Here is a 132,958-nt window from a genome sequence, read left to right on the forward strand (position 1 = left end):
TCAAAAGTACTGCACTTTATTGGGAATAGGGTGCCAAAGCTTGTTTTGGGAGGGCTTTGCATGTGTTTCTGTCATAGGGGTTTGGTAAAAAGTAATGCACTATTTAGGAAATATGGTGCCATTTGGGACACAAACCATACAAAGCCCCCCAAAACCAGCCTTTGTCTAAACAGTATTTGGTTATGACCACTGTGGTTTATCATATTTGCTGCCTACATGGGCGGTCATTTGCCTGGTGTCAGGAAATTCATATCTTTTTTAAAGGGGACATGTGCTTGTGTGTGCGCACTCGCACGTATGCTGCAGTTGTGTGTGTGTGTGTGTGTGTGTGTGTGTGTATATATACTATGCCTAAAGAAAAGTCTACACCCCCCTTGGATTTCTTCACATTTTATTGTGTTAAAAAGTGGGATTAAAATAGATTTCATTGTAATTTTTTGTCAACGATCTACACAAAATACTATGTAAAAGTGGAAGAAAAAATAGAACATTAAAAAAGATATATTATTGAAAAAGAAAACACTTGATTAGATAAGTATTCAACCCCCTGAGTCAATACATGTTAGAATCACCTTTGGCAGTGATTACAGCTGTTAGTCTTCTTAGGTAAGTCTATAAGATCTTTGCACAGCTGGATTGTGCAATATTTGCCCATTATTCTTTTCAAAATTCTACAAGCTCTGTCAAGGTGTTGGGGATCATGGCTAGACAGCAATTTTCAAGTCTTGCCATATATTTTCAAGCAGGTTTAAGTCAAAACTGTAACTAGACCACTCAGGAACATTCACTGTCTTCTTGGTAAGCAACTGCAGTGTATATTTGGCTTTGTGTTGTAAGCTATTGTCCTGCTGAAAGGTGAATTCCTGGTGTAAAGCAGACTGAAGCAGGTTTTCCTCTAGGATTTTTCCTGTGCTTAGATCCCATTTCTTTTCATCCTGAAAAACTCCCCAGTATTTGCCGATGTCAAGCATACTCATACCATGATGCAGCCACCACCATGCTTGAAAATAAGGAAGCACTTACTGAGTGATGTGTTGTGTTGACTTTGCCCCAAACATAAGGCTTTGCATTTAGGCCAAACAGTGTATTCCTTTGCTGGGTTTTTTTTTACAGTATTACTTTAGTGCCTTGTTGCATACAGGATGCATGTTTTGGAATATTTTTATTATATTTGTATTCTTCTTTTCACTCTGTCATTTAGGTCTTTATTGTGGAGTCACTACCATGTTGTTGATCCATCCTCAGTTTTCTCCCATCTCAGCCATTTAACTTTGTAGCCATTTTAAAATCACCAATTGCCTCATGGTGACATCCCTAAGCAGTTTTCGTCCTGTCCTGCAGCTCAGTTCCGAAGGACGACTGTATCTTTGATGTGTCTGGGTGGTTTAATACATCATCCACAGCATAATTATTATCTTGACCATGCTTTAAGATTTGTTATTCTTACCCATCTACCAATCACTGCCCTTCTTTCGATAAGCTCCCTGGTCTTTGTAGTTGAATCTGTGCTTGAAATTCAATACTTGACTGAGGGACCTTACAGGTGTCGTATGTATGGGGGACAGAGGAAGGGTTAGTCATTCAAAAATCATGTCAACCCCTATTATTTCACACAGAGTGAGTCCATATAACTTATTATGTAATTTGTTCAGCCAAATTTTACTTCTGAACTAAAGGGGGTGAATACTTATGCAACGACTATATTTTAGTTACACATTTTTTATTAATTTATAAAAATGTGTAGAATAGTATTTTGTGTAGATCAATTATTATTTTTATTTTTTTAAATCTATTTCAATCCCACTTTGTAACGCAACAAAAGTTGAAAACAGATTAAGGGGGTGTAGACTTTCTATAGGCAATGTGTGTGTGTGTGTGTTTGTGTGTGTGTTTGTGTGTTTGTGTGTGTGTGTTTGTGTGTGTGTTTGTGTTTGTGTTTGTGTGTGTGTGTGTGTTTGTGTGTGTGTTTGTGTGTGTTTGTGTGTTTGTGTGTGTGTGTGTGTGTTTGTGTGTGTGTTTGTGTGTGTGTGTGTGTGTGTGTGTGTGTGTGTGTGTGTGTGTGTGTTTGTGTATGCGTGTGCGTGTATACATGCATGTGTGTGTGTGTGCTTGTGTGTCTGTAAGTGTGTGTGTGAGAGAGGGATGGGCTGTGTCAGTGTGAATGTGTTTGATGCACTGTGATAACTATGTTCCATGGGAACTCCTTGCCCTGGGGACACTGGGGAATAAGCTCTTGTTTAAAGGAGAACTTCCCCTGTGTCGCCTATTTCCTGCTGAGGCCTTACCTATCAACCCATGTCTGGCTGATCCATAGACTCACTTATATAATGTCTGTCCCCATTCCCCACTGTCTGGTCCCAGATCTGTTTGTGCTGTCTTGTACAACGAATGTTCAATGACCATAGGAGTTGGCAAGACAGCACAAACAGATCTGGGACCAGGCTAATGTCTGTCCTACATGTATATAATATGTTTGTCTCCACTCTGGTTCCTTTCCCTTGTTTGTGGTCACATCAATTGATAAGGTCAAAGGAAAGGACAAGACAATGTGAAAAGTTCAGGTTAGCACGGTAATGTGAAAGAGGTATAAGTCAATTGAGAGGTTTGGAAGAATATTACTGTCTTGCACCCATTAGGCTGTTAGCTACCTGACTACACAGCCCCTAGACCTACAGTATTCCTATGGCATGTATCTACAGACAGAATAGCGTTTGTGCTCTTTATAGTTATAGTGTCTACCTTTCATCTTTGTCTCAATCATCATGCTGTAAACAGACTATAGCCTATATGTAGGCTACAGATGGAGGAGCTTGCAATAGCATGTATTACTGTACTGTATGGGTCCAAATGGGGATTGTACAGTGCCTTCAGAATGCATTCACACCCCTTGACTTTTTCCACATTTTGTTGTGTTAGAGTCTGACTTTAAAATTGATTAAATTGAGATTTTGTGTCACTGGCCTACACACAATACCCCATAATGTCAAAGTGGAATTATGTTTTTCGAAATGTGTACAAATTAATAAAAAATGACATGCTGAAATGTATTTAAAAAGTATTCAACCCCTTTGTTATGGCAAGCCTAAATATGTTCAGGAGTAAAAATGTGCTTAAGTGCACATAATATGTTTTTTTTTATTTTTTTATTTAACAGAGATACCAACATATACACAAAGCAATACAAACAGTACATTACAGAGAGACAATAGCTACATTGATCTACAAGCTCACATCCACCAACCCCAATGGAAGTGTTTCCATATACCGGTAGTCCAGGAAGGGTTGCCATATTTTCACTAAGTAGTTTAATTTATTTATTATTTCTTAAAGCATAGGTAATCAATTTTTTTGTTTTTGTTTTGTTTTTAGGGGGTAGATCAGCTTTAATATTTCAGATAGATTGTAACTTCCATCAATGTAATTGTCTGCATCCCTTCAAATATATATATATATATATATATATATACAGTTGAAGTCGGAAGTTTACATACACTTAGGTTGGAGTCATTAAAACTCGTTTTTCAACCACTCCACAAATTTCTTGTTAACAAACTATAGTTTTGGCAAGTCTGTTAGGACATCTACTTTGTGCATGACACAAGTAATTTTTCCAACAATTGTTTACAGACAGATTATTGAATTTATAATTCACTGTATCACAATTCCAGTGGGTCAGAAGTTTACATACACTAAGTAGACTTTGCCATTAAACAGCTTGTACATTTCCAGAAAATGATGTCATGGCTTTAGAAGCTTCTGATAGGCTAATTGACATCATTTGAGTCAATTGGAGGTGTACCTGTGGATGTATTTCAAGGCCTACCTTCAAACTCAGTGCCTCTTTGCTTGACATCATGGGAAAATCAAAAGAAATCAGCCAAGACCTCAGAAAAAAAATGGTGGACCTCCACAAGTCTGGTTCATCCTTGGGAGCAATTTCCAAATGCCTGAAGGTACCACGTTCATCTGTACAAACAATAGTACGCAAGTATAAACACCATGGGACCACGCAGCCGTCATACCACTCAGGAAGGAGACGCGTTCTGTCTCCTAGAGATTAATGTACTTTGGTGCGAAAAGTGCAAATCAATCCCAGAACAACAGCAAAGGATATTGTGAAGATGCTGTAGGAAACAGGTACAAAAGTATCTATATCCACAGTAAAACAAGTCCTATATCGACATAACCTGAAAGGCCACTCAGCACGGAAGAACCCACTGCTCCAAAACCGCCATAAAAAAGCCAGACAACGGTTTGCAACTGCACATGGGGACAAAGATCTTACTTTTTGGAGAAATATCCTCTGGTCTGATGAAACAAAAATAGAACTGTTTGGCCATAATAACCATTGTTATGTTTGGAGGGAAAAGGGTGCAGCTTGCAAGCCGAAGAACACCATCCCAACCGTGAAGCACGGGGGTGGCAGCATCATGCTGTGGGGGTGCTTTGCTGCAGGAGGGACTGGTGCACTTCACAAAATAGATGGCATCATGGAAAATTATGTGGATATATTGAAGCAACATCCCAAGACATCAGTCAGGAAGTTAAAGCTTGGTCGCAAATGGGTCTTCCAAATGGACAATGACCCCAAGCATACTTCCAAAGTTGTGGCAAAATGGCTTGTGGAAGGCTACCCGAAACGTTTGACCCAAGTTAAACAATTTAATGGCAATGCTACCAAATACTAATTGAGTGTATGTAAACTTCTGACCCACTGGGAATGTGATGAAAGAAATAAAAGCTGAAATAAATCATTCTCTACTATTATTCTGACATTTTCACATTCTTAAAATAAAGTGGTTATCCTAACTGACCTAAGACAGGGAATTTTTACTAGGATTAAATGTCAGGAATTGTGAAAAACTGAGTTTAAATGTATTTGGCTAAGGTGTATGTAAACTTCCGACTTCAACTTCAAGTGAGGGAAAAAAGTATTTGATCCCCAGCTGATTTTGTACGTTTGCCCACTGACAAAGACATGATCAGTCTATAATTTTAATGGTAGGTTTATTTGAACATTTAGAGACAGAATAACAACAAAAAAATCCAGAAAAATGCATGTCAAAAATGTTATAAATTGATTTGCATTTTAATGAGGGAAACCCCTCTGCAAAACATGACTTAGTACTTGTTGGCAAAACCCTTGTTGGCAATCACAGAGGTCAGACGTTTCTTGTAGTTGGCCACCAGGTTTGCGCACATCGCAGGAGGGATTTTGTTCCACTCCTCTTGCAGTCATTAAGGTTTCGAGGCTGACGTTTGGCAACTCGAACCTTCAGCTCCCTCCACAGATTTTCTATGGGATTAAGGTCTGGAGACTGGCTAGGCCACTCAAATCAAATCAAATCAAATCAAATCAAATTTTATTGGTCACATGTGCCGAATACAACAAGTGCAGACATTACAGTGAAATGCTTACTTACAGCCCTTAACCAACAGTGCGTTTATTTTAAACAAAAAAAGTAAGAATAAAACAACAACAAAAAAAGTGTTGAGAAAAACAAAGAGCAGAAGTAAAATAAAGTGACAGTAGGGAGGCTATATATACAGGGGGTAACGGTGCAGAGTCAATGTGCGGGGCACCGGCTAGTTGAGGTAGTTGAGGTAATATGTACATGTGGGTAGAGTTAAAGTGACTATGCATAAATACTTAACAGAGTAGCAGCAGCGTAAAAGGATGGGGTGGGGGGGCAGTGCAAATAGTCCGGGTAGCCATGATTAGCTGTTCAGGAGTCTTATGGCTTGTGGGTAGAAGCTGTTGAGAAGTCTTTTGGACCTAGACTTGGCACTCCGGTACCGCTTGCCGTGCGGTAGCAGAGAGAACAGTCTATGACTAGGGTGGCTGGAGTCTTTGACAATTTTGAGGGCCTTCCTCTGACACCGCCTGGTATAGAGGTCTTGGATGGCAGGGAGCTTTGCCCCAGTGATGTACTGGGCCGTACGCACTACCCTCTGTAGTGCCTTGCGGTCAGAGGCCAAGCAGTTGCCATACCAGGCGGTGATGCAACCAGTCAGGATGCTCTCGATGGTGCAGCTGTAGAATTTTTTGAGGATCTGAGGACCCATGCCAAATCTTTTTAGTCTCGTGAGGGGGAATAGGCTTTGTCGTGCCCTCTTCACGACTGTCTTGGTGTGCTTGGACCATGATAGTTCGTTGGTGATGTGGACACCAAGGAACTTGAAGCTCTCAACCTGTTCCACTACAGCCCCGTCGATGAGAATGGGGGCGTGCTCAGTCCTCTTTTTTTTCCTGTAGTCCACAATCATCTCCTTTGTCTTGGTCACGTTGAGGGAGAGGTTGTTGTCCTGGCACCACACGGCCAGATCTCTGACCTCCTCCCTATAGGCTGTCTCATCGTTGTCGGTGATCAGGCCTACCACTGTTGTGTCGTCGGCAAACTTAATGATGGTGTTGGAGTCGTGCCTGGCCATGCAGTCATGGGTGAACAGAGAGTACAGGAGGGGACTGAGCACGCACCCCTGAGGGGCCCCGTGTTGAGGATCAGTGTGGCAGATGTGTTGTTACCTACCCTTACCACCTGGGGGCGGCCCGTCAGGAAGTCCAGGATCCAGTTGCAGAGGGAGGTGTTTAGTCCCAGGATCCTTAGCTTAGTGATGAGCTTAGAGGGCACTATGGTGTTGAATGCTGAGCTGTAGTCAATGAATAGCATTCTCACGTAGGTGTTCCTCTTGTCCAGGTGGGAAAGGGCAGTGTGGAGTGCGATAGAGATTGCATCATCTGTGGATCTGTTGGGGCGGTATGCAAATTGGAGTGGGTCTAGGGTTTCTGGGATTATACTGTTGATGTGAGCCATGACCAGTCTTTCAAAGCACTTCATGGCTACAGACGTCAGTGCCACGGGTCGGTAGTCATTTAGGCAGGTTATCTTAGAGTTCTTGGGCACGGGGACTATGGTGGTCTGCTTGAAACATGTTGGTATTACAGACTCGGTCAGGGACATGTTGAAAATGTCAGTGAAGACACTTGCCAGTTGGTCAGCACATGCTCGGAGTACACGCCCTGGTAATCCGTCTGGCCCAGCGGCCTTGTGAATGTTGACTTGCTTAAAAGTCTTACTCACATCGGCTACGGAGAGCGTGATCACATAGTCGTCCGGAACAGCTGGTGCTCTCATGCATGCTTCAGTGTTGCTTGCCTCGAAGCGAGCATAGAAGTGGTTTAGCTCGTCTGGTAGGCTTGTGTCACTGGGCAGCTCGCGGCTGTGCTTCCCTTTGTAGTCTGTAATAGTTTTCAAGCCCTGCCACATCCGACGAGCGTCAGAGCCAGTGTAGTATGATTCAATCTTAGACCTGTATTGACTCTTTGCCTGTTTGATGGTTCGTCGGAGGTCATAGCGGGATTTCTTATAAGCTTCCGGGTTAGAGTCCCGTTCCTTGAAAGCGGCAGCTCTACCCTTTAGCTCAGTGCGGATGTTGCCTGTAATCCATGGCTTCTGGTTGGGGTATGTACGTACGGTCACTGTGGGGACGACATCATCGATGCACTTATTGATGAAGCCAGTGACTGATGTGGTGTACTCCTCAATGCTGTCTGAAGAATCCCGGAACATGTTCCAGTCTGTGCTAGCAAAACAGTCCTGTAGCTTGGCATCTGCGTCATCTGACCACTTTTTATTAACCGAATCACTGGTGCTTCCTGCTTCAGTTTTTGCTTATAAGCAGGAATCAGGAGGATAGAGTTATGGTCAGATTTGCCAAATGGAGGGCGAGGGAGAGCTTTGTATGCGTCTCTGTGTGTGGAGTAAAGGTGGTCTAGAGTTTTTTTCCCTCTGGTTGCACATTTGACATGCTGGTAGAAATTAGGTAGAACGGATTTAAGTTTCCCTGCATTAAAGTCCCCGGCCACTAGGAGCGCTGCATCTGGATGAGCGTTTTCCTGTTGATTAATGGCCTTGTACAACTCATTCAGTGCAATCTTAATGCCAGCATTGGTTTGTGGTGGTAAATAGACAGCTATGAAAAATATAGCTGAAAACTCTCTTGGTAAATAGTGTGGTCTACAGCTTATCATAAGATACTCTACCTCAGGCGAGCAAAACCTCGAGACTTCCTTAGTATTTGATTTTGTACACCAGCTGTTGTTTACAAATATACAGAGACCGCCACCCTTTGTCTTACCGGAGCCAGCCGTTCTGTCCTGCCGATGTAGCGTGTAGCCTGCTAGCTGAATGGTATCATTGTTGTCGTTCAGCCACGACTCCGTGAAACATAAGATATTACAGTTTTTAATGTCCCGTTGGTAGGATAACCGTAATCTTAAATCGTCAATTTTATTCTCAAAAGATTGAACGTTGGCTAATAGTATTGATGGGAGAGGCAGTTTACTCGCTCGCCGTCGGATCCTTACAAGGCACCCCGACCTACGTCCACGATATCTCCGTCTCTTCCTCAGGCGAATGACGGGGATCTGGGCCTTGCCGGGTGTCTGTAGAATATCCTTCGCGTCCGACTCGTTGAAGAAAAAGTCTTCGTCCAATGCGAGGTGAGTAATCGCTGTCCTGATATCCAGAAGCTCTTTTTGGTTATAAGAGACGATGGCATAAACATTATGTACAAAATAAATTACAAATAACGCGGAAAAACACACATAATAGTACAATTGGTTAGAGGGCTGTAAAACGGCAGCCATCTTCTCCGGCGCCGTGAGTTCAGGACCTTAATGTGCTTCTTCTTGAGCCACTCCTTTGTTGCCTTGGCCGTGTGTTTTGGGTCATTGTCATGCTGGAATACCCATCCACGACCCATTTTCAATGCCCTGGCTGAGGAAGGAGGTTCTCACCCAAGATTTGACGGTACATGGCCCCGTCCATCGTCCCTTTGATGCGGTGAAGTTGTCCTGTCCCCTTAGCAGAAAAACACCCCCAAAGCATCATGTTTCCACCTCCATGTTTGACGGTGGGGATGGTGCCAAAGAGCGTGATTTTGGTCTCATCTGACCACAACACTTTCACCCAGTTTTCCTCTGAATCATTCAGATGTTCATTGGCAAACTTCAGACGGGCCTATATATGTGCTTTCTTGAGCAGGGGGACCTTGCGGGCGCTGCAGGATTTCAGTCCTTCACAGCGTAGTGTGTTACCAATTGTTTTCTTGGTGACTATGGTCCCAGCTGCCTTGAGATCATTGACAAGATCCTCCCGTGTAGTTCTGGGCTGATTCCTCACCGTTCTCATGATCATTGCAACTCCACGAGGTGAGATCTTGCATGGAGCCCCAGGCCGAGGGAGATTGACAGTTATTTTGTGTTTCTTCCATTTGCGAATAATCGCACCAACTGTTGTCACCTTCTCACCAAGCTGCTTGGCAATGGTCTTGTAGCTCATTCCAGCCTTGTGTAGGTCTACAATCTTGTCCCTGACATCCTTGGAGAGTTTGGAAACTGATTGATTGATTGCTTCTGTGGACAGGTGTCTTTTATACAGGTAACAAGCTGAGATTAGGAGCACTCCCTTTAAGAGTGTGCTCCTTATCTCATCTCGTTACCTGTATAAAAGACACCTGGGAGCCAGAAATCTTTCTGATTGAGAGGGGGTCAAATACTTATTTCCCTCATTAATACGTTTTAATAAGTTGCATGAACTCACACTGTGTGCAATAATAGTGTTTAACATGATTTATAAATGACTACCTCGTCTCTGTACCCCACAAATACAATTATCTGTAAGGTCCCTCAGTCTAGTAGGGAATTTCAAACAGATTCAACCACAAAGACCAGGGACGTTTTCCAATGCCTTGCAGAGAATGGCACCTATTGGTAGATGGGTAAAGAAAAAAAAGAAGACATTGAATATCCCTTTGAGCATAGTGAGGCTATGAATTACCCTTTTGGATGGTGTGTCAATACACCCTGTCACTACAAAGATACAGGCACCCTTCCTAACTCAGTTGCCGCAGAGGAAGGAAACCGCTCAAGGATTACACCATGAGGCCAATGGTGACTCTAAAACAGCTGTGATAGAATAACTGAGGATGGATCAACAACATTGTAGTTACTCCACAATACTAAACTAAATGACAGAGTAAAAGAAGGAAGCCTGTACAGAATAAAAATATTCCAAAACATGCATCTTGTTTGCAATAAGGCACTAAAGTAAAACTGCAAAAAATGTGGCAAAGAAATTTACTTTATTTCCTGAATACAAAGCATTATGTTTGGGGCAAATCCAATACAACAAATCACTGAGTAACACTCTTCATATTTCCAAGCATGGTGGTGGCTGCATCAAGTTATGGGTATGCTTGTCATCGGAAAGGACTAGGGAGTTTTTTAGGATAAAAAGAAACGGAATAGAGCTAAGCACAGGCAAAATCCTAGAAGAAAACCTGGTTCAGTCTGCTTTCCAACAGACCCTGTGTCACGTACGTTAAGAGACGGGTCGGACCAAGGTGCAGCGTGAAAAGCGTACATGTTTATTAAATAATAAACACACGACACAGTAACCAAAATAACGAACTTAACCGTGACTGTCCAAAGGGCTAACACACAAGCCTAAACAGGAACACAACAAGATCCCACAACACAGGCAGGAAAACTGGCTGCCTAAGTATGATCCCCAATCAGAGACAACGAGCGACAGCTGCCTCTGATTGGGAACCACACCCGGCCAAACATAGAAATACAAAACTCACATGATATTCACACCCTGACCAAACTAACTAGAGTTCTATCGGTCAGGGCGTGACACCCTGCAGGACAATAACCTAAAACACAAGGCCAAATCTACACTGGAGTTGCTTACCAAGATGACATTGAATGTTCCTGAGTGGCCTAGTTACAGTTTTGACTTAAATCAGCTTGAAAATCTATGGCAAGACTTGAAAATGGCTGTCTAGCAATGATCAACAATCAACTTGACAGAGCTTGAAGAATTTTTAAAATAATAATGTGCAAATATTGTACAATCCAGCACAGGAGGTTAGTGGCACCTTAATTGGGGGAGGACGGGCTTGTGGTAATGGCTGGAGCGGAATTAGTGTAAATTAGATATTTCTGTATTTCATTAAAAAATATATATTTAATCAATTTTGAATTCAGGCTGTAACACAACAAAATGTGCAATAAGTCAAGGGGTGTGACTACTTTCTGAAGGTCCAAGTACATGTCTTTATATCTGCCTCTGGAATGTAACTGAACTGGAATTATTTATCCTCCTCCCTCCATGGTGTCCCTAGCAGTTAGTCTAATATCTCCTCCCTCCATGGTGTCCCTAGCAGTTAGTCTAATATCTCCTCCCTCCATGGTGTCCCTAGCAGTTAGTCTAATATCTCCTCCCTCCATGGTGTCCCTAGCAGTTAGTCTAATATCTCCTCCCTCCATGGTGTCCCTAGCAGTTAGTCTAATATCTCCTCCCTCCATGGTGTCCCTAGCAGTTAGTCTAATATCTCCTCCCACCTTCACACTATTGTTAGTTCAGTTAAAAGAGGACACGCGTGAATGGAGGTAGAATAATTGTGATATGATATGAAGGAGAGTTATAGTTGTAATGAGCTACCGTTCTTATCCCCTTTTGTTTAGGATGGAGTTTGATCATTTGATCTGGACAGTAAAACTTCACATTGTAAATGTCAGGCTATAACAACGCTTCAATTACATATTTTTTATTTACCTTTTAACCTCATCCCCTGGCAAATTGCTACTATATATCTCTTTCAACACAGAGAGAGCTAGCTGGTGGATGAAACTACTTAGCTACCTATTGAAATACTTTCTTTCTGTACAAGATGGTCCGTAAATTAACAAGTCGTCACAACTGACTGTTTTCAATCAGCTGTTCTGTAACACTATACAGGGGTGGTGTCTGACAACAGTCTTCAACAGCATAGCTATGTGTCCCGTTGTAAATTATATGTGCACATAAATATCAGTATAACTGATGTGCCCTATAGTAGACCACGGCCGATATATTGGTTCACCGATATTATCGGACGATATTGGCCTTTTTACTAATATATCGTATCGGCCGATACTTCCACCGGAATTGACAAGTGTATGTGTATATACACATATACATACACACATATACATACATACATACATACATACATACATACATACATACATACATACATACATACATACATACATACATACATACATACAGTTGAAGTCGGAAGTTTACATACACCTTAGCCAAATACATTTAAACTCAGTTTTTCACAATTCCTGACATTTAATCCTAGTAAGAATTCCCTGTCTTAGGTCAGTTAGGATCTCCACTTTATTTTAAGAATGTGAAATGTCAGAATAATAGTAGAGAGAATGATTTATTTCAGCTTTTATTTATTTCATCAGATTCCCAGTGGGTCAGAAGTTTACATACACTCAATTAGTATTTGGTAGCATTGTCTTTAAATTGTTTAACTTGGGTCAAATGTTTCGGGTAGCCTTCCACAAGCTTCCCACAATAAGTTGGGTGAATTTTGGCCCATTCCTCCTGACAGAGCTAGTGTAGGTTTGTCAGGTTTGTAGGCCTCCTTGCTCGAAAATGCTTTTTCAGTTCTGCCCTCAAATTATCTATAGGATTGAGGTCAGGGCTTTGTGATGGCCACTCCAATACCTTGACTTTGTTGTCCTTAAGCCATTTTGCCACAACTTTGGAAGTATGCTTGGGGTCATTGTCCATTTGGAAGACCCATTTGTGACCAAGCTTTAACTTCCTGACTGATGTCTTGAGATGTTGCTTCAATATATCCACATAATTTTCCTTCCTCATGATGTCATCTATTTTGTGAAGTGCACCAGTCCCTCCTGCAGAAAAGCACCCCCACAGCATGATGCTGCCACCCCCGTGCTTCACGGTTGGGATGGTGTTCTTCGGCTTGCAAGTCCCCCTTTTTCCTCCAAACATAACGATGGTCATTATGGCCAAACAGTTCTATATTTGTTTCATCAGACCAGAGGACATTTCTCCAAAAAGTATGATCTTTGTCCCCATGTGCAGTTGCAAACCGTAGTCTGGCTTTTTTATGGTGGTGGCTTCTTCCTTGCTGAGTGGCCTTTCAGGTTATGTCAATATAGGACTTGTTTTACTGTGGATATAGATAGTTTTGTACCTGTTTCCTCCAGCATCTTCACAAGGTCCTTTGCTGTTGTTCTGGGATTGATTTGCACTTTTCGCACCAAAGTACGTTCATCTCTAGGAGACAGAACGCGTCAGAATGCTGTGGTAGCTATGCTGGTTAAATCACAGACAGTGTCACCAGCAAAGCACTCCCGCACCATAACACCTCCTCCTCCATGCTTTACGGCTACAAATTCGGAGATAATCCGTTCACCCACACCGCGTCTCACGGTGGTTGGAACAAAAAAACTCAAATTTGGACTACAGACCAAAGGACAAATTTCCACTGGTCTAATGTCCATTGCTCGTGTTTCTTGGCCCAAACAGGTCTCTTCTTATTATTGGTGTCCTTCAGTAGTGGTTTCTTTGCAGCAATTCGACCATGAAGGCCTGATTCACACAGTCCCCTCTGAACAGTTGATGTTGAAATGTGTCTGTGACTTGAACTCTGTGAAGCATTTATTTGGGCTGCAATTTCTGAGGCTGGTAACTCTAATGAACTTATCCTCTGCAGCAGAGGTAACTCTGGGTCTTCCATTCCTGTGGTGGTCCTCATGAGAGCCAGTTTCATCATAGCGCTTGATGGTTTTTGCGACTGCACTTGAAGAAACTTTCAAAGCTCTTGAAATGTTCTGTATTGACTGACCTTCATGTCTTAAAGCAATGATGGACTGTTGTTTCTCTTTGCTTATTTGAGCTGTTCTTGCCATAATATGGACTTGGTCTTTTACCAAATACGGCTATCTTCTGTATACCTTGTGACAACACAACTGATTGGCTCAAACGCATTAAGAAGGAAAGAAATTCCACAAATTAACATTTAAGAAGGCACACCTGTTAATTGAAATGCATTCCAGGTGACTACCTCATGAAGCTGGTTGAGAGAATGCCAAGAGTGTGCAAAGCTGTCAAGGCAAAGGGTGGCTATTTGAAGAATCTCAAATATAAAATATATTTTGATTTCTTAACACTTTTTGGGTTACTACATGATACCATATGTGTTATTTCATAGTGTTGATGTCTTCACTATTATTATACAATGTAGAAAATAGTAAAAATAAAGAAACACCCTTGAATGAGTAGGTGTGTCCAAACTTTTGACTGGTAGTGTATATGGTTTCACTATGGTTCTCCACTCTCTTTAGTATCAACATGGATTCTCTTTAGTATAGATATGGATTCACTATAGTTGTCTTTAGTATAGACATGGATTCACTGTAGTTCTCGTTAGTATCAAATCAAATCAAATCAAATTGTATTGGTCACATGCGCCGAATACAACAGGTGCAGACATTACAGTGAAATGCTTACTTACAGCCCTTAACCAACAGTGCATTTATTTTTAACAAAAAAAGTACAAATAAAACAACAACAAAAAAAGTGTTGAGAAAAAAAAGAGCAGAAGTAAAATAAAGTGACAGTAGGGAGGCTATATATACAGTGGGGTACCGTTGCAGAGTCAATGTGCGGGGGCACCGGCTAGTTGAGGTAGTTGAGGTAATATGTACATGTGGGTAGAGTTAAAGTGACTATGCATAAATAATTAACAGAGTAGCAGCAGCGTAAAAGGATGGGGTGGGGGGGCAGTGCAAATAGTCCGGGTAGCCATGATTAGCTGTTCAGGAGTCTTATGGCTTGGGGGTAGAAGCTGTTGAGAAGTCTTTTGGACCTAGACTTGGCACTCCGGTACCGCTTGCCGTGCGGTAGCAGAGAGAACAGTCTATGACTAGGGTGGCTGGAGTCTTTGACAATTTTGAGGGCCTTCCTCTGACACCGCCTGGTATAGAGGTCCTGGATGGCAGGAAGCTTGGCCCCAGTGATGTACTGGGCCGTACGCACTACCCTCTGTAGTGCCTTGCGGTCGGAGGCCAAGCAGTTGCCATACCAGGCGGTGATGCAACCAGTCAGGATGCTCTCGATGGTGCAGCTGTATAATTTTTTGAGGATCTGAGGACCCATGCCAAATCTTTTCAGTCTCCTGAGGGGGAATAGGCTTTGTCGTGCCCTCTTCACGACTGTCTTGGTGTGTTTGGACCATGATAGTTCGTTGGTGATGTGGACACCAAGGAACTTGAAGCTCTCAACCTGTTCCACTACAGCCCCGTCGATGAGAATGGGGGCGTGCTCAGTCCTCATTTTTTTCCTGTAGTCCACAATCATCTCCTTTGTCCTGGTCACGTTGAGGGAGAGGTTGTTGTCCTGGCACCACACGGCCAGGTCTCTGACCTCCACCTTATAGGCTGTCTCATCGTTCTCGGTGATCAGGCCTACCACTGTTGTGTCGTCGGCAAACTTAATGATGGTGTTGGAGTTGTGCCTGGCCATGCAGTCATGGGTGGACAGAGAGTACAGGAGGGGACTGAGCATGCACCCCTGGGGGGCCCCCGTGTTGAGGATCAGTGTGGCAGATGTGTTGTTACCTACCCTTACCACCTGGGGGCGGCCCGTCAGGAAGTCCAGGATCCAGTTGCAGAGGGAGGTGTTTAGTCCCAGGATCCTTAGCTTAGTGATGAGCTTAGAGGGCACTATGGTGTTGAATGCTGAGCTGTAGTCAATGAATAGCATTCTCATGTAGGTGTTCCTCTTGTCCAGGTGGGAAAGGGCAGTGTGGAGTACAATAGAGATTGCATCATCTGTGGATCTGTTGGGGCGGTATGCAAATTGGAGTGGGTCTAGGGTTTCTGGGATAATGCTGTTGATGTGAGCCATGACCAGCCTTTCAAAGCACTTCATGGCTACAGACGTCAGTGCTACGGGTCGGTAGTCATTTAGGCAGGTTATCTTAGAGTCCTTGGGCACGGGGACTATGGTGGTCTGCTTGAATATACATATGGATTCACTATGTCCAAACTTTTGACTGGTAGTGTACAGTGGGGGAAAAAAGTATTTAGTCAGCCACCAATTGTGCAAGTTCTCCCACTTAAAAAGATGAGAGAGGCCTGTAATTTTCATCATAGGTACACGTCAACTATGACAGACAAAATGAGGAAAAAAAATCCAGAAAATCACATTGTAGGATTTTTAATGAATTTATTTGCAAATTATGGTGGAAAATAAGTATTTGGTCAATAACAAAAGTTTCTCAATACTTTGTTATATACCCTTTGTTGGCAATGACACAGGTCAAACGTTTTCTGTAAGTCTTCACAAGGTTTTCACACACTGTTGCTGGTATTTTGGCCCATTCCTCCATGCAGATCTCCTCTAGAGCAGTGATGTTTTGACAGCTCTTTGGTCTTGGCCATAGTGGAGTTTGGAGTGTGACTGTTTGAGGTTGTGGACAGGTGTCTTTTATACTGATAACAAGTTCAGACAGGTGCCATTAATACAGGTAACGAGTGGAGGACAGAGGAGCCTCTTAAATAAGAAGTTACAGGTCTGTGAGAGCCAGAAATCTTGCTTGTTTGTAGGTGACCAAATACTTATTTTCCACCATAATTTGCAAATAAATTCATTAAAAATCCTACAATGTGATTTTCTGGAAAAAAAATTCTCATTTTGTCTGTCATAGTTGACGTGTACCTATGATGAAAATTACAGGCCTCGCTCATCTTTTTAAGTGGGAGAACTTACACAATTGGTGGCTGACTAAATAGTTTTTTCCCCCACTGTATATATATACAGTGGGGAGAAAAAGTATTTGATACACTGCTGATTTTGCAGGTTTTCCTACTTACAAAGCATGTAGAGGTCTGTGAGAGACGGAATCTAAAACAAAAATCCAGAAAATCACATTGTATGATTTTAAAGTAATTTATTTGCATTTTATTGCATGACATAAGTATTTGATACATCAGAAAAGCAGAACTTAATATCTGGTACAGAAACCTTTGTTTGCAATTACAGAGATCATACGTTTCCTGTAGGTCTTGACCAGGTTTGCACACACTGCAGCAGGGATTTTGGCCCACTCCTCCATACAGACCTTCTCCAGATCCTTCAGGTTTCGGGGCTGTCGCTGGGCAATACAGACTTTCAGCTCCCTCCAAAGATTTTCTATTGGGTTCAGGTCTGGAGACTGGCTAGGCCACTCCAGGACCTTGAGATGCATCTTACGGAGCCACTCCTTAGTTGCCCTGGCTGTGTGTTTCGGGTCGTTGTCATGCTGGAAGACCCAGCCATGACCCATCTTCAATGCTCTTACTGAGGGAAGGAGGTTGTTGGCCAAGATCTCGCGATACATGGCCCCATCCATCCTCCCCTCAATACGGTGCAGTCGTACTGTCCCCTTTGCAGAAAAGCATCCCCAAAGAATGATGTTTCCACCTCCATGCTTCACGGTTGGGATGGTGTTCTTGGGGTTGTACTCATCCTTCTTCTTCCTCCAAACACGGCGAGTGGAGTTTAGACCAAAAAGCTCTATTTTTGTCTCATCAGACCACATGACCTTCTCCCATTCCTCCTCTGGATCATCCAGTTGGTCATTGGCAAACTTCAGACGGGCCTGGACATGCGCTGGCTTGAGCAGGGGGACCTTGCGTGCGCTGCAGGATTTTAATCCATGACGGCGTAGTGTGTTACTAATGGTTTGCTTTGAGACTGTGGTCCCAGCTCTCTTCAGGTCATTGACCAGGTCCTGCCGTGTAGTTCTGGGCTGATCCCTCACCTTCCTCATGATCATTGATGCCCCACATGGTGAGATCTTGCATGGAGCCCCAGACCAAGGGTGATTGACCGTCATCTTGAACTTCTTCCATTTTCTAATAATTGCGCCAACAGTTGTTGTCTTCTCACCAAGCTGCTTGCCTATTGTCCTGTAGCCCATCCCAGCCTTGTGCAGGTCTACAATTTTATCCCTGATGTCCTTACACAGCTCTCTGGTCTTGGCCATTGTGGAGAGGTTGGAGTCTGTTTGATTGAGTGTGTGGACAGGTGTCTTTTATACAGGTAACGAGTTCAAACATGTGCAGTTAATACAGGTAATGAGTGGAGAACAGGAGGGCTTCTTAAAGAAAAACTAACAGGTCTGTGAGAGCCGGAATTCTTACTGGTTGGTAGGTGATCAAATACTTATGTCATGCAATAAAATGCAAATTAATTACTTAAAAATCATACAATGTGATTTTCTGGATTTTTGTTTTAGATTCCGTCTCTCACAGTTGAAGTGTACCTATGATAAAAATTACAGACCTCTACATGCTTTGTAAGTAGGAAAACCTGCAAAATCGGCAGTGTATCAAATACTTGTTCTCCCCACTGTATATATACTGAACAAAAATATTAACACAACATGGAACAATTTCTAAGATTTTACTGAGTTACAGTTCATATAAGGAAATATATATATATATATATATATATATTTGTATGTTTTGTTTTTGTATGTTTTTTAATGAACAGTACTATATATTTGTGTTCTATATTTGTAAAATGTGTAAGGCTGTTACTGTGTAATAGAGTAGCTACAAGTACGAGTTGAAAGATATCGCTAAGAGTTCACAGATATTTCTAAGAGTTCACAGATATCGCTAAGAATTGCTGTTTGGAATAATAGATCCTGTAAGTAGTGCACTTCTTTTGACCTGGGCCCATAGGGCTCTGGTCAAAAGTAGTGCACTATATAGGGAATAGGGTGCCATTTGGGGTGCAACCCTCTGCTCATGAATGAATATTGAAGGAATAAATGGTCCATAGTACTGCATCATCAATTTGTAATAATCAGAACAGGATTTAGCACCGCTGTGTTGACTAATGGTCTCCACCGAACACAACTAAAGTTGCAACACACTCACTAAATTCTGATTGATGACAAGCTGTAAAACTCAAAGCAAAACTATGCAAGATATTATTCTATGACGGATTTCTTAGTTTAACTAATCTATAAAGTCAAATGCACAACACTTTTTAGGGGTGCTGGGCTGTGGAAAACTTTGCTTAGTTGAACCAGCCCATAACAAAGACTAAGCTGTCATCAGGGTTTGTGATTAACAGATTTTAATGGTTCCTTTCCTCAGAGTAGGCCTACATTATCTCAAAACACCATACATGGGCAGCTTGTGGCATGGCCTGTTCTGACATGGCCTGTTCTTACGCCACCCAATCCAAATGAATTAATCACCTGACAGTCTTCATAATTTACCCCAAAACACTGGAAACATGAAACATGCCATCTGCGTTAGCCAGCATCCTATTACTGGAGAATTTCTTCAGCAGACTTATGAGGGTTGAAATTGAAAGGACCAGTCGGTTTGCTACTAGCTACGAAACAAATTGCAGAAATAGAAAACCCATTGCAGAAGATTCCCTGTTTTAGTCCCTTTTGTAGAAGGCAATCAACACTTGAGTTGGAATAGACACTGGGGAAATGGCTGGGAGTAACACCATAAATTGGTACTAGCTAGGCAGTGTTTCAAGTGTCCTATTAGGAATCAGTTACATTCAAAATGAGGAAACCATCCCCTAGAGGAGTGTATGAACATTTCCCCATTAATAAGAACTATTTGATTTGATATGATTTTACACACTGTGAGCGGGCATCCTTTGACAGAGAGGACTGACTGTGGAAAGGAATATAGTCCCAGGATTTAGCTAAGAACTTTGATTATACTCAGATCCTCCCTCTGTGCAGTCCCCACTGACCTCACCATCAAACCCAGAACATCAAACTAAAACAATCTCAAACATCAAACTGAAACTGGTGTTCTTCTTGGAAAGGAATTATTTGAATATGACTTGTACAGTGGAAAGTTATTAGTATCTCGCTATACTAGCCTGCTGAATACTAATGTATTTGTTTGTTTGTTTTCTTCACAGGATTTACCTGAGGAGATTCACCTTAAGACTTTGAAGGTGATGATTATCTAGAAGAGGAGGAAGAGGCCCCAGCTTCCCTCAGCTTCCCTCTCTTTCCCAGAGACTTGAAATACTCTCCTCTGCCTCAGTGTGTGTTTATAGTAAGGTTGGCTGAGGTGAGGCTTTACTGAGGTGTGTATTGAGTTTAGTCCCCTCGGTAAGGTGCACAGGAAAGGCTCTTCAGGAGATGAAGAGAAGGAAGGTAAGGACAGAACGCTAGGTCGGAGCGGAGAAAATAAGCACTGTGCTGCTTGTCCTCTTTATGTCTCTGTAAAGACTCTAAAGAAAGGTTAGAGAAGGAGGGAGGGAGTCTCTAGTGGTAGGGCCCAGCCCCGTAGTCACCAGCAACACTGGAAGAACAGCAGCCAGAGAACCTAGAAGGTGGGTAAGAAGAGGACCACAGAAAGAGAGGAGAGACGGGGACTGAAGGAGAACCAGAGGGTCGGAGGAGGAGAGGACGGGGAGCAGGAGGAGGCGCATCCCCATGGCGACGGACCCTGGAGAACCCACGGGGACAGAGGACTCCTCAGAGAAACCTGATGGAGCACGGGAGGAGGAGACGGAGCAGGAGCAGGAGAGCGGCAGGAGGGAAAGGACGCACAGCACCCCCTCTGACTTCCCCTCCTCCCAGACCCAAGAGAGGAGAGCCGCCGAGGGAAGGGAGACAGGAGAAGGACCAAGAGGAGGCGGAAGCAGAGGAGGGCGAGGAGAGATGGAGGACACAGACGTTAAGGAAGAGGAGATTCCTCCGTTTAGACCTATGTCTCTCTCCACACCCTCATCCACGGCTGCGACCGTGGTGGCTTCAGGGTCAGGAGGTCACGGACCAAGGCTGAGGAGAGAGAAGCGTTTCTTCAGGAAGAGTGTGGAGATCTGCGAGGAGGAGGACGAGGTGGCGGCAGACCCCGCAGCGGTCTCCCACTCCGCCCCCCACCTGGACTCAGTCTTCACCCTCAGCGGGGCCCAGGCCCCTACCGCCACCGCCGCCTCAGTTTCCGCAGCCCTGGGACATGACACGGCTCACAACGACCCATCCAGCCCCAGCACCACCCAGGACGCCGGGGCCAAGGACACCCCCTCCTCCACCCCTGCCCAGACGGGGAAGGAGAGGGACAGGGAGCAGGAGGAGGAGGCAGAGATGAAGGCCGTGGCCACCTCGCCGGGGGGGAGGTTTCTGAAGTTTGACATTGAGCTGGGGAGGGGAGCCTTTAAGACCGTTTACAAAGGCCTGGACACTGAGACCTGGGTGGAGGTGGCCTGGTGCGAACTACAGGTAAGAACAATACTCGTACTCTCTAGTTCTCTAGAGTCTAGACACTTTTCAGACTATTGTGCCGACCCCAAACAAACTGTACTGCCTTGGATATGTTCTTTTCAGCACGGCTCCAGCAAGTATGGTGGATGCGTAACCAGGCCAGCTCCGTACAGCTTGGTTTGGCTCGGCTCAGTTTTATGCAGGCCACGGTTTGATTTCTGGTTTATGACAACAGTGTCTGTTTAAGTATGTGTGAGTGGTCTCTAGAGGTAATGACATGGAAGGTGTAGGGAGGTAATACCGATCAATGGCAACAATATATTGTGTTGATTTTACTGGTCTGTTGGGAAAATCTATAGCTATTAGTTTTGTATTGAATTACACACACCATAATGTATGACTTAAAGTCAGTTGAAATCTTCCCAGGACCTCCACACAAACACAAACACACATTCTCAGGAGCTTCTCTCCTCCCTGAGATCGTCTCAGCCTGTTGTCTGCTTGCTAATCAGACTGAGACTCAGACTCACTGCAGCACATTGGAGACGGAGAGGGGGGGTGGAAGAAGATGTACTTTTGCTGCACTCAGGAACACATGAATAATGCATGATGATAGGGTAGTAGGTACATTCCCTGTGAAAAAGAAAATGCACTAGATTTGAAACGTTACAGGTTGAATGTGCAGACTGCAGCGAGACAGTCACCCTCACATGCCTGAACTTTCTATGAAATCCATAGATGACGCGTGATTCATTCATTGTCCATCAATAACAATGTTGCCTGATATTCATTACACTTAGAAAAAAAGGTGCTATCTAAAACCTAAACGTGTTTTTCAGCTGTACCCATAGGAGAACCCTTTTAAGAACCCTTGAAGAACCCTTTTTGGTTCCAGATAGAACTGTTTTGGTTCCAGGTAGAACCCTTTTCGGTTCCATGTAGAACCCTTTCCACAGATGGTTCCAAAAGGGTTCTACCTGGAACCAAAAAGTGTTCTCCTATGGGGACAGCCGAAGAACCCTTTTGGAACATTTTCTTCTAAGATTGTAGTATTTATTCCTACTGCATTACAATTATATATTGTACTGTATTATATTCTATGCTATTCTATATTACTACTATTCATTATCACAGCATATGTCATATATATATATATATATATATATATATATAGTGGGGGAAAAAAGTATTTAGTCAGCCACCAATTGTGCAAGTTCTCCCACTTAAAAGATGAGAGAGGCCTGTAATTTTCATCATAGGTACACGTCAACTATGACAGACAAATTGAGAAAAAAAAATCCAGAAAATCACATTGTAGGATTTTTTATGAATTTATTGGCAAATTATGGTGGAAAATAAGTATTTGGTCACGTACAAACAAGCAAGATTTCTGGCTCTCACAGACCTGTAACTTCTTCTTTAAGAGGCTCCTCTGTCCTCCACTCGTTACCTGTATTAATGGCACCTGTTTGAACTTGTTATCAGTATAAAAGACACCTGTCCACAACCTCAAACAGTCACACTCCAAACTCCACTATGGCCAAGACCAAAGAGCTGTCAAAGGACACCAGAAACAAAATTGTAGACCTGCACCAGGCTGGGAAGACTGAATCTGCAATAGGTAAGCAGCTTGGTTTGAATAAATCAACTGTGGGAGCAATTATTTGGAAATGGAAGACATGCAAGACCACTGATAATCTCCCTCGATCTGGGGCTCCACGCAAGATCTCACCCCGTGAGGTCAAAATGATCACAAGAATGGTGAGAAAAAATCCCAGAACCACACGGGGGGACCTAGTGAATGACCTGCAGAGAGCTGGGACCAAAGTAACAAAGCCTACCATCAGTAACACACTACGCCACCATGGACTCAAATCCTGCAGTGGCAGACATGTCCCCCTGCTTAAGCCAGTACATGTCCAGGCCCGTCTGAAGTTTGCTAGAGTGCTTTGGATGATCCAGAAGAGGATTGGGAGAATGTCATATGGTCAGATGAAACCAAAATAGAACTTTTTGGTAAAAACTCAACTCGTCGTGTTTGGAGGACAAAGAATGCTGAGTTGCATCCAAAGAACACCATACCTACTGTGAAGCATGGGGGTGGAAACATCATGCTTTGGGGCTGTTTTTCTGCAAAGGGACCAGGACGACTGATCCGTGTAAAGGAAAGAATGAAGGGGGCCATGTATCGTGAGATTTTGAGTGAAAACCTCCTTCCATCAGCAAGGGCATTGAAGATGAAACGTGGCTGGGTCTTTCAGCATGACAATGATCCCAAACACACCGCCCGGGCAACGAAGGAGTGGCTTCGTAAGAAGCATTTCAAGGTCCTGGAGTGGCCTAGCCAGTCTCCAGATGTCAACCCCATAGAAAATCTTTGGAGGGAGTTGAAAGTCCGTGTTGCCCAGCGACAGCCCCAAAACATCACTGCTCTAGAGAAGATCTGCATGGAGGAATGGGCCAAAATACCAGAAACAGTGTGTGAAAACCTTGTCAAGACTTACAGAAAACGTTTGACCTGTGTCATTGCCAACAAAGGGTATATAACAAAGTATTGAGAAACTTTTGTTATTGACCAAATACTTATTTTCCACCATAATGTGCAAATAAATTCATTAAAAATCCTACAATGTGATTTTCTGGATTTTTTTTCTCATTTTGTCTGTCATAGTTGACGTGTACCTATGATGAAAATTACAGGCCTCTCTCATCTTTTTAAGTGGGAGAACTTGCACAATTGGTGGCTGACTAAATACTTTTTTTCCCCACTGTATATATATATATATATATGACATATGCTGTGACATGTTCCCCTAAGGCACTGATGTTTAGCCTAGCTATTGGAAAAGTATTGTGTTGCAGAGGCCAATGCTTTTGTGTATGTTGCTGAGCTGTGACAACCAACACAAAAGGATCAATGAAGCTTAACCCTATAGATGAAGGATAAGATTAACATAGAACAATAAACAATTGGACAAGAAGGGTAGAGTGAAGAAAAGGGGGTGTGTCCAGGTAGTGAAAGAGGAACTATAGCCATAATTAGAACAAACCTCACCAAGAGGTTGAGATTAAGATGAATGAACAGAACAAGAGAATGAAAGGGATGTGTGTAGTAAAAGAGTCAGGCGCAGGAGGGTAAATTTACATTTTAGTCATTTAGCAGACGCTCTTATCCAGAGCGACTTACAGTTAGTGAGTGCATACATTTTTCATACTGGCCCCCCGTGGGAATCGAACCCACAACCCTGGCGTTGCAAGCGCCATGCTCTACCAACTGAGCTACACGGGAATACAGAGTTTATTCTGTCGTACACAGTTGCGCTGGATAGCGACAACAAAATACAGGCACAGGGGAACAATCTACCCCGGCAATACAAGGTACGAGGAGCTCACCCGAGCTACACTCAACTCACATAAAACAATCACCCACAAGGACAAGGGGGCAGAGGGAACACTTATACACAGATTAATGAGGGGATATGAACCAGGTGTGTGTAATTGACAAGACAAGACAAATGGAATGATGATATATGGAGCGGCAGTGGCTAGTAAGCTGGTGACGACGAACGCCGAAGCCTGTCCGAACAAGGAGGGGAGGCAGCCTTGGCGGAAGTCGTGACAGTACCCCCCCCTTGACGCGCAGCTCCAGCAGCGTGCCGACCCTGGCCTCGGGGACGGCCAGGAGGACGTGGAGCAGGGCAAGCCGGATGGCGACGGTGGAAGTCGTGACAAAGAGGAACCAGTAGTCGCTTTAGAGAATGTCCCTCCCCATTGGTGGACTCTCTTAACTGTCATTTATTGACCCTGAAGACGTGAAAGCGTGACAAGCTAAATGTGGGATTGTACCCTTACGGAGCAACTCGTGATTTACTGACACTGTAGAGCAACAGGGAACAACAGCCAATGACGTCATACGGTGTGGGCTCAACTGGCAGGAGACACTTGAAAAAATAAGGAAAATAAACGTACTGTTTGCGGTCACAAAAGAGAAGCTGTGTGATTCGCCAGCTGATTTGTCTGATGTCTTTGTGTGGAAATGCTAGTAGGCTAGTCTACACTGGTCAGTCATGTGTTGGCTTCGGAGCTAATGCTACACAGCTGATGTGTCCAATCTCTCTCTCTCTCAAATGGCACCCTATTGCCTGTGTAGTGCACTACTTTTGACCAGGGCCCATAGGGATCTGGTCAAAAGTAGTGAACTATGTAGGGAACAGGGTGTCATTTGGGACACAGGGTGTAGGTGGGGTCAATTCCATTTCAATTTTCTTAATTGAAAAGTAATGAGGCACATTTGTTGGGAATTGGAATTTCAGTTTACTTCCTGAATTGGAAGAATTGAAATGGAATTGTGTTACAGCACTGCTTATAAGGCTAACCACCTCCATTGTTCCCCTCCAGCCTTTAGCAAGATTCCCCTGTATAATAACAGCACTGCTTTTTCAAATCTTTTTTATGTTATATTCAGACAGTATTGAAGTAGAGGAGGAGATAAATGAGGAGGGGAGACTCTGTAGGAAGGACTGATGTCCCATCTCCTGGGGCGACATACAGATGTATTATGTGTGCTAGGAGCTGGGTGTGTTACCATTAGACCACTAGACCACATGGCTCTGCACCACTGTTTGTAGGACTAACCACCTCCGTATCCCTCCGCCTTTCAGCTCTGTCCCTACTGCTCTTACCGTAAATCACATCAGGTGTTACCACTAGACTGCTTGTAGGACTAAAATTACCAGCCCTGCTCTTACCGTAAATCACATCAGGTGTTACCACTAGACTGCTTGTAGGACTATAACCACCAGCCCTGCTCTTACCGTAAATCACATCAGGTGTTACCACTAGACTGCTTGTAGGACTATAACTACCAGCCCTGCTCTTACCGTAAATCACATCAGGTGTTACCACTAGACTGCTTGTAGGACTATAACCACCAGCCCTGCTCTTACCGTAAATCACATCAGGTGTTACCACTAGACTGCTTGTAGGACTATAACCACCAGCCCTGCTCTTACCGTAAATCACATCAGGTGTTACCACTAGACTGCTTGTAGGACTATAACCACCAGCCCTGCTCTTACCGTAAATCACATCAGGTGTTACCACTAGACTGCTTGTAGGACTATAACCACCAGCCCTGCTCTTACCGTAAATCACATCAGGTGTTACCACTAGACTGCTTGTAGGACTATAACCACCAGCCCTGCTCTTACCGTAAATCACATCAGGTGTTACCACTAGACTGCTTGTAGGACTATAACCACCAGCCCTGCTCTTACCGTAAATCACATCAGGTGTTACCACTAGACTGCTTGTAGGACTATAACCACCAGCCCTGCTCTTACCGTAAATCAGTCCCACCAGCCGACCGATCGCTCTGGTTTAGATCACTTAACACTCCAACTGGTCACACCATCAAAGGCAGCCAGCAGCAGCCAGCCCATACCTAAGCACTTAGGAAAGCCAGACATCCTCGACCAGAGACTTACTAAGGCAGTAAAAGTAGTCTGTTTCCATAAAGGCAGTATTACTATGATTGTATGTATTCTGCTTTGCCCCTTATCTCAAGTAATGAAAGCAGTGTTCTTGATCTTGGATTTGAAAACATACTCTAGGCCCATTCCACCTTATGAAAACTGTTTACAATAAGAGAGAGGGAGGGAGAGAGGGGGAGGGATGGAGGGAGGGAGAGGGATGGAGGGAGGGAGAGAGAGTTAGAGACTGATGAGCCAAATAGAGGATTAACATGGCATGACTCCCAGAGAGTGGCAGTGTGGCTAATGCACACACACACACACACACACACACACACACACACACACACACACACAGATGGTTGGATTTGTGTGTGTGCGTGCCATATTCTCTCCCCCTCACACCTCTCTCTCTAGCCCACCCTCCCCCCTCCCTAACTCCCTCCCCCTCTCTCTCTCTCCCTCCCTCCCCTCCCGATCTCCCCCCCCCCCCTCCCTCCCTCCCTCCCTCCCTCCATCCCGCTCCCTCTCTTTGTCTGTGAGAGTGAGCATACAGAGTGATCCAGGGAGTTAATTACAGTGGGTGCCTGTCAGGCGGGAACAAAAACCCTGCACAGACAGCACAACTAACTGGTCTGGGGCGGTCTGGGCTGGGGCAGGAACCCCACAAACCCACCCCACTGGCTGGCTCACCCCAACCCTCTCTTCTCCTGTCAGCCCACTGAGCCCACACCGGCCTGACCCAATCCAGCCCAAATTCACCCAATCCACCCCAATCCACCCAATCTAGCCAATCCACCCAATCCACCCCAAATCCACCCAATCCACCCAAATCCACCCCAAATCCACCCAATCCACCCAAATCCACCCCAAATCCACCCAGTCCACCCCAAATCCACCCAAATCCACCCAATCCACCCAAATCCACCCCAAATCCACCCAGTCCACCCCAAATCCACCCAAATCCACCCAATCTACCCAAATCCACTCAATCCACCCTGTGTGGGAATGTATCAGTGTCCGAGAGTGTGTGTCTGTGTGTGTCAGTGTGTGTTTGGAATGAGCCATGCAGCCAGGGGAGGGACAGCTGGATGGAGCTAGTCTAGCCTAGAGAGTAACCTGTCCAGGAACGACTGGTTCCGACCAGTGTTCTTCTTCCCTGGTTTTATGACGGTCTGCAAACAAACGTTTCTAGGTGCATGCCTCCACCTACTGTACGGGTAGTGAACGAGAAAAAAAAAAATATTTGCGGGAAAGAGGGGGAAAAAACAACATCATATACAATACATAAATCAAATACATCCAAAACCGCATCCCACTCCTTCAGTCATTGTTCAAATGACATCCCTACACAGGCTCAGGGGCCTGTGAGGATGGAACATTCGTTGACAGGATTCCTTGTAGTGCCTCTGCTGTAAAATCCCTGAGTCCCCAAAATAATTCTGCCGCACTCACAACGATGCCTATTTTCTCAGATTTCCTCTTTATTTGTGTTGTGCAGTTTATAACCAATGCAATAAACGATACAAAGTCCACCTTTTTAACATGCAACATGTCAGGATCCTGTTGGCCAGGAACATTTACTGGTGTCTCTAATCAAACTACTATGGTTTGTTCAACGTTACTTTCACTCTTCTCACTTTCTCCGCCTAGGAGGCACACTGGACAGCCCTTATCCTTGCCACCTCTGTCTCCTTCACCATAAAAGGGCACTTCAGGAATTTGGTTGCATATTCGCCACCACAATTGCAGCATTTCGCCTCAGCTGGCATATGATATTCCTCCCGTCTACATACACTTGACACATGACCAAATAGTTTACATTCATCATACTGCATGTGTTTTAGGCACGAAGGCTATCTCACATAACCTAAATATACGTGTGCAGGGAGAGACTCTTCTTCAATGAACAAAAGCATGGATGCAATGGGCTTCCTCACTCCTTCCACCATACGGGTCAGTCGGCATGCACCAACCACTGGTTCTATTTCTTCAGTTACATCCTTTGCACTCGCTTCTAGCGCCACTCCAGAGACAACCCCCTTGATAGGCACCCTGCTTCGCAGCTCCCCACACGACACATTCCAATCCGATATCTTTGCAAACCTCTTTCTGCTCCTCTGACACACAAACAAGCCCACTTCTTATTATACACACTGACGCAACCTCATCCAACGCATCTAAGATTTTCATCGAGACGTCAAACAGATCTCCCAGGTAACTCCATCGGTCCAAAACCTTCACTCCAACTAAGAAAATAATCAGAACGATGGTTGGATTGACTAGATTCCACAACAACTTTACTTCTCTTGTTCCCTTTTGTATTCTCCACTGGAATCCATTTCTCCTCACTATCATATCCACTCGACACGCCATCAGTTTCAAACAAAACATCTGCTTCCGCCATCTTCCATTCCGACCAGACAGCGGATGGAACGGCTTTTAGGTTCGCTTTACTGAAGAAAAGGGTTGCTTAGGGCCACTTTACCGCAGTAAAAGGTTGCTATGAGACAATCGTTAGGGATGTGGGAGGGATGTAAAGTGTCTTCTTAGAAACCGCAGCCAGCCAGGGAAGCCTGGCCCCCCGACGATTCACCTTAGGATTTATGTCATGTCCACACACAGACAGAGGTGCTAATGCTCTCTCTCTCTCTCTCTCTCGAACACAGACACATCCAGTACACACACACAGACGCTCATACACACACCCACACATAGAGCGCACGCATGCATACACACACATGCATACACACACACCATCCAAGGCTTAGGCTCCAGTTGGGGGAAACATGGTATCTCTGTGACAGACTCTCTAATCGAGATTGGGTTCTGGGTGCTGTAGATTAGGGACAACAAGGTTAGTTAAAGGTGGAATTATCATGTGTTCACTAAGCTCGGACCCTGCGGGAGAGGAGACACTCTATTGGATTAAAAACAAAGATCAAAGGTCAAACAACCACAAGATCTCATAGCACAGAAAAGTGTCATTCTGGCGTGGAAGAAAGGCAGATTTACTTCACATAATTTGTTCGTTTAAAAGGGCCCTTGTAGTCCAGTCGGGGGAAACAAGGTCCGAAAACCCTGTTATTTCCAGTACAGGTGGTATTATCATGTTTGTTCAGTCAGGCAGACCCTCTAAAGGGGAGAGGAGACACTATTGGATTATACTGGAGCAGTATACAGTATTCCGCTGTAGGAGTCAAAGGTCATCGTCATGATAATCCCATAGGACTACCATTTAGGTGTTGACTGGTTCAGAGACAACCGGTAGTTCACACTAAAGAGACATACAGTCAATACCTCATTTTGGGGGAATTTTGTTGGTTCATTTTGTTAGCCTTTAACCTTTATTGCTGAATAGTTTATTATGCATTATTTACATGTGTTTTAGGGAAGGGGGGATTGGGTGGGAAGTGTTAAAATTTTGCAGTATTTAGCAATAATACATACGAGTCTGGTAGCAGCAGTTGTGATGTGTGTGTGTGTGTGTGTGCATGAGTGAGTCCATGTGTGTTAAAGGGATACTTTGGGATTTTGGCAATGAAGCCCTTTATCTACTTCCTTAGAGTCAGATGAACTCGTGGGAAGTAGATAAAGCTCCTCATTGCCAAAATCCCAAAGTATCCATTTAAGGTGCGGAAAGTCAATGCAGGTGGTCAGTCCAGTTCAAGTGTTCAGCGGTCTGATGGCTTGTAGATAGAAAGTGTCTCTGAGCCTGTTGGTATCAGACCTCATGCTCCGATACTGTCTGCCAGACGGTAAGGGAGTGAACAGCTCGTGGCTGGGGTGTGTGTGGTCCTTGATGATGCTGCGGGACTATCTCAGGCACCGTTTCGAGTAGATGTCCTGGATGGGGGCGAGCACGGTCCCAGTGATGTACTGGGCCGTCTTCACCACCTGCTCCAGGCCATGATGCAACCGGTCTGGACGCTCTCGATGGTGCAGCGGTTGTATTTGGAGAGGACATGGGGTGGCATGTCGAATTTCTTCAACCGGCTTAGGAAGTAGAGGTGCTGTTGCGCCCTCTTGACAACAGTGGTGGTGTTGTTGGTCCATGTCAAGTCCTCAGTGATGTGGACGCAGGGAAACTTAAAACTGCTGACTCTCTCTACTTCCAGTCCTGTTGATGTGGATCGGGGCATATACCGTCCTCTGCTTCCTGAAGTCAACAATCAACTCCTTTGTTTTGCTGATGTTGAGGGAGAGGTTGCTGTCCTGGCACCACAATGCCAGTTCACTTGCCTCCTCCCTATAGGCTGACTCGTCATTGATGGTTGTCAGGCCTATAACCGTAGTCAGCGTGTCGTCAGTGAACTTGATTACATTTACATTTACGTCATTTAGCAGACGCTCTTATCCAGAGCGACTTACAAATTGGTGCATTCACCTTATGATAGGCAGTGGGACAACCACAGTTCCCGCTCAGCCCAGTAAAAACTGTTCACTGCTTTGGCACCCCAATGGTGGAACAAGCTCCCTCACGACGCCAGGACAGCGGAGTCACTGACCACCTTCCGAGACACTTGAAACCCCTACCTCTTTAAGGAATACCTGAATAGTATAAAGTAATCCTTCTACCCCCACACCCACAAAATTATAAATAATTTTAAATAATTTAAAAAAACAATATATATATATAAAACAATTACATTTTGAATGTTTAGGGTATATTTAAAATTTTCATTTGTTTTATATACATTTTTTAATTATTATTATTTTTTATTATTTTGTATTTATTTTAATTTTTGTGGGTGTGGGGTGGGGGGGGGGGGGGTAGAAGGATTACTTTTATACTATCCCAGGTATTCCTTAAAGAGGTAGGGTTTCAAGTGTCTCCGGAAGGTGGTCAGTGACTCCGCTGTCCTGGCGTCGTGAGGGAGCTTGTTCCACCATTGGGGTGCCAGAGCAGTGAACAGTTTTGACTGGGCTGAGCGGGAACTGTGCTTCCGCAGAGGTAGGGGGACCAGCAGGCCAGAGGTGGAAGAACGCAATGCCCTCGTTTGGGTGTAGGGACTGATCAGAGCCTGAAGGTAAGGAGGTGCCGTTCCCCTCACAGCTCCGTAGGCAAGCACCATGTTCTTGTAGCAGATGCGAGCTTCAACTGGAAGCCAGTGGAGTGTGCGTAGGAGCGGGGTGACGTGAGAGAACTTGGGAAGGTTGAACACCAGACAGGCTGCATCATTCTGGATGAGTTGTAGGGGTTTAATGGCACAGGCAGGGAGCCCAGCCAACAGCGAGTTGCAGTAATCCAGACGGGAGATGACAAGTGCCTGGATTTGGACTTGTGCTGCTTCCTGTGTAAGGTAGGGTCGTACTCTGCGAATGTTGTAGAGCATGAACCTACAGGATTAGGTCACCGCCTTGATGTTAGCAGAGAACGACAGGGTGTTGTCCAGGGTCACACCAAGGTTCTTTGCACTCTGGGAGGAGGACACAACAGAGTTGTCAACCGTGATGGCGAGATCATGGAGCGGGCAGTCCTTCCCTGGGAGGAAGAGCAGCTCCGTCTTGCCGAGGTTCAGCTTGAGGTGGTGATCCGACATCCAGACTGATATGTCTGCCAGACATGCAGAGATGCGATTCGCCACCTGGTTATCAGAAGGGGGAAAGGAGAAGATTAATTGTGTGTTGTCTGCGTAGCAATGATAGGAGAGACCATGTGAGGATATGACAGAGCCAAGTGACTTGGTGTATAGAGAGAATAGGAGAGGGCCTAGAACTGAGCCCTGGGGGACACCAGTGGTGAGAGCACGTGGTACGGAGACAGATTCTCGCCACGCCACCTGGTAGGAGCGACCTGTCAGGTAGGACGCAATCCAAGAGTGAGCCGCGCCGGAGATGCCCAACTCGGAGAGGGTGGAGAGGAGGATCTGATGGTTCACTGTATCAAAGGCAGCAGATAGGTCTAGAAGGATGAAAGCAGAGGAGAGAGAGTTAGCTTTAGCAGTGTGGAGAGCCTCCATGACACAGAGAAGAGCAGTCTCAGTTAAATGACCAGTCTTGAAACCTGACTGGTTTGGATCAAGAAGGTCATTCTGAGAGAGATAGCAGGAGAGTTGGCTATAGACGGCACGCTCAAGTTTTGGAGAGAAAAGAAAGAAGGGATACTGGTCTGTAGTTGTTGACATCGGTGGGATCGAGTTGATGGAGTTAGTGTCGTGCAAAGCCACGCAGTCGTGAGTGAACAGGGAGTACAGCAGAGGGCTGAGGACACACCCCTGGGGGGCCGCTGTGTTAAGAGTCAGTGTGGAGGAGGTGTTGCCAACCCTCACAGCCTGTGGTCTGCCCGTCAGGAAGTCCAGGATCCAGTTGCAGATGACCCTGAGCTTGGTGTTGACAATAGTGTTGAATGCTGAACTGTAGCGAATGAACAGCATTCTCACATACATTGTATATACAAAAGTATGTGGACTCCCCTTTAAATTAGCGGATTCGGCTATTTCAGCCACACCCTTGCTGACAGGTGTATAAAATCGAGCACCGGTCTCGAGTCCTGTCTCGAGACCCCATATTGAGTGTCTCGGTCTTGTCTCGGTGTGGGACAGGGGGACTCCTAATTTCTTCCCGAGACCAGCCGAGACCAGCGGAGTAAAAAACGTCTAATTATGAGCTTCCATTCAGTCAGCACATAAAAGCGCTTCGCCAGGCCAAATGTATACAATCCTTTCTTGAAACATGAATATCTTACCGCCTATTGAAACCTGGGATTCCTACTTTACTCGTAACATTACTGTCCTTTACTTTCATTGAAAAATATCCTCAAACTTTGCCCAAATTGTTTTGACTCGCTGGTAGGGAAGAGTGGGGGAAATTGTTGGAAAGTTGCACACTCACTATTAGCAGTGGCGACCCATCATTCAGGGCAGGTGTCTCAGACGATGAGAAACAAGATTCTCTGGTCTGATGAAACCAAGATTTTACTCTTTGGCCTGAATGCCAAGCATCAGTCAGGATCGAGGGAAAGATGAATGGAGCAAAGTACAGAGAGATCCTTGATGAAAACCTGCTCCAGAGGGCTCAGGACCTCAGACTGGGGCGAAGGTTCACCTTGCAACAGGACAACGACCCTAAGCACACAGCCAAGACAACGCAGGAGTGGCTTTGGGACAAGTCTCTGAATGTCCTTGAGTGGCCCAACCAGAGCCCGGACTTGAATCCGAACGAACGTCTCTGAAGAGACCTGAAAATAGCTGTGCAGCGTCGCTCCACATCCAAACTGACAGAGATTGAGAGAATCTTCAGAGAAGAATGGGAGAAACTCCCCAAATACAGGTGTGCCAAGCTTGTAGCGTCCTACCCAAGAAGACTCGAGGCTGTAATCGCTGCCAAAGGTGCTTCAACAAAGTACTGTGTAAAGGGTCTGAATAGTTATGTAAATGTAATATATCCAGTTTTTTTTTGCATTTGCAAAATAAAAACTGTTTTTGCTTTGTCATTATGGGGTATTCTGTGTAGATTGATGAGGAATAAAAACAATTTAATCAATTTTAGAATAAGGCTGTAACGTAACAAAATGTGGAAAAAGTGAAGGGGTCTGAATACTTTCCGAATGCACTGTATATATATTTTATTTATTTAAATTGTTATTATTATTATTATTTTTGCCTGTTTTTCTGTTATTTTGGAATTAATACGTGTCACGTATCAGATTGCAAACAATGTAAAAAAAAATTTTTTTGAGTTAATAAAGCCTTATACAAACATGGTCTATTTTTTGCTTTCTTGAGTATGGCAGCTCCAAAATGCAGGTGTTTCAGCCTAGCTCAGTGCTTTCTGTGGTGGTGGGGCAGCCAGCGGAAAATACGGAGTGGAGGGGTTGGTAATGTTCTCTAGTTGTGCCGTGATTGGCTCAGTGTTCTGTCACTCATGGGGACAGTACGTCACTGCAAATTCTACGGGGATAGCTCGAAAATTCATGCCCCTTGGGTGCTGCCATAGATTTACATTAGAAGTGCCCATCCAAGATGGCTCAAGGTCATTGGCCACAGATACAATTACATCATGTCACGTTATATCTACCATAACTTTGACTGGACTGATCATGTCAACATCATACTTTCAAAATCTTAGCTACCAAGCTAGACAAGCAGTCATCATCATGAATCAAGTCGAGAATCTACTGGCAAATCCTTTTCAATCCTTGTCATATGAAGATAAATTATAGATCAAACGTATCGGTGCTCATCGGCCATTGGACATTAACATCACACAAAAAGTTGGAAATCGCAAATTCTAAAATGAGTGGTTTGGAAAGAATCAGTGTCTAACTGCCATCTTTGCAAAGCAATCACTAGCCTGCTATTCAGTGGAGAGGGTGTGTGGTCAGAGTCTGGGTTTAAGGGTCTCTTTTCCAAGCTTAAAAGGATAAACATTCACTCGCAACACACCATGGGCCAGAAAAGGTTGAATACATTGGCCATGCTGTCAATCCAGCATGACTTCTGCGGAGTTCAAAACAACTGAAAACTCGGAGCTGGGAAATCTCAGACTTCAGTGAGTTCAAGACAACTGGGAACTCTGAAAAAAACGAGCTCCGACTGGGAAAATATATTTTGACCGGTCATCCAACTCGGAATTCCAAGTCGGGAAATGGGTCCTCTTTCTAGAGCTCCGACCTGAAGATCACTGACGTCATGTTTCAACCTTGTTTTTTTCCGAGTTCCCAATAGTGTCTTGAAAGCACCATAAATCCAGAAAATGCCAGACTTTGATGACAAAGTTTAATGACAACATTTGCCCACAAGAAGGACCGCCGCGCCACCTTCCTGTTCAAGTGAGCACAGCACAACAAGGTGAGTCCAAAAATGTATTGTATGCTGCTGCATAAATGATGTAATATGCCAGGGAGATATGTATACTGTAGCTAAGAAGGTGATACTAAGTGTATGTTGTGTAGTAAGCTGTTAGTAGCCTATGCGCCTCACCCTAATAATTTGGTCCCTTTCCCCCTCATAACTTAGCCTACTGTTCTGACTTGGTGGTGCACATGTAGCCTATAGCCTGTTTTAGATAAATGTTATCTAACATTTTAAGAGCTTTCATTGTCTGCTTATATGCCCCCTTTATTTATCCTACGGTTCTGACTTGATGTACACGGAGACTACTGTAAGAACGGCTCATGTTCTGAATTCTGTCGCTGTATATTTCAAAAGTGCTGAATAAATAGTTATATTGACTACGTCCGTCCTAGCTCGCTCATTAATGTCTTAATCAAAATAACGGATTGCCTCTTATCCGCTCGTTGTTCCTTTATGCCATAGTTTGTACATCTCAATTGTCAGTAGAAACCACAATTGTTTAAGCAAGTCAGCCATATCAGCTATGTTTTTTTTAAAGGCAGTAAATGAGGCTGAATGAACTGTTTCGCTGCCAGACAAGGCTCTGCTGATAGCCAGGTGTAGCAGTGGTAAGGATTCACTCCATGGTGCTGAAAAGAAAGCTCTGCTGTTGGGACAGCTTTATGTAGGCCCTAACAGTTTGTGGGCACCGTTTGTCACCGTTATAGTGCAATTAATGTATTGTTTAGTGTTGTGTTGTGTAGTGGCTTTGCTGGCATGCATCTAAAAGTGTAGTGGAGGCTATATGCAGGTATATGCCCTATACCCACTTTTTTTCAGTGGGCATTGCCTATACTAACTTCTTAATCAGTTTTGTTGCGTTTCAAAGTAGTGTAGTGGAGGTATACGACTTATTAATTATGTAGTACAATAGAGAAATCATTCACAAAGTAGCCTAGACAATCGCAAAGCACGTGAAATATATTCACATGCACGCAGCACACATAGCCTTGTTTCAGCGGAATATCATCTGCAGGCAGCAGGAGCAAACAGCGCTCAACTGGTTGTCGCATGGAGCAGCTCACAGAATAATGATATCGGTAGCCGGTAAGTAGGAAAGACGTTTCAACTTATGATATCTACCAGTAAATGCTAACTAAGGCAACAATGGGTATGCAAACCAGGTATTGAAAAAGGTTGGTCCTTAGTCTTGTTAAGGAGGCTATTTGCGATGTGCAATCCAGTCATCATGCGCTGTTTGCATGAATATTTCTAAAGGCTTTCCCAAAAAACCTTTCCAAGTAGATTTTGACTGCAATGTAGGCCGACCTGACAGAATTATATAATGCTGATTTGTATCAATGGGGAGGGCATTTGTTTTACTCAATTGAATTAAAGGGCAACTACACCCTCCAGATATATATTTTTTTCGATTTTTCCCATACCTAAAAAATGGTCGCCTGATGTGGTTTAAGCATTGTTGTGGACTTTGAACATCACATTTGTTGTGTTTTTTATTTATTTTAAAAAGTTTGATTTTGAGAGAGAAAATCTGAAATAGGATTTTTCACACAGGGCGCCTTTCCTTCACACAGGACCCACTTCTCCCGGCACCACTACACCACTGCATAGGGCCGATGGAAAGACAGCAGTCCATTCACTCTACATAATAAGCCAGTAGGTCCCAATCATAAGAATACAAAAACACAACCATTAGGCTAAGCATTTCCCAACTATTACCATTACTTCCCATTGCAAAAAACATTTCACATTTAGCACACAAAGTAACCGATGATCTAAAGTTTAAATGCAACAATGTTTCACACACTTAAGTTATTTTCAAAGTGATGGCTAACAATGGCATGCGAGCTGCAATAAAAAAACACAGTTCCACTCACCAGATGATTCTTGAAAAGGGAGAAGCTAACAAATTAGCAACAACATCCTCTTCGATAACACCTGCTGCAGCTGCTGCAAAATAGCCTACAGCAAAAGCTAGCTAGCTAGACTGTGGGAAAACTACTGCTCGCTATTGCACCGTGACCTGTTGAACTCGACCTGTCGGCCATTACAAGTCAATGTGATTGGTTGATTCCACTGTCACTCCAAAAGTTTGCCCTAATACAGTTGAATGGCAGATGCCTTCTATCAAGCTTCTGATGGCCTAGCCAATGACTGATTTAGCTAGTTAGATTTATCTTCCCAGAGACCACCAAAGAAAAATCCTGATTGGATTTTATTTTTTTCTCTTTTCTCTTTTCCTTTCTAACAAAAACTGAAGAGATCAAATCAGAACATAATTGAAAAGAATAGTATACCGTATTTTCCGCACTATAAGGCGCACCGGATTATAAGGCGCACCTTCAATGAATGGCCTATTTTAGAACTGTTTTCATATATAGGGCGCACCGGATTATAAGGCGCATAGAATAGAAGATACTGCAGTCAAACGTTTGACTGGGGTTGCGTTATGCATCCACTAGATGGAGCTGTGCTAAAGGGAATGTCAACAAAACAGTCAGATAAAGTCAAACTTTATTAAGCGTTCTGAAAACAATTTTGGGGTCTTTATACACACACAAGTGGTGTGGGACTGTGAGTAAGCACAGTACTGGTGTTTACCGACTACGGTAGCCGTAATGCTGCAAGCGGTGCGGCTTTGTAGTTTACCAGTCGTACTGAAACATTTCATTATTATTAAATTGTTTTTATTGTTTTTTCATACTGAAACATTTTGACAGAGCGCCTTGAGCGCCGTGTACAACCAGTATGGATCAACCAATTAACCAATTGATCCATATATAAGGCGCTCCGGATTATAAGGCGCACTGTCGTTTTTTGAGAAAATTAAAGGCTTTTAAGTGCGCCTTATAGTGCGGAAAATACGGTAAATTATTATTTGTATTATTTTATAAATCCTTTCTCTAAAAGTGTAGAAGGCCCTCATTGTTCCCCACTGTGTTTGGGTTAGTAAACATTTGCAGAGTGGCTCTATTTGCCCTCAGCATGCTTTTTTTCACCATTCTGAATGTCTAAAGAATCCATATGTTCTTCTGAAATATGAACACAGAAATACTGGACATTTTGAACTCTTATGGTGATGATTTGAATTGGAATCACATTTTTCTGGTCTCGGTCTTGACTCGTTCTCGGACCTCTCGTGCCCCTCCCGGTCTTGACTCGGTCACGTCCCCCCTCCGATCTTGGTCTTGACTCGGACTCGATTCGCTCCGGTCTTAAATTGGTCTCGCTTTAGGTGGTCTCGAACACAACACTTGTGCCTGGAATGCTGGCATTGATGTGGGCCATGACCAGCCTCTCAAAGCACTTCATGATGTCTGGGTGAGTGCGATGGGACTATAGTCATTTGGGCATATCACCTTGGTTTACTTGGGCACTGGGACGATGGTGGTCTCATTGAAGCAAGTGGGGACTACAGCCTTGGACACGGAGAGGTTGAAGATGTCTGAGAAGACGCCCGCCAGCTGGTCAGCACACACGGTGAGGATGTAGCCAGGGATCCCATCTGGGCCACCCGGTCGCCTCACATTCTCAACCACTAAAACGCTTATAGCCTAGGCTGTTCTCTCAATACGACAGCCACACTTCAGTTAGCTAACAGTATGTACTCACACCCCTAGCTACTCCTCTGTACACACACACACACACACAGAGAGAATGACCAGTTACCTGGAGCTGGTTTCCTAGAGGCCATACCTCCCCCTTTCACGTTAGGTGAATAATCTCCTCTATCTCCCGCATAGACGCACCTGAGATGTTAGTTTATAGAAGATAAACCTATCAATAGGAGGTGTATCTAAAACTGTCGTCTATTTAGTGATGGTAATGTGGATTAGAAATGGAGAGGCCCCTCACAGTCTAAACGAAGTAGGGTTGTTTCTCCACTGACTAGGCACAGCTGTCTGTCATGTTGGCTGACTGTCTTGCCGGCTGTCTGTTATGTTGGCTGAATGTCTTACCGGCTGTTTGTCGGGCTGACTGACTGTTTTACAGGCCTTGCTGACCCGGAACCTGGCTGGCTGACCTTCTGCTTAACAGGTGTCTGGTCCAAAACAGTCTCATGGTGTGGTTGGGGTCAACCTGGTTCATATCTGAGTCTATTTACAAGCCTGTGGCTTGTGACTGTGGCCTGTGAGTTACGGGCCAGGAACTGGAACTGAAGCCGCCACATAGAATGTCTTAGTCTGTTTAAAGACAGAATTACAGGCCTGTCACTGTGACTGGGCTGGAGACGCAGTGTTGCGCATGTAACCAAATCCATTACCCATACATATTACATTACCAAAACACATTATCAAGCATAATGTTAGTCTACAGTACTTACAACCTGATTTACAAGCCTGCCACCAGACAACACATTGCCAAACAGCACATTACCCATTCACATTACATTACCAAAACACATGATCAAACACCTTACTAAACACACTACCAAATGCTTTTTTATTAGGTGCAACTGTGAACAATAGCCATGTCAGACATTAAATACAACTAATTGGCCAATCTTATTGTTCACTGCAGCTCAGGGATAAAATACACATTACCAAACAGATTACCACACTAAGCATACAGGCCATTATTAGTAGACTTTAAGGCCTACGTGTTCAGTAATGTGTTTTTCTCTGAGAGCTACATTGTTATTATCAGCATTAGGGGGCTGTTTGGTTTAGGAGCCCAAAATAGCCCTTGTTACAACAACCAACTAAGTGGTGCAACTATATTCAGTTCACGTCCTAAATGGCAACCTATTCTTTTATAGGTCCTGGTCAAAAGTAGTGCACTTTAAAGGGAATAGGGTGCCATTTGGGATGCATTCACAATCGTCAAATGGATTGGAGTCATTGAGCAACATCAACACATAAGGACTTTGTATGGCCATGCCCACAGACAGTAGATAATGGTTTATTTATGTTATGTGGGAGGTGTAGGAGTTGTGTAGATTATTGCATGATTGCGTTTTCAAATGGCACCCTATTCCCTATATAGTGGACTACTTTTGATCAGAACCCTATGGGCCCAGATCAAAAGTAGTGCACTATATAAGGAATAGGGTACATTTGCGACGCACAACATATGTATCACACCACTTAACTTAGTAACTAGGATATTCACTCAGAGGGAATGCAGAGAGACACCCGCTAGGTTGTACACAATAGGCCTTTTTCATAGCTGTACGGGCCCCCCTCTCTTGCGCTCCCTCTCTTCCTCTGTTTCTCTCTCTTTGTTACTCTGTTGCTCCCTCGCCCCCATTTGTCTTGTGGTCAGCTTGATCTTACAACTGTCTTCTTTGTTTTCTCAACCATGTGTTTGTCCTTCATGTACGTTATCACGTCGTGTACTGCCAGTTTGTTTGCTTTGCTGGAGAAAAGTGTCAATATTTTCATAGCTTAGTAGTTTTTGTAAACCACATATAGTATCCATTTCGTGTGCATCGAATAGCTGGCCAGCGTACTGTGAGATTTGATTCTGGGTTCTGAGAATACATATTTATCAATGAGATTCCCTCTCCATTGTCAGCAGTAATAGTATTAAATGCTGGTATGTTAAGCAGTCTTTAGAATGAATGGAGGATTATGTCTTATTCATGCAGCCCCAGAGCATCTATTCTACCGCCTTTCATATTGTAGAGAGCAGATGTTTGTGTGTGTGCGCGCGCGTGTTGGGGCTGCCGTGATAATTATGATAATTGACCCCAGTGACCTTTGCTGACCCCAGATTGTCTGACCTGACTCTGGTAAACACAATAGATGCACTAGGGGAGAGCCCAGAATGAATATCTCTACGGGGAGTGCTGCTGGTTCAGTGGAGAGAGAATGTGAAGGTAGACAGACGGCCAGACAGACACAGATGACAAGCAGTGACACAGGGTGGTGCTCTGATTATACACAGTGACACTATGACAGATGCAGTCAGACGGTTACCAACGGAAACGACACACACACACAATCACAAACACATTGTAAGGGAGTTAGATGCAGAGATAATGTAGAGAGACCTAGACAGACCTAAGGACACATCCACTAACACCCAGAGTCCCAGACATAGAAAGACACTCACACATAGAGCCTGTCAGACAGCGATGCAGTACAGAGTCTAGGAGAGGAGCGGAGAGGCAGTCCCAAGTTGAGGATATTATTTTTAGCCTTGACAATGAAGCAGCAGTCTTATTGCTGATGCTGAGAGAGAGAGGGAGAGTTAACGAGGTAAACTTCATTACAATTAGATTACAGTGCATTCGGAAAGTATTCAGACCTTGACTTTTTCCACATTTTGTTACATTACAGCCTTAATCTAAAATGGATTAAATTGTTTTGTTTTTTCTCATCAATCTACACAAAATACCCCATAATGACAAACCAAAAACAGGTTTTTAGAAATGTTTGCAAATGTATTAAAAATAAAAAACTGAAATATCATATTTACATAAGTATTCAGACCCTTTACTCTGTACTTTGTTGAAGCACCTTTGGCAGTGATTATAGCCTCAAATCTTATTGGGTATGACGCTACAAGTTTGGCACACCTGTATTTGGGGAGTTTCTCCCATTCTTCTCTGCAAATCCTCTCAAGCTCTGTCATGTAGGATGGGGAGCGACACTGCACAGCTATTTTCAGGTCTCTCCAGAGATGTTCGATTGGGTTCAAGTCCGGGCTCTGGCTGGGCCACTCAAGGATATTCAGAGACTTGTACCGAAGCCACTCCTGCGTTGTCTTGGCTGTGTGCTTAGGGTCGTTGTCCTGTTGGAAGATTAACCTTCGCCCCAGTCTGAGGTCCTGAGCCCTCTGGAGCATGTTTTCATCAAGGATCTCTCTGTACTTTGCTCCGTTCATCTTTCCCTCAATCCTGACTTGTCTCCCAGTCCCTGCTGCTGAAAAACATCCCCACAGCATGATGCTGCCACCACCATTCTTCACCGTAGGGATGGTGCCAGGTTTCCTCCAGATGTGACACTTGGCATTCAGGCCAAAGAGTTTAATCTTGTTTCATCAGACCAGAGAATCTTGTTTCTCATGGTCTGAGAGTCCTTTAGGTGTCTTTTGGCAAACTCCAAGCGGGCTGTCATGTGCCTTTTACTGAGGAGTGGCTTCAGTCTGGCCACTCTACCATAAAGGCCTGATTGGTGGAGTGCTGCAGAGATGGTTGTCCTTCTGGAAGGTTCTCCCATCTCCACAGAGGAACTCTGAAGCTCTGTCAGAGTGACCATCGGGTTCTTGGTCACCTCCCTGACCAAGGCCCTTCTCCCCCGATTGCTCAGTTTGGCCAGCGGGTGAGCTCTAGGAAGAGTCTTGGTGGTTCCAAACTTCTTCCGTTTAAGAATGCTGGAGGCCACTGTGTTCTTGGGGACCTTCAATGCTGCAGAATTTTTTTGGTACCCTTCCCCAGATCTGTGCATGGACACAATCTTGTCTCGGAGCTCTACAGACAATTCCTTCGACTTCATGGCTTGGTTTTTGCTCTGACATGCTCTGTCATCTGTGGGACCTTATATAGACAGATGTGTGCCTTTCCAAATCATGTCCAATCAATTGAATTTACCATAGGTGGACTCCAATCAAGTTTTAGAAACATCTGAAGGATGATCAATGGAAACAGGATGCACCTGCGCTCAATTTCGAGTCTCATAGCAAAGGGTCTGAATTCTTATGTAAATAAGGTATTTCTGTTTTTTTATTTTTTTAACCAAAATGTCTAAAAACCTGTTTTCACTTTGTCATTATTGGGTATTGTGTATATATTGATGAGGGGAGAAAATGCACTGTATTAACAATGAAATGGTGGTCCTCTGTAGCTCAGTTGGTAGAGCATGGTGCTTACAACGGCAGGATAACAGGTTCGATTCCTTGGACCACCCATATGTACAAATGTATGCACGCATGACTGTAAGTCGGTTTGGCTAAAAACATCAGAATGTCTTTGTTTGTTTTCATGAACCTGACAGGTGCTAGCTAGAGGATGGTAGTTGTTATCATGAACCTGAGAGGTGCTAGCTAGGGGATGGTAGTTGTTATCATGAACTTGACAGTTGCTAGCTAGGGAATGGTAGTTGTTATCATGAACCTGACAGGTGCTAGCTATGGGATGGTAGTTGTTATCATGAACCTGAGAGGTGCTAGCTAGGGGATGGTAGTTGTTATCATGAACCTGACAGGTGCTAGCTAGGGGATGGTAGTTGTTATCATGAACCTGACAGGTGCTAGCTAGGGGATGGTAGTTGTTATCATGAACCTGACAGGTGCTAGCTAGAGGATAGTAGTTGTTATCATGAACTTGACAGGTGCTAGCTAGGGGATGGTAGTTGTTATCATGAACTTGACAGGTGCTAGCTAGGGGATGGTAGTTGTTATCGTAAACTTGACAGGTGCTAGCTAAGGGATAGTAGTTGTTATCATGAACTTGACAGGTGCTAGCTAAGGGATAGTAGTTGTTATCATGAACTTGACTAGCTAAGGGATTTTTTTTGTAGTTTCTTTCTTTGTTTTGCAATATGGCCATCATGCCTTGTCACCGCTTGTTGCAATTGTCACGTCTGCGGTTTCACCGCCTCAGGTCATGACCTTTGGTTGTTGTCCTATTCAAACTAAAGGGTGACATTGAATGATGCCTAAGAGACCACAAGTGACAAGGTCAACTGAGGTCAATGACCACAAAAAAAACACAATGCTTTATTTGTTCTTTTAACGATGACAATTGTTAGGACAGCTGCCATTTGTGAAATGGCTAATGGGCCCATATGCTTCAACATTAAGTTATTGATATCATACATAAAAGTGTCCTGTCATCCTATCATACATGAATGTAAAATCATTCAGCAGTTCCTAATAGTATAAAAACATGTGGAATGGTTTTGACTTAGAGAAGTGTTTGAGTCTTTGATTTCTCTTGGGTTGCTCTCAAATTCATGAAATGAATATGTATTGCATAGCATATTTAATGTGCTGTATGTTTTCTAACTGCATACCTGCATCACCATTTCTCATCAAGTAGCTGAATATATCCAAAGTGCTTATTTACCAATAGCCAACAGAGGACCCAGTCAGTAGTCTGCTGTGTGTGTGCTGTGTATGTGTGTGTGTGTGTGTGTGTGTGTGTGCTGTGTATGTGTGTGTGTGTGTGTGTGTGTGTGTGCTGTGTATGTGTGTGTGTGTGTGTGTGTGTGTGTGTGTGTGTGTGTGTGTGTGTGCTGTGTATGTATGTGTGTGTGTGTGTGTGTGTGTGTGTGTGTGTGCTGTGTATGTGTATGTGTGTGTGTGTGTGTGTGTGTGTGTGTGTGTGTGTGTGTTTCCACCGTGAGTGTGGCTGTCTGCGTGCGTGTGTGCACGCATGCATGTGTGTGTATGTATACTTCTGTATGTATGTGTGCATCTGTGTGTGTGTGTGTGTGTGTCCCAATGATTTACTGCCAGTGAATGAATTTCTGCAGCATCCGCCATACTCGGCCCAATAGCAGCGTGGCAGATGCAGCTGAATGAGTTGTATGGGCTGAGGTGGGGTGTTGGCTCTCCACTGATGCAGATGAAACTACATTCCGCTACCGCCATCTAGTGGACGTAGGTGTGTAATTAAAATAAACATGGTTGCTTGGTAGTGTAAAGAGGGCTGACTGATTGGTATAGTGCTCCAGTACTGACTCTGTTGTTGACAGTACTGTTTCCTGATTGGTATAGTGCTCCAGTACTGACTCTGTTGTTGACAGTATTGTTTCCTGATTGGTATAGTGCTCCAGTACTGACTCTGTTGTTGACAGTATTGTTTCCTGATTGGTATAGTGCTCCAGTACTGACTCTGTTGTTGACAGTATTGTTTCCTGATTGGTATAGTGCTCCAGTACTGACTCTGTTGTTGACAGTATTGTTTCCTGATTGGTATAGTGCTCCAGTACTGACTCTGTTGTTGACAGTACTGTTTCCTGATTGGTATAGTGCTCCAGTACTGACTCTGTTGTTGACAGTATTGTTTCCTGATTGGTATAGTGCTCCAGTACTGACTCTGTTGTTGACAGTATTGTTTCCTGATTGGTATAGTGCTCCAGTACTGACTCTGTTGTTGACAGTATTGTTTCCTGATTGGTATAGTGCTCCAGTACTGACTCTGTTGTTGACAGTACTGTTTCCTGATTGGTATAGTGCTCCAGTACTGACTCTGTTGTTGACAGTATTGTTTCCTGATTGGTATAGTGCTCCAGTACTGACTCTGTTGTTGACAGTATTGTTTCCTGATTGGTATAGTGCTCCAGTACTGACTCTGTTGTTGACAGTATTGTTTCCTGATTGGTATAGTGCTCCAGTACTGACTCTGTTGTTGACAGTACTGTTTCCTAAAAGCATGCTCCCCATAATCTCAGGTTTAGAATATGCATCGTCTCCTGAAAGCATGCTTCTTGTCATAGGTTTAAGGTTCAGTGCATGGTGATGGAGGAATGTCTAAAAGTGTGAACCTATGCCACTTGAAAACAGACCTAAGCACTTTAAATCCATCGTTTTTTTGTACAACATTAGAAGTGTAGCACTGAATGTTGTCTAGGCTGTGGGTATGTTCTTACTGATGAAGACCTTTGGGGTCGAAACATAGGCCTGCTGGAGCATTCAACAGTGTGCAGGTATCAATCTTTCTAACTTGATCTCACAACCGAGCGCTCTCACTGATGTCTAACCTGTGTGTGTGTATTCCTGTATGTCTACAGGACCGTAAGCTGACCAAGGCGGAGCAGCAGCGTTTTAAGGAGGAGGCAGAGATGCTGAAGGGGCTCCAGCATCCTAACATCGTCCGTTTCTATGACTCCTGGGAGTCAGTGCTGCGAGGGAAGAAGTGCATCGTCCTGGTCACCGAACTCATGACCTCGGGGACACTCAAAACGTGGGTCGAAGACAAACACACACAGACAGACCGACACACACACACACACCCCTGCTCAGCGCCAAATAGGGTTACACCAAAGAGATGACAGCTCACTCTAGCTTCTTGTAAATTGTTACCAGTGAGTTGGCTAATCAGGGTGCATTCATGCGGATGTTGATATTCACCCTGTAGAAATAGGGTCTCACTTTAAACAAAGTATATCTCATAAAGTTTAATGAAGCCTCCATAAGCCCTATATAGAAGCATCACAAATCACTTATAACCAAGTGTGACCGACCGCCTCGATTCGGTCTTATGTAGCAAAATTTGAAATTGTGTTTTTTTCACATTGGATAAAAGTAGAGACTCAGAGCTCCAAAATGGTATATCATACACTGCAGTTGAGGAACAATGGGAAAGTAATTCTGCTTTGAAAGTTGATAAACTTGTAACCCCACTTTTGAGAAAATGGCCCTTGAATGTTTTGGTACACCTACTGGAGAGCTCTTCTTTGTCTACACCTATTCAGCATCGCTCACACCCTCTTAAACCTTAGCCCCACCCATCTCTTTAAGGATTCACATGTGAGGCCATGTGCTAAACAGAGTGAGTAAGGTAGTGTAGTAAAGAACCAAAGATATCAAGACTAAAAGTGGTGAAAGTAGTAGCCTACAATAAGGAAAAACTCCAGGTAAAAATACAATTTATCTAGTCTTTGGCCTATATCCTAATCTGACTTTGGTGCAGGTCATGTTGTTCTTCACATTACCGTCTCTGGTAAACACACACTATATCAAATAAAATCAAAGTTGATTTGTAACATGGACAGAATACAGAAGGTGTAAACGGTACAATGAAATGGTTACTTGCATATTTGCATAGTAGCGATATCAAAAATATAAATATAATGTCTGGGTAATGACACTTACCCAGACACACTTGTCTAAATTGATGGGTCATGTGAAAGAAAGCTCTATCCACCCCCCATAGAAATGGTGCCCCTATAGAAATGCCCTCCAGATGCTTCCTCAAGCTGAGTCAACATCCTCTAAGACACCATTTGCAAACGTCAGCAAAGTCATAAATTGTTTAGACACTACACCACCATTCATGAAATGCTGTAGTATGAATCTGCAGGTAGCTAAAGCTAACCAACTAGGTTCAGTGTTAGCTAGCTAGCTAACATTAGGCTATAACTAGCAGTGCAAGTGGCTTTCTGAGATACTAATAATATTACTACACAGATCATACACGTAACGTTAGCTAGCTCGCTAGCTAACAGTACGCTTTAACGTGCAATGAAAACGACTTTCTGACAAAATTAGAAACGTATAATATCTGAAAATGTAGCTAGACTCTTACCCGTATACATGGATGAATGCTTCACGGCAGCATGTCTTTTCTGTTTTGTTTGTAGCTAGCTACAGCTTGTTTGGCCCGTTGTGTCAAGTCACTCCGGTTCACACTGACCGTGTGCCGAAAGTAGTCACAACTTTTTCCCACTGATCTTTGTTGATAGTGCCTGCAAAATTCAGGGCAGCAATGTTCTTGAGAGCAGTAGCAACACTTGCAGTTCTCCATGGCTAACATTATATATATTTTTTTTAACGTGGTAGCAAGGATTATCTACACATACTGAGCAGCTCATGTTATAGACAGAAGCTAGCTACATGGCAGACCAATCCAAACTCATCTCTCAGCATGTCCAGCCCATCCATTATCTTAACCAACTAGGTTTGCAATTTAACAATTGTATTTGTATTTACAGATGGCGTACAAGCTTGTTATTAAGGCACATGAAAGTTCACATGTTCCAGAGGGCATTTCTGCCAAATAAAAACGTATTTTGCTAAAAAAAATTATAATAATCTTTCAAATGCCTCTCCTGTGAAGTAGTGACGTGCGACATACGCCTAGCTTCTTGAAATGTCTCACAAATGTGGTCATACACTTGTTCCTCTGTCTATATAAACCATAATCATTATACTGTTGACCTTAGTTATAACCGTCCTGTCCTTTCCTGTCTTCCCGTCTCCTGTCCTCTCCTGTCCTGTCCTCTCCTGTCCTGTCCTCTCCTGTCCTGTCTGCAGGTATCTGAAGCGCTTCAAGGTGATGAAGCCTAAGGTCCTGAGGAGCTGGTGTCGTCAGATCCTGAAGGGCCTCCAGTTCCTCCACACCCGGACCCCTCCCATCATTCACAGGGACCTGAAGTGTGACAACATCTTCATCACCGGCCCCACCGGCTCCGTCAAGATTGGAGACCTGGGACTGGCCACTCTCATGAGGACCTCCTTTGCTAAGAGTGTCATAGGTAACCAACGAACATCAGTTTCAGGAGGCATTTATCAATTGTTGTCTTATGTTATGTTGGGGCGGCAGGTAGCTTAGTGGTTAAGAGCGTTGTGCCAGTAACCGAAAGGTCGCTGGTTCTAATCCCTGAGCCGACTAGGTGAAAAATCTGTCGATGTGCCCTTGAGCAAGGCACTTAACTTAATTGCTCCTGTAAGTCGCTCTGGATAAGAGCGTCTGCTAAAATGTTGTGGGAAGGGTATTGAGATTTAGAATTGGTCATAGGTATGTCAGAGCTCTTGTAAGTAAGATTTCTGATGTATTTATTACAAATGGCAATTAATCTTGAACTAGCGCTAATGGACCTCTCTGTTGTGCAAATGGATTTTAGAATCTGTGGTCACTCTGCAACATTATGAATATTTTATAAGCTGCTCCAACTCTCCAAAAAGGCAGTATCAGCTGTGTACAGTCTCTGCTGTGATTATTCTTGCTCTTAGGCCAAGCTCTAGTGCACTAACTGCCCCTCAAAGGGAATGTTAAAGGGATTTTGGCAATGAGGTGGTTACCATTTTTATGTCTCTGTGTCCAGTATGAAGGAAGTTAGAGTTAGTTTCACGAGCCAATGCTAACTAGCATTAGCGTAATGACTGTTAGTCTATGGGTATCTGCTAGCATGCAAAAAAATCATTTACAATTCACACATGTATATTACACATGTACATGTGTGAAATTTGACAAATATAAGTACCCAACAAATATAAGTAGCCAACAAATTATTATTCATCAGGTTATTAACCTTTTCAGTTGGCTCTGCTGTCCTGTCTTCCAGGTACTCCTGAGTTCATGGCTCCAGAGATGTACGAGGAGCATTATGACGAGTCAGTGGACGTCTATGCCTTTGGGATGTGCATGTTGGAGATGGCCACCTCAGAATACCCCTACTCAGAGTGCCAGAATGCTGCGCAGATCTACCGTAAAGTCACCAGCGTAAGTCTGGGTTCCTGGGACTGCAGTCTTCCTGGTTGGCCTAGTCTTTCCCTACTTCAGCTTGATTTTCTCTCCAATCTCCCTCATATTCAGTAAATGATTATACACTATACATACAAATTAGTGGATTCGGCTATTTCAGCCACACCCATTGCTGACAGGTGTATAAAATTGAGCACACAGCCATGCAATGTCCATAGACAAACATTGGCAATAGAATCCTTACTGAAGAGCTCAGTGACTTTCAACGTGGCACCATCATAAGATGCCACCTTTCCAACAAGTCAGTTCGTAAGATTTCTGCCCTGCTAGAGCTGCCCCGGTCAACTGTAAGTGCTGTTATTGTGAAGTGGAAACGTCTAGGAGCAACAACGGCTAAGCCGCGAAGATGTAGGCCACACAAGCTCACAGAATGGGACCACCGAGTGCTGAAGTGTGTAGCGCGTAAAAATAATCTGTCCTCGGTTGCAACATTCACTGCCGAATTCCAAACTGCCTCTGGAAGCAACGTCAACACAATAACGGTTCGTTGGGAGCTTCATGAAATGGGATTCCATGGCCAAGCGTCGGTTGGAGTGGTGTAAAGCTCGCCGCCATTCGACTTTGGAGCAGTGGAAACGCGTTCTCTGGAGTGATGAATCACGCTTCACCATCTGGTAGTCCGACGGACAAATCTGGGTTTGGTGGATGCCAGGAGAACGCTACCTGCCCCAATGCATAGTGCCAACTGTTAAGTTTGGTGGAGGAGGAATAATGTTCTGGGGCTGTTTTCATGTTTTGGGCTAGGCCCTTTAGTTCCAGTGAAGGGAAATCTTAACGCTACAGCATACAATGACATTCTAGACAATTCTGTGCTTCCAACTTTGTGGCAACAGTTTGGGGAAGGCCCTATCCAGCTTCAGCATGACAATGCCCCCTTGCACAAAGCGAGGTCCATACAGAAATGGTTTGTTGAGATTGGTGTGGAAGAACTTGACTGGCCTGCACAGAGCCCTGACCTCAACCCCATCGAACACCTTTGGGATGAACTGGAACACCGACTGCAAGCCAGGCCTAATCGCCCAACATCAGTGCCCGACCTCACTAATGCTCTTGTGGCTGAGTGGAAGCAAGTCCCTGCAGAAATGTTTCAACATCTAGTGGAAAGCCTTCCCAGAAGAGTGGAGGCTGTTATAGCAGCAAAGGGGGGACCAACTCCATATTAATGCCCATGATTTTGGAATGAGACGTTCAACGAGCAGGTGTCCCCGTACTTTTGGTCATGTAGTGTATATCTTTGACAGTACATTAACTGTAGTCAGGGTTTCTTCATTATGCTTCATGATTAAAATTCTGAAGCACAGTAGTCTCATCATCTAAGGTATATTACTGTCCGTGTAGGACAGAGTAGTCCCATCATCTAAGGTATATTACTGTCCGTGTAGGACAGAGTAGTCCCATCATCTAAGGTATATTACTGTCCGTGTAGGACAGAGTAGTCCCATCATCTAAAGTATATTACTGTCCATGTAGGACAGAGTAGTCCCATCATCTAAGGTATATTACTGTCCATGTAGGACAGAGTAGTCCCATCATCTAAGGTATATTACTGTCCATGTAGGACAGAGTAGTCCCATCATCTAAGGTATATTACTGTCCGTGTAGGACAGAGTAGTCCCATCATCTAAAGTATTGTCTGTTCTATCACCTCACCTGCCCCCCCCCACCTCCCTCCCCTCCCCCCTCTCTCTACTCTCTCTGTATACAGGGTATAAAACCAGCCAGCTTCGATAAAGTTAACGACCCAGAGATTAAAGAGATCATCGAGTGCTGCATCCGCCAGGACAAGAGTCAGAGGCAAGCAGTTTTCCCCCCCCCCCTCCCCTCTCTCTCTCTCTCTCTCTCTGTCTCTCTCTGTTTCTCTATCTCTCTCTGTCTCTCTTTCTCCCTCTCATAATAAGGATGAGTGCTTCTAAAAAAAAACTTCATTCGGTGGACTGTGTAGTGGTTAGTGCCGCTGATCCCGGCACACATACCAGAGTGGGCACGGGTTCAACTCCAGCCCACTGCCCTTCTGACTCGCCCTTCTCCTACCGTTCCTGTCATCTCTTCTTCACTGTCTTATCCAATAAAAGGAAAGAAGTGGGAATTTGTTCCTTGCTTTATGTGTTCTCTCTCTCTGCAGGCTGTCCATCCGGGACCTGTTGACCCACGCCTTCTTCGGGGAAGAGACGGGGGTGCGCGTGGAGCTGGCGGAGGAGGACACAGGGTATCAGGAGTGTCTGGCCCTCAGGATCTGGGTGGAAGATCCCAAGAAGCTGAAGGGCAAACACAAAGACAACGAGGCCATTGAGTTCAGTTATGACCTGGAGAATGACAGCGCAGAAGAGGTGGCTCTGGAGATGGTGAGACATTGATACCCTTTTCACACTATGGTACCGACCCGAAATGTACTCTGCGGGTTATGTTCTTTTTAGATTGTCCTTTCTAGCATGGCCCCAGGCCAGCGCAGTACAGTAAAGGTCGGCTCAGCTCATTAGTGTGAAAATTATATGAGAGAGAGCAGCACAGGTGGGATCAGGAATAACTAGGCTCTCTCAGAGATCTACAGGGAAGGTGGGGTCTGGAGTTGCTTTGATGTATTGCAAAGTCCACAGCTCAAGCTGTGGACAAGCTTTCCTTGCTTGTCGCTACCTCTAACCTACATTCCCTTGCCATGCTCTCTCTCTCTCTCTCTCTCTCTCTCTCTCTCTCTCTCTCTCTCTCTCTCTCTCTCTCTCTCTCTCTCTCTCTCTCTCTCTCTCTCTCTCTCTCTCTCTCTCTCGCTCTCTCTCTCTCTCCCCTCCTCGCCAGGTGAAGTCGGGCTTCTTCCATGAGAGCGATGCTAAAGTGGTGGGAAAATCCATCCGCGACCGTGTCACGCTCATCAAGAAGTCCCGTGAGAGACGCCAGCAGCAGCTGCTCCAACAGCAGCAAGGCTTTAATGAGAGGCGGGACTCCACCCTCACCTCCTCCTACACCTGCTCTTACTCCTCCTGCACCTCCTCTCTGGGGCCTGGGGTGGCTGGGCTGACAGGGGGAGGCAGGGGGCAGGGGGAGGCTGAGGAGATACCAGAGGTAGATCAGCATGTGAGACAACAGCAGCAGATCCACAGTGGGAATCCTCTGAGCCTGCCCACAGGTACTGTATGACTCTATCAGAGGCTTGTCAGATAGGTTCTTACTGTACAATACATATACACTGAGTGTACGAAACATTAAGAACACGTTCCTAATATTGCCAGCAAAAAAAAAACGAGCTCCGACTGGGAAAATCGATTTGAACGGTCATCCAACTCGGAATTCCAACTTGGGAACACGGGCCTCTTTCTAGAGCTCTGACTTTCCGACCTGAAAATCACTGACGTCATGATTTGACCTCATATCTTTCAGAGTTCCCAGTTGTTTTGAACGCGGCATTAGTGTATATACAGTACCTACCTCAGTAACAACATCATGCAAAGTACAGTACCAGCCAAAAGTTTGGACACACCTACTCATTCAAGGGTTTTTCTTTATTTTTACTATTTTCTACATTGTAGAATAATAGTGAAGACGTCAAAACTATGAAATAACACATTTGGAATCATGTAGAAACCAAAAAAGTGTTAAACAAATCAAAATATATTTTATATTTGAGATTCTTCAAATAGCTACCCTTTGCCTTGATGACAGCTTGGCACACTCTTGACATTCTGTCAACCAGCTTCACCTGGAATGCTTTTCCAACAGTCTTGAAGGAGTTCCCACATATGCTGAGCACTTGTTGGCTGCTTTTCCTTCACTCTGCAGTCCTACTCATTTCAAACCATCTCTGAGGTTGGGGGATTGTGGAGGCCAGGTCATCTGATGCAGCACTCCATCACTCTCCTTCTTGGTCAAATAGCCCTTACACAGCCTGGAGGTGTGTCACCGTCCCCCCCTACTCACAAGGCAGGCAATACGCTTGACTTCATCTTTACTAGATGTTGCTCTTCTACTAATCTCACTGCAACTCCCCTCCATGTCTCCGACCACTACTTTGTATCCTTTTCTCTCTCGCTCTCCTCCAACACTACTCACTCTGCCCCTACACAGATGGTAACGCGCCGCCGCAAACTTCGCTCTCTCTCTCCCACTACTCTCTCCTCTTCCATCCTATCATCTCTTCCCTCTGCTCAATCCTTCTCCCTCCAATCTCCTGATTCTGCCTCCTCAACCCTCCTCTCCTCCCTTTCTGCATCCTTTGACTCCCTGTGTCCCCTATCCTCCCGGCCGGCTCGGTCCTCCCCTCCAGCTCCGTGGCTTGATGACTCATTGCGAGCTCACAGAACAGAGCTCCGGGCAGCTGAGCGGAAATGGAAGAAAACTAAACTCATTGCCGACCTGGCATCTTTTCACTCCCTCCTCTCTACATTTTCTTCATCTGTTTCTGCTGCTAAGGCCACTTTCTACCACTCTAAATTCCAAGCATCTGCCTCTAACCCTAGGAAGCTCTTTGCCACATTCTCCTCACTGCTGAATCCCCCCCCCCTCTCTGTGGATGACTTCGTCAACCACTTTGAAAAGAAGGTTGACGACATCCGATCCTCGTTTGTTATGTCTAATGACACTGCTGGTCCTGCTCACACTGCCCTACCCTATGCTTTGACTTCTTTCTCCCCTCTCTCTCCAGATAAAATCTTGCGACTAGTGACTGCAGGCCGCCCAACAACCTGCCCGCTTGACCCCATCCCCTCCTCTCTTCTCCAGACCATCTCCGGTGACCTTCTCCCCTACCTCACCTCGCTGATCAACTCATCCTTGACCGCTGGCTATGTCCCTTCTGTCTTCAAGAGAGCGAGAGTTGCTCCCCCTTCTCAAAAAACCAACACTCGATCCCACTGATGTCAACAACTACAGACCAGTATCCCTTCTTTCTTTTCTTTCCAAAACTATTGAGCGTGCCGTCTTTAGCCAACTCTCTTGCTATCTCTCTCAGAATGACCTTCTTGATCCAAACCAGTCAGGTTTCAGGACTGGTCATTCAACTGAGACTGCTCTTCTCTGTGTCACGGAGGCTCTCCGCACTGCTAAAGCTAACTCTCTCTCCTCTGCTCTTGTCCTTCTAGACCTGTCTGCTGCCTTTGATACTGTGAACCATCAGATCCTCCTCTCCACCCTCTCCGAGCTGGGCATCTCCGGCGCGGCTCACTCCTGGATTGCGTCCCTACCTGACCGGTCGCTCCTACCAAGTGGCGTGGCGAGAAGCTGTCTCCGCACCACGTGCTCTCACCACTGGTGTCCCCCAGGGCTCAGTTCTAGGCCCTCTCCTTTTCTCCCTATACACCAAGTCACTTGGCTCTGTCATATCCTCACATGGCCTCTCCTATCATTGCTACGCTGACGATACACAACTAATCTTCTCCTTTCCCCCTTCTGATAACCAGGTGGCGAATCGCATCTCTGCATGTCTGGCAGACATATCAGTATGGATGACGGATCACCACCTCAAGCTGAACCCTGGCAAGACGGAGCTGCTCTTCCTCCCGGGGAAGGACTGCCCGTTCCATGATTTCGCCATCACGGTTGACAACTCCGTTGTGTCCTCCTCCCAGAGTGCGAAGAGCCTTGGCGTGACCCTGGACAACACCCTGTCATTCTCCGCTAACATCAAGGCGGTGACCCGATCCTGCAGGTTCATGCTCTACAACATTCGGAGAGTACGACCCTGCCTTACACAGGAAGCGGCACAGGTCCTAATCCAGGCACTTGTCATCTCCCGTCTGGATTACTGCAACTCGCTGTTGGCTGGCCTCCCTGCCTGTGCCATTAAACCCCTACAACTCATCCAGAATGCCGCAGCCCGTCTGGTGTTCAACCTTCCCAAGTTCTCTCACGTCACCCCCCTCCTCCGCACACTCCACTGGCTTCCAGTTGAAGCTCGCATCCGTTACAAGACCATGGTGCTTGCCTATGGAGCAGTGAGGGGAACGGCACCTCCGTACCTTCAGGCTCTGATCAGTCCCTACACCCAAACGAGGGCATTGCGTTCATCCACCTCTGGCCTGCTGGCTCCCCTTCCTCTGCGGAAGCATAGTTCCCGCTCAGCCCAGTCAAAACTGTTCGCTGCTCTGGCACCCCAATGGTGGAACAAGCTCCCTCACGACGCCAGGACAGCGGAGTCACTCACCACCTTCCGGAGACATTTGAAACCCCACCTCTTTAAGGAATACCTGGGATAGGATAAAGTAATCCTTCTACCCCCAAAAAAAAAAAAAAAAAAAAAATGTGTAAAGTGGTTATCCCACTGGCTATAGGGTGAATGCACCAATTTGTAAGTCGCTCTGGATAAGAGCGTCTGCTAAATGACGTAAATGTAAATGTAAATGTAATAGTCCTGTTGAAAACAAATGATAGTCCCACTAAGCCCAAACCAGATGAGATGGCGTATCGCTGCAGAATGCTGTGGTAGCCATGCTGGTTAAATCACAGACAGTGTCACCAGCAAAGCACCCCCACTCCATAACACCTCCTCCATAATTTACGGTGGGAACTACAAATGCAGAGATCATCCGTTCACCCACACCGCGTCTCACAAAGACAAGGCGGTTTGAACCAAAAATCTCAAATTTGGACTACAGACCAAAGGACACATTTCCACCGGTCTAATGTCCATTGCTCGTGTTTCTTGGACCAAGCAGGTCTCTTCTTCTTATTGTTGTCCTTTAGTAGTGGTTTCTTTGCAGCAATTCGACCATGAAGGCCAGATTCACACAGAACCGTTGATGTTGAGATGTGTCTGTGACTTGAACTCTGTGAAGCATTTATTTGGGCTGTAATTTCTGAGGCTGGTAACTCTAATGAACTTATCCTCTGCTGCAGAGGTAACTCTGGGTCTTCCATTCCTGTGGCGGTCCTCATGAGAGCCAGTTTCATCATAGCGCTTGATGGTTTTTGCGACTGCACTTGAAGAAACTTTCAAAGTTCTTTAACTTTTCCGGATTCACTGACCTTCATGTCTTAAAGTAATGATGGACTGTCGTTTCTCTTTGATTATTTAAGCTGTTCTTGCCATAATATGGACTTGGTATTTTACCAAATAGGGCTATCTTCTGTATACCCCCCACCTCGTCACAACACAACTAATTGGCTCAAACGCATTAAGAAGGAATGAAATTCCACAAATTAACTTTTAAGAAGGCACACCTGTTAATTGAAATGCATTCCAGGTGACTACCTCATGAAGCTGGTTGAGAGAATGCCAAGAGTGTGCAAAGCTGTCATCAAGGCAAAGGGTGGCTATTTGAAGAATCTCAAATATAAAATACTTTTTTGGTAACTACATGATTCCATATGTGCTATTTCATAGTTTTGATGTCTTCACTATTGTTCTACAATGTAGAAAATAGTAAAAAGAAAGAAAAACCCTTGAACGAGTAGGTGTGTCCAAACTTTTGACTGGTACTGTATATTGAACATGTAACAGATACACATATTTTTGGATTGTGGACAGAATGATACCAGTATAAAAAATGTGAATGAAATAATTTCAATATCCCCAAAATGTATTGTTTTATACCTCCCGTTGTGTTTACTTCAGGAGGGGAGAGCATTGGCTCAGCCAGCTGTCAGTCCTATGCCAGTGGCCAGATCCAGGCGTACCCTCAGCAAGGGGAGTCCTACGTGCTCTCTCAACCCAACCTCCCTGCTGCTGCCTCGGCAAGTCTATGGCTGCATCTGAAATGACACCCTATTCCCTATGTAGTGAACTAGTTTTGACCAGGGCCAAAAGTAGTGCACCATGTAGGGAATAGGGTGATATTTGGAACATACACAATGTTATGGTTGTTCCTGGTTTGGAAAATCCAGTTTACAAAGAGATTGATATCTTATATTCACTCAACAACCCTGTAATCATGTTAAATTATATTGTCTATTATTTATTTTTAGGCCATTTTGGCCCACCCCAACATTTTCCCGATTGGTCAGGGTGGAGGAGTTCCGAATGTGCCTATTGGTCAGAGTGGTGGGATTTCCGGCATGTCCATTGTCCAAAGTGGTAGTGGGGCTCCTGATGGTCAGCAGACTTATGTTCAGCCTGTTGCCATGCCAACGCAGGTCTCACCAGGTGTACCACAGCAGTATTCTCAGGTGAGTGGATCTGCATCTCTATCGACTCTGGTCTCTCAAAAACACTACAGTTACCTTCAAAACTGTTTTAACCTTGATATGTTCTGAATAGATTTCCCCAAATAACTCTTAATCATCACCTTACTATTTGATCAGATGTTCTTTAACAATAATGACAATTCTAACGATCATAATTATGCTTTCATGTTTTCTAAAACTGTTTATAATTCTTTGATTTAATCATATGATTAATACTTACTCTTACCTTCTCTCTCCACCTCAATCCCCCCTCTCCCCTCTTACCATAACTCCCTCTGCCCACCTGACCATCCCTCTGTTACCCTGCGACTACCATCCTCCAACCATCTTAGTCATACCACTCAGATGGGTCACAGATTGCACAAATGGCCCCTTCCCAGTCCTACGCACCCCCAGTCTCCCCCCAAGCCCAGCTCAAAATACTCACAGCTCCCATGTTAGCGGGGGACCCAACAGGACGAGTGGGGGCCATGGTCCCTCTCCCACAACAGACCCAGGCCAACGTCACTCCCAACGTCATCCAGATGACACCCCAGCCTTTAACCCAGCAAGCACTGCCTGACATGATCCCCCAGCAGCAGACCATTGTTCAGCAACAACAACAACAACAGAAACTGATGGAGCCACAACAGCAGCAGCAAATGGAGGCTCAACAAGCTGCCTCGCTTCAGCAGCAGCATCAACAACAACAACAACAACAGGCCAATGTAATTCCCCAGAACCAGGCAGTACTGATACAGCAACAGATGGAACAACAACAACAACAACAACAACAGCAGCAGCAACAGCAGCAAACTACTGAGCCGCAGCAGCAAGTGCAGCAAGTGTATGTGCAGCAAGCTTTGGTTCAGCAGCAGGCCTCACTACAACAACAACAATCAATGGACCAACAACAGCAGCAGCAGGCATTACTACAACAACAACAACAACAACAACAACAACAACAACAATCAATGGAACAACAGCAGCAGCAGCAACAACAACAACAGGTGTTGTCATTGCAGCAACAGCAAGTGGATCAAAGCCAAGCCTATGCGCAACCACCGCAAATTGACGTACAACAGCAGCAACAACTGCAGCAGCAGCAACAGCAGCAAACATTGTTACTACACCAACAACACCAGATAGAACATCAGCAACAACAACAAGCAATGTTACTAGAACAACAACAGCAAGTGTACATACAACAGCAGCTTGAGCAACAGCAGCAACAGGCTTTGCTACAACAGCAACAACAGGCGCAACTACAACAACACCAACTGGAGCAGCAGCAAGCGCTGTTACAACAGCAGATATTTGAGCAACAGCAGCAGCAAGCGATGTTACAGCAGCAGCAACAAGAGCAGCAGCAACAGCAAGCCTTAAAGCAACAGCAACAACAGGCGCAACTACAACAGCACCAGCTAGAGCAACAGCAAGCGCTCCTACAGCAACAACAGCAACAACAACAACAACTGGAGGCTCACCAAGTGAGCCAGATACAACAACCGCAAATGGATTTACAGCAGCTGCAACAACAACAGCAAGCTGTGCTGAAACAACCGACCCAACTACAACAACAGGCGGTCGTCAGTCATCCAGTCAACCCACAGCACCAGCAAGCTGTGCTTCAGCAACAGTTGGAACAACAGCAAGCCATGCTGCAACAGCAACAGCTTCAACAGCAACAAGTGATTTTACAGAAGCAGCAATTGGAGCAACAACAGCAGCAAGCTCTGTTACAACAACAGATTGAACAACAACGGCAACAGCAGGCATTGCTACTGCAACAACAAGCGGAGAGAATGCACCAACAGGCTTTGCTACAACAGCAGCAACAGATTCAACAACAGCAAGAGACTGGGCAACCGCGGCAGCACCAGCAAACTGCCATAATTCAATTACAACAAAGCGAGAAACAAGAGACCGCTTTGATTCAGCAACAATGTGACCAGCTGCAAGCGTTGATTCAACAGCAACAGATTGATGTATGTACGTTGCAACAACAACAACAACAAAACGCTGCTTCGTTTCCACCTAGTCACACTAGCCTAACCCAGCAGCAACTGACAGAACAACAGCAAGTGGTGCTGATACAACAACAAAAACAACAACAACAACAGCAGCATCAACAAAAACAAGCTATCTTACTGGAGCAACAACAACAAGCGTACGTTGCCCAGCAACAACAGCAGCACCATCAGAGCTCTGTCATTGAACGTCAGCCTCAGATCCCCCTTATAGCCCCAGCCGTACCAGCAGCAGAGGTTATACAGGCCATTCAGGTCCAAGCTCAGATGGCCACCCAGGGTCAGGGTCAGGAGGTGATACCTGTAGCCATTCAGCCACAGATTCCCCGCCAGGCCCAGATTCAAGCTCGGAATGAAGCTCACCCTCAGAGCCAGGGCAGTGTCTCAGTCCCAGTACTCCAAGCCCAGCCCCAGCCTCCACACCAAGCCCAGCCCCAGATGATCGAGGTCCAGATTCCATCTCACATGGTGGCCCCGATCCAGGCACCAAGTCCTCCAATCCCTATCCAGCCCCAGGTTCCTCTAGTACAGGCTCCCCATCAGATGCCATCTCTAATACAGGCCCAGGCACCAGAGCAGTCAGTCATCCAGCAGACTCCCCAGCCTCTGCATCCAACCCAGGCCCTGACTCAGACTCAGATTCCAGACGTTCTTGAGACTCAGATGATGCCTCGTATGCAGCAGAGCACAGCTCTGGTCCAACCCCAACCTCCAGTCTCAATACCCCCCATGCAAGGCCAGGTCCAGCCTCAACCCCAGCACCAGTCTCTAGTGCAGCCCAGTGTTCAACTTCCAGGGGTGGTGCAGCCTCAACCCCAGCACCAGTCTCTAGTGCAGCCCAGTGTTCAACTTCCAGGGGTGGTCCAGCCTCAACCCCAGCACCAGTCTCTAGTGCAGCCCAGTGTTCAACTTCCAGGGGTGGTGCAGCCTCAACCCCAGCACCAGTCTCTAGTGCAGCCCAGTGTTCAACTTCCAGGGGTGGTCCAGCCTCAACCCCAGCACCAGTCTCTAGTGCAGCCCAGTGTTCAACTTCCAGGGGTGGTGCAGCCTCAACCCCAGCACCAGGCTCCGGCCGGCCTACTGGCACCGCAGTATGTCACTGCACTTCAGCCCACCCAACAGCAAGCCATGCAGCCAGTCCAGCAGCAACAACAGGACATCACTCAACAAGTAACACAACAACAACAGCAACAACAACAACAGCAACAGCAGATACTGATGGAGCAACAACAGTCCATGCTGCAGTACCAGCAGATAATGCTGTCCCCTGGATCTGTTGGTGTTGGAACTGTCATGGCAGCCCCTGCAGCCAAGGCCATAGACCCTACCACATTGGTCTCTGCTTCGCCCCAACACATACAACAACAGACTGGACAAGCTCCAGCCCAAGCCCCAGCCCCAGCTCCATCCCCAGCTCCGGCCCCCATCCAGCTGGCTCTGCAGTCCCTTCCCCCTCAGCAGCAGCAAGTCTTAATTCCCCCTCTCAACCCAAGTCAACTGGCTTCTCAGCCTCCTCAGATCCCCCCACATCTGTTGCCCCAGCAGCCCACTGTTAACCCAGCACAGATTGCAGCCTCCAGTAACTTGCCCCAGCCCCAGCTCGGGACTCAGACTAGAGCCCTACCCCTCTACAGTCAGGTAGTAGCAGGAGCAGGAGGTCCTCCACCATCCCCCCAGCACCAGGCTCAGCTGACGCAGCCGCTACCCGCCCACACACACACCCAGACGGCCATGCAAGCTCTCGCAAACACTCCAACCCAGACACTGGCCCAGACGCAGGTCCACACCGAGACCCAGCTCGCTGAGGCCGCATCGGTGGCTGCCACCACGGAGCAACAGCACCCTCTGAATCCCCCCCAGGCTACTTCCCTTCCTCTTCCACACATGCCCCCCAGCCCCTCTCATACAGCACCACGCCCTGCCTCCCTGCCACCCCTCCATCCTGCTACCCCTGGCCCAGAGACCCAGCCCACCCCACCAGAGAGTCAGCTAACCCTGCCTGGCCTGGCTGACGAACCCACTTCTCCCCCGCCTGTTGCCGCCACTGCTGCCCAGCCCCTTGACTCTAACGCCCCCTTGCTGCTGCCCCCAACCTCGCTCCAAGACTGTGACCCTGCTCTGCTGAGCCTTGCTCAGGTACAGAAGTGCACTCCACTCTACCACTACTGCATACTGTTCCATTACTACCACTATTTGCAACCAATAACCAGCCGGTTGTAGAAATGTGTATACAGTAGAGAGCAATCCAAGGGCCACACCCTTTTTAAGATATAGAATAAAACCCATTCCTTTTACTCAGTTACGCTAAGTACGATTGTATGGTATTTGTTCTGATTTAAACTAACCAGTACTACAACAACATGATCAAGTGTTTTCCTTTAACTTACATTAATATACGTTCATTTATTTTTTGTATTCACCATTTCAGTTTTATTTGTATTAGTCAACTAATGGTTTGGTATGTATCTTTTCTTTGTGGGTTTTTGCTGTTTTCTGTATGTCTGTATTTGTGTGTGCGTTGGTCTGTCTGTGTGTCTGTCTGTCTGTATCTATGTGGCTCTACAGGAGAGTCCAAACCAGTCTGGCACAGAGAGACACTCCACTTCAGGGTATGTGTCACATCATTACTCTCAACGTCGTTCCCAATTCGCTCCATAGCTCTAGCCCCCGGTCAATGTTAGCAGATCTATAAGGTGGAAGTGATATGGTGGATGCTTCACCACTACACTGCTTATACCTATCCAGACCCTTCAGATCTGCAATCATCCAAGGGTTAAGACCAAGGGGAAGGGCTAGGGACCGGTTGTCAATGTTCTACTTTTCGTTTGTTTTTCATGTTAGAAGAGGTTATGCCCAATACTTTACTTGAAGTACTAACAATAGGAGTACTATTAATTTGACCACAGCTCTGTTCCAGCCAATGGGGATGGGGATTTACAGATGTTGGCCAATGGGAAACTAGAGAGGGTGAAGTCTCAGAGGAGATTGTCCTATCGGGGGCCGGATAAAGGATCACATGCATTTCAACTGAGCATGATTCAGGTATAGTATCCCTAATAGTATTAATCCCTCTCAGGATGTAAAAGATTTCTAAGAAATGGTCATGTCCAAGAAATTATAACGTCCAAGAAATGTTTGTGTCCAAGATATTGAAAGGCCAACATGGTTTCTCTTGCTGTGCTCCGTAGGTGTCCGGCTCTGGGGACAACATGGTGGAGTGTCAGCTGGAAACCCACAGCAACAAGATGGTCACCTTCAAGTTCGACACTGACGGAGACGCACCTGAAGACATCGCAGATTACATGGTGACTAGACCAACACACAGTTATACATGGACATTTGTTTGGGATTATAGCACCACAAACATCTACCTGTTTGGATATATTACATATGATTATATTCATGTATGATTATATTATATTAGATGGGATGAGGATTTTTGCAGCAAGCACTCTCATTTGGACTAATGCCAACTACCCCATGCAGCCTGTGTTTGGTCCATTAAGTTTGGTTTTAAAAAGTGTGTTCTATTGTGTATCAATTTGTGTATCTGTAATGGCTTGTGTAGGTGGAGGAGGATTTTGTCCGTGAGTCAGAGAAAGAGACATTTGTGGAAGATCTGAGGTCCATTGTCAAGAGAGCTCAGGAAATTCTCCTCACACATCAACAGGTCTGGTTTGAAAACATTGGTTGCGTCCCAAATGACACTGTGTTCCCTACATAGTGCGCTACTTTTGTCCAGAATCCTATGGCCACTGGTCAAAAGTAGTGCACTACATAGGGAGATAGGAAGGGTGCCATTTGGGATGTAACCAGTATGTAATGTCTGTTCGGCTCTTTTCTACTCTAAATCTTTACAGACATACAGTTTTAAATGCTTAACACCATACACATAGTACAGCCAGGGTACAATATGTCCTGCTTTGGATATAATGTTGCCTTGAAACAGGTCCATATACTGTCTGGTCATTTTCTCCTACCATTATGGAACCACTATGTCAGTAGCCATGTTTTATATTATGGTGAAAATAAAGGAAATAGAGCCTGCACACTCATGAGCTCCACCACGTATCTTTATTAATAAACAAACAACGTTTTGATCCTGCAAGGTGAACACTGAACATACAGAGAGCTAAAGTCATATGTAATGGTGTATGGAGAACATACAGGGGCCTTTACAGTAGCTAATGCATTGGAGCAACCATAACTCATCTGATTTATTACCATGTAATTCTGCCTGTATGTATGTTAACATGGTCTGTTCTGTGTCTTCCTGTTGTCTGTCAAGACTGGGTCTATGGAACAGCTGTATGTGAGCACTCCAACAGGCACAGCAAGTGAGTTACAATCTAAAATGGCCCGTTATTCCCGATATAGTGCACTACTTTTGACCAGATCTCTATGGCCCCTGGTCAAAAGTAGTACACTAAATAGGGAATAGGATGCTATTTGAGAGGCAGCCCTTCCTCCGTCCTCTGTCCTCCCCACCACTCCTCCTACAGCATCTATAGGCTATAATCTACTGAGCTTGGAATGGAAAATACAGATGAGAAGATAGAGAGATAAAAGCGAAAGATGACAACTTAATTGCCCATTACATTTTCATAAAATAGATTATATTGTAATGAACCTTTTACACAGTTCGATTGACATGATGTAATATCATTCTATCTTCTAGTTGAAATACTGTATTTTATTTTTTATTTTTGCACTCATACAGCAGTCATTACAAACTGAAATTCATGCGTATACAACATTTTAATGGATAAGAGCAACAACATTTAAAAATAAGAGAAACCATTTCAATCAAAAATGTCCCGTGGTCTTAAAGCCACTCATTATTCAAAGAGCAGAAATATGAGATTGGTGAGCTCAGTCCGTTTGTTTTGGCTGCGAGTGTTCCTGCCTGTCACTGTGATTCGGTCAGGAGGTAGCCAGTCCCTGAATTGAGATTTTAGGAGTCTGACCATGAAGTCAGTGCAGAGTTGTGTCCATCTTTCGTGAAGCCGGAGCAGGGACAGCGTCAGCATGCTCTCTTCTAGTGGACTATAAATGGTCATGATATCTGGTGCTTTGCCAAATGTGGCTTAATCCTTTTGCCCCACCTTTATAAAGCGTTATGAATGATTATGAATTATTTCTGTTTAAGGCAGCTTCATTTAGCCTTGGAAGTAAAGTTTTAGTTCATTAAAATAGGACCTTTTTATATAGGATTTCTCTTTTTCTTCCAGCACCCCAGTCAAGCATCTCTGTAGGCCAGGGATGGGCTACTGGTGGCCCGCGGCCCCCTTTTTGTAGGCCCCGGGATCAATTTCCAAAAACAAACAAACAAAACAAAAAAAGTATATACATTACCAATCAAAGGTTTAGACACATACTCATTCAAGGGTTTTTCTTAATTTTTTACTATTTTCTACATTGTAGAATAATAGTGAAGACATCAAAACTATGAAATAACACATATGGAATCATGTAATAACCCAAAAAATTATTTTTGATTTTAGATTCTTCAAAGTAGCCACCCTTTGCCTTGATGACAGCTTTGCACACTCTTGGCATTCTCAACCAGCTTCATGAGGAATGCTTTTCCAACAGTCTTGAAGGAGTTCCCACATATGCTGAGCACTTGTTGGCTGCTTTTCCTTCACTCTGCGGTCCAACTCATCCCAAACCATCTCAATTGTGTTGAGGTCGGGTGATTGTGGAGGCCAGGTCATCTGATGCAGCACTCCATCACTCTTCTTGGTCAAATAGCCCTTAAAAAGCCTGGAGGTGTGTTTTGGGTCATTGTCCGATTGAAAAAAAAATGATAGTCCCACTAAGCGCAAACCAGATGGGATGGCGTATCGCTGCAGAATGCTGTGGTAGCCATGCTGGTTAAGTGTGCCTTCTAAATAAATCACTGAAAGTGTCACCAGCAAAGCACCCCCACACCATCACACCTCCTCCTCCATTCTTCACGGTGGGAACTACACATGCAGAGATCATCCGTTCACCTACTCTGCGTCTCACAAAGACACAGCGGTTGGAACCAAAAATCATGGTCGAATTACCGACCACAGGGCCACCATTGATTTTGTTAGTCACTCTCACTCAGAGATCATATTAAAAACTGCAAACATTTCTCTCCACCTTATGGCAAAATGTGTAGAATTGCATGAAATTAGTTGTTGTAACATTGCAAAATGTTCAGGGCGGTGACAACAACATTTGCGGCCCCTCATGATTAATTCCGATCTTTTGTGGCCACACCATCAAAGTTGCCCATCCCTGCTATAGGCCTTATAAAGTGTTGATGAAGCCTTGAAAGTTGTAGTTATTTTAAAGTGGGACCTTTTCTATGTTATTTCTCTTTATCTGCCAATGGAATCAGCACCCCCCTTGATAAAGCATTATGAATTATTCTGAATGATTTCTAAAACATATATGTAGGCTTTATAAAGTGTTTAAGGAAACCTTGAAAGTTGTAGTTAGTTTAAAGTTTAAAGTGGGACTTTTTATATATTATTTTATGTTCCAGTGGACGGGACGCCTCAGTCGTCTCCGGTGGGCAGATGGAGGTTCTTCATCAACCAGACGATCAGACACAGAGACTCCACATCCAACCAGGGAGGAGCATCCACCCCTCCACCTCTCTCGACCGGAGAGGTCAGGGTGCCCCAGTCTACAGACACTGACCGAGGTACAGTAACAGGACCCGGGTCTGGGCTAACAGTCATTTAACACTGGGCATTCATACCCTTTTCACACCACCAAGCCCACCCGAAAACCAGTAGGGGTTGAAATATTTTCTGAACTGTCCTGTGCAGTTAGTGTCCTGCTCCATTAATGGGCTATGCACTGTACACAAAATGCAACTTTTCTAACACAGTTGCAGCAACTATGGTGGAAGCTTAACCAGGCCAGTGTAGTACGGCTGGGCTCTGCTCAGTAGTGTGAAGGGGGTACATTCTGCTGTGTTTGGTTCTGTCTGTTGAGTAACACCAACTAACCCTCTGTACCTCCTCTCTCTGGTCTGCTCTGATTGGTCGACATACTCTAGAGGGGGACGGAGGATCCCAGAGATTGGACTCCTCCTTTGCTGAAATGGTCTCCTCTCCTCCTCTCTGCCCCACTTCCACCCTGTGTGCCCTGACCCCTGCTTCCACCTGCATCTCCACCGTTTCTACCCCTGCCTCCATGTCTGCCCCCCCAGCCACTGCTGCCCCCGCTCCTGACACGACTGCCTCTGCTGCCTCTGACAGTAGTGTTTCTGACCCGGCTTCTACTAGTGCAGTTGTTGCCTCAGTCCTACACCCAGTCCCCGCTGCCTCAGCTGGCCTAGGCCCAGACCTGCAGGCTTCCATCGACCAAACTTCCAGTTCCACCACAGCAACATCCTCCATTCCAACCCATGTCCCAAATACCGCTACCAACCTCCCAGTCCCAACCATGGTAGCCGCTTCTACCACCATTGATCCCTCTACCACAGCCTGTCTAACTGAAGCTCTGACCTCCCCAGCTAGTAGTGGCAGCTCCATGGTGAGCCAGGGCCAAGGCCCAAGCCTAGGGGATGTAGTAGCAGTGGCAGCCCCAGGGCAGTGTGTGTCTGCAGGGGACCACTCATCCACCGGCTCCATCCAGCCTCCAGTGGCTGTGTCTGCAGCCGTGGCCTCTCCTCCTGTTAGCCATGCAGGTCTGAAGCAGCAGCAACACACTCAACCTCTGATTCAGTGCATGCCAGCCCAGCCTCAGGCTCCACCTCAAGCTCAGGTCCAGTTACAACAGCAGCTCCAGACAATGCAACAGGTACAGCAGCAGCAACAGCTCCTAGAACAGCAACAACAACAACACCTGCAGGCTGTGCAACTCCAACAGGTACAGCAACAACAGCAAGTGTACCAAGAGCAGATACAACTGCAACAGCAGCAGCAGCAACAAGCGTTGCAAAAATCTATTGAACAGTTGCAGATGCTGCAACAGCAACAACTACAGCCACAACAACAGCAGCAGCAGTCTGAGCTACATTTGCAGCCCCAGCTCAGTCAGACAAAGCCGTTACAACAACAGTGTATGTCCCTGCAACCACAGACAGATATGTTGCCACTGGCACTACAACAACAGATACAGCAACTGCCTGTCCAAATGCAGAACACAGAGTTACACATGCAACAGCCACAGCTACACCAGTTACCCCCACCACAACAACAACAACAACAGCCACAGCTACACCAGTTACCACCACCACAACAACAACAGCCACAGCTACACCAGTTACCACCACAACAACAACAACAGCCACAGCTACACCAGTTACCACAACAACAGCCACAGCCACAGCTACACCAGTTACCACAACAACAACAACAGCCACAGCTACACCAGTTACCTCCACCACAACAACAACAACAACAGCCACAGCTACACCAGTTACCACAACAACAACAGCCACAGCTACACCAGTTACCACCACAACAACAACAACAGCCACACCAGTTACCACAACAACAACAACAGCCACAGCTACACCAGTTACCACCACAACAACAACAACAACAGCCACAGCTAAACCAGTTACCACCACAACAACAACAACAACAACAACAGCTACACCAGTTACCACCACAACAACAACAGCCACAGCTACACCAGTTACCACCACAACAACAACAACAACAACAACAGCTACACGAGTTACCACCACCACCACCACCACAACAACAACAACATCTACACCAGTTACCACCACCACAACAACAACAACAACAACAGCTACACCAGTTACCACCACCACCACAACAACAACAACAGCCACAGCTAAACCAGTTACCACAACAACAACAACAACAGCCACAGCTACAGCAGTTACTACAACAACAACAACAACAACAGCCACAGCTACAGCAGTTACCACCACAACAACAACAACAACAGCCACAGCTACACCAGTTACCACAACAACAACAACAGCCACAGCTACACCAGTTACCCCCACCACAACAACAACAACAACAGCCACAGCTACACCAGTTACCACAACAACAACAACAGCCACAGCTACACCAGTTACCACAACAACAACAGCCACAGCTACACCAGTTACCACCACAACAACAACAACAGCATCAGCAACAGTTAGGTCTGGAACAGGCACTACATATTCAGCAGCAACAGCAAATGCTCCAACAACAACAACAACAACAACAACAACAGCAGTCTTTTATGGCTGTAACAGCCATACAGGGAGATGTGTTACAGCAGCAACATGCGCTGCTAGCCCAGTCAGTGAACCAACAGTATGTCCAACAACAACCAGTACAGCTACTAAACATGGCACTGGTACAACCACAGCAAGCTTCTCAACAACAACAACAACAACAACTCACGCACAGACTCCCTCTAGAACAGACACAACACCAACTAGTACAGTCACAACAGCTGCTAGAGCAACAACAACAACAACAAGAGGTTAACCCTCAGCAGAAGCAGCAGGAGCCCCAGCAGGCTCCTCTCCAGGACCAGCCGTTGTTCCAACAGTCAGAGTGGGAGCTGTCTACATGGGAGGCCATTGTGACCGAGGATAAAGTCAGTCACTCTGCCCCTCTACACCCCTCCTCAGACTCCTCTCTGCCCCTCAACATTAACACAACCTCTGATGCCCCCCTACCGCCTCTCTCCCTCACCCTGACACCCTCCCCGGTCCAGCCATCCTCTGTGGCTGAGTCGGACAGCGAGGGCCCTCCCAAAATTGAGTTTGTAGACAACCGCATTAAGACTCTGGATGAAAAGCTGAGGAACTTGTTGTATCAGGAGTATAGTAGTGGGGCAGGTGTGACGGGGGGAGCTGCTGTGGTTTCTACTATAGGTCCCACCTCAGTGTCAGCAGCCTCCACATCGGCAGGAGGGGACGAATCCTCGGAGCCGCACTCGCTCCATCCCTCCTCCTTCCCTCCTCCTGCGTCCTCCTCATCAGACACCTCTCCTCATTCCTCCTCCTCCACCACCTCCTCCACCACCTCCCGCTCCTCCTCCCCCTCTCCTGACCTGGAGAGGGGGAGAGGAGTGGGGGAGGAGGCTCCTCCAACAGGCCCGGTGGAGCAGCAGCCCACCCCGTCGCTCTCCTCCGCCTCCCCCCCTTCCTCCCTCCTGGCCCCCCTACACGGAGACTCTGCCGGGCCCCCGCCTATCCCTGGAGAACCCACCGTTCTTGTAAGTGAGGTGCACATATCTGAATAGTGTTTGATTGGCTTCCTGAAACATTTAGTAAAGACCACTGCTTTGATTGCCTTGTTGTTATGAATTAATAGATACATTTTTCAATGCTGTGGTTCTTGTAATGTACTTATGATATTTCAGTATCTCTCCTTTTCTCTCTGAGTGTCTCTACTATGACCCCCCATGGCTGCAGCCACTCTTACCTTGTCGCTGTGTTACCTATCCCCTCCCCTATCCCCTCCCCCTACACCTCCAGGCTGCCCCCTCTCACTCTGACACCAGTACCCCAGGAGAAGTCACTACGTGGCCCCCCAATCTGCACCCCATCCCCCTGGGCCCTGGACCACTGCCGCAGCATAATGCAGGAGGTGGATATTTTGGCCTAAACCTGACATGTCCTAGTATCAGAAATCCCGTTAGCAAGAAATCCTGGACTCGCAAATTCAAAAGCTGGGCGTGCAAACTGCGCCACTCCGCCAGCTTGTTCAAGAAGCCCAGAGTCAAGCAAGGTAGCGTGTTCTTAGAGAGAGAGCGAGAGAGAGGTTGAATGGGGCGTTGGTTGGTTGGGGTGTTTATCTAAAATACAAAGGTTGTCTAGTTATGTTTAATATAATTCTGTTAAGTGTAACATAATTGTGTAATTTCTGCGACTCTTATCTTGACAGGAATTATTATTCCTTTGTTATTTTTTAACTAATCTTTTGGTAATAAGTAACTGTAATTTTATATTTTTCTGGTATTTCTATTTTTATGTGATTGTCTTTGTTGTATGGTGTCAGTGTTGACGATATCTCTACATGATACATTACTCTTATCTTCTGGAATGTTCTGTTTTGCAGAATGGCTTTACTACATTTATTTGCCCATCTTTTTTGTTTGCATGGGGGGGGGGTTACTCACCCTGCCTGGGCCTGCATGATGCCAGAACAGTGTAGAGAAGAAGAGAGAGATGGGGGGATGAGGAGGAGGAGTAGAGAAGAGGAGAGTGTAGGAAGAGAGAGATGGGGGGATGAGGAGGAGGAGTAGAGAAGAGGAGAGTGTAGGAAGAAAGAGATGGGGGGATGAGGAGGAGGAGTAGAGAAGAGGAGAGTGTAGGAAGAAAGAGATGGGGGGATGAGGAGGAGGAGTAGAGAAGAGGAGAGTGTAGGAAGAAAGAGATGGGGGGATGAGGAGGAGGAGTAGAGAAGAGGAGAGTGTAGGAAGAAAGAGATGGGGGGATGAGGAGGAGGAGTAGAGAAGAGGAGAGTGTAGGAAGAAAGAGATGGGCAGTATAAGGAGGCTGATGATGTGTTTACAACTGTAACTCTGGAGATCGGAGTAGCGCCTGCCTGCTTGCTGCAACCAGGATATGAGAGCATTAGACCCCTTTATGACCCCCACCAGCCCCGCCACACCCCCACTCTCTGCTCTCAGAGGATAATGGCCACTGCACACTGCTCAGTCAGTGCCCACCACATAGCAACCACACACTCCACCTGCTGACACAGAGTAGCTCAGACTAAGCACCTCACACACACACACACACACATATACATACACATACACATTCACACTTTGAGTGCTCACTCACACTTGGCAAATGTCATGACAATCCATGGCAATCACTCCATTAGGTATGCAATACATTATGCAATGCTTTATAAATGAGCCATTTGCTTGCCAGTAGGTTCTGTATGTAATATCCTAGATTATGATGACATCATAATTGACTATACATTGTGCACATTGTTCAGTGCAGGGTTTAGAAGTAACTACCCATTCGGTTTATTTCTTACCTGCATAGGCTTTTATAAGGCTGAGCCAATAAGCTCACATTGTTTTTTGCAGACTGCTATTCTTGCATGTATTAGTGTGTTTCACTGTAGTTTAGTTATTTGTGTATTTTCATTGTAAATATAGCATATGGCATGAACATACAGCACGCTACATACAGTTGAAGTCGGAAGTTTACATACACTTAGGTTGGAGTCATTAAAACTTGTTTTTCATCCACTCCACAAATTTATTGTTAACAAACTATAGTTTTGGCAAGTCGGTTAGGACATCTACTTTGTGCATGACACAAGTAATTTTTCCAACAATTGTTTACAGACAGGTTATTTCACTTATAATTCACTGTATCACAATTCCAGTGGGTCAGAAGTTTACTTACCCTAAGTTGACTGTGCTTTTAAACAGCTTAGAAAATTCCAGAAAATGATGTCATGGCTTTAGAAGCTTCTGATAGGCTAATTGACATTATATAAGTCAATTGGAGGTGTACCTGTGGATGTATTTCAAGGCCTACCTTCAAACTCAGTGCCTCTTTGCTTGACATCATGGGAAAATCAAAAGAAATCAGCCAAGACCTCAGAAAAACAATTGTAGACCTCCACAAGTCTGGTTCATCCTTGGGAGCAATTTCCAAACGCCTGAAGGTACCACGTTCATCTGTACAAACATTAGTACGCAAGTATAAACATCATGGGATCACGAATCCACCATACTGCTCAGGAAGGAGACGCGTTCTGTCTCCTAGAGATTAACGTACTTTGGTGCGAAAAGTGCAAATCAATCCCAGAACAACAGCAAAGGACCTAGTGAAGATGCTGGAGGAAACGGGTACAAAAGTATCTATATCCACAGTAAAACAAGTCCTACAGTGAGGGGAAAAAGTATTTGATCCCCTGCTGATTTTGTACGTTTGCCCACTGACAAAGACATGATCAGTCTATAATTTTAATGGTAGGTTTATTTGAACAGTGAGAGACAGAATAACAACAACAAAAAACAGAAAAACGCATGTCGAAAATGTTATATATTGATTTGCATTTTAATGAGGGAAATAAGTATTTGACCCCTCTGCAAAACATGACTTAGTACTTGGTGGCAAAACCCTTGTTGGCAATCACAGAGGTCAGACATTTCTTGTAGTTGGCCACCAGGTTTGCACACATCTCAGGAGGGATTTTGTCCCACTCCTCTTTGCAGATCTTCTCCAAGTCATTAAGGTTTCGAGGCTGACGTTTGGCAACTCGAACCTTCAGCTCCCTCCACAGATTTTCTATGGGATTAAGGTCTGGAGACTGGCTAGGCCACTCCAGGACCTTAATGTGCTTCTTCTTGAGCCACTCCTTTGTTGCCTTGGCCGTGTGTTTTGGGTCATTGTCATGCTGGAATATCCATCCACGACCCATTTTCAATGCCCTGGCTGAGGGAAGGAGGTTCTCACCCAAGATTTGATGGTACATGGCCCCGTCCATCGTCCCTTTGATGCGGTGAAGTTGTCCTGTCGCCTTAGCAGAAAAACACCCCCAAAGCATAATGTTTCCACCTCCATGTTTGATGGTGGGGATTGTGTTCTTGGGGTCATAGGCAGCATTCCTCCTCCTCCAAACACGGCGAGTTGAGTTGATGCCAAAGAGCTCGATTTTGGTCTCATCTGACCACAACACTTTCACCCAGTTCTCCTCTGAATCATTCAGATGTTCATTGGCAAACTTCAGACGGCCCTGTATATATACTTTCTTGAGCACGGGGACCTCGCGGGCGCTGCAGGATTTCAGTCCTTCACGGCGTAGTGTGTTACCAATTATTTTCTTGGTGACTATGGTCCCAGCTGCCTTGAGATCATTGACAAGATCCTCCCGTGTAGTTCTGGGCTGATTCCTCACCGTTCTCATGATCATTGCAACTCCACGAGGTGAGATATTGCATGGAGCCCCAGGCCGAGGGAGATTGACAGTTATTTTGTGTTTCTTCCATTTGCGAATAATCGCACCAACTGTTGTCACCTTCTCACCAAGCTGCTTGGCGATGGTCTTGTAGCCCATTCCAGCCTTGTGTAGATCTACAATCTTGTCCCTGACATCCTTGGAGAGCTCTTTGGTCTTGGCCATGGTGGAGAGTTTGGAATCTGATTGATTGATTTCTTCTGTGGACAGGTGTCTTTTATACAGGTAACAAACTGAGATTAGGAGCACTCCCTTTAAGAGTGTGCTCCTAATCTCAGCTCGTTACCTGTATAAAAGACACCTGTGAGCCAGAAATCTTTCTGATTGAGAGGGGGTCAAATACTTATTTCCCTCATTAAAATGCAAATTAATTTATAACATTTTTGACCTGCGTTTTTCTGGATTTTTTTGTTGTTATTCTGTCTCTCACTGTTCAAATAAACCTACCATTAAAATTATAGACTGATCATTTCTTTGTCAGTGGGCAAACGTACAAAATCAGCAGGAGATCAAATACTTTTTTCCCTCACTGTATATCGACATAACCTGAAAGGCCGCTCAGTAAGGAAGAAGCCACTGCTCCAATTAGCCTATCAGAAGCTTCTAAAGCTATGACAATTTTCCAAGCTGTTTAAAGGCACAGTCAATTTAGTGTATGTAAACTTCTGACCCACTGGAATTGTGATACAGTGAATTATAAGTGAAATAATCTGTCTGTAAACAATTGTTGGAAAAATTACTTGTGTCATGCACAAAGTAGATCTTCTAGCCTACTTGCCAAAACTATAATTTGTTAACAAGAAACGTGTGGAGTGGTTGAAAAACGAGTTTTAATGACTCCAACCTAAGTGTATGTAAACTTCCGACTTCAACTGTACAGACTTTCTGTTTAAAAGCTGCCAAATATCATACACCACGGACAGCATCCCTGTTTATCCAAATTAATCCATAATGTCAATCGGTTAATTGATTGGTTGATTCATTGATGTTGATTGGTTGATTGACGTGATGTTAGTGTGGGACGTAATATGTTGCTGGGACACTGTCTATGAGTGTGTGAGAGAGAATGGATGTGTGTGGTTGTGGGTGGGTGGGGGTATACTGATGCATACGCTCAACTAACTGACCCCTCCCCTAAAATGGATTTCTATGTTATGTTATGATTAATCACTTATCTACCACCCTTCCCATCTACATCTATCTACCACCCTTCCCATCTATATCTATCTACCACCCTTCCCATCTATATCTATCTACCACCCTTCCCATCTATATCTATCTACCACCCTTCCCATCTACATCTATCTACCACCCTTCCCATCTACATCTATCTACCACCCTTCCCATCTACATCTATCTACCACCCTTCCCATCTACATCTATCTACCACCCTTCCTATCTATATCTATCTACCACCCTTCCCATCTATATCTATCTACCACCCTTCCCATCTACATCTATCTACCACCCTTCCCATCTACATCTATCTACCACCCTTCCCATCTACATCTATCTACCACCCTTCCCATCTACATCTATCTACCACCCTTCCCATCTACATCTATCTACCACCCTTCCCATCTACATCTATCTACCACCCTTCCCATCTACATCTATCTACCACCCTTCCTATCTATATCTATCTACCACCCTTCCCATCTATATCTATCTACCACCCTTCCCATCTACATCTATCTACCACCCTTCCCATCTACATCTATCTACCACCCTTCCCATCTATATCTATCTACCACCCTTCCCATCTATATCTATCTACCACCCTTCCCATCTACATCTATCTACCACCCTTCCCATCTATATCTATCTACCACCCTTCCCATCTACATATATCTACCCCATTACAGGTCATGCTTATTTAAGCATGCTTTTATTGTAGATGTACTGTATCTTTACTTATCTTTATCATAACATTTTTGTTTATTCCTGTCGCTGTAAGAAAAGGACAGTAAAATATTGTAAAAATGCTATGGTTTTCTAAATCAACGTAATGTACACACACTTTCCCATAGTCATGCATGTACTGTTAGATTGTACACAATACAATGTATTGTACAGTTACAGGGTGGTGTGCTGATGATGATGTGATGTCATGTGATTCAATGATTTTTTAAACTCTGTTTTTCTGTGTTTGTGGTGTTTGTGGTGTCTGTGTGTCCACGTCTTATCTCTGTGCTTGTCTGTGTGTCCCTCTGTGTGTGTCCACCCATATGTGCCTATTTCTGTGTGTTTGTCTCTGTGGCTCTACATTGTCCTCACTCATGTGAATGTATGTCTCTATGTCTGTCTCTGTGTCCTTGTCTCTCTATGTCCTCTCTTTCTTTCTCTTCCCCTTGGTTTTCATTCCCTCTTTTTTCTAGATGGTCACTGTAGAGGCAGCCAGGCAGTCAGAGAGGGAGCTTCCTCCAACCCTACCCACTCACTCAAGGGACGATTTCGGGTACGGCCCATCCAGAAAAATAATCTAGCCCCTAGACAATAGATCTGAAAGGATTAGATAGGTGTAAGCAATATGTGAAAATAATCCACCCAGTATACGAGGGGACAAGATACAATCCCTTGCAAAAGTATTCATCCCCCTTGGCGTTTTTCCTATTTAGTTGCATTACAACCTGTAATTTAAATGGATTTTTATTTGGATTTCATGTAATGGACATACACAAAATAGTCCAAATTGGTGAAGTAAAATAAAAATAAATACTTGTTTTCAAAAAATTCTAAACAATAAATCACGGAAAAGTGGTGCGTGCATATGTATTATATGTATACCCTTTGCTATGAAGCCCCTAAATAAGATCTGGTGCAACCAATTACCTTCAGAAGTCACATAATTAGTTAAATAAAGTCCACCTGTGTGCAATCTAAGTGCCACATGATCTCAGTATATATACACCTGTTCTGAAAGGCCCCAGAGTCTGCAACACCACTAAGCAAGGGGCACCACCAAGCAAGCGGCACCATGACCAAGGAGCTCTCCAAACAGATCAGGGACAAAGTTGTGGAGAAGTACAGATCAGGGTTGGGTTCTAAAACAATATCCAAAACTTTGAACATCCCACATAGCACCATTAAATCCATTATTAAAAAATGGAAAGAATATGGCACCACAACAAACCTGCCAAGAGAGGGCTGCCCACCAAAACTCATGGACCAGGCAAGGAAGGGCATTAATCAGAGAGGCAACAAAGAGACCAAAGATAACCCTGAAGGAGCTGCAAAGCTCCACAGCGGAGATTGGAGTATCTGTCCATAGGACCACTTTAAGCCGTTCCCTCCACAGAGCTGGGCTTTACGGAAGAGTGGCCAGAAAAAAGCCATTGCTTAAAGAAATAAATGAGGAAACACGTTTGGTGTTCGCCAAAAGGCATGTGGGAGACTCCCTAAACATATGGAAGAATGTACAGGTCAGATGAGACTAAAATTGAGCTTTTTGTCCATCAAGGAAAATGCTATGTCTGGTGCAAAGCCAACACCTCTCATCACCCCGAGAACACCATCCCCACAGTGAAGCATGGTGGGGGCAGCATCATGCTGTGGGGATGTTTTTCATTGGCAGGGACTGGGAAACTGGTCAGAATTGAAGGAATAATGGATGGTGCTAAATACAGGGAAATGATTGAGGGAAACCTGTTTCAGTCTTCCAGAGATTTGAGCCTGGGACGGAGGTTCACCTTCCAGCAGGACAATGACCCTAAGCATACTGCTAAAGCAACACTTGAGTGGTTTAAGGGGAAACATTTAAATGTATTGGAATGGCCTAGTCAAAGCCCAAACCTCAATCCAATTGAGAATCTGTGGTATGACTTAAAGATTGCTGAACACCAGCGGAACACATCGAACTTGAAGGAGCTGGAGCAGTTTTTGCTTTGAAGAATGGGCACAAATCCCAGTGGCTAGATGTGCCAAGCATATAGAGACATACCCCAAGAGACTTGCAGCTGTAATTGCTGCAAAAGGTGGCTCTACAAAGTATTGACTTGGGGTGTGGGGGGGGGGGATGAATAGTTATGCACGCTCAAGTTTTCTGTTTTTTTGTCTTATTTCTTGTTTGTTTCACCAAAAAAATTTTTTTGCATCTTCAAAGTGGTAGGCATGTTGTGTAAATCAAATGATACAAACCCCCAAAAATCAATTTTAATTCCAGGTTGTAAGGCAACAAAATAGGAAAAATGCCAAGGGGGGTGAATACTTTCGCAAGCCACTGTAACTACTACCAGGCCTATTCAATTCTTTCAGATCTATGAGGTGCCTAGAACTTTCTGATAATCCTGAAAATCCCTTCCTGTTTAAATATCAGAATACGCTGGAGGAGGAGGAACACACACAAAGTTAATGACTCACATTTTTCCAGGTCACCACAGTGCCCCAGCTCCCTGAGGCCTCTCCCCCCAAAGAGGCAGCCTCCGGTATAGGCAGCAGTCACAGGAAAGTGGGGCGCTTCTCTGTCACCCAGATGGACGCCCAGAAAGAGGAGAAAGAGCTAACGGACAGCTCCCCTGTGTCTCCTGACCTGGAGAGAGAGAGGAGGAGGGCCCGAGGGAAGGAGGGAGAGGAGGGGAAGAGGAACCCAGCACTGAGCCACCCACCACGAGGACATTGGCATGGTCACTCACCCCTAGGCAGTAGTGATGATGAGGAGAGTGAAATGGGGGATGAAGACCTGAGGAAGGAGCTGCACAAGCTGAGAGAGAAGTGAGACATGGAGGGAAAGAAGGGACAAGAAGAGGGAGGGATAGATCATAATAAACCCAATCAAGAAAGAAAGAAAGAAAGAAAGAAAGAAAGAAAGAAAGAAAGAAAGAAAGAAAGAAAGAAAGAAAGAAAGAAAGAAAGGAAAGCATCTACTGAATTCACCTTTTCCCCATTTTGACCAATTTGTATTATCTTCCCCCCTCCCATCCCTGCCTGCCTACATTCTCAAATGTCCTCACTTTCTCCTCCGCTATTCTGTCTCTGTCGCTCTATTCTGTCTCTCTTTCATTAATGATCTCCCAAACCCCATTCTGTTAATTTCCCTTCCTCCGTCCTCCCTTCCTCTTTCCTATCCCTGTGTTCTACCACTTGCCAGACACATCAAGGAGGTGGTGTCCCTGCAGGCTCAGCAGAACACAGAGCTCCAGGAGCTGTACAGACAGCTCCGCTCCCTCAAAGACCACCGGCCGACCCTGCCTCTGCCCCGCACCCCAACCCTCCCCTTGGGACTGCCAGCCCTCTCCCCCCGCAGGCCTCGCCCAGCCAAAGCCAAGCTCCGGCCCAGACCCCACTCCCACATGGACAACAATGGAGTCACTGGTCAACCCGGTAACCAATCTCTCTTCCTGGGTCTACTTTCGGTCTTTCAATCTCGATCTCTCTGTATTTTTTTTTCTCTCTCTCTCTCTCTCTCTCTCTCTCTCTCTCTCTCCTTCTTTCACTCTTTCTCTATCTCTATCTCTGTACCCCCCCCCCTTCCCTCTATCTCCCTCTCTCACTGAAGGTGTACAGTGCCTTCGGAACGTATTCAGACCCCTTTACTTTTTCCAAAATGTGTTATTCTAAAAGTGATTTTTTAAAATTATTATCCTCAGCAATCTACACACAATACCCCATAATGACAAAGCAAAAACAGATTTTTATAAATGTTTGCAAAAGTATTGAATATAAAAAACAGAAATACCTTATTTACATAAGTATTCAGACCCTTTGTTGTGAGACTCGTAATTGAGCTCAGGTGCATCCAGTTTCCATTGATCATCCTTGAGATGTTTCTACAACTTGATTGGAGTCCATCTGTGATAAATTCAATTGATTGGACATGATTTGGAATGGCACACACCTGTGTATATAAGGTCCCACAGTTGACAGTGCATGTCAGAGCAAAAACCAAGCCGGAATTGTCTGTAGAGCTCCGGGACAGGATTGTGTCGAGGCACAGATCTGGGGAAGGGTACCAAAACATTTCCCTGTGAACACAGTGGCCTCCATCATTCTTAAATGAAGAAGTTTGGAACCACCAAGACTCTTCCTAGAGCTGGCCGCCTGGCCAAACTGGGCAGTCGGAGGAGAAGGGCTTTGGTCAGGGAGGTGACCAAGAACCCGATGGTCACTCTGACAGAGCTCTAGAGTTCCTCTGTGGAGATGGGAGAACCTTCCAGAAGGACAACCATCTCTGCAGCACTCCACCAATCAGGCCTTTATGGTAGAGTGGCCAGACGGAAGCCACTCCTCAGTAAAAGGCACAAGACAGCCCGCTTGGAGTTTGCCAAAAGGCACCTAAAGACTCTCAGACCATTAGAAACAAGATTTTCTGGTCTGATGAAACCAAGGTTGAACTCTTTGGGCTGAATGCCAAGCATCACATCTGGACGAAACCTGGCACCATCCCTACAGTGAAGCATGGTGGTGGAAGCATCATCCTGTGGGGATGTTTTTCAGTGGCAGGGACTGGGAGACTAGTCAGGATCGAGGCAAAGATGAACGGAGCAAAGTACAGAGAGATCCTTGATGAAAACCTGCTCCAGAGCTCTCAGGACCTCAGACTGGGGTGAAGGTTCACCTTCCAACAGGACAACGACCCTAAGCACACAGCCAAGACAATGCATGAGTGGCTTCGGGACAAGTCTCTGAATGTCCTTGAGTGGCCCAGCCAGAGCCCGGACTTGAACCCGATCTAACATATTTGAAGAGACCTGAAAATAGCTGTGCAGCAACGCTCCCCATCCAACCTGACAGAACTTGAGAGGATCTGCAGAGAAGAATGGGAGAAACTCCCCAAAAACAGGTGAGCCAAGCTTGTAGCGTCATACCCAAGAAGACTCAAGGCTGTAATCGCTGCCAAGGGTGCTTCAACAAAGTACTGAGTAATGGGTCTGTTTTTGCTTTGTCATTATGGGGTATTGTGTGTAGATTGATTAGGGGAAAAAAACAATGTAATCGATTTTAGAATAAGTCTGTAACCTAACAAAATGTGGAAAAAGTCAAGGGATCTGAATACTTTCCAAAGGCACTGTATATGTGATATCTGACTGTCTGTTGTATCTCCTGAAGGTATCCAGCAGTCCAGTAGTTTTTCAGGGGGAGAACAGAGCAGACTACCACCGTACTGCAACCCAGAACACACCACCCTACTGACTACTAAAAGAGGTAAGTAAAGGTTTCACCAAAACATAAGACTATTCCTCTTCCTCTGAATAAGTAGTTTGATTGAATATCTTCCCTTTATCTTTTCTCAGACCACAGTCCTCCCTCCCAGGGTGCCAGGAAGAGCATGTTCACAGATGACTTGCACAGACTGGTTGATGATTGGACGAAGGAGACAGTGGGTCCAACCCATCCCAAGCCCTCGCTCAATCAGATCAAGCAGATTCAGCAGGTGCAGGAGTTGAGAGGTTGGCCACAGCCCACAGAGGTAAAGTACAAGGTCCACCCACTTGTGACCTATGTGTACAGTTGGTGTACAATTCAGTCTATGACTGCAAGCTACCAATAACTACTACTACTGTTACTACTACTACTACTACTACTGTTGTTTACTACTACTACTACTACTACTACTACTACTACTGTTACTACTACTACTACTACTGACTACTACTACTACTGACTACTACTACAACATGAGTACATTTTTGGTCTGTGTAGTAGTCACGTTTCCTCATTAATAAATTACAGTGGTATATTTTTTACATTATGGTTATTACTAGGGCTGTGGCGGTCATGACATTTTGTCAGACGGTAATTGTCATGCAAATGTATGCCGGTTTCATGGTAATTGGCCATTAATTAAACAAACATGTTCAGTAGAACATCTCCATTTTAAAAAGTCTAATAAATCAATTTAATATAGCCATCACAATCAAATCCATTATGTATTTAGTTGTGATAGGCCTATAAACCTGGGAATGTCTTAGAAATCAAAACATAAGGGCTGCATGATACAACTCTATATTGATGATTTGGGAAAAGTCGCAAAAAAAGGCATGCGCTCTGATCCTTGCTCTTCCAGCGGAAACAATTGCATTGCTGCTATGTGTTATGATTTAACTGGATAGAACCCAAATGCAGACAAGTACACCAAGCCAGAGAAGTTTTAACAGGTTTATTATAATGTTCAATAGTCCAGGTTTCCAATAAATGGGGAAGAGCAAGTCCAGGTTACAGGGAGGGTACAGATCCAGGTCAGGGCAGGTGTGGTACCGTAATGTCCTAGTGTCCGTGGTGAGTCCAAAGGAGAGGCCCGATAGTGGAGAGCAGGATGGTGGTGGCAGGAGTGAAGCGGAGGCAGGAGTCAGGTTCCAAATATCTGTGGCACAGGAGAAAAAGTAAATAAACAGTCCAAAAAACACAAGAGCGAAAACAGACAGGTTGAGTCGGCAGCGAGACTAACATGGTTGTCTTGACTATGATCTGACGATGAGTGGAAAGTTTGACCGGGTCTTAAAGGCTGAGGTGATTATGGTGAATGAGCTGCAGCTGGAACCCTGACTCCCGCACACCAGACTTCACTCCTGCAATCAAGGACAGACAGAGGGGAGGGGGAGAGCAGAGAGAGAGCTACCTAGCAGCAGTAGGCCTAACAGTACCCCCCCTCTACGGACGCCACCTGGCGGCCGACAGGGTTTATCAGGATGTAACCTATGAAACTCACGAACCAGAGCAGGATCCACAATGAAGCTCCTGGGCACCCAGGAACGTTCCTCAGGACCATAACCCTCCCAATCCACCAGGTACTGGAAACCACGACCCCGGCGGCGAACATCCAGAAGTCGCCGGACAGTGTAGACCGGACCCCCACCCACGATCTTGGGCGGAGGAGGGGGACGAGAGGGCGGGCACAAAGGGCTAACCGACACAGGCTTAATCTGGGAAACATGAAAGGTGGAATGAACCCGTAGGGAGGCAGGAAGCTGTAGCTTAACCGCGCAGGGGTTAACAATAGACAGTATCTTGAACGGTCCTATAAAACGAGGCGCCATCTTCTTCGACTCCACCTTCAATGGAAGGTCCCGTGACTTCAGCCATACCTCTTGACCAGGAGAGTAACCGGGAGCCTGGGACCGGTGACGGTTGGCTTGCCTCTGCATGTACGCCGAAGCTCGGGACAGAGCTACCCTGGCCTTCCTCCAGACCTTGCAGCAGCGGCGCATGTGGGACTGCACCGAGGGTACCGCAAGTTCCCTCTCTTGGGAAGGGAACAGGGGAGGTTGATAACCCAGAGCACACAGAAAAGGAGACAAACCAGAGGAAGCGTTAGTCAAGGTGTTATGAGCATATTCCACCCAGGGGAGCATGGAGCTCCATGACCCAGGGTTAGACCCAGTGACACAGCGAAGTGCGGTCTCCATCTCCTGGTTCGCTCTCTCGGCTTGCCCGTTGGTCTGGGGGTGATATCCAGAGGACAGGCTGGATGTAATGCCCAAAGCTTTACAGAAAGCTTTCCACACCTGGGAGACAAACTGGGGACCCCTGTCAGAGACAATATCCGTGGGTAGACCATGAGAGCGGAACACATGTTCAACCAAAATATCAGCCGTCTCTCTGGCAGTGGGCAGTTTAGGTAGGGCCAAAAAATGAGCGAACTTAGAAAAACGATCAATCACCGTAAGAATGACAGTCTTACCAGATGAGGGGGGAAGTCCAGTGACAAAATCCATAGCGATATGCGACCAGGGCCGGCTGGGTATAGGTAGAGGTCGTAGATGACCAGCGCTGGCCTGGGTGGAGTTTTTACTTCGTGCACATACCGTACAAGCAGCAATGAAGGCTCGAGTGTCCGCCTCCATCGTGGCCCACCAGAACTTCCGTCGCACAAAGTCAAGGGTCCGCGAAACTCCAGGGTGACAGGTAAGGGGAGACGAGTGAGCCCACTGAAGTACCTGGGAGCGAGCAGACTCAGGGACAAACATCCGGTTAGGAGGACCCCTCCCAGGGTCAGCTTGATGATATTGAGCCTGTCTAACAATCCCCTCGATGTCACATGTGATGACTGCAATACTGCAGGTAGGAGGCAAAATGGGTTCAGGGTTACTACCAGTATCAACAGCCGAATGAACACGAGACAGGGCGTCAGGCTTGACGTTGCGTGACCCAGGACGGTAAGACAGAGAAAAATTGAATCTCCCAAAAAATAGTGCCCACCTGGCTTGACGGGGGTTGAGCTGCTTCGCTGACTGGAGGTAAGCCAGATTCTTATGATCCGTCCAAACGATGAAGGGTTGTTCCGCCCCTCCAACCAATGTCGCCACTCCTCGAGAGCCAGCTTAACGGCGAGCAGTTCACGATTTCCAACATCATAATTCCTCTCTGCCTGAGAAAGTTTCCTTGAGAGAAAAGCACAGGGATGCAGTTTGTTATCTTCAGGAGAACGTTGTGACAACACTGCACCTACCCCAGTGTCGGATGCATCCACCTCCACGACAAACTGGCGGTCGGGGTCCGGCTGCATCAGAATGGGAGCCGAGGCGAAGCGATGTTTCAGTTCTTCGAACGCTGATTCGGCCCCTTCATTCCAAGCGAACGGTCGTGAGATGGAGGTGAGAGCGGTGAGTGGCGCCGCAATGCGGCTGTAGTCCTTGATGAACCTCCTATAGAAGTTCGCAAACCCCAGGAATCGTTGAAGTTGTTTGCGGGTAGAGGTAGCTGGCCAGTCCGTGACAGCAGAGATCTTAGCTGGGTCCATCCGCAGCTCCCCCTGAGCTATGATGTAACCCAAAAAAGAGGTCTCAGACACATGAAATTCACATTTCTCCATCTTCACAAACAGTTTGTTCTCCAACAACCTTTGCAACACCTGGCGCACATGCAGTTCATGTTCCTGGGAGGACTCTGAGAAAATCAAGATATCATCCAGATAGACAAAAACAAACCGATTCAACATGTCCCGAAGGACATCATTGACTAGTGCCTGAAAAACAGCAGGGGCATTAGACAACCCAAAAGGCATAACCCGATACTCAAAATGTCCCAAGGGTGTGTTGAAGGCAGTCTTCCATTCATCACCCTTACGAATGCGCACCAGGTGATACGCATTTCGTAGATCCAGTTTCGTAAAGATGGTAGCACCATGAAGGAGGGGAAAAGCAGAATTAATCAAAGGCAGAGAATACTTGTTCTTAATGGTGATGTTGTTAAGTCCACGGTAATCAATACAGGGTCTGAGGGTCTTATCCTTCTTAGCAACAAAAAGAATCCCGCTCCTACAGGTGACGAGGAAGGACGCATAATACCTGCCGCCAAGGAGTCCCGAATGTAGTTCTCCATAGCCTCCGTCTCCGGCCGGGAGAGATTGTACAGGCGACTGCTGGGGGAGCGGGGCTCCTGGCTGGAGGTCAATGGCGCAGTCGTAAGGCCGGTGAGGAGGAAGAGAAGTAGCTCTGTGTTTGCAGAAAACGGATGCCAGGTCATGATACACGCCAGGAACAGCAGAAAGATCCATGGACTCCAGTGGAGGTTGAGGCACAGTACTGGCAGGAGTCTGAGCAGAACACAAACAATTCACATGACAAAATGTGCTCCATGAAACAATGCTACCTGTCACCCAATCAATGTGTGGATTGTGTTTTATGAGCCAGGGGATACCAAGGACCAGGGGAGTCTGTGGGCAGTCGATAATATGGAATTGAATGTTCTCCTGATGATTTCCCGACACTCTAAGACAAACAGGAACAGTCTGATGGGTAATGCGGGTCAACAATTGTCCATTTAGACCCTTAGCCTGCAGCGGACAGTCCATAGGAACAGTCTCCAAATCCATTTGTTGAGCCCACTCTCTATCCAAAAAGCTTTCGCCGGCACCAGAGTCAATCAGCGCACTAACAGAGAAATTCTGGGACTGCCACTGGAGGGATGCCTGGAGCAGAATGCGGGGAGAAGAGGAAGAATCCGCTGCTCGGCTCACCAAAACTTCTCCCATAAATGATGAGCCGGCCCTTTTCCCGGACGAACTGGGCAGGAAGGAACGAAATGACCAGCCTCTCCACAATACAGGCAGACCCGAGCCTGAATACGACGTGCACGCTCCTCTGAGGACAACCGTGCACGACCCACCTCCATGGCTTCGGGTTCAGTGCTCCTCGTATCGACTCGGGAAGACACGGCTCTCTCCGTAGAGACGATGCAGGGAGGAGTTTGTTGATGACAGACAGGTTGCTTGGAACTAACACTCCTCTCCCGGCGGCGCTCCCGAATCCGATTATCCAACCTGATAGTGAGTGAAATAAGATTATCCAGCGTAGGCGATTCATCATATGACACCAATTCATCTTTTAAAGTCTCAGACAAAGCATTGATGAACACTCCTTGTAATGCCTCGTCATTCCAACCACTCACTGCTGCTAAAGTCCGAAACTCCACTGCCATCTCCGCCACACTACGAGCCCCCTGCCGAAGAGAAAACAACCGTTTCGCAGCCTCCTTGCCTCGTACGGGGTGGTCAAAAACCTTCCTCATCTCCGTGGTGAAGGCCACGTAAGCGTTGCAAATGTCCGACTGACTCTCCCAGACCGCGGATCCCCAGGCACGAGCGGAACCGCTAGTAGAGTTGATAAGGTAGGCAATACGGGCTCTTTCTGAGGCGTAGGTGAGGGGCTGTTGTTCAAACACTAACGAGCATTGAGTCAAAAAAATCGCCACAGGTTCCCATGTTCCCGTCATAGCGCTCTGGAGCAGGAACAAAAGGCTCTCTGATCTGGGCTGAAGGGGTAGTAAGAGCAGACACTTGATTGGTGAGTAATTGAACCTGATTAAGCAGCACCTGACTGTCCTCAGCAATCGTCTTAAACAGGGTATCATGTTGGCCAAGTAGAATGCCCTGATTGGCTATGGCAGTCCAAATTTGAGTGCACTCTGGGGTGGTATCCGAGCTACTGTCTGCTGGGTTCATGTTGGTCAGATCATACTGTTATGATTTAACTGGATAGAACCCAAATGCAGACAAGTACACCAAGCCAGAGAAGTTTTAACAGGTTTATTATAATGTTCAATAGTCCAGGTTTCCAATAAATGGGGGAAGAGCAAGTCCAGGTTACAGGGAGGGTACAGATCCAGGTCAGGGCAGGTGTGGTACCGTAATGTCCTAGTGTCCGTGGTGAGTCCAAAGGAGAGGCCCGATAGTGGAGAGCAGGATGGTGGTGGCAGGAGTGAAGCGGAGGCAGGAGTCAGGTTCCAAATATCTGTGGCACAGGAGAAAAAGTAAATAAACAGTCCAAAAAAACACAAGAGCGAAAACAGACAGGTTGAGTCGGCAGCGAGACTAACATGGTTGTCTTGACTATGATCTGACGATGAGTGGAAAGTTTGACCGGGTCTTAAAGGCTGAGGTGATTATGGTGAATGAGCTGCAGCTGGAACCCTGACTCCCGCACACCAGACTTCACTCCTGCAATCAAGGACAGACAGAGGGGAGGGGGAGAGCAGAGAGAGAGCTACCTAGCAGCAGTAGGCCTAACACTATGCTTATGTAGCAAGAAAGTTAGGGGATATCTAATCAATGGTAGATGGAATTAAAATGATGGAATTAAAAGTGAAATGAGAAAGAAAGGCTACGATGTCCAAAAGCCAACAGGTAGGCTGCTACTTAATAATCTGAATGGAGTTGTTGTTATGTGTAGGCTAACTGTAGGACGGTGAGAAGCACAGTAACATTATGGCTAGCCTCAATTAGCCTAGCTAGCTAGTTTAACTAGCTTCTCTCAGTTTGATGCAGTCAAGACGGGTAATATGTAATCGGATGGGATGATAAATAACTAGCAAGACGTTAGTCTAGCGCGAGATAACAGTGGTTACGGGTCTCTCCCTCGGTGCTGCGGTGCTCTGAGCCTTTTAATAAAGTAGCAAAACCATTGGCTTTTCTGCTGCTTCCCTCACTTGGATCGTACCGGTTGCCCTTTAGGTCCTTTCGGAACAGGTTTAACAAATGTATATTAGGTCCGGTGCTTTCCCAAATCTATTTCGGAACGGGAACTATTTCAGAACGGGAACTCTAACTCCCATCACTATTTGTCCTCATCATTCAGATTATTCAAATTCGATCATGACGTGTTTAGAGAGTGATTAGAGGGACAATAGAGCGCTAAGTACCAGGCCATTAGCAAGGGCCTTTAGCAAGTTTGGTAGGCTACCCATCAGCACATTCATTTGCAAATCAAATCAAATCAAATCTAAATGTATTTGTCACAGTGACTAGTGTTCCATTTCTTAAAGTGGCCAGTGATGCACAGTTTTAGATTGGGATTACCGTGACCAACGGTCACAGGGAATTTGACTGCGGTCATGACTCGTGACTGCTGGTGTGGCGGTAATACGGTCACCGCAACAGCCCTAGTTATTACATCATTATAATGGTATGCTTGGTGTTACGGTGCTCATTAGTGTGTCTTGACTGTCTTCCTTCCAGGTGGCTCCTCCGGGTTGGTTCCCTGTGGCACCACTGAACCCCCAGGCCTCCCCAGCCCCATCCAACCTCACTGCTCCAGCCCCAGCTCAGTACACTGCTGGGGGGAGCCTGAGCCAGTGGAGCGGAGTGGGGGGGGCACCAGGACCACAACAACAACAACAACAACAAGCGCACATGCCTCCAGTCCCACAGCTGCAGCAAAGTTTACATCTCCAGCAAGCCCAGCCTCCTCACCCGTTAAAGATAAAGCCCTTTCAGCAATCACCTCTACGCACACAACAACAGCCCCTAATCCAGACTCCACTACTGACTCAGTCCCCGGCTCCTGTACAGCCACAGACTGAGCAACAACAGATACCCCAGCAGCCCAATGTAGGTGTAGGAGCCCCACCACACAATCAGAATCAACCTCTGTTGCCTTCCCAGATGCCCCAGATGGCCCCGTCGTCTCAGCTGACCCTAGCCCAACCTGGGTGTCTGATTCCTGGGTCTAGCACAACCACGGTGGTGGGGACCATAGACAGTGGACCTGCTGCTGCTGTCACTGCCACCGGTGGCCCAGGAGGGACATTCTGCTCCTCCTCCTACTACTCTGCTGCTGCTCTTCCTTCCAGTGCCAACCTTCACCCCACGCCCCCAACCTCAACTCTTCCTTTGGGACAGCAGTGAAAATAAGAAAATAAAAGAGGGGAAGAGTGAGGTCGGTCATGATGGAACGAGGGAAGGAGACAAAAGATGGCGAGATGATGGATGAGTAAAACCCATATGGAGAGTTTGAGAGTGCATATGTTATGAGAGGTAATGTCTGAGAATGAGAAAATGGATGCCAGTGAGTTTGTAAAGATGAGATGGGGAGTGAATGTGAGAGATGGTTGAGTCTATGTAGAGTATGTACAGAGGGGAAATGTGGAACTCTGGGGGGGTCATAATAGTGTTGTGTTTGAGTGTTGAGATGTACAAACTTACGTAACGTGTGTGTGTGTATTTGTGTGTGTGTGTGTGTGTTTGTGTTGCCATTGATTTTCTCTTCATATCCCTTGTGTGTTTTGACACCAAGTAACGGTCATGTTATTTTAAAAATCCAACTAAGTTGGACCCTGAACTCTTCTCCCAAGCAGAGACATGAAGGAACACAAACATTCTGACATTATTATTATATATTTTTGTTTTTATTTGTCAATGATTACTTATATTGAAAAGGACTATGGATTTTAGAAGTGCAATTACTAACTGTCATCTAAATGTTATCATTCTGTATTGTCGTGATTTGTCTGTAAGGCATTTAACGAAATATTTTTGACAACAATCAACCAGACATTTACAAGCCAATACAGTGAGCCAACATCTTACATGAATATAGCACAAATGTTTCAACAGGCTACCAATGAGATGTAAAGCAGTTACAACAGCAGCATGTTACAGTAACACCACAGAGCATGGTAATAATGGTGGTATCTGACTATCATCTCTACCACAATGTTACTAAGCACACTGTTGTACAGTGTAGTGCACGGGAAGGCATGCACTTTGTATATTGTTATATTTTACATTGATAAGTAGTGGTAACAACTAGGTTAGAATATTTAAAATAACACGTTGATGAGTAACATGATTCAATTCTGATCAATTGATTTCATTAATACATTGATAAATTGATTTGATTGATGAATACAGTGAGGGGAAAAAAGTATTTGATCCCCTGCTGATTTTGTACGTTTGCCCACTGACAAAGACATGATCAGTCTATAATTTTAATGGTAGGTTTATTTGAACAGTGAGAGACAGAATAACAACAACAAAATATATCATAATCAATATAAATTGATTTGCATTTTATTGAGGGAAATAAGTATTTGACCCCTCTGCAAAACATGACTTAGTACTTGGTGGCAAAACCCTTGTTGGCAATCACAGATGTCAGACGTTTCTTGTAGTTGGCCACCAGGTTTGCACACATCTCAGGAGGGATTTTTGTCCCACTCCTCTTTGCAGATCTTCTCCAAGTCATTAAGGTTTTGAGGCTGACGTTTGGCAACTCGAACCTTCAGCTCCCTCCACAGATTGTCTATGGGATTAAGGTCTGGAGACTGGCTAGGCCCTCCAGGACCTTAATGTGCTTCTTCTTGAGCCACTACTTTGTTGCCTTGGCCGTGTGTTTTGGGTCATTGTCATGCTGGAATATCCATCCACGACCCATTTTCAATGCCCTGGCTGAGGGAAGGAGGTTCTCACCCAAGATTTGACGGTACATGGCCCTGTCCATCGTCCCTTTGATGCGGTGAAGTTGTCCTGTCCCCTTAGCAGAAAAACACCCCCAAAGCATAATGTTTCCACCTCCATGTTTGACGGTGGGGATTGTGTTCTTGGGGTCATAGGCAGCATTCCTCCTCCTCCAAACACGGCGAGTTGAGTTGATGCCAAAGAGCTCCATTTTGGTCTCATCTGACCACAACACTTTCACCCAGTTCTCCTCTGAATCATTCAGATGTTCATTGGCAAACTTCAGACAGCCCTGTATATGTGCTTTCTTGAGCAGGGGGACCTTGCGGGCGCTGCAGGATTTCAGTCCTTCACGGCGTAGTGTGTTACCAATTGTTTTCTTGGTGACTATGGTCCCAGCTGCCTTTAGATCATTGACAAGATGCTCCCGTGTAGTTCTGGGCTGATTCCTCACCGTTCTCATGATCATTGCAACTCCACGAGGTGAGATCTTGAATGGAGCCCCAGGCCGAGGGAGATTGACAAGTATTTTGTGTTTCTTCCATTTGCGAATAATCGCACCAACTGTTGTCACCTTCTCACCAAGCTGCTTGGAAATAGTCTTGTAACCCATTCCAGCCTTGTGTAGGTCTACAATCTTGTCCCTGACATCCTTGGAGAGCTCTTTGGTCTTGGCCAGGGTGGAGAGTTTGGAATCTGATTGATTGATTGCTTTTTTCCCTCACTGTATGTTCAGTGAGCTTTCATTGAAATCTTACTGAATAAAACATTCATTGAGACTAAGACTGCATGATCTTACAGCTATAATGTTTGTCGACTTGCCTGACTTTAGTGCAATCTGCATACACTTGCGCTTATATTTCTCACATCTGCTGCTGTGCACAACAGCAAACTCTGAGGTAACTTATTGATCAGGAATAAATCAATGTTTTATTTGAGCTAAAATAAATACATTTGTTTTAGAGAAATGTAGAATTCCCTCTACCAGTCTCAGCCCTGCATATTGAAGGTGTCATACAAGAAAAACAATGATGAGAAAACAAAGAAAATGCCAATTCATTTCATGATAATGGGGAACCCATGTAAATGTATAGGGGCTGTTATCAAATTGCCTTTTAGAATGAATACTTTACTGTGTGTTTGACTGTGTACCAAAAGCGGGGACTTTGTACAAAAAGTGCTATAGTTTCTAAATAGTTCATCCTATATGGATACCCTCAGATTAAAGCTGACAGTCTGCACTTTAACCACATATTTGTTTTATCATTTCCAATCCAAAGTGCTGGAGTACAGAGCCAAAACAACAACAAATGTGTCACTGTCCCAATACTTTTGGAGCTCACTGTATGAGACAGACTGCTTCATAGTGAATTTAAAACTCACCCTAAAACTACTGAAAGTGGAAAGACGAAAACAAAACATTCACATTTCGATTGGGGAGCTAAAACAGTTTGTGCTTACGCTTATGGTTGTTCAAAAAGTACAACCGTTACAAATTGCATATGAATATAGAGTTTAACATAATGGTTTTCAGTATTTATGAGTTTTTTTTATGAGACAACCCGCATTTTCACAGTAATATAGTTGATGATTAATAGTGGAGGGGAGTAAGTTACTGTGCTGTCAAGTCAATACTAACATGTTGACCATATGTCACAGCTTTGATGATATTCATGAAAAGGAAATGTGGAACTCGTCCTGTCCTGAAGTGTTACCAAAATGTAATCTAAAAGAAGAAAATATTATTTTTGTATTTTGAAATGGGGGTTGTACAAAATGTAAAAATTGTGTTCTTCTGATCAGCATTGAAAATCTATCTGATGTTATCTGATACTAGAAAATATTGGTTCTCATCTCTGTTGATGGAGCCCCATGCATATATTATATTCCTCTTAGACTCTGTCTTGAAACAGTGCTACATCATGTTTCAATTGCGAGAGGTTTTGTCAGCGTGGTTATAATCATAGGATATCTCAACTTGTTTTATCCCTATGGTAATATGGTCTTACATTTCACGTCTTGACTCACTGGACAAACTACAAAACATTATCAAGGGGTAGGCCTAGACAACCTATAGGCCATTGGGCTCTTATATATAACACACACTTGAGAGTCCAAATATTACACCAGATTGAGAACCAATGATTTATTAGCATATTTAAACAGAAACAATATATAAATAAAACGTATGTTGCTGGTGATTTAGCCTCTGTAAAATGTTAACTAATTTAATTGTTGATTTTATTTATGTTTTGTAACTAATCCAAATAAATGGTGTTAAACATCAAACTGTTAATGCGCATTTTGTTACTTATTCTATTGGACCACACCTGTCCTCAATTTCACCAATCTTGTCATTATATGGTTGAAATTATGTATCTTATTATAGACCTAAGTGGTTAGGGTGTAATAGATGCTGGTTAGGGTTATTACAGCTGAATGATTACATAACTGTAATGTAAATATTGTTTCATTTTGTGTGTCGGCCTACATCACAGATTATCCATTATATTGAACAGATACCGCTCCAACAATGAAAATAAATGTCTTCAAAAATGGAAGGCTGTTGGGAGGAGGTAGAATCAGGTGGGACTATTCCAGCCAATGACAGGGAAGATACGCGTGTGAACAACAGGCACAACGGTTTCCACTAGTTACCACAGCCACAAAGTCAAAATTGGCTATATCGTAAAAATTCATGAAGACAAATATTTACTTTTTGGTCTTAATTTAAGGTTAGGGTTAGCCATAACGTTAGCATTGTGGCTAAGGTTTAAAAGCAAATTTTAAGAGGATAAATTGTAGTAATAGGAGGAGTTTATGACTTTGTGGATATGGTAACTAGTGACAACCAGGACCAACTCCGATATAAAGTGTTTTTTCTCAAAGTTGCCGGATGCCACGTGTCCTACTTATATCCGTACACCCATAACAACCTAATCATTACGAAATTTATAGTCGATCAAATAAGCCACACGTAGCAAATAAGGCATTATATTTTTTGTTAACCAAATTCGACACTCGCTCATTGACCTCCATACAAAAACGAATCGCTTAGTGAGCGAAAAAAACGAAAATACGCCGCCTGCTGGAGTAGACAGATTTCGAGCCCAGTTATATCGCTCGCTTCGCCGCTTCATCTCTGCCTACATTTGAAGGCCCGCTACTAGCGCAACTTTATTGTTATTTCAACTGCAGACAGTCTCTTTACGAGTGCTTTGAAATGCCGTTGCTCCATCACAAATGTCTGAATTGTTTATAGTAACAGTGCTCATGTAGTGGTCTTTTAATCTATGAAAACCCTGCAATATATATTTTGGGACTTAAACTACACACCTGGACATAATTTGTGGCAAAAAAAAAGCAATGCAGTAAGGGCTATTTTTTAATACTTTTCGCTGCATAATAAGGCCTCATCGATCCTCGGCCTTTCGTAAGGATTTTAACCGATTTCGAATGCTTGGCCGGTGGCCTCTTTGCAGCAACCAGACAATTAAAATCCCGGTAAGAAATGATTTCGGACCGATTTTCTGAACGTGCAACTTACATATAGGTAATTCAATATAATTGTTTTGTCATGAACGAATATAAAATGCAAGCTATTAAGCTAGCTAGATTCATATACTTATCCGCTGTTTAGCTAACACGTTACCTAGTTAGGTTGCAAACGTTATCCAACGGTGGCTAGCATGTTCTGCTAACAGCTAAGTTAGAGAATAAACAGCAGTTAGTAGCCAAATACTGAAATGTGTGGTCTTGAATTGCAACTAACTAATATATATAGTTAGTCATTTAATGAATACAAATTATTGCCAGCTTGCTAGCCATCGGTAACGTTCAATTAACTGTACTTTTCGTTTGTTAGCTAACAATTAATTAACATAGCTAGCTACTTACTAAATCCATTATTGTTAGCCAGCCTGCAATCTTTACTAATCTAGCTAGCTAAGCTGCTAGCTAGCTAATGTTACTTTCCTACCTAGTACAAGCAAGCTACTTAGCCAGTAATGATGTTTGTCTGGTTTTCAATTAAGATGTGAAAGATGTCAGACAGTTTGCAAGGCCTACCCCTCCCCATACGCCATGTTATTATTAGTTAGCCAACTTTTATAGCTATATCGTGTTTATTATGCATCTTTGTTAGCTAGCTATATTTAGCTAATCGGGGGCTAGCAAGACCCACTGCTAACAAGCCAAGTATAGTAACTAAACAACGAGAAACGTTCTGTTAGTAAGACTAGCCTATCTTTCTTATACTTAACCTAACACCCAAATCCCTGTCTACTTTTTAACAGATACGTTTGTGCTCTCTTCTCTCCCCGTTCAACAGGTGCCTAACCATGGCCAATACAGTGTGACAGGCACCTAGTCCCAGTGAAGTGACACCACCGTTAACCTGGCAATGCCCTGTGCTGCTTCAGTACCCTCACCATTTTAACTATATATATATTCAGCACTCAATGCAACCTTAACCTATTTCTAATTTAGACTATCAAGTGTAGTGCTGTCCTCTTCTCAGTAGATTTAGGCCTAACTGTCAGTCCGACACAGAGCAGTGCTAGTTCCCATACACTCTCAGTATGGCATCTGTTCCAGTGTACTGCTTGTGTCGCCTGCCCTATGATGTCACACGCTTTATGATCGAGTGTGACATCTGTCAAGACTGGTTCCATGGAAGGTAAGTTATATTTCAGTGTTGTTGAGCTTTACTAATTGCAGACTGTTTACAGTAGGCTAGTTGAGTAAAATTGTTTAGTTTATATTGTGTACATTATTGTTTTTTTTGTTTAGTTGTGTTGGAGTGGAGGAAGACAAAGCAGCAGAGATTGACCTGTACCACTGTCCCAACTGTCAGGTCACCCATGGGCCCTCTGTCAGTAAGTCCCTCTGTCTCTTTCAGTTTGATTTCCAGGCTGTCTTTTTATATTTCACATGTATTTCAGACCTGTTTGAATCTGTTGCATCAGGTGTGCTAGTTCTGAAGACATTAAATATGTGGAATGGCTGGGGGTACTCGAGGAGAGGTTTAGGAAACCCAGCTCTACAGGAATACACATGCCAATACACATGCTAATTCCTCTGAGTCTTTGGCCTTGTGGTCTGCCTTTTAGTAGTGTGGTTCTGGTTGTAATCCCAGTCTGTTGTTGTCCCCTTTATGTTCTGCAGTGAGGAAGCGGCGTGGAGGAACCAAGCAGGCTGATGCTGGAGCCACTGGAGGAAGAGACACTTCTGGTCGACCGGTAAAGACCGGCAGTCCACAGTTTGTCAGAGAGCTACGAAGCCGCACCTTCCCAAGGTAAACCTCCCATGTTACATTATGTCTATACAGTACATGTTCATTCTCTTCCACACTGTCTCTATATCTACTATGAACATTTACATAAAATCACCCCCTCCCAGAGGAAGAACCCAATCTGACACCTAAATGAATTTAAGCGTAGAGCTTCTGCTTGCGTATATACACTACCGTTCAAAAGTTTGGGGTCACTTAGAAATGTCATTGTTTTTGAAAGAAAAGCAATTTTTTTGTCCATTAAAATAACATCAAATTGATCAGAAATACAGTGTAGACATTGTTAACGTTGTAAATGGCTATTGTAGCTGTAAATGGCTGATTTTTTTTTAATGGAATATCTACATAGGCGTATGGAGGCCCATTTATCAGCAACCATCAGTCCTGTGTTCCAATGGCATGTTATGTTTGCTAATCCAAGTTGATCATTTTAAAAGGCTAATTGATCATTAGAAAACCCTTTTGCAATTATGTTAGCACAGCTGAAAACTGTTGTGCTGATTTTAAAGAAGCAATAAAACTGGCCTTCTTGAGACTAGTTGAGTATCTGGAGCATCAGCAATTGTGGGTTCGATTACAGGCTCAAAATGGCCAGAAACAAATAACTTTCTTCTGAAACTCATCAGTCTATTCTTGTTCGGAGAAATTAAGGCTATTCCATGCGAGAAAACAGAACAGCGCAAACTGGCTCTAACCAGAATAGAAAGAGGAGTGGGAGGCCCCGGTGCACAACTGAGCAAGAGGACAAATACATTAGTGTCTAGTTTGAGAAACAGGCGCCTCACAGGTCCTCAGCTGGCAGCTTCATTAAATAGTACCCGCAAAACACCAGTCTCAACGTCAACAGTGAAGAGGCGACTCCGGGATGCTGACCTTCTAGGCAGAGTTGCTAAGAAAAAGCCATATCTCAGACTGGCCAATAAAAATAAAATATTAATATGGGCAGTCTTTTCTCGCATGGAATATCCTTCATTTCTCAGGACAAGAATAGACTGACGAGTTTCAGAAGAATGTTCTTTGTTTCTGGCCATTTTGAGCCTGTAATCGAACCCACAATTGCTGATGCTCCAGATCCTCAACTAGTCTCAAGAAGGCCAGTTTTATTGCTTCTTTAATCAGCACAACAGTTTTCAGCTGTGCTAACATAATTGCAAAAGGGTTTTCTAATGATCAATTAGCCTTTTAAAATGATAAACTTGGATTAGCAAACACAACGTGCCACTGGAACACAGGACTGATGGTTGCTGATAATGGGCCTCTGTACGCCTATGTAGATATTCCATTAAAAATCAGCCGTTTCCAGCTACAATAGCCATTTACAACATTAACAGTGTATACACTGTATTTCTGATCAATTTGATGTTATTTTAATGGACAAAAAAATTGCTTTTCTTTCGAAAACAAGGACATTTCTAAGTGACCCCAAACTTTTGAACGGTAGTGTGTATTTGTCTTACTTTTTAACTCTGCGCTGTTGGGAATGGGCTCGTAAGTAAGCATTTCACTGTAAAGTCTACACCTGTTGTATTCGGCGCATGTGACCAATACAATTTACATTTATTTTATTTGACATACATTATAGTGTCTCAACTCTATCCTAGTGGTCCAGAATATGGCCTTTAAATCTGAATTTTGTATTCAGTTAATGTATCATTGTGGAGTGATACTCTAATAATTATAACTCTACAGTTCTGCCCTGGTTCCCTCCATAGAAGTAATAATACATTTCATTTGAAAAGTGCTTTTCTCACACCCAAGGCACTGAAGAAAACAACAAATGAAATAAAAATAATCCAGAACATTGTAAGCAGACAACAATCAAAGCTATATACAGGTGTCGTCGTCAGATCTGGTGTTCAGGAGAACTGAATTAAGAGGTCCTTTTCAGTTTTGAACTGTGCCTTAAACTAGGCCAGAGACTCGGCAGCCCTGATAGTGATTGGAAGTGCGTTCTACAGCCGAAGAGTCGCACAAATGAAAGCACTGTCATCCATAGTTTTTAGTCTGCTGTGGGGCTGCTGAAGGGAGATGGACCTGGAGGAGCGAAGGGTGCGTGTTGGGTAGGATGAGGTCCGACAGATACTTGGGTCCAGAGTTGTGAATAGCTTGGTAGGTGTGAACCAGGATTTTAAAGTCAATGCGTGAGCATATGGGGAGCCAGTGGATGTTGATCAGCATTGGCGTGATGTCCTCACGGGGTGAGGTGTGGGTAGGACACGTGCAGCACAGTTCTGGACATATTGTAGCCTTCTTAGGCACTTGGCAGATGTGCCAACAAAACAGGGCGTTATAATAGTCCAGACGGTATGAGAGAAAGGCGTGGATGAGTCCACTCCCTGTACTCCATGTCATTGCCAAAGAGACTGGCCTTTATGCCGTCTTCAAATATGGACTTTCTATCATTAATGAGCTCGAGAAAAACAGAGGATTTAATCCTGATTCGATAACCCTCACAGCTATCCTGCAGTCACACCGATTATGCAAATATTGGAACTTTTTTCTTCACAGAACACGTTGGTATCTGGTTGCTCACATCTAAATACATACTGCAATTTCAACCACAAGACGTCTTAGTTTTGATTTTAAGCTTGCCCATTTCAACTTGCCCATCTAACAGCTAAATATTCGTTTTTTTACTTTGTTATAAATTCAAATTCTATTTTTGAGGCTCCACATATTGTAATGGAAAATATTAATGTTATTTCCAACAACCAATGAGCAACTCCGCCATAAATCCAGTGCATAATGAATGTTGAGATTCCTGAAAGGCCAGTGGCAAGGAGTGGAATGTTAGCTAAAGAGACTGGGCAAAGCACCCCTAGTCTGAGTACCATTCTAGTTCTTCTATTTCTATATGTCCCTCACTCTCTCACAATCTCTCTGTCTTTGTCCAGTGCTGACGAGGTGCTGTTGAAGCCGTTGGGGGCCCAGCTGACTGTGGAGTTCCTGGAAGAGCGCTCCTTCAGTGTTCCTGTGATGGTCCTCAGGAGGGACGGCTTGGGCATGAACCTGCCCCCGGGGAACTTCGGAGTCAATGACGTAGAGCACTACATTGGTAATCCTCCACGTCTTTGTGGCCATTTTGGTTTTACATGGAATTATTGTGATATGTGGTTGTTTTACCCACATAATTAAATAGAACACAGAATTATGGTATCTTTATCTACTTTAGTTGAATGCACTGACTGTAAGTCGCCCTGGATAATAGCATCTGCTCAATGATTCAAATGTAAACCTGCCACAGTACACGGCTCCGTCGTTCCTGCTCTTCAACTAGTCACATCTCAACTTGACATTTCATTACCATAGGAGATGTAACCTCGTGTAGGTTATCAGAGTAACCTAACGTCTTATCTTACACAACACAATTTCTGTGAAGTTGAAATGTTGTATATGATCATGGTTAGGGCTGTGGCGATCATGACATTTCTTCAGCCGATGATTGTCAAGCAAATAACTGCCGTTCTCACGGTAATTGACCGTTAATTAACAGAAACACATTTAGCATCTCCTGGCTTCCATGCATAGGCGACAAGCCACTGATGCAGACCTTTGGAACATCTACATTTTAGAACGTTTAATAAATCTATGTTATATAGCCTACACCATCACAATAAATCAATTATTTATTTTAGACAGGTCTAAAGAAACATGATATGAAGAAAATTTTGTCTATTTCAGAAGAACAGAATAGCATACTGTTAGGTCCTGATCTGGCTATGCCAAATAGCTGTGGGCTACACTAGTTCATTTAGCAGACAAGATTTGCTTAGAATTCCATGGCATTATTTTATAGTATGAAGAATACATTTGAACATAGCTGAATAAAATAGAAAGGATATTTTCTCCAAACAATTTCTGAGGGAGTGCACACTATTCTGTGTTGAGCGGTTAACAAAGAAACAGGTCCTCCTATAAGCTTAATTTAGTTATATGTATGTAACTTTAGTTGTGATACAAACATTGGGCTATATGTTTTGTTTTGTAATACATTCTAAGGCTGCATGATGTGAATCTAAGGATGATTTGAAGAAGTCACATGAAAGGCATGAGCTCTGCTTAGTCTTTAAGCAATGAGGCTGACACAACAGAGCAGAACGTTTAGCTTAAATTGTTGATAAACTATTAGGCTATTTCTTCACATTATAAGCGCAGCAATGCGCACATGGCAGTAGGCTATAAGCGCAAATGTTCCATTAGCGGGAAAACACTGTTCTCAAAAGTGACTGCAAATGTGATTATGCACATAATGCTTTTATTATAAAGGTGCATTGTTATGGTGAAAATGATCTTCCCAAAACTTGAAACTCAGGCGCTGCGTATGTATGCCAGTTAGGCTCTACACCCGTTGTAAAGCAGATGAATGTGCTTCATTTTAAGAAGTTATTTGGCCACTTTAGTTGTGGTACAAACCTTATCAAAACATATAGGTCTATGGGCTAGGTTACATGAGGTGTGCGACTATGATTTGAAAAAGTCGCAAAAAAAGGCATGCATTTCTTGCCTTACTACAAGCTGGGCATCATTCACAAGTGATAATATATCATTCACAAGTGATATGCTAATATTGTCACCCATCAGGCTATATTTGATTTAATCTTGTCTTTACATATACAAAATAATATGTGTGAAATTTGTTTTGATTTAGAATGGACCATTTATCATGCACCTGTCTCGAAACAGGGGCAGTGGAAAAAAATAAATGTAATCTATGCACTTAAATAGCGAATGGAGGACGCTTTTCCTGTGGTTCATTTTCATGCCAGCCAGGTAGGCTATGCTCCTGTTGTAAAGAGAAGCAATGTGCTTAATATTAGGGAAGTTGAGAAATAAATATAGTAGGCCTAGCCTATAGAAAGCTGATGGGATCCTCCTCTTTTTAATAGAGGCCATCACTCTGTTTTCTCACACAATTGCATAGCCTATAGAAGTGTTGCGCAACATGAGCTCATGTGCTCTCATGAAGTTTGATTAGATTTTCGATTACATTTGCACGTCAGAGTGATTTTAGAGGGACAATAGAGTGCTGAGTACCAGGCAGTTAGCAAGTTTGGTAGGCTACTAATGACCAGCAGCAGCATCAGAGCTTGGAGAAGCCTAATTACCGTGACTAAACGGTCACGTGGAATTTGACTGCCTTCATGACTCGTGACCGCCGTTGTGGCGGTAATACGGTCACCGTAACAGCCCTAATCATGGTGCAGGAATAAAGTCTGGGGAGCATTGTTGATTGCGTGTTGTCTGTAGGTCCGGACAGGGTGATTGACGTGATTGTGTGTTGATTGCGTGTTGTCTGTAGGTCCGGACAGGGTGATTGATGTGATTGACGTGCCTCGCCAAGCTGACCTGAAGATGTGTCTAGGGGACTTTGTAGAGTACTACAACAGCCCCAACAGAGACGGAGTCCTCAACGTCATCAGCCTAGAGTTCTCTGAGACCAGGTAAACTACACTGCTTGTTCTTGGGTCACTTCGGTCCACTCATATGATGGTATTGCTCTCTAGGGGTCTTCCTTGTCACGAGAACATCATTTGGTTGAACAAAAGTTAAATTTTGCCAGAGCCATACTGCGAGCGATAAATGACTTGGCATAATAATTGTTTCTTCAGAATAAAGTTGTTTAAGTACTGTTGTTGCAGTTGTAAAAAAAAAAATAATAATACTTTGACTGAATCTGGTGTTTTAAATATACTAAATGTTCTGTACCAGGCTGTCCAATCTGGTGGAGACTCCAAAGATAGTGAGGAAGCTGTCATGGGTGGAGAACCTGTGGCCTGAAGAGTCAGTGTTTGAGCGGCCCAACGTCCAGAAGTACTGCCTCATGGGGGTCAAGGACAGCTACACAGACTTCCACATCGACTTCGGAGGCACCTCTGTCTGGTACCATGTACTACGGGTAAGAAGAGGGTCGTTATGGGACAGTTGTGGGCCAGATTGTGGAAAGGGACAGTTGGCACTAGGCAATCTTCCTGCTGTGCTGACAAGCACAATTGGATAGTTATACACTAAGAATACCTGCTCTTTCCATGAGACTGACTAGGTGAAGGCTATGATCCCTTATTGATGTCAGTTGTTAAATCCACTTCAATCAGTGTAGATGAAGGGGAGGAGACAGGTTAAAGAAGGATTTTTAAGCCTTGAGACAATTGAGACATGGATTGTGTATGTGCGCCATTCAGAGGGTGTATGGGCAAGACAAAAAATGGAAGTGCCTTTGAACGGGGTATGGTAGTAGTTGCCAGGCGTAGGGCTGTTGCAGTGACCGTATTACCGCCACACTGGCAGTCACGAGTCATGACCGCAGTCAAATTCCCTGTGAATGTTGGTCACGGTAATCCCAATCCAAAACTGCGCAAATGAATGGTGCTGATGGGTAGCCTACCAAACTTGCTAATGGCCTGGTTCTCAGAGCTCTAATGTCCCTCTAATCACGCTCTAAACCAGTGATCACCAACCGGTCGATCGCCAAGCAATTCCTAGTTGATCACCAAACATTTCGGTAAGAAACACAACGATTAAGCCTTGCCTTCCTATTTTTGTATTAGTTTCGAGCTGTTTGCGTTAGGTGCACTTGATTCTGCAGCCCTAGTGCCGGACTAGTAAAGGCCCAGTGCACTACTTTTGTGCAAATACCGTAATTGTATTTATTTATATATTTGTATGAATATATTTAAATTCCGGTTTTTCAGGGGGTGCTCCGACACCCTCAGCACCCCTACTTCCTGCAGGTATGCTTGTGTTATTATTTGTGGCTTGCCTTTTTTAATATCAAGGAATATTTCACTTTCTCTGGTCATAGGAGTAACAACATGAATTGGTGCATCAGGCAGAAATGTGTTATGTTTTGCCATCAGCTGGATGACTGTGCCCCATTTTCTCATGGAGGGACAGAGGAGGAACGGTGAGTCGGGTGAGAGGCAGCCTCACCGCTGCTCCCTCCCCTCAGACTGACCATCAGATGCAGGCCATCAGTCCAGTAAAAAAGCTAATTATTATGCTCGCTCAGCTGTGCCTCACAAGTAATACAACAAATGATCTATTACCAGTGTGATCATATACCAATTTTTTTTTTATATAATGTAAAAATGGTCTGAGAAGAACAACATTGGCAGGGAGGCAGGTATGGGCGGCAGGTAGCTTAGTGGGTAAGAGCGTTGTGCCAGTAACCGAAAGGTCGCTGGTTCTAATCCCCGAGCCGACTAGGTGAAAAATCTGTCGATGTGCCCTTGAGCAAGGCACTTAACCCTAATTGCTCCTGTAAGTCGCTCTGGATAAGAGCGTCTGCTAAATGACTAAAAATGTTTTAAAAAATTAAATGAAATGGAAGCGTCGCCAATATGCAGTGGTAATGTATTGGGCCTATATCTTACTGCACAAACCTCATTGCTACAGTACTGTTTTTAATTGGTTAATGTTGCAGAGGTTTACGTTTTAACATTTAACATTGACATTTTAGTCATTTAGCAGACGCTCTTATCCAGAGCGACTTACAGTTAGTGAGTGCATACATTCTTTTTTCATACTGGCCCCCTGTGGGAATCAAACCCACAACCCTGGCGTTGCAAACGCCATGCTCTACCAACTGAGCTACCTGCCGGCCATTCCCTCCCCTACCCTGGACGACGCTGGGCCAATTGTGCGCCGCCCCATGGGTCTCCCGGTCGCGGCCGGCTACGACAGAGCCTGGATTTGAACCAGGATCTCTAGTGGCACAGCTAGCACTGCGATGCAGTGCCTTAGACCACTGCGCCACTCGGCATGTAAAAAAAAAAAGTCTGAGTGATAGATCTCAGCTTTCATTTTGACTCAAAGTGATCTTGACTCAGAAAAGGTTGATGACCACTGCTCTAAACACATCATGATTTGAATTTGAATAATCTGAATAATGAGGACAAATAGTGATGAGAGTTAGAGTTCCTGTTCCGAAATGGACATGGGAAGGCTCGGGACCCAATAGGCATACATTTTTCAAAACTGTTCCTAAAGGACAACTGGTCCTTTTCCAAATCATCATCATGTTCCAAAGGTGCGCTAAACATGTATGTTAATTAACGCTCAATAACCATGAGACGGCAGTCATTTGCATGACAATTACTGTCTGACAAAATTTAATGACCGCCACAGCCCTTGCCAGGCGCACCGGTTTGTGTCAAGAACTGCAACGCTGCTGTTTTCTTTCACGCTCAACAGTTTCCCTTGTGAAGAATGGTCCACCACCCAAAGGAGATCCAGCTAACTTGATACAACTCTGGGAATCACTTGAGTCAACATGGGCATCAGGGTTTCTGTTAGTCGGTAATTGCCGGCTTTTGGCAAAAATAAATAATTGAAAAGCCGATAAATACAATTATTGCAGGCCAAATTGACTGGGAGAAAAAATCAACGGTAGGCAGTTTTTTCATATGTGCATTTTCGTGGAACAGTTTCATTTCAATAATAACGTTTTCTTTCCTCAAAATCATTGTCACATGATTAATCATAAAAATCTTAATCAAAATGATAAAAATATAAAAGTTAAAATTCAACTAATGCTAGAGCACCAGCCATATGGACACATTGATACACTGTGACCATTGGTGGCTAAACAGCCTAAATTAGCAGGTGGAATTCAGAGATGGCCAATGCAGCCGTTGGCCTAATAACTTCCATTGTCAACTAAGTAAAAATACATAAAGCTGAGAAATTAAAACAGTAGAATAAATACTGATGAATTCCAGTTCTTTTAATCACATTCATCTCTCCACTCAGCCTGTCTGCCTCCATTTCTATCTGTCTTGAGCTATCGCTAGTGAAGTCCAACATTGTATCAAATCAATCAACTGGATCTTGGCAGAAGCTGTCTCTAGCGAACTTGCAACATTGTATCAACTAGCCTATTCTGGGCCCTCAGAGTTTCCCATGAGCTCAGGACAGACAGCTGTTGCGCAAGGGAAAGGTATTTTATGACGTTTCCACTGGATATATATGAGGAGATCATCAGATTATATTTTGCTCTTTCACACCGAGGTGGAGATTGTTGGTAATATTTTTCAAATAGCCTATCATTAGCAATTGATGTAAAAAAATAAAAAATACACAGATTTCTTTGACTTACTGTGAGAGGTGAAGAAAAAATGACTGAGAAGCTTAGTAGTGGTGGTAGACGTGGTGACTAAGTCAATCAGAAATCCAACATCCCCAAATGGGCTTTCCTACATTTGTGCGCAGCAGGCCAGGTAGGCTACTTCTATGCTTGCTCAGGCGCTCGCTCCCCCTCAACATTAACAAGACCGAGAAACCAGACACATGCTCATTGCTCACATGGAGCACTCCAAACAAAAGACAATGGAAAAAATGGACAACTTGTAAATGATGGTTATGAAATAAACCAACACTTTTTCTCACAAGTGTAGCAGGTTCTGAACTCTGCAAACAATGTTTACACTCTGAGAATGAGAAAGGCTTACCTCTTAAGGATCGGACCCCTTTTTTAAATTTTCGCCTAAAATGACATACCCAACTCTAACTGCCTGTAGCTCAGGACCTGAATCGAGGATATGCATATTCTTGATGCCATTTGAAAGGAAACACTTTGAAGTTTGTGGAAATGTGAAATTAATGTAGGAGAATATAACACTAGATCTGGTAAAAGATAATACAAGCCAAAAAACAAGGGTGTATTTTTGTAAAAATGTAAGAGAAAGGCCACAATATAATATTGCAGTTTAGGCTCAATTTAGATTTTGGCCACTAGATGGCAGCAGTGTGTGTGCAAAGGTTAATGACTGTAGGCCTAATTAGTAATACAATGCATTAACAGAAATTAATGTAACCAAATGACGGGGATTAACGGTACATTTTCTACTGGTGACATGTAATTGGGAATTTATAAAAATAAACAAAGGGCAAACAATTCACATTAAACAATAAATGTGCAATAATTGTCGGAGACAGCTGAGTGGATTCTGGAGAGCTGAGCACATGCATTCTGGAAAGAGACGCACCTATAGGCTATCTTTGCCACACACCCCTGCCCTTCTTCTTGTCTCAACATTTAAAATTATACTCAAGACACATTATCTTCACACATATTTGAGATGCTTTTCACTATCCGCAACAACTCAGTAACCAGATAGGCCTTTTGCCACGAGCGCTGCCCATTTCTCTCTTGTTCTATTGGTTTTCGTATCAACTTTCTTTCCTTGTCCAGAAGTCAAATTCACAATCCTAGTCATATTAGCAACCCATCCTAGTTGTTTCATCTTTAGATTCACCCTCTTTCTAAGTTTCTAACTGAGATTTTCATCTGTCATATATGCTCACATCAGGTGCGCTGTTTAGAATGGGGTCTTCCCTTTTTCTATCGAATTGCATTTTGGCAAAGGTTTGAAAAATATATTTTATTGGCTGCTTCATTATGGGAGTTGCATGTTTTCTTAAGATTAATTACCATAATCTAAATGGGATTTCTGTCATTCTGAGCACCGTGAGTGGACGCCCTAATGGGGTACACACCCAATGCACTGTATGTGTCCAGTACATTTCTCAAATGGGCGCTAAGTTAATCTTCTCGGTCACTTTGTCTGGTGCCACAACAGAAACCCTGGCCAGCAAACCTTTTGATACCTTGTAGAGTCCATGCCCCGACGAATTGAGGCTGTTCGAATTGAGGGGGGAGGTGTCCCTAATGTTTGACGGGTGGGGGGTGGTGTCCCTAATGGTTGGCACACTCACTAAATACTATATAGAGGTGCAACGAGAGATTTAACATTTGAATGTATGATATCCTTGACTGCCTTTACGTTGTTCATCATTGTACGTGCTGGGTGAAAATGAGCTCTGCTGCTAACATGCTGACTAGACCGGCTCTGTGCATGCGTCTGCGTGCGCCATCGTGCCCATGTTAATTTTTGTCTATCACCACCAGACACGTTCATGACACGCAGGTTAAAATACCAAAACCAACTGTGAACCAACTTTATTAATTTGGGGACAGGTCGGAACACACGAAACATTCATGGACATTTAGCTAGCTTGTTGTTGCTAACACATTTGTCCTGGGAGATAAACATTGGGTTGTTATTTTACCTGAATTGCATATGGTCCTTATTTTTTTGCTGGATCTTTGTAGAAGTTCTATTCATGTTGAGTCACACAAAATAGTGTGTTCTCTACTCCGACAGATAATCCACAGATAAAAAGGGGAAACCTAGTTAGTTTTTAGTTTGTTTTCTTTGATAAATCTCTCCTCATTCATCCTTCTTCTGTGGATTTTATATGGCGGTTGGCAACCAACTTTAAGGTGCATTACCACTACCAACTGGACTGGAGTGTGGACCTCAGTTCATCTTTCAATCACCCACATGGGTATATGCTCCTAAAAAACAATGAGGAGATGGGAGAGGTGGGACTTGCAGCGCGTCGAGCAGCTGAAATAGAACTAAGTTATATTTTAGTGTCTGGCTATGCAGACGCCCGAGAGCAGTTTGGATGAAATGATTGAATAACATGTATGTGTACATTTATTTAGCAACGCTTGCGCACGCAACGTGGCCGGTCTGCTCAGCATGCAAAGCTTACGTTGAAGTGGAATAAAATGTTGATCAACTGAAAGGTTTGATTAATAAGCACTGGCACTGTTAGATAAATGTCTACGTGTGTGTCTCAGGGTGAGAAGATCTTCTACCTGATCTCCCCCACGCCGGCCAACCTGGCCCTGTTTGAGCGCTGGAGCTCCTCGTCCAATCAGAACGAGATGTTTTTCGGGGACCAGGTGGACATGTGCTACAAGTGCTCCGTCAAACAGGGGAACACGCTTTTCATCCCAACAGGTATTCACCCTCTCCATCCCAACAGGTATTCACCCTCTCCATCCCAACAGGTATTCACCCTCTCCATCCCAACAGGTACTCCATCCCAACAGGTATTCACCCTCTCCATCCCAACAGGTACTCCATCCCAACAGGTATTCACCCTCTCCATCCCAACAGGTATTCACCCTCTCCATCCCAACAGGTATTCACCCTCTCCTCAATCCCAACAGGTATTCACCCTCTCCTCAATCCCAACAGGTATTCACCCTCTCCTCAATCCCAACAGGTATTCACCCTCTCCATTCCATCAGGTATTCACCCTCTCCATTCCAACAGGTATTCACCCTCTCCATTCCAACAGGTATTCACCCTCTCCATTCCAACAGGTATTCACCCTCTCCATCCCAACAGGTACTCCATCCCAACAGGTATTCACCCTCTCTATCCCAACAGGTACTCCATCCCAACAGGTATTCACCCTCTCTATCCCAACAGGTATTCACCCTCTCCTCAATCCCAACAGGTATTCACCCTCTCCATCCCAACAGGTACTCCATCCCAACAGGTACTCCATCCCAACAGGTATTCACCCTCTCCATCCCAACAGGTATTCACCCTCTCCATCCCAACAGGTATTCACCCTCTCCATTCCAACAGGAATTCACCCTCTCCATTCCAACAGGAATTCACCCTCTCCATTCCAACAGGAATTCACCCTCTCCATTCCAACAGGTATTCACCCTCTCCATCCCAACAGGTATTCACCCTCTCAACAGGTATTCACCCTCTCCATCCCAACAGGTATTCACCCTCTCCATCCCAACAGGAATTCACCCTCTCCATCCCAACAGGAATTCACCCTCTCCATTCCAACAGCTGTTCACCCTCTCCATTCCAACAGCTGTTCACCCTCTCCATTCCAACAGCTGTTCACCCTCTCCATTCCAACAGCTGTTCACCCTCTTCCACCCAACAGGTATTCACCCTCTTTATTTACCCTCCATCCCAACAGGTATTCAACAAAGTGTTTCCCCATGTCTAAATCAGTACATGATCAGAGGGCAATAATGAAAAAATGCAGTGGAACTGGCTTTGAGGTCCAAAGTTGAGTTTGAGTGGTCTAGAGTACACAGTTTATTAGGTACACCCATCTAGTACCGGGTCGGACCCCCCTTTGCCTCCAGAACAGCCTGAATTATTCGGGGCATGGATTTTACAAGTTGGAAACATTCCACAGGGATGTTGGTCCATGCTGACACAATGGCATCCATGGACTCATGCTGCTTACACCAAATCCTGACTCTGCCATCAGCATGACTCAACAGGAACCCGGGATTTGTCGGACCAGGCAATGTTTTTCCACTCCTCAATTGTCCAGTGTTGGTGATGGCGTGCGCACTGGAGCCACTTCTTTTTGTTTTTAGCTGATAGGAGTGGAACCCGGTGTGGTCGTCTGCTACAATAGCCCATTCGTGACAAGGATCGATGAGTTGTGCAATCCGAGATGCCGTTCTGCACACCACTGTTGTACTGCGCCATTATTTGTCTGTTTGTGGCCCGCCTGTTAGCTTGCATGATTCTTGCCATTCTCCTTCAACCTCTCATCAATTAGTTGTTTTCGCCCACAGGACTGTCGCTGACTGGATGTTTTTTGTTTGTCGCACCATTCTCTGGAAACCCTAGACTCTGTTGTGCGTGAAAAGCCCAGGAGGGTGGCCGTTTCGGAGATCCTGAATCTGGCTGGCCTGGTACCGATGATCATACCACGCTCAAAGTCGCTTAAGTCACTCGTTTTGCCCATTCTAACATTCAATCGAACAGTAAATGGATGCATGTCTGCCTGCTTTGTATAGAAAGCCACGGCCACGTGACTCACTCTCTGTAGGAGCGATCCATTTTCATGAACAGGGTGGTGTACCTAATGGTGGTGTACCTAATAAACTGTCCGGTGAGTATGTACAGGGAGTTGTCCTGTGACAGGCCTGCTATTGTGTTAGACATGCAGTACATTTCCAGTGGAGTTTGTCAGAACTCTGTATATTATGTGCCAATAGGACATGCATATATTAATAGTTTATTACCTGTGGTATGTGTGAGTTGTTTACATGTACCTGTGTGTGTCTCTCAGGATGGATCCACGCTGTGCTGACTCCTGTGGACTGTGTGGCCTTCGGAGGGAATTTCCTACACAGCCTCAACATTGACATGCAGCTCCGGTGAGTCCCGTCACCCCTGCCTCCTCCTTAAACATTAGTCACATCACCTACTGTACTCAGTTTTTCTCAACCGATCTTAGCGACCTCTCTCTACCAATCATAACTAGAATGCCATTTGGAAAATTGCTCACACAATACATGGCGGCAGGTAGCCTCGCGCTTAGAGCGTTGGGCCAGTAACTGAAAGGTTGCTGGCTCCAAATCCCCGAGCCGACAAGGCTCTGTTGGTGTGCCCTTGAGCAACACTAATTGCTCCTATAAGTCACTCTGGATAAGAGCGTCTGCTAAATGACTCAAATGTAAATGTCCATTGTATTACTATTGTATTACCATTGTACCATGTGTTCATACTATACGTTCTATTATAAACTGGGTGGTTCGAGCCCTGAATGCTGATTGGCAGACAGCCGTGGTATACCACGGGTATGACAAAACATGTATTTTTACTGCTCTAATTAAGTTGGTAACCAGTTTATAATGGTAATAAGGCACCTCGGGGGTGCGTTGCGTCGTGCATAAGAACAGCCCTTATCTGTGGTATATTGGCCATATACCACACCTCCTCTGGCATTACTGCTTAATTACAAAATGTATATTACCATTCACCCTGTGTTCTGTCTCCTCCTCCCATCAGAGCATATGAAATAGAGAAGAGGTTGAGTACAGCCGACCTGTTCCGGTTTCCAAACTTTGAGACGGTGTGTTGGTATGTTGGCAAGCACCTGCTCGACACATTCAGAGGTGAGGCGCTTCATCATAAACCATTGTTCCCCCTCTGCTGAACTGCATTTGATGGGGCAATGTTTGTCAGGAACTTTGAGAACTTCTATATTGGCCTACTTTACAGGTCTGCGAGAGAACCGCAGACACCCTGCTACCTACCTGGTCCATGGAGCCAAGGCCCTCAACAATGCTTTCCGCACCTGGACACGCAAAGAGGTGATTCTTTACTGTAGGCCCCCTTATGTATGCATTAATTAAGCCTTTATAGCAGCTACATAAGACATAACACCTGTCATAGGCAGTCATAAACATTGTGAACAATGGCATAAGGTGTCATGAAGCTAGTTATATTGGGCGCTGTAGTCCTTTGTGTCTTGTGACGTTCTGTTTTTGTGCTCTGGCCAGTCGCTGACTGACCACGAGGTGGAGATTCCAGAGACCATAGAGACTCAGCGTCTAGTGAAGGACCTGGCCAAGGAGATACGACTGGTTGAGGTAGGCAGGGGGCAATATTTTGTAGAGTACACTGACCGAGCCAAGCTACTGGGCTGGCCTGGTTGTTCGTCCACCATAGAAAATATCTGTGCCAGTACAGTTCAGGTCGCACCTATAGTGTGAGGCACATTCAGACATGAGTGTATGAATTAATTTCAGTCTGGCTTACTGAGAATACTCAGTCTTCTCCTCTCTGCACCACAGGACATCTTCCAGCAAGGCCGTCCTGCAGCTCCTTTCACCTCTACACAGGGATTCCCCACCCCCCTCCCCAAAGCCTCCCCTCTAGCCATCTCCCGGAGTCCAGGCCGCCCCCCGGGGACGAAGAGAGGCCCCAAACCCAAGGATGTGTCCCCCAGTCCCAAGAAGAAGGGTCAAAAGGGCTTAATGAAAGAGGCAGGCGAGTTGGACCTCCTGGAGATCCACACCAAACACACACTGAAGAAATTCCAATCTGGTAACAAGAAGAAAAAGAAGAAGGTAGGACTGATTGTTCAACATAGTCCTTTTTACCTCAACATTTCCCTCTCTGGAACAAATAAGGTTGAAAGTCAAAATGTACTTCGGCTCTCAGCCTCACATTGGTAATGTGTATGATAGTGAAACGCTAACAAGTGTGTGCCATTCCTCTCCTTCTCCAGTTAGAGCTGCCTCTGGAGGAGTTTGCAGGGAGAATGAGCAAGAGCAAACTGAAACTGGTGCTGACCAATGGCAAAATACAGGGGTAAGACTGGGAGATCAGGAGACACAGCAGAGATCTTCATGCCATATCTTAATCTCTCTTTTTTCCCCTCTCTCATCCTTTCTCACTCTCTCTCTCTTCGATCTCCACATCTCTCTCTCTCGCTCTCTCTGCCTCTCTGTCTGTCTCTCATCATGTTATTGCTACATTTCAGGGTCATCCATCCTTATTTCTGCCCACAGGAAGAAGGGTGGTCGTTCAGGCAGCAGTAACAGTGCAGGCCGTGCCACTCACTTCCAGCACCATGCTGTGGGAGGGTCTACCATGTCAGATTTCGAGTCTGAGGACGAACTGCAGATTGATGAAACTCCCCCTCCACGACGCAAGGCTGGAGGATCTAGCAAGAAGAAACTCAGTGGTGAGAAAGAGACCCTTTACATAATCTAGTTTGAATGTAATATGTAGTTGGGGAGCACCTGCTTCGTAATATCATTCATTACTAAAGAATAAAATAGTTTTCTGCTCTCGTTGGGGCATTCGGTTCAGCCTTCTGAGCCTTGAGGCTAAAGGTTTTTGAAGAGTCCTTTGGGTAACTGAGTGATGTAATCCGGGTCAGTGAGTGTTATCGTTATCAAATTGTATTGGTCGCATACACACTGCGAGCCAGGCCTGATCACCCAACATCAGTGCCCAACCTCACTAATGCTATTGTGGCTGAATGGAAGCAAGTCCCCGCAGCAATGTTTCAACATCTAGTGGAAAGCCTTCCCAGAAGAGTGGAGGCTGTTATAGCAGCAAAGGGGGGACCAACTCCATATTAATGCCCATGATTTTGGAATGAGATGTTCGACGAGCAGGTGTCCACATACTTTTCGTCATGTAGTGTATTGTTTGGGGTAGGTTTTGTCGGTTGGTGGGGCCACATCAAACTAGAACCCACCTTATGTATGTATGCCTAGATCAGGGATCTCCCACAGGTAGATCTCAAGCTACCAGTAGCTAGCAGCCCACCGATGAGTAGCTCAGCAAGCAATTCTGAAAGTACATGCATTTCTTTCATTTATTCCATTGCAAACTGTCATAAACATAAAGCTCCCTGCTACTATCCAATCAAAGCCACATTGACATTATCCCACCCCTGGTTAGCCACTATTGGCTTAAAAAGCCAAACGTAACACAATGTCTGCCAATTAATTTCCAGCAATATTGCCCATGTCTGTTTGGTGCGCGTTTGTTTAGCACTCTGTATGTAGCCAGTTAGCGATGTTAATGATTAACCAACCGTCTTGTGGGTAGACAATGACTTTCCCAAAAAAACCTTTTCAATTAAATGTTAACTGCAAAGTTGGCTTACCTGACAGAACTATATCATGATTATTTGTATCAAATGGGTGGCCATTGTTTAACAAACTGCTTGCCGCAGAAGTAGGTCTAATAGCAGAAACATCGCTAGACCGACACTTTCCTCTCTTGCTAGATGTGCAATTAAATGGAAATTACACTCAAATTAAAATGTATTCCAAAAGAAAATTGGGGGGAACTCAAAATGTCTTCTGATGTGATTTAAACATTGACATGGACTTCAACATCAATTTTCAGGAAAATACAAAAAATAATTTTAATGGGCCTGTCATGCCAAATACTGTTTACTAACCATTATTGTACCAGATATATTGACGTAAAACACATATCTTGTACACGAAGGACCTGGGGATGAGTTGCAGAGTAGAAAAGAATAATGTGCCTATATGAAAGCTATGTATAACAATTATTAGTAGCTCGTGAAATGTTTAATTTTTTCAAAGTAGCTCTCGTGCTAGAAAAGGCTGGAGACCGCTGGCCTAGATCGTATTCCATCAGGGCACACTTTGCAACAAAAACTGCTACGGAAAAAATGAAAATGTCTTCTAGTTCCTCTCTGTTTCACAGTTTCAGGTAGTTTTGTACCTACTGAACACAACCCTTGTCCCCTCAGGTCTCCCCCGGAAGCTACCAAGGGCCAAGCCTTGCTCTGACCCCCATCGCATCAGGGAACCCGGAGAGGTGGACTTCGACATTGAAGAGGACTACACCACCGATGAGGAGGAATCCTTGACTGTCCATGGAGTGAAGGGTGGAGCCGGGGGCATCCTGGACCTGCTGAAGGCCAGCAAACAGGTGGCAGGGCTGGACTCCGCTCTCAGGTAGGACCTGCCTCACAATTCCAGACACTTAATCAGCACTATGAATACATCTTGTTTCAGACTATCATGTATTTTTTTTTATCTTTCTGAAATCAAGTGGATACTGGAAAAATGTAGTGGGAGCCAACAAAATGGGGAAGATGAATGTTTTACTCTTTGCTGCCATTAACATTACTGAGAAGCTTGGATGACTTTCGTAATTGACATTTTTTGCCAAGTTTTTGCAACAGATCTAATTTAATTCTTACTCAAACTACATTTTAGTTCTGTTTGTGTGGTGAATCATGATCACTCATCTCTCTCTCTCCTCCACCCTCCAGTGAGGAAGCCCCAGCCTCTCCCAGCACACAAGAAGCTATTCAGGGCATGCTCTCCATGGCCAACCCTCCCTCCTCTTCCTCCTCCTCCTCTTCCTCCTCCTCTTCCTCCCCTCTCTCTGTCTCTGGAGGGCTGTCTGAGGGACTGGGATTAGTCAAAGAGAAAGGAGGACGAGCCGTGTGGGTGACAGGAGCCAATAAGAGCAGAGCAGGAGGGGGAAGCTCCTCTAAAGAGAAGAAAACGTTCCAGCGTCCTGGGAAACGGCCTGTCAAGCGGCCGGCCCGTCACCTTAGTGATGAGGAGAGCACAGACGAGCAGGAGACTCTTGGTACCTGTTTTAAAGACGCAGAGTATGGTGAGTCATAGGCTGTGTGCGTCCATATGCTCCCTAGTCCCTATATGGTGTTCGACTATTGACCAGGTTAAGTCATAGGAGGAAGGATCACAGCTCCTGGCTACTGCTCAGAGGCTACTCCCCTCACCCTGGGTGCATTCATTTTGGAATGGTCTCAAATAGGGCTGTGGTGGTCATGACATTTTGGAATGGTCTCAAATAGGGCTGTGGTGGTCATGACATTTTGGAATGGTCTCAAATAGGGCTGTGGTGGTCATGACATTTTGGAATGGTCTCAAATAGGGCTGTGGTGGTCATGACATTTTGGAATGGTCTCAAATAGGGCTGTGGTGGTCATGACATTTTGGAATGGTCTCAAATAGGGCTGTGGTGGTCATGACATTTTGGAATGGTCTCAAATAGGGCTGTGGTGGTCATGACATTTTGGAATGGTCTCAAATAGGGCTGTGGTGGTCATGACATTTTGGAATGGTCTCAAATAGGGCTGTGGTGGTCATGACATTTTGGAATGGTCTCAAATAGGGCTGTGGTGGTCATGACATTTTGGAATGGTCTCAAATAGGGCTGTGGTGGTCATGACATTTTGGAATGGTCTCAAATAGGGCTGTGGTGGTCATGACATTTTGCCAGCTGGTAATTTTCTTGCAAATGACTGCTGGTCTCACAGTAATTGACCGATAATGAACATGTTTACCTTCTCCAGGCTTCCACGCATACAAGCTGCGCCTTTGGAACATCTAGATTTAAAAAAGTCAAATAAATATCAATTTAATATAGCCTACACCATCACAATAAAATCCATTATTTATTTAGTTGTGATAGGCCTATAAACCTGGGAATGCCTTAGAAATCAAAACATAAGGGCTGCATGATGCAACTCTATATTGATGATTTGGAAAAGGTTGCAAAAAAAGGGATGTGCTCTGATCTTTACCGTAGAGAGGGAGACGATTGCATTGCTGCTTTGCTTTTGTGGCAAGCAATTAAGGTGCTATCTAATCAATGGAAGATGGAATTAAAATGAGGGAAAAAATGTAGGCTGCTATTTAGGCTATAACCTGAATGAAGTTGTTATGTGTAGGCTAACTGTAGGACGGTGAGAAGCACAGTAACATTATGGCTAGCCTCAATTAGCCTAGCTAGCTAGTTTAACTAGCTTCTCTCAGTTTGATGCAGTCAAGACAGGTAATATGTAATCAGATGGGATGATAAATAACTAGCAAGATGTTAGTCTAGCGCGAGATAACAGTGGTTACGGGTCTCCCTCAGTGCTGTGGTGCTTCAAGCCGACAGTGCATACATAAGCAGCACGGGGATTTCAAGTTTGGGGAAGCTAATTTTCACCATAAAAATTCACCTTTATAATAAAGCATTCCATGCATCATTGCATTTGCAGACTTATGTAAGCCTACTATTCCTAATGTGATGATTAAATTGGATAGTCATAATTGAGGCTAATAATATAACTCAATCACTGTAAGCAAAAAAGATTGTTCTATGCAGCGCGTAGTGGCGTAAAGTTGGCTAGGCTATATCAGATACATTTCTCATTTTCTTTCCACAGGGAAATGTTGGACTTTTATAAACACATTTCATGAAATTCTACTATACTTTATTTGACTGGAGACATTAGCAGTCTTTTCTTTCATACGACACATTTTAGGGTAGCCTACTTTGCTGACTCTGACAAACAGATAAATAGAAACGATGTCTGATCCATATAAACGGCCTACGAAAAGGGGAGACACAAATACAATATGACGTCCATCTAACCTGGAGGAGGAAATGATTGTCCAAAAACAAACAAACGTGATACTGACCCAATGATAAAGACAGTGAATATGCACACTCACCGGGGATATGGCCGATATTCTCCGCTGGTGCCAATAAGATAGGCTATTGTTCGCTCAATTAAGTTAAGAATTTTGATAACTAAAAGACAGATTGGAGTCTCTTCATTGTCATCTCTTTACAGCAATAGCCATTTGCTTTCCAAACTGTTTTTCTGAGATGTGTATTTTTTAAATGTTGTGATATGCCTGGATGGGTCTCTGTTTTTCACTGACAGTCGTAACTCAACAACAATCTATTTGGTATTTGTCGTGTGCGCTGGCCAAATTCTGGCCCTTCCAACTGTAGGCTATGCGATTTAAAACAATCCACAGCTTTTTTTTATTTTAAAGAAGCTATTGATTCTCTGTGGCCAAATCATGCTTTCTGGTGTAGTTGCCCATTTTTTTAATTATTTGATTTATTTCTGTATACAGGAGTAGGCTAATTAGACATATATAAACTCAGCAAAAAAATAAACGCTAAAGATTTATTTGGGCTGTAATTTCTGAGGCTGGTAACTCTAATGAACTTATCCTCTGCAGCAGAGGTAACTCTGGGTCTTCCATTCCTGTGGCGGTCCGCATGAGAGCCAGTTTCATCATAGCGCTTGATGATTTTTCCGACTGCACTTGAAGAAACTTTCAAAGTTCTTGAAATGTTCCGTATTGACTGACCTAAATGTGTTAAAGTAATGATGGACTGTCGTTTCTCTTTGCTAATTTGAGCTGTTCTTGCCATAATATGGACTTGGTCTTTTACCAAATAGGGCTATCTTCTGTATACCCCCCTACCTTGTCACAACACAACTGATTGGCTTAAACGCATTAAGAAGGAAAGAAATTCCACAAATTAACTTTTAAGAAGGCACACCTGTTAATTGAAATGCATTCCAGGTGACTACCTCATGAAGCTGGTTGAGAGAATGCCAAGCGTCCTGCCATCCAGGACCTCTATACCAGGCGGTATCAGAGGAAGGCCTTACAAATTGTCAAAGACTCCAGCCACCCAAGTCATAGATTGTTCTCTCTGCTACCGCACGGAAAGCGGTACCGGAGTGCCAAGTCTAGGTCCAAGAGGCTTCTAAACAGCTTCTACCCCCAAGCCATAAGACTCCTAAACATCTAATCAAATGGCTACTCAGACTATTTGCATTGCCCCCCACCCCTCTTTTACGCTGCTGCTACTCTCTGTTTATTATCTATGCATAGTCACTTTAATAACTCTACCTACATATTACCTCGACTAACCGGTGCCCCCCGCACATTGACTCGGTAGCGGTACCCCCTGTATATAGCCTCGCTATTGTTATTTTTACTGCTGCTCTTTCATTATTTGTTACTTTATTTTGTATTATTTTATTGTGTGTGTGTGTATAAATATATAATTTTTTTTTGGGGGGGGTAATCTTTCTTAAAACTGCATTGTTGGTTAAGGGCTTGTAAGTAAGCATTTCACTGTAAGGTCTGCACCTGTTGTATTTGGCGCATGTGACAAATAAGATTTGATTTGAAGCTGTCATCAAGGCAAAGGGTGGCTACTTTGAAGAATCTCAAATATAAAATATATTTTGATTTGTTTAACACTTTTTTGGTTACTACATGATTCCATATGTGTTATTTCATAGTTTTGATGTCTTTACTATTATTCTACAATGTAAAAATAAAGATAAACCCTTGAATAATTTTGGCAATCAAATGTACTTTAAGGAAAGCTTAGCTTCCCCTAGCCTTATGGACACATTCTCAAACACACAACGCACGGCCTCCAGTCCCTAATAACCTACAGCTGCTCGCCCTGTGCCTCTCTCTCCCCCTTTCGGTAATGGCTCCGGTTTAACCCTCTAGAGTCGATTGACACACCGGTGCGTCAATCTAAGTAGAATAATAAAAAATCCACATCAAAATCCTGTCAGTTTAATCTAGAGATATCTGTGGCAGAGCTGGAGCGGTGTTTTTCAGACCATGAGACATCCCGAAAATCAGTCTTTTCATGAAAACGTCTGTGGCTTCCGAACGGTTTGACAGTTTTACAAACTATTATGACCACTATGGAAAGGGGAGACTCTCACGAACACGATGGTGGTCTCTGTTTTGTCACAGGACTCATCTGAAGGTAACCGTTACCGGTTTAAAAAAATGTGTGGAAGTATGAAGGTAGTTTTGTGCCTACCCAAGAAAGGGGTTAAATATGTGTGAAAAATATATATATTTCCTGAGCGTTGTTATATCTCCTAGATATAGGACAAACACTTAACCTTGTTTCTTATTATCATTTTTTTTACTGTATTTTTTCATTTGTGAATGTGTTAGTCAATGCTTTTCTCTGGGCTATAGTAGTGAAGGCCAAATTCAATATTTTATCAAATATTTTATATATTTTTCGATACCTAAAGGGGTCCTAAAATTCTAAATTAGTTTTGGCACGGGTTTTAAAAATTAATTGATGCATATTGAATCCGGGGCTTTTCTGTGTCCATTTCAGAACGGGAGCTCTAACTCCATCACCATTTGTCCTCCTCATTCAGATTACTCAAATTCAATCATGAAGTGTTGAGAGAGTGATTAGAGGTACAATAGAGCGCTGAGTATCAGGCCATTAGCAAGTTTGGTAGGCTACCCATCAACACCGTTCCTTTGCACAGTTTTGGATGGGATTACCGTGACCAACGGTCACAGGGAATTTGACTGAGGTCATGACTCGTGACTGCCGGTGTGGCGGTAATACGGTCACCGCAACAGCCCTAGTCTCAAATATGCACACTCCGCCTAACTGGTTCCCGGGCGAGCTAAAAACGAACGCACCAACATTATTTGAGCTTGTCTGGTGACTAAATCATGGTCCATTCAAGGCACTATGGATACTTAACTAAATGTAAATGATCCAATGATGTCACAGTCATTATCCTTGACTGTCTGTCTGTTTCAGTCTATCCGTCCTTAGAGTCTGATGAGGAGGACCAGGTCAAGATGAAGAGAAAGAGGAACTGGGGCGACACTCCTTGGAGCCCCAAAGGTACTCATTAAATGAAGTCCCTGAATGTTGGACCGTGGCGTGGACATGTTTCATGACCAAATCAGCAAAGGAAATGTGTTGGTACTTAGTTGAACATTTAGAAACCATCTTTAGGGGGATTTTCCAAATAAAGTTTTACCAATAATTTGATTAATTCCACTAACATCTTCTCTTGTTCCCTCAGCCCGGGTGACCCCCACCCTGCCCAAACAGGAGCGCCCAGTGAGGGATGGGGCTAGAGTGGCATCTGTAGAGACTGGCCTTGCTGCAGCTGCTGCCAAACTGGCAAAACAGGTGAGAGGAGGGGACATATGTTGGAGGAGGATCTACTTTTAGTAATAAAGAAGCTTTTTAAATTTAATTCCATTGTCCTCCAAGTGTTGCTGAATCTCCTCTCCACTTCTGCGGGCAGTTCTGAGAGAGGTAGGGCAGTTAGCGGTAGTGCCTTTTACAAAATCTTATAGGCATTCAAATAGATGAGACAACCACCAAATAAATGTTTTCCCTCAACTGTCAATTGAGAGCCAAATGTCAAAATGCCATGTTCCAAGGAACTAGGGAAGATGAGTGAGTTAACTGTTGTCTAATAGTTTATTTGTTTATTCATCCAGGAGATCCAGAAACCCACCAAGAGGAAGTACACCAAAAAGCCCCGCCCCATTGCCCCACCACAGCCCCCTCCTCAGGCCGAGCCGTCCCCTCCCTCCCCACCTCCAGCCCCGGAGCCTCCCACCCCTGACTTCAGCCCTGAGCGGAGGATGGAGTGCTACTCTGCCAGTCTACTGGACCATGAGTACACGGCGGGCCCTGGCCCGTTCGGCCCCGGAGGCCCCAGAGGGAGTGCTGCTATGGCTCCTGGGGTGTTCCTCACCTCCAGGCGACCCTCCCTCTCCCCCCAGAACAGCAGCACTTACTCCCTCTCAGCAGCCTCCCCTGCTGGGCTAGCCAGCCCCGGCAGCGCTGGAGCTGGTGGAGGTAAGTACACAGAACACACAACACATCACAGCACATAGACATGAGTTGTGTTCATTAGGGCACACAACGGAAAACGTTTCAAAGCGTTTTGCAATGGGAAATTATAATTAAATGTCCAGATAGTCCCTCCCTGTTTATCTGTTGTCTTCCATTTGGTGCCTAATGAACAAGACCCTACACATTGATATTCACAAATGCGACAAATTATTTTCTTACCCATTACTGCCTCCCTTCATCTCAGGGAAACGTCCAAAGAAAGGACTTGCAACAGCAAAACAGAGACTAGGAAAGATTCTGAAAATACACCGCAATGGGAAGCTTCTCCTGTGAGAGCTGCTTCGGGAGATATGGATGGAGGAAGATTTTTTTGAGGGAACGATTCTCGGAGGAAAGATGGATGTAAATTTAAAGAGGACTTGAAGGACATGACTGTTTGAAACTGTTTGTTTATTTTTTGTTCTATAATTCAACTTTTGTTCATCTGGTGTCCTCACCTAAACCTGTCATCCACTCATGTTCTCACCCTATACCCCTTCCCATTGCTTGAATCTATATATAGCGCTTTTCTAGCGCTGAAATATTCACATTCTACTTTGGTACTCTGCTTTCACATTTGGTATTATTCATACCTTGATATGAAATATATTGAGAAGCATCTCAACATTTAGTTGGTCATGCACCGCTCAGATCAATGGAAAATGTATGGATCAATTAATGTATATGATCTGTCTAATCATTGAAACCATTTAACTTACATGCAGGAATCATGTATTCATCAAATTGGCAATGAAAAATGTCTGAAATCAATTTTAGTTGATGATAAGTTACAATATAACCCATGATATGACCCATTCTTCATTTGACGTGGGTCTACTTTCTGTGTGCGCAAGTATGCATGCTTGAAGGCAACAGGGTGAAGGTTTTCAATGGGAAATAAAAGGGAAATAATTTATTTCCTGACAATCCAGTCAAATGGGATTTTGAGTTCATCTTTAGTTTGAGATTTACTAATTTAGTTTGGGATTATTTATTTTCAAATAGCTTTTCTATTTATTTTGTGGTAGTACCGTATTGGTCCGAATATAAGACGACCCTGATTATAAGACGACCCCCCGTTTTTCAACACAAACATTTAGAAAAACAGATTTGCAGACTAGATTTGCCGAACAAAGAACTTCATTTTATTTTAAAATAACAATATTAAAAACACAGTGAATTAAACACAAAGGCAAACTATGTACAGTATGATTCAAAATTAATATCAAGCAATAATAAAGCAACATTTTTAAATAACAGAGAAAATACAGGCCACACATTTAACTAAACTTAACAAAAATTCGCCAAACTTCTCCTCCGATGTCTCTCTATCCCTCACACACGTCCTCTGCCCCGCTGTGTTCGCTCTCGCTGTCATCGCTCCCCAGCTGCTCCGCTTCCACCGGCTCCTCCCAAAGCACGTCGTCCTCGCTGCCGTCCAATGCATTTGAGATGCAACATTTTTTAAAGCCATCGATGATGCTCTGTGAGGGAATAGCATCCCATGCATGCAGGATCCATTCACACAGTAGACTTCTCTCCGAAGTCTGACGGCAGGCGTTGGGCCAAACTCGTTCTCCGTCTAAGTGACAGTCCATTACGCCGCATCATCCTACGACACCAGCCGAGGCTGGCTTTAAATCCAGTGATGTTGAGCTCTCTGGCGATTTCCAGGGCCTTAACCTGGATGACAGCTCTGGTAATGGGCATTCCCTCACTTCTTTTTCCCTGACATATTCAAAACCCTCCGGTCAACCTCAATGAAACGACCACTTTGAGGACCACGGAAGGATTTTCGCTGACTGTTAGCATCTTTTAGACGTTGTTTTTCTGCTCGCCATCTTCTTACATTACACTCAGTGACCCCGAATGTCTTGGCAGCTTGGCAGTTGTTAGATGACTCTGCCTTATTGACAACCATTATTTTGAAATTGGCATCATAGCTCCTCCGCTGTTGTTTATTGACCTGGCCCACTTTTGAGCCACTTGTCTCTAAATGGTCAGCCTGTCTTTCCATCTTTAAACACCGGTAACGGGCTGGTTGTTAAGGACGCCTCTTCCCTCCGTCCGGAACGAATTTTTGGCGCCATCTGTGCCCGCGAATGTGTATTGACATTTAAAGGGAGCGCCGAAGAAGAGAAACTGCGCTCTGAATACTAGACCCCGAATATAAGACGACCCGACTTTTTTGGACCTATTTCGAGGGGAAAAAAGGCCGTCTTATATTCGGACCAATACGGTAGTAATGCTTGCCATTACCTTTACAGTTCCGTGTTCACATCCATGTTCTCACCTCTCCTCCAGTTTGCTCCATCTTTTGTATTTATTTTTTACTAATCTCGGTTATTCCTTTTCTTCACCACCTGGTTTTTATTTTTCCCATGTACATAGCAACCAAACCTTTAAAGGCTCAGTGCAGTCAAAAATGTAATTTGTCTGTGTTTTATATATATTTTCACACGGAGTTTGGAATAATATTGTGAAAATGATGATGATGCCCCTGGAATTTCAGCCTGTTTTAGTGGGATGGAGTTTTGACCTGCCTGGTGACTAAATTAGTTAATACCAATAAGGAAGAGTTCCAAACCTCTGACAATAACAGCTAGTTTTCAGTTTTCCCCTCCCCACTCAGACCACTCCCAGACAGTCCTAGCAAAATTATTGCGTGAGAAATTGCTCTTTGCTAAAAAGAAAGGTTGATTTATTTATTTTTTAACAACACCAGTAAGGTACTTCATTGTTACCCAGATTTGTTTTTACATTGAGATAAAAAATAGCAACATTGGACCTTTTTTAATTATGTGAAACTTTTCACCAGAATTTATCAGTGTGCTAATGACCCCAAGAAAGATTTCACTTGTGTTTTGGATTCTATTAATTTAATTCCTTTAACTCCTTGTCATGGCATGATGGCACAAACAGACTAGTACCTAGGCTACATATAACTCGGGTCTAGATGAAGTTCTGTGTTTTTAGATGTGTACATTTTTGGATTGAGAGAGCCATCCGGTCAATTAGTACTGTTATGACATGAACAGTCTGGTTCCTAATCATTTTCCAATCCACCATGGTTTGTATTCAAGTCTTTAGGAATATACACTTGAGCCAGCAGTTGTAGGTGCATCCCAAATGGTGCCCTATTCTCTAGTGCACTATTTTTTTTTAAAGGGCCCATTTGAGTAGCATACGATTTCAGGAATAGGGTGCCGTTTGGGATGAAGACGTAGAATGTGTTTTATTTAAAGAACGTGCTACACATTTAGACATGCAGAGTTGTAGTTTTATGTAAGGATATTGAAGTCAGGAAGCTATGGATTTGATAATAATTCCGATATGTACATAATTGTTGGAATTTTGTTTTTATATAGTTCAAAGGGAAAGTATTTGTTATTTCATAACTTACCTTGTATAAAATACTTAAATGTAATTTGGAAAACTGTATGCAATAGTCAAAAGTTGAGTTTTTCTATTTGTATGCAGTAATAATTGTCATTCTGTTTTAGTTGGTTGTGTTATAATGAAGTTTATGTTCTCAATAGCTCTGCTGTTATTGTTTTGGTTTGTTATCATTTAGTATTAATACTAATTACTCTTGTCAATGTATATGTTAGATCTGAAAAGCATTGACCTGGAGGAGATCTACTTTCCATTTCTTATTGTTTGTGTGACCTGCAGTCGTTCACCAGTACCAAAAAGGCCCTGTACTCACTCAGTTTGTACAACTGATGTACAATGCATTTAACACAATGGTTGTGTGATATACAACTTATACAACAGAGTTAGTCTGTACAGAGTTTCTCCACATCACTTCTGTAATTATTTTTGTGCTAAGAAAAACAACATTGTTGTATCACAACAATTGTGTGAAATGTGTTGTACATCATTTGTACAACCTGAGTATACAAGGCCAAATAGTGCAACCTTTTAGTGGGCCAGTACTGTTACAGGAATGTTTGTTTTACTACTCTTTTCTCTGCAGTTGACCCCTGTCTTAAACCATCCCTTGGTTAAAATACTATTTGAAATCATTCAAAATTCTTTAGCTGTGCTCGATTGAGCTTGCCTGTTGCAATGAAACCAATAAAGTCCCAATAGTGCAAACCCTTCCCACCAGGCCTGGCAATCCAGGCAGGCTAATGCAAACGCTTAAAGTTTTTGAAACATTAGAAATAGTATTTCAACTCAGATCTGTCTTCTACCATTTAAAGCTTCATAGCTGGACAGACGGTGGCGACGCTGATGTGCATTTCACAATCTCAGCTGTATGTTCTCAATTTCAATGGTTCTGACTGCTATTGTTGTAATGATATAACAAGGAACATTTTGCATTGTATTAAACACACCAATACTTTACATGTATTTGGACGTACATTTTTTCCCCCCTCCCTATAGTATTTCTACCAAGGACTTTCAGAGGATAGGTCTGCACCATCCTTCATTCTTTGTCATTAAAAGGAAGGCATTTATTTTATATAATTTTCTATAAGTATATCACTTAGCCATTGCTATTTATATTGCAATGGTTTATTATAGTGTGGATCACACAGTTTCTCTCAGGGTTTTATTTTGTATCTATATTGTGCTTATTAGTTAATGGTGATACATTTTACACGAGCAGTAGAAAAATATCACAATCTCAATCACATTTGAAATTGACTTAAATAGCATTTGTATTCCATGTACTGAATTAAATGTCAGGTGTTAATCCATTGGTTTTCAGAGTGCTTGAATTAATTTTCATATTAAGCTGAATTAAATCAATTTTCAAAGCTCAGTCTTGTATGTTTCCATATGATTGTCTGACTCATTTCATAATTATTGAGGAATTGTTTCTAAGAGCGGTATCAAGCTGGCAACCCGAGGGCTGCTGGGCTCATATTCACAAAGCTTACTGATTTACGTCCCTCCTGTCCATATCATTATCTAAAAGGCAAAACTGATCCTATATCAGCACTACCAAGGTAACATTTCCTGCCGTTGTGCCCTTGAGCAAGGGACTTAATCCTTAAACTGCTCTCCATCCAGGGGCGCTGCTCTGTGGCTGACCCTGTAAGTCTTAATGTGCGTGTGCCACAAGATGGGCAATAAAGTAACTATTCTAAAGATTTATTCAACCGTGAAGCATGGAGGTGGAAACATCATTCTTTGGGGATGCTTTTCTGCAAAGGGGACAGGACGACTGCACTGTATTGAGGGGAGGATGGATGGGGCCATGTATCGTAAGATCTTGGCCAACAACCTCCTTCCCTCAGTAAGAGCATTGAAGATGGGTCGTGGCTGGGTCTTCCAGCATGACAACAACCCGAAACACACAGCCAGGGCAACTAAGGAGTGGCTCCGTAAGAAGCATCTCAAGGTCCTGGAGTGGCCTAGCCAGTCTCCAGACCTGAACCCAATAGAAAATCTTTGGAGGGAGCTGAAAGTCCGTATTGCCCAGCGACAGCCCCGAAACCTGAAGGATCTGGAGAAGGTCTGTATGGAGGAGTGGGCCAAAATCCCTGCTGCAGTGTGTGCAAACATGGTCAAGACCTACAGGAAACGTATGATCTCTGTAATTGCAAACAAAGGTTTCTGTACCAAATATTAAGTTCTGCTTTTCTGATGTATCAAATACTTATGTCATGCAATAAAATGCAAATTAATTACTTAAAAATCATACAATGTGATTTTCTAGATTTTTGTTTTAGATACCGTCTCTCACAGTTGAAGTGTACCTATGATAAAAATTACAGACCTCTACATGCTTTGTAAGTAGGAAAACCTGCAAAATCGGCAGTGTATCAAATACTTCTTCTCCCCACTGTACATAGAATTTACTCAAAGCCAGTGGCATGTCATTAGTAAAGATTGAAAAAAGTAATGGGCCTAGACAGCTTCCCTGTGGAATTCCTGATTCTACCTGGATTATGTTTGAGAGGCTTCCATTAAAGAACACCCTCTGTGTTCTGTTAGACCGGTAACTCTGTATCCACAATATAGCAGGTGGAGTAAAGCCGTAACACATACATTTTTCCAGCAGCAGACTATGATCAATAATATCAAAAGCCGCACTGAAGTCTAACAAAACAGCCCCCACAATCTTTTTATCATCAATTTCTCTCAGCCAATCATCAGTCATTTGTGTAAGTGCTGTGCTTGTTGAATGTCCTTCTCTATAAGCATGCTGAAAGTTTGTTGTCAATTTGTTTACTGTAAAATAGCATTGTATCTGGTCAAACACATTTTTTCCCAATAGTTTTACTAAGGGTTGGTAACAGGCTAATTGGTCGGCTATTTGAGCCAGTAAAGGGGGCTTTACTATTTTTAGGTAGCGGAATGACTTTTGCTTCCCTCCAAGCCTGGGGGCACACACATTCTTGTAGGCTTAAATTGAAAATATGGCAAATAGGAGTGGCAATATTGTGCGCTATTATCCTCAGTAATTTTCCATCCAAGTTGTCAGACCATGACATGCTTGTCATTGTTGATAGACAACTATAATTTTTTTCACCTCTTCCACACTAACTTTACGGAATTCAAAATTACAATGCTTCTTTCATAATTTGGTCAGATATACTTGGATGTGTAGTGTCAGCAATTGTTGCTGGCATGTCATGCCTAAGTTTGCTAATCTTGCCAGTGAAAAAAATCATTAAAGTAGTTGGCAATATCAGTTGGTTTTGTGATGAATGAGCCATCTGATTCAATGAATGATGGAGCTGAGTTTGCCTTTTTTCCCAACATTTCATTTAAGGTGCTCCAAAGCTTTTTACTATCATTCTTTATGTAATTTATCTTTGTTTCATAGTGTAGTTTCTTCTTCTTTTCATTCAGTTTAGTCACATGATTTCTCAATTTGCAATACGTTTGCCAATCGGTTGTGCAGCCAGACTTATTTGCCATTCCATTTGCCTCATCCCTCTCAACCATAAAATTGGTCAATTCCTCATCAATCCAAGGGGATTTAACAGTTTTTACAGTCATTTTCTTAATGGGTGCATGCTTATTAGTAACTGGATTAAGCAATTTCATAAATGTGTCAAGTGCAGTGTCTGTTCTGTTTGCTCCTCATTACACACCACGGACCAACATATATTCTTTACATCAATCACTACAAAACTTATTGTATGACCTCTTATACACAATATTAGGCCCAGCCTTTGGAATTTTGGTTTTCCTAGATATGGCTACTATATTGTGATCACTACATCCAATGGATTTGGATACTGCTTTCAAACAAATCTCTGCAGCATTAGTAAAGATATGATCAATACATGTTGATGATTTAATTCCTGTACTGTTTGTAACTACCCTGGTAGGTTGACTGATAACCTGAACCAGGTTACAGGCACTGGTTACAGTTGGAATATTTCTGTTGAGTGGGCAGCTTGATGAAAGCCAGTCAATATTTAAATCACCCAGAAAATATACCTCTCTGTTGATATCACATACAGTGCCTTGCAAAGGTATTCATCCCCCTTGGCGTTTTTCCTATTTTGTTGCATTACAACCTGTAATTTAAATTTATTTCTATTTGGATTTCATTTAATGGACACACACAAAATAGTCAAAATTGGTGAAATGAAATGAAAAAAATAACTTGTTTCAAAAAATTATAAAAAATAAATAACGGAAAAGTGGTGCGTGCATATGTATTCACCCCCTTTGCTATGAAGCCCCTAAAAAATATCTGGTGCAACCAATTACCTTCAGAAGTCACATAATTAGTTAAATAAAGTCCACCTGTGTGCAATCCAAGTGTCACATGATCTCAGTATACAGTGAGGGAAAAATTTATTTGATCTCCTGCTGATTTTGTACATTTGCCCACTGACAAAGAAATGATCAGTCTATACTTTTAATGGTAGGTTTATTTGAACAGTGAGAGACAGAATAACAACCAAAAAATCCAGAAAAACGCATGTAAAAAATGTTATAAATTGATTTGCATTTTAATGAGGGAAATAAGTATTTGACCCCCTCTCAATCAGAAAGATTTCTGGCTCACATGTGTCTTTTATACAGGTAACAAGCTGAGGTTTGCACACATCTCAGGAGGGATTTTGTCCCACTCCTCTTTGCAGATCTTCTCCAAGTCATTAAGGTTTCGAGGCTGACGTTTGGCAACTCGAACCTTCAGCTCCCTCCACAGATTTTCTATGGGATTAAGGTCTGGAGACTGGCTAGGCCACTCCAGGACCTTAATGTGCTTCTTCTTGAGCCACTCCTTTGTTGCCTTGGCCGTGTGTTTTGGGTCATTGTCATGCTGGAATACCCATCCACGACCCATTTCCAATGCCCTGGCTGAGGGAAGGAGGATCTCACTCAAGATTTGACGGTACATGGCCCCGTCCATCGTCCCTTTGATGCGGTGAAGTTGTCCTGTCCCCTTAGCAGAAAAACACCACCAAAGCATAATGTTTCCACCTCCATGTTTGACGGTGGGGATGCTGTTCTTGGGGTCATAGGCAGCATTCCTCCTCCTCCAAACACGGCGAGTTGAGTTGATGCCAAAGAGCTCCATTTTGGTCTCATCTGACCACAACACTTTCACCCAGTTCTTCTCTGAATCATTCAGATGTTCATTGGCAAACTTCAGACGGGCCTGTATTTGTGCTTTTTTGAGCAGGGGGACCTTGCGGGCGCTGCAGGATTTCAGTCCTTCACGGCGTAGTGTGTTACCAATTGTTTTCTTGGTGACTATGGTCCCAGCTGCCTTGAGATCATTGACAAGATCCTCCCGTGTAGTTCTGGGCTGATTCCTCACTGTTCTCATGATCATTGCAACTCCATGAGGTGAGATCTTGCATGGAGCCCCAGGCCGAGGGAGATTGACAGGTCTTTTGTGTTTCTTCCATTTGCGAATAATCGCACCAACTGTTGTCACCTTCTCACCAAGCTGCTTGGCGATGGTCTTGCAGCCCATTCCAGCCTTGTGTAGGTCTACAATCTTGTCCCTGACATCCTTGGAGAGCTCTTTAGTCTTGGCCATGGTGGAGAGTTTGGAATCTGATTGATTGATTGCTTCTGTGGACAGGTGTCTTTTATACAGGTAACAAGCTGAGATTAGGAGCACTCCCTTTAAGAGTGGAGATTTGGAGCCAGAAATCTTTTTGATTGAGAGGGGGTCAAATACTTATTTCTCTCATTAAAATGCAAATCAATTTATAACATTTCTGACATGCGTTTTTCTGGATTTTTTTGTTGTTATTCTGTCTCTCACTGTTCAAATAAACCTACCATTAAAATTATAGACTGATCATTTCTTTGTCAGTGGGCAAACGTACAAAATCAGCAGGGGATCAAATACTTTTATCCCTCACTGTACAATAGCTGTAGGATCAGAAGAGGCATTCAGGGCAGTTAGAGGGACATAAATTAGGTTACTTATATTGTGTCTACCGGCGCCCCTGGTGTAATGTACATTCGCTGAAGCATTTTGACAACTCTGCATCACAATGGTAGGGAATAGCTGAGCTGGGCTTGGGTCATTGCTAAGTCATTGTCTCAACGCAGCCTTATAATGCTGTGAAAGGATCCAGGAACCCAAATGATTTGGGTGGATCCCATCCTCCTTATAAAACTTGTTTTGTTTCCAAAAGGTATCGAAATTGTCAACAAAAGTTACACCCACTGAGCTGCAATAATCACGTAGCCAGTTGTGAAGAGCAGGAATCATGCCAAAGTGTTCAATGCCACGATTCAGAGAGGGCACAGGGCCAGATATGATGTTTTTTTTGTTAGTGTCTAGCAGAAAGTCAATCAGTTCTTTAAAATCCAGTTTCAACTGTTCAGAGCTGCCCTTCATAATGTCATTAAAACCCACATGGACTACGATAGAATCGATTTCCATGTCCTGACTTAGTACATTTGGGAGCAGCTTAGTAATGTCACTTACTCGAGCTCTGGGATAGGCCATTGTTTTTGCACCAGGAACGGTCACATTTCTTACCATAGAGCTGCCCAAAATCACAGCTGGCGAGAAGGACGAGGAAATCCGCCCACTCCCACGCTTCACAGGATGCGTGGGAGTGGGAGTACCCTATAATGACAAAGTGAAAACATGTTTATAGAAATTTTAGCAAATGCATTAATAATGAAATATATAAATATCTAATTTACATAAGTATTCACACCCCTGAGTCCATACTTTGTAGAAGCACATTTGGCAGTGATTACCGCTGTGAGTCTTTCTGGGTAAGTCTCTTAAGAGCTTTCCACACCTGGATTGTGCAACATTTGCCCATTATTCATTTCAAAATTCTTCAAGCTCTGCCAAATTGGTTGTTGATCATTGCTAGACAACCATTTTCAGGTCTTGCCATAGATTTTCAAGTAGATTTAAGTCCAAACTGGAACTCAGGAACATTCACTGTCTTCTTGGTAAGCAACTCCAGTGTAGATTTCCCCCTGTGTTTTAGGTTATTGTCCTGCTGAAAGGTGAATTAATCTCCCAGTGCTTGGTGGAAAGCAGACTGAACTTTAGTGCCTTGTTGCAAACAGCATGTATGTTTTGGAATATTTTTTATTCTGTACAGGCTTCCTTCTTTTCACTGTCAGTTAGTATTGTGGAGTAACTACAAGGTTGTTGATCCATCCTCAGTTTTCTATCACAGCCATTAAACTCTGTAATTGGCCTCAATCCTTGAGCAGTTTCCTTCCTCTCCGGCAACTGAGTTAGGAAGGAGGCCTGTATCTTTGTATTGTCTGGGAGTATTGATACACCATCCAAAGTGTAATTAATAACTTCACCATGCTCAAAGGGATATTCAATGTCTGCTTTTACAGTGGGGGAAAAAAGTATTTAGTCAGCCACCAATTGTGCAAGTTCTCCCACTTAAAAAGATGAGAGAGGCCTGTAATTTTCATCATAGGTACACGTCAACTATGACAGACAAAATGAGAAAAGAAAATACAGAAAATCACATTGTAGGATTTTTAATGAATTTATTTGCAAATTATGGTGGAAAATAAGTATTTGGTCAATAACAAAAGTTTCTCAATACTTTGTTATATACCCTTTGTTGGCAATGACACAGGTCAAACGTTTTCTGTAAGTCTTCACAAGGTTTTCACACACTGTTGCTGGTATTTTGGCCCATTCCTCCATGCAGATCTCCTCTAGAGCAGTGATGTTTTGGGGCTGTCGCTGGGCAACACGGACTTTCAACTCCCTCCAAAGATTTTCTATGGGGTTGAGATCTGGAGACTGGCTAGGCCACTCCAGGACCTTGAAATGCTTCTTACGATTTTTTGCTCACCGTTCTTGTGATCATTTTGACCCCACGGGGTGAGATCTTGCGTGGAGCCCCAGATCGAGGGAGATTATCAGTGGTCTTGTATGTCTTCCATTTCCTAATAATTGCTCCCACAGCTGATTTCTTCAAACCAAGCTGCTTACCTATTGCAGATTCAGTCTTCCCAGCCTGGTGCAGGTCTACAATTTTGTTTCTGGTGTCCTTTGACAGCTCTTTGGTCTTGGCCATAGTGGAGTTTGGAGTGTGACTGTTTGAGGTTGTGGACAGGTGTCTTTTATACTGATAACAAGTTCAAACAGGTGCCATTAATACAGGTAACGGGTTGAGGACAGAGGAGCCTCTTAAAGAAGAAGTTACAGGTCTGTGAGAGCCAGAAATCTTGCTTGTTTGTAGGTGACCAAATACTTATTTTCCACCATAATTTGCAAATAAATTCATAAAAAATCCTACAATGTGATTTTCTGGAGAAAAATTTCTCAATTTGTCTGTCATAGTTGACATGTACCTATGATGAAAATTACAGGCCTCTCTCATCTTTTTAAGTGGGAGAACTTGCACAATTGCTGGCTGACTAAATACTTTTTTTCCCCACTGTATTTTATTTTTAACTGTGGGACCTTACAATTACATCGCCTTGCAAAAGTATTCATCCCCCTTGGCGTTTTCCTATTTTGTTGCATTACAACCTGTAATTTAAATGGATTTTTATTTGGATTTCATGTAATGGACATACACAAATTAGTCCAAATTGGTGAAGTGAAATGAAAAAAATAACTTGTTTTCAAAAAAGTCAAAAAATTAATAACAGATAAGTGGTGCGTGTATACAGTGGGGAGAACAAGTATTTGATACACTAAAACAAAAATCCAGAAAATCACATTGTATGATTTTTAAGTAATTAATTTGCATTTTATTGCATGACATAAGTATTTGATACATCAGAAAAGCAGAACTTAATATTTGGTACAGAAACCTTTGTTTGCAGTTACAGAGATCATACGTTTCCTGTAGGTCTTGACCAGGTTTGCACACACTGCAGCAGGGATTTTGACCCACTCCTCCATACAGACCTTCTCCAGATCCTTCAGGTTTCGGGGCTGTCGCTGGGCAATACGGACTTTCAGCTCCCTCCAAATATTTTCTATTGGGTTCAGGTCTGGAGACTGGCTAGGCCACTCCAGGACCTTGAGATGCTTCTTACGGAGCCACTCCTTAGTTGCCCTGGCTGTGTGTTTCGGGTTGTTGTCATGCTGGAAGACCCAGCCACGACCCATCTTCAATGCTCTTACTGAGGGAAGGAGGTTGTTGGCCAAGATCTTGCGGTACATGGCCCCATCCATCCTCCCCTCAATACGGTGCAGTCGTCCTGTCCCCTTTGCAGAAAAGCATCCCCAAAGAATGATGTTTCCACCTCCATGCTTCACGGTTGGGATGGTGTTCTTGGGGTTGTACTCATCCTTCTTCTTCCTCCAAATACGGCGAGTGGAGTTTAGACCAAAAAGCTCTATTTTTGTCTCATCAGACCACATGACCTTCTCCCATTCTTCCTCTGGATCATCCAGATAGTCATTGGCAAACTTCAGACGGGCCTGGATATGCGCTGGCTTGAGCAGGGGGACCT

At 44.2% G+C, this 132,958-nt stretch overlaps 2 protein-coding genes across 3 annotated transcripts; both read left to right on the plus strand.

Annotated features, from left to right (window-relative positions):
• Nucleotides 1–19,841: 19,841 nt before the first annotated feature.
• On the plus strand, nt 19,842–89,690 carry LOC121538310 (serine/threonine-protein kinase WNK1). Its single transcript, XM_045206936.1, has 25 exons — nt 19,842–21,147; nt 46,081–46,253; nt 48,326–48,546; nt 49,357–49,514; nt 51,262–51,350; nt 51,679–51,898; nt 52,347–52,674; nt 57,094–57,212; nt 57,444–57,644; nt 57,995–61,807; nt 62,237–62,280; nt 62,578–62,713; nt 62,860–62,976; nt 63,240–63,341; nt 63,960–64,008; nt 66,192–66,353; nt 66,714–68,079; nt 68,689–69,859; nt 70,122–70,374; nt 75,957–76,036; nt 77,948–78,288; nt 78,665–78,897; nt 80,623–80,718; nt 80,808–80,983; nt 87,968–89,690. Exons 1-25 carry the CDS (start codon nt 20,359–20,361, stop codon nt 88,634–88,636), a joined length of 11,106 nt encoding a protein of 3,701 aa, XP_045062871.1. The 5' UTR covers nt 19,842–20,358; the 3' UTR covers nt 88,637–89,690.
• Nucleotides 89,691–93,163: 3,473 nt separating this feature from the next.
• Nucleotides 93,164–121,130, plus strand: LOC121537874 (histone lysine demethylase PHF8-like). Of its 2 annotated transcripts, none has more exons than XM_041845501.2 (21): nt 93,164–93,740; nt 94,518–94,865; nt 94,979–95,064; nt 95,354–95,483; nt 98,375–98,535; nt 100,780–100,921; nt 101,190–101,376; nt 107,128–107,290; nt 109,401–109,488; nt 110,123–110,229; nt 110,336–110,427; nt 110,617–110,706; nt 110,911–111,186; nt 111,348–111,430; nt 111,631–111,806; nt 113,364–113,571; nt 113,892–114,244; nt 119,003–119,089; nt 119,274–119,383; nt 119,701–120,064; nt 120,306–121,130. In XM_041845501.2, exons 2-21 carry the CDS (start codon nt 94,768–94,770, stop codon nt 120,392–120,394), a joined length of 3,090 nt encoding a protein of 1,029 aa, XP_041701435.2. In that variant the 5' UTR covers nt 93,164–93,740; nt 94,518–94,767; the 3' UTR covers nt 120,395–121,130. The 2 variants fall into 2 exon arrangements, with proteins under 2 accessions (XP_041701435.2, XP_045063282.1); XM_045207347.1 differs by having other exon boundaries at nt 93,164–93,691.
• The last annotated feature ends 11,828 nt before the right edge of the window (nt 121,131–132,958 follow it).

This window comes from Coregonus clupeaformis, chromosome 24 (genome assembly GCF_020615455.1).
Source record: "Coregonus clupeaformis isolate EN_2021a chromosome 24, ASM2061545v1, whole genome shotgun sequence".
Lineage (NCBI taxonomy): Eukaryota > Metazoa > Chordata > Actinopteri > Salmoniformes > Salmonidae > Coregonus > Coregonus clupeaformis.

Excerpts from the sequence above, each read along its gene's own strand:
- LOC121538310 (XM_045206936.1), top strand. The coding sequence starts at position 20,359 with ATGGCGACGGACCCTGGAGAACCCACGGGGACAGAGGACTCCTCAGAG. Across the intron at positions 21,148-46,080 it reads TGGCCTGGTGCGAACTACAG|GACCGTAAGCTGACCAAGGC; the intron begins GTAAGAACAATA and ends GTATGTCTACAG. Across the intron at positions 64,009-66,191 it reads CACTCCAACAGGCACAGCAA|TGGACGGGACGCCTCAGTCG; the intron begins GTGAGTTACAAT and ends TTTATGTTCCAG.
- LOC121537874 (XM_041845501.2), top strand. The coding sequence starts at position 94,768 with ATGGCATCTGTTCCAGTGTACTGCTTGTGTCGCCTGCCCTATGATGTC. Across the intron at positions 110,428-110,616 it reads GCACCTGGACACGCAAAGAG|TCGCTGACTGACCACGAGGT; the intron begins GTGATTCTTTAC and ends TGCTCTGGCCAG. Across the intron at positions 114,245-119,002 it reads TTTTAAAGACGCAGAGTATG|TCTATCCGTCCTTAGAGTCT; the intron begins GTGAGTCATAGG and ends TGTCTGTTTCAG.